Below are 144,179 nucleotides of genomic sequence, written 5' to 3'. Positions count from 1 at the left end.
ACCGAATTTTACCACTACAGCAGGTGTCTCCCTTGACTCCTGAGTGGAACATAATGACACTGTGTCTCAACAGAAAGTTATCATCTGACTATCACATAGCATCACATATCATCATAGCTCTCTATCAGCACTTAATCATTAAATATGCACTTCTGTAACATCATGTAAACAAACCAGCTAGCTATCAGCTGTGCTCTTAAGGTCAGACTGGAAATGTAACCACTTAAAAGATGAGTGAGTAGCTACTTGCTCTCTTTTTTTAACAATGTTTTTCAAAACAGAAAACACATTTTATATAGTGATATTTAATGGAAATGACATTTGATATAGCCAACGGTAGCTTGTCATTTGTCATTATTTCCTTGGTACTTTGTTTCTCTTCAGCCTCCTCCCTCAGTTTTGGTGAATTTTTGTATGTTTAAATCAGCTGTATGTCATTAAAGCTTGTTCTTTGTTCTTCAAACCCGCCTGCTTGGTGTTCTTTGCTGTGAAATGTGACACGATCTGTTAGTTTGTTTGAGTTATTGTGTGGTTCTGATTAACCAAAGTCACATAATGACATAAACTACCTAACTGTCAGAAACAGCAGTAGACCGGCAGCTCCTGTGTTCTGCAGTGCTAAATCAGTGTTGTTTTTTTGTTTGTTTGTTTGTTTTTTCAACGGAGTCTGGTTTGATGAGAGCATAGATAAGAAACTGAGGCCAATAACAGCTTCCCTATAAGAAATCACTGTCTGATGGAGAGGTAAAGTAGTGAAAATATTTGAAATATAGCGTACAGTTGAGACCAATTTACCACTTCATTCGCTGAAGGACCACTAGCACCTCTTCAGGGACCTGTAGAACCTCATCAGTTTGATCCAGAACCTCCTTCAAGGTGTCTTCGTACTGAAAACAAAGTGTCTGTGGTTTGTGCTTTTGATACTTTTAATGAGTCAGTCAATAGTATCAATAAACATTTTGCTGATATGTTAATAATGATTACACAAACTAGCCACGCTAGCAGCAATGCTAACATACTGAAGTTAAGCAGGCATAATGTTTCGGTCTGTCCTCATATCAAGAGCCTTGAAACAAACAGGATTCATCAACGTTCAAAGATCTGTGGTTGCCAATAAATTATATATATATATATATATATATATATATATATATATATATAAAACCATATATATAACCAGTTGATCCGTCAGGTAATCTCAATCAACTGTGACTGTGTATTTTTATACGGCAGCCTTAATGTCCAAGACAAATTTTCCTAGGAACAAATAAAGTAATCTTGAATAAGGATAGAGTTGAAAATATATATATATATATATATATATATATATATATATTTTTTTTTTTTTAAAGATTTCAAGACAAAAACTCAGAAGAACAACTTCAACGACCTGCTTTCTCCTGATAGCCTAGGTGATGAAATTAATATTTTTTAATAAACTAAAGGAAATGATCACATCAGTAACCACTGCAGTACTGGACAGAACTTTTGAGGGAAACCACTTGTTGATTTTTTGTGTCTCTCAAAAAAAAAAAAAACCAGAGGACTTGAAGCATGATTTCAGCTCAGTGTGATTTGTTCCACAGAAAAAAACTTGGGTGTTTAGTCTTCTGCTCGACTCTTTTCTCTCCAGCTGGGACAAAAAGCTTCTGTGAGGGAAACATCCAAACCGAGCAGATCTGGAAATTCCTGCAGTGCATTGTTTTTTACCCAGAGATGACTCACAGTGGGTAAAGACTGCAGGCTTGCACACTCACACACAGTTCAGGCATAATGGGCAAAATGTTGCATGCAAGCTCCAGAACACACCCCAAAACATACACATCAATCAATCAATTTTATTTATAAAGCCCAATATCACAAATCACAATTTGCCTCAGAGGGTTTTAGAGCATACGACATCCCTCTGTCCTTTGGACCCTCACAGCGGAAGGAAAAACTCCCCCAAAAAAACCTTTAACGAGGGGAAAAAATGGTAGAAACCTCAGGAAGATCAACTGAGGAGGGATCCCTCTTCCAGGACGGACAGCCGTGGCAATAGATGTCGACAGATCAACATAATGAATTAACAGTAATCCGTGACAGAATACGACAGAAAGAGAGACAGAGACAGAGAGAAATGCAGGACAGACAGTAATGACAGTAGCTTACAACAACATTAATGAAAGTAATAATATTATAATAATAACTATGGCTATTGTGGTACAATAGGTTGAAAGTATATACTAATATATGATAGTATACATATATGCCAATAATCATGGGTATAATAACAGTAGAAGTATGACTAATGATAACAGCAGCACAGCAGCAGCAGGAGGCATCAGGCAGGACCATGGCAGCGGCACAACCACACATATCACCCTTTCCAAGCACCGCTGCAATATAAGTTAACCTGCAAGACAGTGGAGCACAAAGGCTTCGGAGAAGAAGCCAAGTTAAAGACATGCAGTAGGGCCGAGTTAGCAAGATGCAGTAACAGGACATAAGTGTTAGCAAAAGGAGATAGAGAGAAAGAGAGAGAAGGAGAAAAGGTGCCCGGTGTATTATAGGGGGTCCTCCGGCAGACTAGGCCTAAGTCAGCCTAACTAGGTACAAGGCAAGCCTGAGCCAGCCCTAACTATAAGCTTTATCAAAGAGGAAAGTCTTAAGTCTAGTCTTAAATGTGGAGACGGTGTCTGCCTCCTGGACCGTAACAGGAAGATGATTCCACAGGAGAGGAGCCTGATAGCTGAAGGCTCTGGCTCCTGATCTACTTTTGGAGACTTTAGGGACCACGAGTAACCCTGCGTTCTCAGAGCGCAGTGTTCTGGTGGGATAATATGGCACTATGAGCTCTCTAAGATATGATGGAGCTTGACCATTTAGAGCTTTATAAGTTAGGAGTAGGATTTTAAATTCAATTCTGGATTTTACAGGGAGCCAGTGCAGAGAAGCTAAAACAGGAGAAATGTGGACCAATTTTTCTGCATCTTTCGGTCAGGATAGGCCTAATTTTGGCAATATTACGCAGATGAAATCGCAGTCCGTGAAGTTTGTTTTCAATGGGATTTAAAAGACAAATCTTGATCAAATATTACTCTGAGGTTTCTTACAGTAGTGCTAGAGGCAAGAGCAATGGCATCCAGAGAAACTATGTCATACTGTAAATACTAAATACTGACCCGAGACTCTAGATACTTACTATACAACAAGGCCCGGAGTGGCTAATCAGGAGGACCAGTAGGGCCGGTATTCAGTTTTGGGTTTTTTTATTGGGCCAGTGTTCAATCATGGCACTGGGTTTCACGTATGCTGCTACTGCTATCCCTGGGCCACCTTCACTGGTGTCCTGTTAGGTGGAGACACCGGCTCCGCGCGGCTGTGCGAGCTGCGCTCCAATTACGTGCGCATCTCCAGCAATGAATTTGGAGTCATTTACCGACACGCCTCTTTATTAACAAAGTGCACAGAAGAAGGTGAAATCTCTGCAGCAGCTGAACTGGTGAGGTGGACACACCGGCTCTGCGGTGCTCTGCAGCGGCGGTCTGACTACGCTGCGCACATCTCCAACGATTTGGAATCGACCACTGACAGGCCTCCTCATCAGAAGAGTGGACGGAGAACGCCGAAGTCCCTGCGGCACACGAGGGCGAGACAACGGCTCCACGAAGCTAAGCAGCTGCGTCTGACTACGCATACATCTCCTAACACCACCGTTCAAGTTAATTATCAAGTCATTGAATTGTGTGGTGTTGTAACATATAACATAACATTATATAATTTAAATAATAGTATGATGCGACGCCACATAACTTGTAGCCCCTCAGAAGCAAGATCCAGCACCAAGCACCAGCCATGAGCCCACAAGTCCAGAGTGGGCACTACTTATTTGAACAGAATATAGATTCTGATATTGTTGAAAAGGATGCTGTGTTGTAAAGAATAATGTTGGAGATGTGCACTCATGTTGTGTGATCTTACCACAGGTAGGAGGTGTACGTGTGTGTGTGTGCGTGCGTGCGTGCGAGTGTGCGTGTAGGTTAGTAAAAGAGAGAGAGAAAGGGAGAAAAAGAAAAGGAGAGCAGGCGCTCAGAATTGGCGCTCGGTAACAGCGACCATGAAGGAACACAATGGTCGCCTTCCTTTCCCTCAGAGGCCGGTAGACTAACTTGGGTCAGCCTACCGACCACTGGTCTTTGTTCCAGAAAGGAATGCAGTGTATTGTGAGCGCGTGGCCGGCACAAACTAATGGTGAGTTATCCACCAAATGAAACACAATCAATTTGCTCTGGTGAGCACAACAACAAACAGCAATCAATGATCAGAACATCAAAACAGACACGGCAGTCCTTTATGTTTGCAGTCACAGTTTAGGTCACACACTAAGTATAAAGTCTCTGCCCAGACTAAAGCTCTCTTACTTGGGTCCATAGGGATCTGTCTGACACGCTGAATCCAAAAACTGACGTGTGTTGATGCATTTCTTTGGACATTTATTTTAACCCGCAGTTAAAATCAATACAACACTGCATGACAGGTGAATATTTGCATTAGGTTAAGTGATTGGATTAAATTATATTGTGGTCAACAGAAATTAACAGCTCCTACTCCCTCTCTCTGACAAACAAAAAACCTGAATGACAAGCAGGTGCAGGTGATAATACTGTCTTCACCCCGCCCAGTGACACACGCATGAACACACCTCCACATAGACACATACATGCACCCACAACTCCCCCCAGTGACCGAGTGACAGATGTGCGAACAAAAACACTCCTTGCTCCCACATTCCGGCCCCGAATTATTATAACAGAATAATTACAGCACAAAGCGATTCATGGAGGATAAATACAAATGATCATTGTGGGGTTTTTTTGTTTTTACATTTTTTTTAATGATCAAGGTGAAGGGATTTTTCCCTCTTTTTTTTATATCAGTACACAGTTCAAAGTCCAGTCTGACTTCAATGTCTGACTTCAGTTCAGATCTACCGTGTCCTTCTGATGTCTCTTGGCCAGAGGTTACTAGCACATGGCCAATTGAGACCTCGTAAGTCATGCTTAAAGTCAAGTCATGTCCGGAACAAGCAAAATCAAAAAGTAATCCATTAGAAAAAACAAGCAAAGGCGATGGATTTCTCATTGACTTTGCTTGTTTTTTTGTGACAGGCCTATCGAGACAGCTTGTCTTGGTCTTGATCTTCACTTGTCGTACAAGTCCTCTTTTGTCTTGAACAGCCTCAACAACTCTCCCCATAATCCACGAGTTACGGGGTGCAGAGTCATCAACAATGAGTATGATGTCATCAGGAATGAAGTTGCGCTTGACTCTGTTCCACTTTTGATGTTCCTGAAGCTGTGGCAGGTATTCTTTTGTCCATCTTTCCAAAACAGATTAGACATGTATTGTACTTGCTTCCATCTGTGGACAGCATAGACATCCTCCTTCACAAAGACACCAGGTAGTAAAGACAGTTGACCTTTGAGGAGCAGAAGATGGTTAAGACTCAGAGCCAGGTCATTAGGGTCTGTGTATGCCTTTGTTATGGGTCTGTTATTAAGAATACCTTCAACCTCACACAGCACCGTGTGGAGACCTTCTTCGTCAAGCCTTTGCACTCTCAAAATAGAATTGAGAACCTTCCTGACGGAGCGAATTAGTCTCTCCCAGGCTCCTCCATAGTGGGAACCAGTTGGAGGATTAAAGGTCCACTTAATCCCTCTCTGCAGGAGCTCCTCATGAATCTGAGACTGATTCCATTGGTCAATATGTCTCTTTAACTCTTTGTCAGCGGCCACAAAGTTCGTACCATTGTCTGAACAGAGTTCTTTGACTTGGCCCCATCTTGCTATAAACCGACGTAAGGCGTTGATGAAAGAATCCGTATCCGCTGCTACTTCGATATTAACAGCTCTCAAAGCTAAACAGGTGAATATAACTCCATACCTTTTCACTTGAGATCTTCCACGCCTTATATCAAACAGACCAAAACAATGTACTCCCACTGAAGTGAATGGTGGTTCATCTGGATGTACTCTATTGAGTGGCAAATCTGACATTTGTTGGCTGGCCGGACGTCCCTGTATCCATCTGCACACAACACATTTCGCCAAGATCTTTCTTATAGCCACACTGGCCCCAGTAATCCAATACTTCTGGCGTAGTCTCACCAACATGTGGGTTCTACCACAGTGGCCAACTTCCTGGTGGACTTGTCTTAGAATGATGTCAGAGATGTGCAGATCTTTTGCCAATATGACCGAATGCTTGACTCTTCGGGCATGGCTGCCCTAATGAGCCGTCCACCGACTCTCAAAACACCATCATCACACACCGGATTCAACTTGTATATGTGGCTTGTTCGTTTCACGCTCTGTCCCTTCTGGATAGAGCTTAGATCTGGCCCAAAAATTCAGCCCGACCCGGCCCGAGCCCGTGCACGTTATGTCCAAGACCGGCCCGTCCCGTCCGATGAACTGTAATTAACGGCCCGAGCCCGATTTAAACCCAACATTTTTCAATAAGTTGGCTGTTAAAATTAACGCTAAGGACACACCGAGCGCGTTAGTGCCGTGGAAGTCTCGCGAGTGTACTCGCAGGCGCTTGACTGTCCACACAGGCAGCGCATTTCTCCTGCGCTCTCCGCGCTGGTTAAACATCGACTCCATTCGTCTGTTCCCGTCAGTACTCGTTTTTTCACTTCAGCAGGTCATTTTAAACATTGGTAAGTCCATATTTTCATTGTTTTTTATGACGTAATAAGTTAATGACAATTTGTCATTGCATGTCCATGTATTGAGCATGTTGGGTAAACACTGAATGAATAGGGCATATTTTTTGGAGGCACGGAAAGCCGCTGTCCCTCCCACTTATCTCTACCACCCCCTGTCTCTCTCTCTTTCTGCATGTGTGAATTACAACCCCCAACCTGTAGCCATTTCTCTCTCTCTCTCATATCTGACCCTCTCCCTCTCTCTCTCTCTCTCTCTCTCTCTCTCTCTCTCTCTCTCTCTCATATCTGACCGGGCCCGGCCTGGGCCCGTCAGAGGGGTGGGGGGTCCCGGCCCGACCCAGCTTGGGCCCACGGGCCGGGTTGGGCCGGGCTTGGGCTCGGGCAGAGAATCTAAGCTCTACTTCTGGAACCTGGAAAATTCCTCTGGGAACCTTTTTCTCTGACAGAACCCAATGATCTTCAACTCAGCCTCCCTTAGTTCCTCCACAGTGAGAAAAATGTGGAATGAGTGGCTGACACTCTGCAGCTCTTTCTTCAGGATATCTTTAGGGCACGAGCGACGATGAAGTCGTCTGTAAGGACCCTATTGTAATCGCGCTGTTTATTATTAGGGCCCGAGCGATGACAAAATCATCCGTGAGGACCCTTTTGTAATCACACTGTTTATTATTATTAGGGCCCAAGCGATGACAAAGTCGTCCGCATAGGACCCTATTGTAATCGCGCTGTTTATTAGGACCCGAGCAGGTCTCGACCTGCGAGGTCCCTATTGCTTTTCGAATTTTTTATACAATATATTTATATACAGTACAGGCCAAAAGTTTGGACACACCTTCTCATTCAATGCGTTTTCTTTATTTTCATGACTATTTACATTGTAGATTCTCACTGAAGGCATCAAAACTATGAATGACCACATGTGGAGTTATGTACTTAACAAAAAAAGGTGAAATAACTGAAAACATGTTTTATATTCTAGTTTCTTCAAAATAGCCACCCTTTGCTCTGATTACTGCTTTGCACACTCTTGGCATTCTCTGGATGAGCTTCAAGAGGTAGTCACCTGAAATGGTTTCCACTTCACAGGTGTGCCTTATCAGGGTTAATTAGTGGAATTTCTTGCTTTATCAATGGGGTTGGGACCATCAGTTGTGTTGTGCAGAAGTCAGGTTAATACACAGCCGACAGCCCTATTGGAAAACTGTTAAAATTCATATTATGGCAAGAACCAATCAGCTAACTAAAGAAAAACGAGTGGCCATCATTACTTTAAGAAATGAAGGTCAGTCAAAAATTGCAAAAACTTTAAATGTGTCCCCAAGTGGAGTCGCAAAAACCATCAAGCGCTACAACGAAACTGGCACACATGAGGACCGACCCAGGAAAGGAAGACCAAGAGTCACCTCTGCTTCTGAGGATAAGTTTCATCCAGTCACAGCCTCAGAAATCGCAAGTTAACAGCAGCTCATATCAGAGAGCAGATGAATGCCACACAGAGTTCTAGCAGCAGACCCATCTCTAGAACAACTGTTAAGAGGAGACTGCGCGAATCAGGCCTTCATGGTCAAATAGCTGCTAGGAAACCACTGCTAAGGAGGCAACAAGCAGAAGAGATTTGTTTGGGCCAAGAAACACAAGGAATGGACATTAGACCAGTGGAAATCTGTGCTTTGGTCTGATGAGTCCAAATTTGAGATCTTTGGTTCCAACCGCCGTGTCTTTGTGAGACGCAGAAAAGGTGAACGGATGGATTCCACATGCCTGGTTCCCACTGTGAAGCATGGAGGAGGAGGTGTGATGGTGTGGGGGTGTTTTGCTGGTGACACTGTTGGGGATTTATTCAAAATTGAAGGCACACTGAACCAGCATGGCTACCACAGCATCTTGCAGCGACATGCCATCCCATCCGGTTTGCGTTTAGTTGGACGATCATTTATTTTTCAACAGGACAATGACCCCAAACACACCTCCAGGCTGTGTAAGGGCTATTTGACCAAGAAGGAGAGTGATGGAGTGCTGCGGCAGATGACCTGGCCTCCACAGTCACCGGACCTGAACCCAATCGAGATGGTTTGGGGTGAGCTGGACCGCAGAGTGAAGGCAAAGGGGCCAACAAGTGCTAAACACCTCTGGGAACTCCTTCAAGACTGTTGGAAAACCATTTCAGGTGACTACCTCTTGAAGCTCATGGAGAGAATGCCAAGAGTGTGCAAAGCAGTAATCAGAGCAAAGGGTGGCTATTTTGAAGAAACTAGAATATAAAACATGTTTTCAGTTATTTCACCTTTTTAAGTACATAACTCCACATGTGTTCATTCATAGTTTTGATGCCTTCAGTGAGAATCTACAATGTAGATAGTCATGAAAATAAAGAAAACGCATTGAATGAGAAGGTGTGTCCAAACTTTTGGCCTGTACTGTATATATATATATATATATATATATATATATGTATATATATTCTACATATATTCTATATATATTCTTATGATCAATCAGCATGCACATGGAGCATGAGGAGCAAACATAAGATAACTTAAGATAAGAGGAACTTTATTTATCCCAAAGGGAAGTTCAGTTAAGTCAGTGAGCTCATCTCTTTATCAAAGAGTTATACAGTCTGATGGAGTTACATTTACACAGTTTCACTCACATCTGCAGTCAATTTCACTTACAGTTTCAACTTATTCATAATCAGAGTACAACTACATTTTCGGAGATGTTAATTAACTATTGGATTGTAATTGTGATGGTTTCAGCGGAGCAGTGAGTGTGTATTTGTGCACTACTTAGGCATTCAGGCAGTCTGCAACTTTGCCGCGCTTTCTCTTGTTGTTTTATAACTGTGGCGGTGTTGCCTTTCTTTATGATTTGATCCTTTACCTCTTCGTAAGCCTTCATGAGGATTTCTGCCTCCGACAGGGTAAAGTGCGCTGCTCTCGTTGCCATGGTGAATCGGTGAATCTGTGATCGATGGCGGGATCTATTTGAGGAAGCCGCATGCGCGCACTGATCCAGGATTGGTTTCACCTGGCTTGATGAATCCATGTCTGCTCATCCTGGCTTGGTCTTTGTGCAACCAATTAAGCCTGGACGTTCTTGTTTTGGATTCGTTGAACCCAGCTCAGTCATTTATCCTGGATGTCTGAATCCTACTTTTGTGCAACGGGCCCCTGGTCACAGACCTGCGAGGTCCCTATTGTTTTTCAAATGATTATTAGGGCCCGAGCACATAGTGGTGCGAGGACCCTATTGAAATGCAAGGATTTATTATTATTAGGGCCCGAGCACCGACCGAAGGCTGGCGAAGGCCCTATTGAAACTGCTCCGTTTATTAGGGCCCAGTGGCGCAAGAAGTCGTCCGTGAGGACCCTATTGTAATCGCGCTGTTTATTATTATTATTCTTACGAACATTAAATTCTCAATTTCGCCCTTTCCCAAATTCAAAAACTCCAAATTTGGCACACACATTTGGTCTGGTGAAAATGTTATAATCTATTGTCATCCTGAATTTCCACCACTAGGTGGCGCTATAATCGAGGAACGTGCGTTTTGGGTCATAACTCCCATATACTTTGTGGCACATTCAAAAACCTTGTATCCACGCGTTCAGTGAATTGTGCTGAATCTCATGATATAGGTCACGCCCATTTCCGCCTACGTTTTGTTTCCACAAATTCGCAAAATGTCGCAAACCTACTTTTTCGAACTCCTCCTAGGCAATTTCACCGATTTGCACGAAACTTTGCACACAACATCTGTGGACTCTTCTGACAAAAAGTTAATTTTGAAAAAAAGAATTTTGATATTCCAAAGAATACTGAAGTTATTAAATAGCAGGCTCCTGCAGATTTGGTACAAAACAGGAAGTGTTGCATATCTCCACAATGGTGTGTCTGAATGACATGAAACTCAGTTTACTACTTCCCCATGAGCCCCTGAGGCTTTGTGCAAAATGTCAGGCAATGATCACAAGGTGGCGCTCTTTAAATTTCAGTATTTTATATCTCCACATCGGTTGCTCGGATTAACACGAAATTTAGAACAATTATTGTCAATGCCCTCCTGAGGATATCTGAAAAAGGAGTTACCGATCTGCCACTAGGTGGCGCTCTGGTGGCAGTCTAACTTAATATTTGGCACTGTGCCAACACCATAACACTTATGGAAATGAAATTGATAGGGGTGGTATAGACTGGCCCCTGTAACTCACACACCAAAAATGACCAACAGGTGGCACTATTTTCAATGCAAAAGCATTTTTGGCCCACAACTCCCACATAACATGTCACACGTTTTGAAACTTTATATCTCAGTGTTCCCTGAATTCAGCTGAATTGTGTGATGTAAGGCACACCCACTTTTGCATTAAATTTCCATTTGCAAAATTGCGAACAATGAAAAACCTACTTTTTCGAACTCCTCCTAGGCGATTTGACTTTGCATGAAGCATCTGTGGACCCTCCTGACAACAAGTTATTAAAAGAATTTTGTTTGTCAAAAAAACTGCCAAAATATAAAACAACAAATTCCTGCACATTGTTTTCAAAACAGACAGTCTTTCATATCTTGAGCAAATACAGTCCGATTACCACAACACTTTCGCTAATTGTGGTCTGTGGTCTGATGAGGGTTTGTGCAAAATTCGGTGCAAATCGACCAATAGGTGTCTGTCTTTGTGTCAGTAACCCACAAACCTCACCGCACTTTAGGGACTGTACATTACTTGTCAGGGAGGAGGGTGGCTGGTTGATTTTATTTTATTTTTGATTTTATTTTGATCCCCCCCTACCCTATGGGCCCGAACGACGCATAGTGCGTCCAAATTCACACCAGTTCTTCTCTATTGATTTTCTCTGCGACCGTGAATCATAGCGAGAAGCCACACATATCACGCCGAACAGCGGAATTGTAGCTTTCCAACAAGGCCAAGCACTTGTCGATAGTCCAATGTTTTCACAGCAAAAAAAATGATAAAGTTACACTTAAATTATGTATAATAGAGCTTTCATACAGCTTTACACACATTCCTCTTGGATGGATTGCAGGCTTGCACAGAAATGCCACGCATATCACATGAAAGCAGAGCTTTCCAGTGATACCACACACATCATTGTACTGTCATCCCATCACACTATAAATACAGATTAATTGTCTACAAAATAAAAACCTGACGAATTTCTTTACAATCCATTATACAGATCTTGTTGTCAGTCACTTCATATAGTGAGGAATATCGTATCTTACCACGTCTTAGGCTTGCGTGTGTTTCTCCCTGTCTATCCACATTTGCAGTTCAGCTTTCAAGATGCAATCTCCATATTGTCCAGTTGACACTCCATCAAACTTTGTATGACAAGACCAGCCACTTCACCTTTCCGCACCCAGACAACAGTAGCCTAATTATGCATGTATGACAGGGCCGTAGTCACCATATACATTGAGGGGGACACATGCCATGATGCTGGGACAGAATGTCCCACCATCATGGTTCTTATATTGCCAGATTCCAGAGAGTCTCCCCTCTTCAGATATGGCAGAATATGTAATTTTCCAACTTGCTATGCTGAGATACATGTAAAAATGTAAGAATTTAGTAACACAAATTTGTTTTTTTCATTGATATAATAATTTAGATAAAATACAGGCACATAGAAGGACATGAAATGATGGCAAATCTGGATAGCTCACATTGTCCTGAAAACAACAAGATATAGCATGTGCACGTAGCCTTTATAATGACTGTGATATGAGCTTAAAAGTAAAGGCAGTAAAAATACCCCCAAAACGCCTAGGGCCCATGGGGTTAAAACTAGCCAGGACCGCCTCTGGCACTGATATTTTTACCGTAACCATCTTGCAGTCCAGTAAACCAACACCACCCACTACGACCTCAATAATAAAGTAGAATAATCACCTTTCTGACAAAAGCTGAAAATGTAAAAGCTTTATAAACGTACAATGTGTGGCAGAGCTGTTGTATTGGATTGTATTAGATTGCACAGGTGTACCTAATACAGTGGCCAGTAAGCCCCACACTTACACCACCAATCAATGCCTGCTCTGGATCTCCCTGCAGCTCCTGGTTGCTTGGCAGCCTCAGCCCCTGAGACCATTGCTGATTACAAGTTATTAAAAGCTTTCCTCTATGTCAAGAGGTGTGGCTACTATGACGACGCCCTCGCCACCAAATCAGTTGGCTTTTTGATGGCTTCAGCGACATCATATCCTCACGAAATTGATACACAGGTCAAGAATGGCAAGTTTTTACATCTGATAGGGCCGTTGCCCATGGGGGGGACAAAATGCCTCCATTGTCCCCCTTGAAATTTTCAAAAACCCCTCCCCCTAGGGATTTTCTTGGAGTAGGAAGATGAAACGTCACACCACGTCAGGGTTAACTTACTCTGAGTTTTCACATAACCGCTTCAGTGATGCGCGCTGCTGCCCCCCCACGTAGACGCGGGAGAGCGAGGGCCCGGTCACAGCTGCTTGCAGCTTTAAGTATTAGGGCCCGAGCACCTAGCGGTGCGAGGACCCTATTGAAATGCAAGGATTTTTTATTATCAGGGCCAGAGCGGCACGAAGTGGTCCGTGAGGACCCTATTGTAATCGTGCTGTTTATTATTATTAGGGCCTGAGCAGGTCACAGACCTGCGAGGTCCCTATTGTTTTTCGAATGATTATTATTTTTTTTTTTTTTTTTTCCAAAAATTTTATAATCTAGTTCTATCTACTTTCAGTTCTATCTACTTTCAACCTCTTCTTGTCCCTCGACTTTGAGCTAGAGACACTGTGTCAACAGAAGAGTCAGAAGACCTTGAACTATTGGGCATGTATTCAGCTTCTACTTTTTGGAAAAATACATACATGGGTTGGGTGCCGACCTGTATTCTGGAAATGTAAGTAAGAGATTACGTTTATTTTTTTTATTTATTACAGCTGACAAGACATCTAGGTGCACGCCCCCTGACGGCAGCATGCCCCGATGCGCGTGGACTGCGAGGGCCCATTCATCGCTGCTTGCAGCTTTAATTATTAGGGCCCAAGCAGGTCTGTGTCCCAATTGTTTTTCGAATGATTATTAGGGCCCGGGCGACAATGAAATCGTCAGTGAGGACCCTATTGTAATCGCGCTGTTTATTATTAGGGCCCGAGCACCTAGCGGTGCGAGGACCCTATTGAAATGCAAGGATTTTTTATTATTAGGGCCCAAGCACCTAGTGGTGTGAGGACCCTATTGAAATGCAAGGATTTTTTATTATTATTAGGGCCCGAGCACCTAACGGTGCGAGGACCCTATTGAAATGTCAGGATTTTTAGGGCCCGAGCACCGAAACGGTGCGAGGACCCTATTGTATTCCTTAGGATTATTATTATTTTTTTTTTTTCTGCATCTTTGATTGCATTTTTGGGGGCTTTGCCATATTCAAAAACTCACCAAATTTGACATGCACATTCGTCTTGGCGAAAATTTAGGTGTACGCAAAATCTCAACGATGCCAGTCGCATGGCGAAATGGCGCCCCCTAGAAAATTTCAATCGGCTCCCACCGGCAGCCCGTTTTACCAAATCCCCCGAAATTCGGAGGGGTCGTGTATCATCCCAAGACACACGAAAATGCGCAGTTGGACTTTTTTCAAAAACCAACAGGAAGTCAGCCATTTTGATTTGAATATTCTGATTTTGGCGATTTGCAAGTGTTCTCTCTGAGCTATCTCCTCCTACATGGTTCATTGGATCGGCTTCAAATTTGGCCTGCTGCAACTAGACCACTTGATGATTAAAGTTATTAAAAGATTGCGTGTATCTCGTAAGGTGTTACCATGGCGGTCTGGCGAAGTTTGATGTCTCGCCATGAAAACGAAGTACTATAACTTGGGCGTGATAGGTCTGATCGGCACCAAACTTGCTGGGTATGATCGTAGTCCCGCCTTCAACACGGCAACATTAAAAATTCCTCTTTCTCAAAACGCCCCTGCTGGTGACAGGAAATGACAAGTTTTAGATAAATAAACCTCTGATTAATAGCATAAAACACCAAGCTGATTTTAACTGACCAATGGAAAAGTCACAACAGCCTTTGCCACTAGACAGAGCCCTGTAATTTGGTAGGACAAAGAGAACGAGATTGATGCAACTTATTTGTAGAGACATTTCTACATGCATCAGATGTTTAAACTATTACAATAAACAATATCTTATAGAAATGACTGACTTTTTTAAATTTGTTGGTTTTGGCTCTGATAGGACTGAATTAAAAGATTATCACACTTAATTATTTCTACAGAATACATGATCAGTGTTGAATAAACCAAAATTTTTTTCTCCTCCAATGTTTTTATTGACAATGTTTCATTTAGAGTCAGACAAATGACCATTGTAGAATAAACCAGCATCTGGCATCTCACAAAAACTTAAATAACAATATGCTTATAAGACATATAAAGTGACAAGTGCCGTGTCAAACTTCAATAATTCGCCATTACACAGGAAGTTCTTGTAACTCCGACACACTTACTCCGGTTGGCCTAAGATTTCACACAACCACTCGGCTTCATATCTGGAGGACAACTAGGTGTGAATCAAGACCCACACTCACCATGCCGCCTACTGGCGAGAAGCGGACCTTATGTGACAGACGGCGTCCGACAGACTAAAGCAACGTGACCTCCGCTCAGCAATCGCGGGGTGGGCAGTCGCGCTCTCAGCGATCGTCGGACTGCGAGGGCCCGTTCAATGCTGCTTGCAGCTTTAATTTGTTATTATTATTATTCTTCCTCCAAATGAATTGCCTTTCTGGGAGGCTTACTCTACCCGAAAACTCATGAAACTTTGCACACATCTCAGAACTAGTGAAAAATTTGATATTTTAAGGGTCTCGTGCGAGGGTTCCAAAAAATGGCTCAGGAGCGCCCCCTACAAAACTTTGAGGAAACAGCCCCTGATGCCAGTTTAACCTACATGTATGAAACTCGGCACGCTTATGTAACGCCCAGAGACGTACAAAAAAGCCTCTTGGAAGCATGCTCTAAACCCAACAGAAAGTCAGCCGTTTTGAATTTACTGTGCAATTTTGATGCATTTTTGGCCATTTCAGGGTCATAAATGAACGAACTAGTCCTAGAGATTTCATCCGATCGACTTCAAACTTTGCTCTGTTCCACCCCAAGACCTTGAAGATGAAAAGTTATCAAAAGCTTGAGTTTTCAATGCGTGAGACCGTGGGATGGCGTCAAAGTTAGCGGTCACGCAACTAAACAGGAAGCAGTTGATAACTCCAGCATACATGGTCCAATCTTGCCCAAACTTCACAGGATTAATGCCAGACCTGTCCTGAACACATCTACATGTCAATAATTAGAGATAAATATAGCGCCCCCTACTGGCAACAGGAAAGGTCATGTTTTAGACTTCAATGTACATCTCCTACAGAATTGACCAGATCCATCTCAAACGTGGTGAAAAAAGTCATAAGACGTTGATGACGCTTTATTGTGGAAACTGTGAGTTTTAGATGAAGGCGTGCCACGGCCTGGTGGTGAACTTTGATGTTTCGCTGTGATGATAAACATTGCTGTAACTTAACTCCACATGGGAATATCTTGCCAAAACCTCACACATATGATGACAGTTCAGCCCTGAACACATCTACAGAGGAATTTTGAATCACCGCCATAGCGCCACCTTCTGGCAACAGAAAGCTACTTTATACATTCTTTGATGTCCCGCTTCTAGCAGGTTAATCAGACCCACCTCAAACTTGCTGGTCTAAGTCCTTAGACCTTGATGATGCTTAAAAATAAAGCTTTTGAGTTTTCATCAAACGTTGTCACTGTGACGCCACCTTGTTCGCCATCAAACACGATGTTGTTTTGAAGGGACAAGGGATGCTTGAAAACTCACCAAACGTGGCATACACATCACAGGTCACAAGTCCTGTTGTCTGATGTGATTTTTGTCTTTGATGCACCAAGATGGCTCAACAGCGCCCTCTAGAATATTTCAATTAAGAAGCCCCCAAAACTGCTTTGACCTGCATGTATGAAACTTGGTAGGCACCTGTAACACTCTATTACGTACAAAAAAGCCTCTGGAGCCATGCTCCAAACCCAACAGGAAGTCCGCCGTTTTGAATTTACGTGTGCCACTTATGTGCATTTTTGCCCATTTCCACGGCTTGTAAATTAACGAACTTGTCCTACAGATTTAATCAGATTGGCTCCAAACTTGGTGTATGTAAGCGTGACTATGTTGTGACCAAAACTTATCACAGGATTTGCCCAGTCTTGAATGGCGCGCCCGCTGCCGAGCGTTGAATCTTGAGGTCTCACCATCAAAAACGAAACTGCTGTAGCTCTGACATAAATGGTCCAATCTCCACCAAACTTCACATGATTCATATTAGTTCCGCCCTGAACACATTTTCATTACCATATTGCCTGATACTCATAGCGCCACCTAGTGTCGAAAGGAAGTACTTCTTATCAGACACTTATCTTTGGATTAACCTGAAATTTCAATGCTGTGGTCTATATTTCATGTTCACAAACATGACATATCATTAGTGTCTACGTGTGCTGCAGAGGGTTTAATTTTGATGTCTCGCCATGAAACAGGAAATTGCTATAAATTTGGAGTAAATGGTCCGTTGTCCACCAAACTTGACATGATTAATATTTGTCCCACCCAGAACACATTTATATGATAATATTCCATGATAGTCATAGCGCCACCTAGTGGTGAAAGGAAGTACTTCTTACCAGACACTTATCTTTGGATTCACCTAAAATTTCAGTGCTGTGGTCTATATTTGATGGACACAAACACGACGTATCATTAGTGTCTACGCGCGCTGCAGAGGGTTTAAATTTGATGCCTCGCCATGAAACAGGAAATTGCTATAAATTTGGAGTAAATGGTCTGTTGTCCATCAAACTTCAGATGATTCATATTTGTCCCACCCTGAACACATTTATATGACAATATTCCGTGATAGTCATAGCGCCACCTAGTGGTGAAAGGAAGTACTTCTTACCAGACACTTATCTTTGGATTCACCTGAAATGTCAGTGCTGTGGTCTATATTTGATGTATACAAACATGACATATCATTAGTGTCTACGTGCGCTGCAGAGGGTTTAAATTTGATGTCTCGCCATGAAACAGGAAATTGCTATAAATTTGGAGTAAATGGTCTGTTGTCCACCAAACTTGACATGATTCATATTTGTCCCACCCTGAACACATTTATATGACAATATTCCGTGATAGTCATAGCGCCACCTAGTGGTGAAAGGAAGTGATTCTTACCAGACACTTATCTTTGGATTAACCTGAAATTTCAGTGCTGTGGTGTGTATTTGATGTACACAAACATGACATATCATTAGTGTCAATACGTGCTGCAGAGGGTTTAATTTTGAGGTCTCGCCATGAAACAGGAAATTGCTATATTGTTGCCGTAAATGTTCTGATCTCAATCAAACTTCAGATGATTCATATTAGTTCTGCCCTGAAAACATTTATATGACCATATTTCCTGATACTCATAGTGTTAGCTAGTGGTGACAGGAAGTAGGTCTCAAACACTTATCTTTTGATTTATCTGAAAGTTAAATGCTGTGGTGTATATTTGATGTACAAAAACATGATGTATAATTACTGCGCTCTCCAACTCCCTCTCGTGGAAAGAGGAAGTGATACAAAATGTGAAATATGTCATTCCAGCACTGTATCAAGGATATGCAAAGTCACTCCTGCATGCGATGTCTAACTTTGACAGAAATGAACTGACACGTCACACACACTGCCAGCCCCACCGAGTTGCGTGAAGGTGCGAGGGCCCGTTCATCGCTGCTTGCAGCTTTAATTATTATTATTATTATTCTTGCGACATTTCGTGCCACTTTACACATTTGTCCGGCTGCATCCGAAATTTGATATTTTTGGGCGGTTGTACATTGTCGATGCAAAATGCCGAAATAGCACCTCCTACAAATTTTCAAAAAACCCTCCCCATTGGGGTTAGTTTGTTGTAGGCCAACGAAATTTGGTCCGCACATGTATCATACCCAGACACACAAAAAAGTCTCTTGACGTCATGGTAAAATCCCAACAGGAAGTTGGCCATTTTGTTTTGAATTTTTTCGTTACGGCGATTTCCACAACTTAAATTTGAACGAACTCCTCCTAGGGATAACATCTGGAGTGTCAGACTGAAGCTCCCAGAACCTTCAGTCTGACATGGCTTCCATTGAAGGCGATTTACAAGGGGGAGGGAATTTGATTTTTCCCTAACCAATCAGTAGAGATCAACAACTCACCCAGAATCTGACATCATTAGTATCCATGCCTCGGGGGTGCCGAAAACAAGCAAGCATTGCCCGTTTAAAATGTCTCCGTCATCGTGCACGCCCAGCTGCATCGCCATTAAATCCGGTTTCGCAGCTTCCTTAATTTGGTCCTCCATCAACGCAAGTAGTGGCAAAATATCTCAATAGCATCGTTAATGTGGTCTGTAGGATCTGTAGCGGTCGCCATTGTTGCTATCCTCACCAGTTACCCACCGGCGTACAGCTTGACATCAGCGTGGCGCTGATTGGTTAATCGCTAGACCCCCGGCTTTCATTGGTCCGTTCATCATTTGGACAAGATAAATCGCAAATTCATTGAAGTATGCCAGACCAGTAATGCAAGCCTACTCAGTTGAGTGGGTGGGGTCTATGGTCTGGAACCAGGCTAGATAACATCCGATCGACTTCAAATTGGCTACAGATCATCCTGAGAACATGCTGATCAAAAGTTATTAAAAGCTTTTCTCTACGTCAAGGGGCGGGCGTGACAAATTTTGGCAACTTTTCGTTTTCGCCCCGATATGTTAACATCCCACCTTACTTATAGCGGGGTTTTTTTGGAGTAGGAAGATGAAAATTATATATATGTGTATGTCACCGAGATGCACAAAAAAGTCTCTGCCACCAATGGTCTACTCCAAATAGGAAGTCAGCCATTTTGATTTAAACTTTTCATTTTGGTGGCATTTTTGTGATTTCCACAACTTTGTATTTTAACGAACTCCTCCAACAGATTTTGTCCAATCAACTTCAGATTTGGTACATATCATCCTGAGACCATGCTGATCAAAAGTTATTAGAAGGTTTTCTCTATGCCAAGGGGCGTGGCTGCTATGGTGCTGCCCTCACCATCAAATATGTTTGGCTTTTTGATGGCTTCAGTGACCTCATATCATCATGAAAATTCATACACAGGTCAAGAATGGTGAGCTCTTGCATCTGATAGGGGCGTCACCCATGGGGGGGACAAAATACCTCTATAGCGCCCCCTTGAGATTTTCAAAAATCCCTCCCTGTAGGGGTTTTTTTGGAGTAGGAAGATGAAAATGTGTACATATGTGTAAGTTGCCCAGACGCACAAAAAAGTCTCTGCCACCAATGGTCTACTCCAAACATGTTCATCTACTCAACAGGATGTTAGGAGACTAGATGTGTGGTAATCAGCATCTGTTGGTGGTAAAAGCTACTCAAGCTGAAATAGCGACTGAGTAAACTATTACTTTGTTTAATATGTGGAATATGAATAAAACCAAAGTGAGGAGCAATCATGGGACTGTTTTTAAATTTCCTTTTCACCCAATTATGAACAACATTTAATGACTTACTCAAAGGCTAATATGAAAAGAAAGTGATGTTACATATAAAGGGATAGTTTGACATTTTGGCAAATTCGCCATTGCCGTAATCCCTATAGTCATATGAGTAGGTACATTACCTTTAATTGTCAGTTCCTGCTGTTTTGAGATCGGTGGGACAGAGCTGCCTACTGCTCAGCGCACAAAATGGAGGTTTATTAGCAGCCGGCCTCTTTTAGTAACCGGGTCTAAAAAAAAATTTAATAAATGAACGCCGGCCTCTTTTATTAACCGGACGTGTTTATTTGCCGTTTTGGCATTTATTGAGCGCTAGACCCAGATTACAGACACACACAGACACAGAGACGCACATCCACACACACACACATGAACCCTCATCTACGCACATGCGCAGTTGCGCACTCTCAGCTGATTGTAAACAGATAAGATGGCAACAAGACGCAACTTCAGTGTTAATTTAAAGCTAGAAGTTTTGAAATATTCCGAACAAATGTCGGGGGAATACGCTGCGGGGCATATGACGCCTGGTTGGCAGAGAAGGGCAACAAGACCTTCACAAAAGGAGGGAACATGAGAGCAGCTGACAAACGCAAGATAACGGCTTACCGGTGACAGAGAAGTCCGACTCCAGGTCCAGTAATTTCCTCTTTCGTTGGTGTCATGACCAACCGAGCCGTGGCGGCACACAGGTATGTGGCGTGTCAGAGGAGAAACGAGCTGTTAACATTTCTCTTTGTGTTAGGTAATGGTAGGCTGACCAAACATCCTCTTTTGCCCGGACATGTCTACTTTTCACGTCCAGTCCAGGGCGTCCGGATTTTTCTTATAAACTGATGATAATGTCCAGTTTTCCGTGTGTTTGTGTGTGTGTGTGTGTTATTATTATTATTATTATTATTATTATATTTCTGTCCGAACCTGAACCGAGCCCAACATTATTTAATGACCAAAGCAGTGAGTTTGTGTCACACAGTTGTTACGGTTTCAGGCTATTTAACAGGCCGGGCGTGTGCCGTGGGTGCTCAGCGGAGAGGAAGACCTCCGTGTTTGAGACGGGAGCAGGAGGCGGGAGGTCCGACGCTTCCAGCGAGAGGAGAGGGAGAAATAAAACAAAATAAGATAAAACAGGAAAAACCTGTCTCCCTCTTTTATTTTATTTTCAGCGTTTAATCAAGGCGGAGGCGGGCGGCTGGAGGTCCGAGACTTCCAGCGAGGGGAGAGGTAGAAACAAACAGCCAATGTGTGTCTGTGTATGTTATGTTCAGGTGTTGTCACGTAAATAACAGTGCCCAAGCAATAAACAGGACAGACAACAGGATTTTATTTATTTTTACACTACATTTTCACTGTAAGCTGACCGAATCCGACCTGAGCCCGAATACAATTTATAGCTACATTTTTGACCAAACCCGGCCCGACCCATTGGGTACCGTCGAGCTTGGATTGCCACACTCTAGTGTGTGTATGTGTCCGCTATTGGGGCTTATCTGAATTTCTGTCTTTGAGAGATATTAAAGGGTTAATACACATACACATGTGGATACATAAATAGCTGTAGTGCCTCCTCCACCATGAGCCCTTTAGATCGGTAAAATATGGTTGATGTTCAGTATGTTTTCGAGCCATCAATGTTGATTGACTTCTCCTTTTTTCAGATGCACCCCTCTATTTTGAGTGATGAAGCCAGCCTGGGGCACACAACCCTTTAACCATCCGAATTTGGGTGTGCTCTCTGCCCCAAATTTAAAACCAAATATAGGCCCGTTTCCACTGAAGAAGTTCCTGGTACTATTTGGGGGGCAGGAACTACTACAGGAACGTCCCCTCGCTCGGCCCTCTCAACCGCCGTGTCTGAGAGAGCGGAGTAGGAGGAAGGTTCCTGTAAAGTTTTAACCAGGCCGACGTAGTGGCGTAGGGACGCTGTTAGCTGTTAGCCGATAGCAGTGTCTGTAATAACTCACTAAACTCACAAAGTAGCCCGTGAAAAAAATATTTTTTCCAGTAGTTACAACATGATTGAGCTAACTGGAGTAGTTTCATGTTGTATCCGACAACGGGAGGCTTTTAACAGATGACGTCCTAATGTTGGCTTTGCTGCTGCTGTTAGCTGTCCCTGTCAGCTGCAGTCTGATGCTTTCTAGAAATCGTGATTTCCCAAAAACTGCTGTTTTAAATTGAGATTCTGCTGCCCTTATCTCTGCTTCTGAGATTGTGAGACACGCACACACCCACAGGCCTGTGTTTGTGTGTCAGCAGCTGTTGCTATAGTGATTAATGAGGCGCACCCGGCAGAGCACAGAGAGAGACAGGCACACAGAACACACAGAGGAGAGCTGTTTTAGTGGAGATCTAACTCCTCGAACCAGTTCTTCCTATTCCCAAACTGTTGGTAAACATGTTTATTACTGCTGTAAAGTTGGACATTTTAACATAGAGGTCTATGTGGATTGACTCACTCTTGGAGCAAGACTCAAGTGGATATTAGTACAAGTGCAGTTTTGGCACTTCTGCACTGTCTTCATTTCTCAGTCCTGTGGGCTGCCACTTGCCATAGATATTGACTGTAGATTACAGACACTGACTCAAGGTTCTAGAGTGAATTGTCCACTTACGTCTGTGCATCACAATTGTTATGCACAGGGATGGCTAATTAACCATCCATCTCACTTTGTAATAATGATGAAGTTCCACTGATTAAAGCCTAATCACTGTTGTTGTATACCAAGAGACAGACACTGTTGAACATAGTGGAGCATTTAGCAGCAACAGAGACAGATATTTCCCTCAAAAATTGGTGAAGACCAAAAACAGAGCTAACAGAGAGAGTGTTATTACTTAGTAAAGTGACATGTCAGAGCTTTGTGTCTGCATGTGGTTTTTTTTTTTGTGGCCCCTAGTGGTCAAAATGTTGTTCTGCAGCTATAACATTAAGATTGAGGAGGGAAAGAAAATATGAAATCATGAACTGACAGCAGGGTGTCTGCAGTGTGTCAGTGTTTTTATCCTGGTTGACAGGTAAAAAAAAAACAGAGGTTTGGTCTGTTGTAATATCACACACACACACACCTGGCTGTCTCTACCAGCTACAGCATGTCTCTGCTGTATCATATTAAAAGACATCTTTATTTTAGCAACCACCCACACGTTACCTCACTGACTGTTAGCGTGTTGCATCATCGGGATTCCCCCCAGGGACAAACTCCTGCCAGCCTTATTGTGACACACACCTGCACACAGACACACATATGACTAATAGCAGTTGTCTGGAGGTGTGGCTAGACCATGATGCATCTGCTCAACTTCATCAGACTCTTTGTGACACTCTATCATCTTAGATGACCTGGACTCTGTCTGAGGTCACAGATGAGATTTGAAGACACTGCTCCTGGAAAGGAAATATTTAGGATTCTAAAATTTTAAATTCACCCACTGAATAAAACATCTCACTGGTGTTCTTTATCAAGTCAGATAACTTTGGTTTGATTTGTCCAAGTTTAGTGCAATTTGTCTGCGATGGTGGAGGGGGTATTCAGACCACTGCTTCCATGATTACTGCATGCTGACTTTATATATTGTATATTTCTAATTGACTGAAAAAAATATCGACCAGTCATATTAGCACAATTATACTGTATGTGCACAATAGTACAACTAATGTAGTGATTCCCTGTTAACAATCCTGCATCGACAACAAAATATCCAGAGGAAAGTCTTGTTTCTGCTGACCTACAGTGGTTTAGGAGTCCTGACACACAAAGCCATCAGTCAGCTGTCGGTCAGTGTTGGGCTGTCGGTGAGCATCTGTCTCCCTAGTTCTTGTTGTGTGTCCTGCACTGTTGGCACTTGTTGGCGGATTCAGCATGTTGAATAAGCGTCAGAGACAGCAGAGCCCATTGCTGAATGAAATTACTCTGATTGGCAGTTCAGCTCAGCGTACATGAAGAGAAATGGAAGTGAGGAAAGTAAATAAACATTGAAAGTCAAGAGGGAGTGAGACCTAAACAAACCTTATATATATTAGTTAGCCTTTGAGCTCTTTCGCCAAAATGGTTTGTTATTATTTCTATTGTTGTTTGCTGATGCACAGTAAACATATTCTGTTCTTTGAACATCAGGTTGTGTTGTTAATGCACTAAGTGGCTAACTAGCATCTTGAATCCATCCTGTCTTCCCGTTTCCCTTCCCCCTATGAAAATGACAACAGACTACTGCCATCTGCTGGTGTTAGGAGTTATTTCCTTTCATGTAGGTGCAGAATGTAGGTTGGCCGTTGGCTGTAGTCTTGGTGTGTTAAGGTGCAACTTTTTGGCTGAGACATTGGCAATGTGAGATGATGCAACAACAAATTCTTGTATTACAGCCAAACAGTGCACTACAATACGTTTCTGAAGACATTTTGGGCAAGAAATAGGCAATACAGTAACAGAATCTTGGTTTGCATTTGATCAGCGTTGCCTAGATTCATCTGAGTTTTAGAGGGAGATGGGTGGCTTTTTCTCCATCTTCTCTTCTCTTCTCTTATACTCCCTGTGTGCATTGTGACCATGGATGTATAAAGAGAACTGGATACAGTGTTGGAGACGGGGCCCTGTTCACTCCTATGAAAGTCGCTCCGTGGCACATGAAACCAAAACGCTGATCCCCGCAGTATAGATTTACTCGATCTTCGGCATCGTTAGGTCCATAGAGCAGGGGTACTACAGATTTTCGCGAGCAGAGTGTCTAAATAATAATATTTATACAACTAAAATTTTCATTTTAAGTTTGATCTGCTTTAGTTGAGCTGGAACATTGAGTTACAAACATCACAACACACATACAGAAAGTACAAGTACACTTACTTTCTCTGACTTTCTCAGGGTGATTCAGACAATTACTCATGGCTCACACGTGTGTGTGTGTGTGTGTGTGTGTGTGTGTGTGTGTGTGTGTGTGTGTGTGTGTGTTCCCAGGTCATACTGTCTGGCCGTCTGTGTGTTTGTGCGTGATGATGTGATGTGTGGGTGGCTCGACATCAGTGTGTGTGTGTCAGTGTGGGCTGTGCTCGAGGTAAAAGGCAGGCATCTCCAAGAACAGTCTGTCTGACGGTGTGTGTGTGTGTGTATGGTCACTTTGATAGAGACAGAACAGCTCCTATAGATGATGCCTCACCCGACATAAAAGTGAGCATGTCTGTCCCTCCGACCCATTGCACCCTGAACAAACACACGTCTAGACAGACCATATGACCAATACACATGTATACTGTGCGCGCGCGCACACGCACACACACACACACACACACACACACACACACACACACACAGATGGCCAGACAGAGCATGTGGTCTCTGCAAAAACACCTAAAACTATTAAAGATCACATGAAAAGTATCATCAGAGAAAGTAAGAAACACACAGCAGGGTGAGAAACAAATTCTGCGTCCTGCAAAGTAAAAATGAAGCAGCAGCTACAAGAGGCAAAAAGGCAGTGCTCCAAATATGTTTCTGTGTGCATGCAACTTTTAAAATAACATGCATCAAAAAGTATTTCACTGCATCTTTAGGTGTATTTGTCCTCTTTCTCTGCACTTCCAACATCTACTGCTGCAACATCTTATTTTCTGACAGTTCAAATATGAAACAATCATGTTGAAACGCCATTTGAGCTAACTTCCCTTTAATTTCATGAAACTTTGTGTGTGTTCATGCAGAACGTGGAAGTCATAATCCCCAGCTGTAACCAGCTGATTGGATCATTGCTTCTGATCAGTCACACACCAATCACAGCTCATTCTCACAACAAGGCAGTCCATTAAAATATGGCCTTTACTCACTGATCCTTGCTACACAAATGCTGCCACACACTGCTGCCGCTGCTGCTGGCAAAGCTTTGGCTCACGGTAATGAAAGCTATAAGCTTCTGGTTATTATGACTGGAGGGGGAGCATGTTAAGAGTAGAGCCATCAGCGCCAAGCATAACCGCATTTCAATTTGTTGCAATACCTCTCTATAAAAGCACGGTTTCTGTGTGTGTGTGTGTGTGTGTGTGTGTGTGTGTGTGTGTGTGTGTGTGTGTGTGTGTGTGTATGTCTGTCCCCTCCTGTCAATAGTATCCAGCTGCAGGCTTGCAGTAGCAGCAGTATCAGGACCTCAGTTTTAGGACCGCAGAAATACGACCCTTCATTTTTCGCACACACCCCCCCCAGTTAGTTAGTTAGTTAGTTAGTCTTTGTATTTTATATAGATAACTCAGAGCCCTTGAATAGAGTCCCGTCATCTCCATTCACTCTAATGGGCCATTTTTTTCACAGCAATGGTGGTTCGCGGAGCCTCTCAATAGTTCCCGTAAGTAAGCGGCACATGCTAGCAGCACAATGGAGTTACAGCAGAAAAGACTGGCTGTGATGTACTTTTAACGGGTAAGATGTCCAAAGACTCAAATTTTACATTATCAGCACAACTCATCTAAATTAACATGTGCATTAAAGCTTGTTAGTGGATTATCTCCCATTAAATTAGTAGATTTATGTAATGTTAAAAGGCTTTAGGATTAGGCTAGGACACTGTACATACTGTACACACCATACAGGTAATGCTAACCATGAACAGCCTGTTAGTTTTAAATTGTCTTCTCCTAAACCATTTTATCTAACATTGGGAAGTTAGAGTGCTTCCAGTCCTGATTTTTTGCGATTATTGATCATTAGCTCAGTTAAATATGACATTGCTGTCTGATTGTTGAGTGGTGACCATGACCTTCTGATTGCTTCAGACAAAGGACTTGTCTCTGTACTTGTTTTATTAGATCTTAGTGCGGCGTTTGACACAATTGACCATCAAATTCTACTGCAGAGACTGGATCACTTAATTGGCCTAAAAGGTTCTGCACTGAGCTGGTTTAAATCTTATTTATCTGATCGTTTTCAGTTTGTTCACGTTCATAATGAATCGTCCTTACGTACCAAAGTTTGTTTTGGAGTTCTGCAAGGGTCTGTGCTCGGACCAATCCTATTTATTCTATATATGCTTCCTTTAGGTAACATCATTAGAAATCACTCTATAAATTTCCATTGTTATGCGGATGATACACAGTTGTATTTATTGATAAAGCCAGAAGAAAGTAATCAATTAACTAAACTCCATAACTGCCTTAAAGACATAAAAACCTGGATGAGCACCAATTTCCTGATGTTAAATTCAGACAAAACTGAAGTTATTGTTCTTGGCCCTAAACAACTCAGAGAGTCTTTATCTGATGACATAGTTTCTCTAGATGGCATTGCTCTGGCCTCTAGCACTACCGTAAGAAACCTCAGAGTAATATTTGATCAAGATTTGTCTTTTAATTCTCATTTAAAACAAACCTCACGGACTGCATTTTTTCATCTGCGTAATATTGCGAAAATTAGGCCTATCCTGACCCGAAAAGATGCAGAAAAATTGGTCCACGCTTTTGTTACCTCAAGGCTGGACTACTGTAACTCTCTATTATCAGGTAGCTCTAGTAAGTCCTTAAAAACTCTCCAGCTAATTCAGAATGCAGCAGCACGTGTACTAACAGGAACTAAGAAACGAGATCATATTTCTCCTGTTTTAGCTTCTCTGCACTGGCTCCCTGTAAAATCCAGAATTGAATTTAAAATCCTACTGTTAACTTATAAAGCTCTAAATGGTCAAGCTCCGTCATATCTTAGAGAGCTCATAGTGCCTTATTATCCCACCAGAACTCTGCGCTCTGAGAACGCAGGGTTACTCGTGGTCCCTAAAGTCTCCAAAAGTAGATCAGGAGCCAGAGCCTTCAGCTATCAGGCTCCTCTCCTGTGGAATCATCTTCCTGTTACGGTCCGGGAGGCAGACACCGTCTCCACATTTAAGACTAGACTTAAGACTTTCCTCTTTGATAAAGCTTATAGTTAGGGCTGGTGCAGGCTTGCCCTGTACCAGCCCCTAGTTAGGCTGACTTAGGCCTAGTCTGGAGGACCCCCCTATAACACTGGGCACCTTCTCTCTCTCTCTCTCTCTCTCTCTCTCTCTCTCTCTCTCTCGTATTCTATTACTGCATCTTGCTAACTCAGCCATTCTGGATGTCACTAACTCGGCTTCTTCTCCGGAGCCTTTGTGCGCCACTGTCTCTCAGGTCGCAGTGGTGCCTGGACACCATGACGTGTGTGGCTGTGCTGCTGCCGTGGTCCTGCCAGATGCCTCCTGCTGCTGCTGCCATCATTAGTCATTAGTCATACTTCTACTGTTATTATACACATATGACTATTGTCACACATGTATACTGCCAGATATTAATACATACTTTCAACATATTGTACCACAGTAGCCAGAACTATAACTATAATATTATTACTTTCAATAATGTTGTTGTAAGCTACTGTCATTACCTGCATCTCTCTCTCTCTCTCTCTCTCTCTCTCTCATTGTGTCATGTGGATTACTGTTAATTTGTTATGCTGATCTGTTCTGTACGACATCTATTGCACGTCTGTTCGTCCTGGAAGAGGGATCCCTCCTCAGTTGCTCTTCCTGAGGTTTCTACCGTTTTTTTTTCCCCGTTAAAGGGTTTTTTTTGGGGGGAGTTTTTCCTTATCCGCTGTGAGGGTCATAAGGACAGAGGGATGTCGTATGCTGTAAAGCCCTGTGAGGCAAATTGTGATTTGTGATATTGAGCTTTATAAATAAAAATTGAATTGAATTGAATTGGTGGAGGTGAAATTAAACAAAAATGTAACTTATGGTCTGTTTTTAGGCTTTGTGATTCTGTTGAGTATACCTGTCTATAATATGTTACAGCTCAGCTGATATTACATTGATAGCTAAGTGAGAGGGAAGTTTGAGGACCTGAATGAGATTTAAAACACAAGATAAGTAATTTTGATAAATGAAACATACCAGGCTAAATGGGGAATTATTCTAAATACCAAATGTATGTATGTATGTATATATTACTGTGTTATACATATGATCATGCTAAATATGTAATCTTGTATATTTGTAACCTACTGTAGGAGCACTGGGTGGTGGAGGAGCAGTGATGCTGCAGGACCACTGTGTGAGAGAGGACGCTGCAGATAAGTGCTGAGTCGACCTTGGTGAGACTTAAAACTTAACAAGGTGTGTTTCAAGTAGTTCCAGAGATAAGGAATCATACTTAATATGTATTATACTGCATTTTATATTAATTATATAAGTAATTATATTGAATATATAACATGATATACAGTGTTGGGCAAGTTACTTTGAAAACGTAATACATTGCATATTACCAGTTATTACAATTAAAGCACAGAGAGCTTTAATTACAGTTCATTGACTTACAAATCCAGTAGCGGGCGATATTGCATAGTCTAATGAAGGCTCTCCTCTGGAGTGCAGATCTGACGATTCACGCATTCACATGCAGTGGTTACAACTTTGTATTAAAATCACCTGCTTATATAAATAACAGTGTGATGAAATGAAACAATTAAATAGCCTAGACCTTTTCAAATAAAGAGATAACTGTGGACACAGGGACGACCAGACACAGGATCAAAGTCTGATAACTTTTGAGATAGGGAATAGATGAATATTTGAGAGCCAGTCATATGAAACACAGTAGGCAAATGCTGAGGTTAGCACAACAAAAGCAAATTGGCTTGGCTCCCCTTACCCTGAGTCTCACCTCTGTGGGTTTTGCAAGCCTTTCCCTGTTCCTTATTTTTAATAAACCAAATGCTGAGCTTCCCAGTAGTGTGGTCTTTGTTTGTTGAAATGTGCTAATGCAGTATTTCAGAATGATAACCTTACATATTTTTGTTGTTGTAGTCTGCAGTGAGTCTCAGGTTATTCCTGCTGAATTAAGCCAAAAAAAACTCATCTCTGGGCTTTCCCGGCAGCTCAGGTGGCGCAGGGTGGCGAACCCTGCGCAGAGCTAGTTTCGAGCAGTGCAACCCGAGGCGCGCTCAGTTTGGTAGTTTGGCAGACTGAGGTGCGCTGAGATGGGTGTGGCGGCGCAGCAGGGGGAGGTGTCGACAGATCCAGCTTGGCGCAGTGACAGTTTCGTGCCAAAAGGCTTCGCCGAAGGTGTGCTAAAAGCTCGCCATCTGAAACCAGGTCTACTGTCAGCGCAGGGGGAGCGCAGCAGGTGTAAGCCAAAGTTTGGCTGACCGGCGGACAGTGCGCACACGTCACCAAAACCTCACAGGCAGGTTTCCAGAATATCATGCAAATTAATAATGCAATAAATACCCAAAAAAAACCCACTTTGCATTGCAACTATCTGCAATCAGCACATAAATGTATCTCTATATCGACTGTCCCGTCACATCTGATGTCAGATCAAAGGGGATTGGCGCTGTTTGGCACGTTTGGCACGCGTAATGGAAACCGAACCTGATTTGATTAACACAGCCTGTAAACTAATGAGTTAACACAAGAGAGACTGCGCGCGCACGAGAGAAACGCAACATTGATTTACAATTGTGGTGACCTCCTCCCAGGCTACCTTTGCATCATCAGCCCATGGAGGTCTGCTCACAGTTCCGTATATTTGGACACTGCAAACTTGGACCTCCCGGACCAAAACATCAGTTTCCTCCTGGGAGGAGTTTGGCCGTCTGACGCTGCTGCTCTCTTCTGCCATGGCGACTAAGTAAACTCTCATTACACCTTCGCGCGGTGCATTGAAGGGCAAGGAGAGGGGCTCATTTGATTGGTGTGATGTGTGTAAAACCCACTCCACGCCTTCTCTCCTACCTCTTTCCAACTTGCGCCGGTAGGAGGGACGGAGGTGGGAAAGAGGAATAGCTTCGCCAGGCGCACGGTGTGCCAAACTTACAAAATCCGCCTGGCCACACCCAGTTGGCAAAGCGCAGGTGCGCTGCGTCCCTGCTGTGCCCGGTCTGCGAAACTAGAGCCCTCTGTGCCAATAAAGAAATTGTGCATGCGTACCTCTCTCTCTAAATGACTGGAACATCCCCACACAGCACCATGGTGGAGACTGTACGAGAGGACAACACAGAGGGAAGGGCACAGACAAACTGCTTGACATCCAAGTCATGTTTCTGAGTTTATTAAAAAATTAATTTGTTATAGTAAATATGTACATAGTAAAAAGACAAAGATACATAAAATATATTTGTCTATAAACTGCTGCTGCTGCTGCTAGCCCAGTGACCCATTGTGCTGTCACTTGACAGTCATTGGTAGTCACCTGTTGTCTGTGAAAGTAATTAAGATAACATTAGTTATAAATCATTAGAATCATTACATTATCAATAAATGTTAGGATGTGATTACTCTTGACAACCATACAAGACTAAGGACAGAATTGAAAACATAATTTAAAGCAATAAAAGCAACATGCTATTTCACCAAGGTAAGGAAACAACTAACATATTTAAACAAGGCAGACAATATATCTTATATACACATTACACATAGTTATACTGTGTAATGATACATTTCTATCACATAATTATGCTATGTCATTAATATACGTATACTGGCCTGTATACATATATAAATACATATCCTTATCCACATCCCTTATATTCAAACTGTGCACTATGTATATACTGTGTAATATTCCTGAGTGCAATATTTTGCCACTTCCTGTGGGATATCTATACATTCCCATATTTTTACAGTAAAAATACTACACATCATGTATATTACACTCATCCTGTGCAGCTATTAATCATGAGCATACAGTATCTGTTTCAGTGAAAAGTGTACAGAGCTCAGAGCAGAGGTAATAGAAAAAGGATAAAATATTTTTTAAATACAAATTAGACATAATGAAAATAATAGAAAATATTTTATCCTTTTTCGATTACCTCTGCTCTGAGCTCTGAGCTGCTGTAACGTGAATTTCCAAGGTTGGGATTAATAGAGTGTTACCTAACTGTAAACTAACACTAATCCTCAAATATTAGCACATTTTACTTTAAAAAAAACAACATAAAGATGTAACTGTTTATGGCGTGCTACACATATATTATAAATCAATGTAGTTATTGACAGCTACTTACCAAAAATCAGAGTTCTGTCTCTCAGTATTATGTATTTAAATGGCCCGCCAGTAACTTCCGGGAGTCTACATGAGTCACGTGACGCACAAGCATTTTGGACTTCCGTTGTCCCGACTCTGTTATATTCTACGGCACTGAGAAAACTGTGCTCATGTTTCTGTTATCTGGTAATTGCCGGTAAAAATAATTCTCTAAATGCGAATAAATCGCATGTCAATCAAAACTATGAACCAAAAAAAGCACAATCTATCCTGAGTGAGACAAACTGCTTGATCCCCATCTCCAGTGTATCAGCAGAGAACCTGCAGAACCGAATCAGCGAAAAAACACACCGCACTACACAGCCTGTCTACCTGAGCAGCTGTAGCTGCGGCTCGCACCCTCGACACACAGACCGTGCTCCTGCATGCCAGCCAAACGTGTGCGCAACTGTGAGAAATAAATATGTGAGGTGTACGTTGCTTTTCTTTCTCTCTTTCTTTCTTTCAGCGACATACACTCCTTGTAAAGACTGACGTATGCAGACTCGTGCACAGTGGAATACACAGACTTGTCCTTTAATCTTGCCAAAGTCAGTACACAGGAGGTCAAACAGCAGAGGCAAAGGTACAGAGACGGCAGGCAAAAAGCAGGGTCAAAAAAGGGTAGCAAGTGGTCAAAAAACACTGAAGACTCACAAGGAAAAAACGCTGAAATGCTGTCACAAAGGAACAAGACGAACTGGCACAGAGGGGAGAAAACAAGCAGACTAAATACTCTATAGGAGGGAGACTATGAGACACAGGTGCAACACATTAGGGGCGGGGCAGGTAATCACACAGGTGGGAAAACACAAGGGCAGGAAGTGAAGGACCTGAAATGAGACAACAGGTGAGTTTCAACATAACAAGAAACAAAGATAAATGTGAGAATCAAAAAGTAACTTAACTAACAAGGCGAGGTGTGACACTCCTAACACAGGACGGGTTGTTTTTATTGACCGAGTTGATTATTAAGCCATAGTGATGCGCGGATCGGCTCTGATAGCACCCGAATCAGCATGTACGCATCAACCATCCAGCCGTTACAACATGATTGAGCTAGCAAAGCAGTTTTGTGTTGCTATGTGTGGTATTTATTCAATTTTGGGAAATCACGATGTCTGGAAAGCATCAGTGGCTGCAGCTGACAGGGACAGCTAACAAGCTAACATCAGGACGTCATCTGTTTAAAGCCTCCCGTTGTCGGATACGACATGAAACTACTCCAGTTAACTCAATCATGTTGTAACTAAGACATCCGCTGGAAAAAATATTTTTTTCACGGACCGTTTATTGAGTTACTGAGTTACAGACACTGCTATTGGCTAAAGGCTAACAGCGAATGGTTAGCCCAGCTAATCTACGTTAACCATGTTATTAATTACAAAACGTGCACACAGCAATAGTAATGTTTGTTCAATCATTGTGTTTATAGACTTTACAAACAAACAAACAAAAAAAACAAAATTAGTCTAAACGGTGATATAGTGACATGAAAAATGTGAGATATATATATATATAGCTAAACTCAACAAGGTAAACAAAAACGCGATTCCCATTTACACTGGTCAAGAGTGCTGGACCGGAAGTGTCGCACAAAAAAACGGAAGCTGGCTGTGTTCTGTTTTGCCTCCGTGTTTCTGTGAAAAATAAGGTGAATACAAATACAAATTATGATTATGATGATTATTATTACATGATTGAGACAAAAAAAAAGAACCAACAAGTTCTATTAATTTGGAGAAAACTTTATCCCAACTTTATGATGCACTTTTAATTTGCATTACAAATATTTATGTATATGTATATATATATATATATATATATATATACATAACTATATATATATATAGTTATGTATATATATATATATATATATATACAGTACAGGCCAAAAGTTTGGACACACCTTCTCATTCAATGCGTTTTCTTTATTTTCATGACTATTTACATTGTAGATTCTCACTGAAGGCATCAAAACTATGAATGAACACATGTGGAGTTATGTACTTAACAAAAAAAGCTGAAATAACTGAAAACATGTTTTATATTCTAGTTTCTTCAAAATAGCCACCCTTTGCTCTGATTACTGCTTTGCACACTCTTGGCATTCTCTCCATGAGCTTCAAGAGGTAGTCACCTGAAATGGTTTCCACTTCACAGGTGTGCCTTATCAGGGTTAATTAGTGGAATTTCTTGCTTTATCAATGGGGTTGGGACCATCAGTTGTGTTGTGCAGAAGTCAGGTTAATACACAGCCAACAGCCCTATTGGAAAACTGTTAAAATTCATATTATGGCAAGAACCAATCAGCTAACTAAAGAAAAACGAGTGGCCATCATTACTTTAAGAAATGAAGGTCAGTCAGTCCGGAAAATTGCAAAAACTTTAAATGTGTCCCCAAGTGGAGTCGCAAAACCATCAAGCGCTACAAACGAAACTGGCACACATGAGGACCGACCAGGAAAGGAAGACCAAGAGTCACCTCTGCTTCTGAGGATAAGTTCATCCGAGTCACCAGCCTCAGAAATCGCAAGTTAATAGCAGCTCAGATCAGAGAGCAGATGAATGCCACACAGAGTTCTAGCAGCAGACCCATCTCTAGAACAACTGTTAAGAGGAGACTGCGCGAATCAGGCCTTCATGGTCAAATAGCTGCTAGGAAACCACTACTAAGGAGAGGCAACAAGCAGAAGAGATTTGTTTGGACCAAGAAACACAAGGAATGGACATTAGACCAGTGGAAATCTGTGCTTTGGTCTGATGAGTCCAAATTTGAGATCTTTGGTTCCAACCACCGTGTCTTTGTGAGGCGCAGAAAAGGTGAACGGATGGATTCCACATGCCTAGTTCCCACTGTGAAGCATGGAGGAGGAGGTGTGATGGTGTGGGGGTGTTTTGCTGGTGACACTGTTGGGGATTTATTCAAAATTGAAGGCACAATGAACCAGCATGGCTACCACAGCATCCTGCAGCGACATGCCATCCCATCCGGTTTGCGTTTAGTTGGACGATCATTTATTTTCAACAGGACAATGACCCCAAACACACCTCCAGGCTGTGTAAGGGCTATTTGACCAAGAAGGAGAGTGATGGAGTGCTGCGGCAGATGACCTGGCCTCCACAGTCACCGGACCTGAACCCAATCGAGATGGTTTGGGGTGAGCTGGACCGCAGAGTGAAGGCAAAGGGCCAACAAGTGCTAAACACCTCTGGGAACTCCTTCAAGACTGTTGGAAAACCATTTCAGGTGACTACCTCTTGAAGCTCATGGAGAGAATGCCAAGAGTGTGCAAAGCAGTAATCAGAGCAAAGGGTGGCTATTTTGAAGAAACTAGAATATAAAACATGTTTTCAGTTATTTCACCTTTTTGTTAAGTACATAACTCCACATGTGTTCATTCATAGTTTTGATGCCTTCAGTGAGAATCTACAATGTAAATAGTCATGAAAATAAAGAAAACGCATTGAATGAGAAGGTGTGTCCAAACTTTTGGCCTGTACTGTATATATTTATATATATCCATTACACACAGCAGAGGTGGTCGCAGCAGCGGTGGTCGCAACAGTAACTGTCACTGCAGTAGCAGTGGTGGTCGCAGCAGTGGCAGTTGCTGCAGTAGCAGTGGCAGTTGCAGCAGTGGCGGTCATGGCGGTGGTAGTGGTGGTTGCTACAGCGGTGGTCGTTGCATCTGGGATTATGTGCTTTTGTTTGCACAAAGCAAGGTGCTTGATAAAGTCCACCCAACATATCAGTATTGACCAGCAGTAGATGCAGCAATAATGGAGCTGTGGTTTACATTGTAACCCACATCTGTTAATGGTATACTCTATAACAGAGCAAAGAATTGTAATATTATTCTGTGACCATTTATTAATTGAATAGAGGGGTTTCAAGGCCTACAATTAGTCAGCCATATTGGAGATTTTAGGCTACCATATATAGCTAGCTAGCTAGATGGTTAGCTAGATGGTTAGATGGTTAGTTAGGTGGTTAGATGGTTAGTTAGATAATTAGAATGGACCCATTTCCCAGCAGTCATTTTGACATGTCAAAGTAGGGTAAACACAGGTGTAATTGATAACATTAATTATGGCCCTGTTCCATTTGGGTTTAGGTGAGCCAGGGCCTTGATATTTGGCATACTGGGTCACAGAAATGATATGGAAACACTAAATAGAAAGGGACCTTAATAAGTGTCACCAATTACACCTGTGTTTATGTATGACATGTCAAAATAGCTGCTGGGAAAAGGTATATCCTGATAGATCTATCTAGTTAGTAATCTACTTGTAGCCTAAAACCTCCAACATAGCTGACTGATTGTAGGCTGTGAAAACCTTCTATAGGCAACACAGCATCTGAATCATATGGGCCTGGATACTATTGCAAACACTTCACAAAAGAGTTCGTTTTGATTCATTGCTCAAATGGAATTGGTCTCTACTGTACTGTAGGCTACATCCATTTACATTCCAGAGAGAATGTTGGCCAGCCTTACCTTCATGGAAAACTGCCCGGTTGAAATGGCCCTCCAAGTGACTTTTCACCTTGCTCAACTTTGTTGGTGTGAATGAGGATGGATCGCAGAAAGGGCAGTGAAACTGCTGGCAACGGGTGGTGCATCTTTGTAGATCTGGCAAAGATTTTTCAACTTGAATGGTGATGTGCACCTACAAACGAGAGTGCCTAATTAGTCAAATTGAATATTCTTAGATGATTCCACAGACATAAATAAGGCAATCGAAATATAACAGAAAACTAATGTTGGGCTAATAGTTCATTTTGCAGGGCTACAAGCCAGCTAGCTAGCTAGCTAACAGTCCAATTAGGCTAATGTTAGCTAGCTCAAGTTTACATCGACATTAGTGCCCTACCCTTAATACCAATATTGTCAGCTTAACATTAACATTAATATTACAAAATCCCACGTGGCTTCATATTGTTCATTTTGTCATTACGCACATGTGCGGACTGCTGCCTAGCACTACTGCAAGTACTACTCCAAGTCACTGGGTGGCACATTTGCGAAAAATGAAGGGTACTATTTCTGCAGTCGTAAAACTGCGTCCTAAAACTGCTGCGCTCAAGCCTGCAGCTGGACCTTTCTCCCTCCTGTTGCCCTCTTGTGGGATTTCGCAGGGCGTGACATTCTCTGTTCTCACTTGAAGAGGAGGAAGAAGATTCTCATGGACACTCATGGATACGCACACCCATGCACACTCCACTTATAGTCTAGCAGCAGGGGCCCTCAGATTTTGAGGTACCCCTACCCGAGGTAGAACAAAACACAACAATGTTTTTTTAAATCTTCAGGGTCTCCCATTCATGAAATGGATTGTCTTCAACTTTTATTTTGGGGCAAAATTATTTTTGGGGGGCATTCTTTACAACTACCCCAATCTCTGAAAAAGGGACAAATCAGGCCAGTTCGGATAAGGGAAATATGACAAAAAAGCCAATTTCTTGAGAATGCTCACTCCTTTCCTCATAATATTTGCTGAAGTATAAAACAAGTGTCTGCCCTACATCACAAAAGAGTCAGAAAGTAATTCACTTTAAAAAATCCTGAAATATAACCCTGAAAACATGGCTTTAATTTAGGCGGAAATTGCATTTTTGTGATAATAAGAAAAGAGGGCTTCTTTACTTTTCTCTTATTTAACAGAAAATCATAAAGTCCTGTCAAATACACTGTTACTGTATTGTCTAAGGTGTCTTCGAAAACTCACCATTGGTTGTTTGGAGATACCTAGTACAGTTTTGTTGTAAATGAGGTTTCTATAGGTAAACCCCTTCTCTAAAAACAGCCAAATTAGGTCATTCCAAATGAGGAATGGGTGGCATAGCCTATAAGTTAAGAATGCTTATTCTGATGGTCATCACACTTGGGGAAGAAAAGACCAGGTGATTGAAAGGTTGAGATGTGTATAATACAGTCCTGTCAAGACCTTAAACATGAGTTTTATGAGTGGCAAGTTATGGGAAGTTTTATCCAGGAGAAGAGATTCATTCTTCCGAATAGGGAAGGGCAACATAATAACACGTCATTTATTAATGGAAATCTATTTTGATCAGATTTACAATTTCAGTAGTCAGAACAATCTGTTCTACACACTCAAACAGAAAGTGTATTAATAAATTAATTTAGCTGGGAATTATAAGGCTCTGAATACAGACAAGTGCTGCACACTTACAGTACACTTACAGTAAGTGTAACAGTAACAGTCAGTGTGGGGGCGGGGCTACTGATGGTCAGTTATTTTAAATCACAACATACAGCTCTGCTGAGGAGAAACATGAAATGCGCTGAAACAAAAGGAACCACCAACCTAATGGCAAATAACAGGTAAGACAAATGTGCAAATGACATATTCCTTCATATTTTTAGATTAAAGAATAGTTTGTTTTATTTGCAAGATAGATTGGAAGTTGTAAGTCACTGGCAGGTGTTCTGATCTAGGCTGACAGAGGCTAGCATGAGTTAGCAGTTGTGTGTGTGTGTGTGAGCGTGTGTATGTTTATGATGGAGAGAGGCTTGGGCCAAAATTGGCCACATAAAACTACTGTATTTTCCATATTTTCCAGAGTTTACTGTAATAATGGAGCCAACAGAGCCAGCGCAGTCAGGAAGCCAGCCACATTCACAGACACTGGGCGCCAAAAGCTGTGTTTAATATGTGAAAGTGCCCTACAAGGAGATAAGAATAATCCACATGTCAAGAACCCCACCTTGCAAGGACTCAAAACAATACTTAAGGCTGCTGAGAACGAGGTGATGAGGTCCTGGCGACTATCCCCACTCTGACGACATACTGTCCTTCAAGGTTAAGGTTTCATATCACAGATCATGTAGGGCCAGTTATTCCAATGCACATAACTATAAGCCTACGGCCAGTGAGCAAGAACCAGCCAAGGATCAGTACACAAGGAAATGACTGACCAGAGAAACTGGATTTGACATTCGCACCCAGTGTTTCATTTGCAGACAGAAAGCCACAAAGGGAGAAGGCCTGACGCCTATAAGTACTGGTACAGGTGAAAGCACAAGGTCAAAGGTCCTCAGTGCAGCTTCAGAGAGGCATGATGAAAAAGTACATCATCGTATGCTCACCCATCCAGATTTATTTGCTTATGATGCCAAGTATCACAGAAGCTGTCTTGGACACTACATTTCAGAAAGAAACATTTCAGCAGCCAGAAATAAATATCTGTCAGAAAAGAAGTTAAACGAACATGAAAGAGCTTTCACTGAACTAACTGAAGAATTAACTAAGACAGTTTTTCAAAGGATATGACTGTCACAACACTGAATGCTGTAACTGAGAGCTATAGTGGAAAACTGAGTACAGCTGAAGGGCGAGCAATGTGTAAATCACGAAACTTAAAGAAAAGTTGAGGCGGCATTATGGAGATAAGCTGATTTTCATTGAGCGTCCTGGAAAATCTGATCTGATCTGTTCTAGTGCCATTACTGTTGGTCATGCAATGAAAGAAGCTTCCGTCCTCAGAAAAACTAGCAGAAGACAGAGAGCCAATGCCTCCACAGAGAACAGAGACTCTCACTGACACTCCAAATCCTACACAAGGCTGCAGGTATACTAAGGAAAAGTATGGAAGAGGTTAGCATTGAGCCTCAATTCTACATAGGAAGTGACAAGCTTTCCCTTCTCCAGTGCAGTAAATATGTACCAGACACTCTGTATGATTTTGTCAACTGGTGTGTTAGTTCTGATGCTTTCAGAAAAGTGCAGAGCTGTAATGAGGACCCAGCTCTAAGGATAATCTAAGTGTTATAACCTTTGCCCTGATCTCATTACAGCTCTGCACTTTTCTGAAAGCATCAGAACTAACACACCAGTTGACAAAATCATACAGAGTGTCTGGTACATATTTACTGCACTGGAGAAGAAAGCTTGTCACTCTATGTGATTGAGGCTCAATGCTAACCTCTTCCATACTTTTTCGTATACCTGCAGCCTTGTGTAGGATTTGAGTGTCAGTGAGAGTCTCTGTTCTCTGTGGAGGCATTCTGTCTTCTGCTAGTTTTCTCTGAGGACGAAGCTTCTTTCATTGCATGACCAACAGTAATGGCACTAGAACAGATCAGAATCAGATTTTCAGGGCGTTCAATGAAAATCAGCTTATCTCCATAATGCCGCCAACTTTTCTTTAAGTTTCACGATTTACACATTGCTGGTCCTTCAGCTGTACTCAGTTTTCCACTATAGCTCTCAGTTACAGCATTCAGTGTTGTGACAGTCATATCGCTTTGAAAAAACTGTCTTAGTTAATTCTTCAGTTAGTTCAGTGAAAGCTCTTTCATGTTCGTTTAACTTCTTTTCTGACAGATATTTATTTCTGGCTGCTGAAATGTTTCTTTCTGAAATGTAGTGTCCAAGACAGCTTCTGTGATACTTGGCATCATAAGCAAATAAATCTGGATGAGTGAGCAACGATGATGTACTTTTTCATCATGCCTCTCTGAAGCTGCACTGAGGACCTGACCTTGTGCTTTCACCTGTACCAGTACTTATAGGCGTCAGGCCTTCTCCTTTGTGGCTTTCTGTCTGCAAATGAAACACTGAGTGCGAATGTCAAATCCAGTTTCTCTGGTCAGTCGTTTCACTGTGTACTGATCCTGGCTGGTTCTTGCTCACTGGCCGTGAGGCTTATAGTTATGTGCATTGAATAACTGGCCCTACATGATCTGTGATATGAAACCTTAACCTTGAAGGACAGTATGTCGTCAGTGGGGATAGCGCCAGTGGACCTCATCACCTGTTCTCAGCAGCCTTAAGTATTGTTTTGAGTCACTTGCAAGGTGGGTTCTTGACATGTGGATTATTCTTATCTCCTTGTAGGGCACTTTCACATATTAACACAGCTTTAGTCAGTGTCTGTGAATGTGGCTGGCTTCCTGACTGCGCTGGCTCTGTTGGCTCCATTATTACAGTAAACTCTGGAAAATATGGAAAATACAGTAGTTTTATGTGGCCAATTTTGGCCCAAGCCTCTCCATCATAAACATACACACGCTCACACACACACACAACTGCTAACTCATGCTAGCCTCTGTCAGCCTAGATCAGAACACCTGCCAGTGACTTACAACTTCCAATCTATCTTGCAAATAAAACAAACTATTCTTTAATCTAAAAATATGAAGGAATATGTCATTTGCACATTTGTCTTACCTGTTATTTGCCATTAGGTTGGTGGTTCCTTTTGTTTCCAGCGCATTTCATGTTTCTCCTCAGCAGAGCTGTATGTTGTGATTTAAAATAACTGACCATCAGTAGCCCCGCCCCCACACTGACTGTTACTGTTACACTTACTGTAAGTGTACTGTAAGTGTGCAGCACTTGTCTGTATTCAGAGCCTTATAATTCCCAGCTAATTTATTATTAATACACTTTCTGTTTGAGTGTGTAGAACAGATTGTTCTGACTACTGAAATTGTAAATCTGATCAAAATAGATTTCCATTAATAAATGACGTGGTTTTATGTTGCCCTTCCCCTATTCGGAAGAATGAATCTCTTCTCCCTGGATAAAACTTCCCATAACTTGCCACTCATAAAACTCATGTTTAAGGTCTTGACAGGACTGTATTATACACATCTCAACCTTTCAATCACCTGGTCTTTTCTTCCCCAAGTGTGATGACCATCAGAATAAGCATTCTTAACTTATAGGCTATGCCACCCATTCCTCATTTGGAATGACCTAATTTGGCTGTTTTTAGAGAAGGGGTTTACCTATAGAAACCTCATTTACAACAAAACTGTACTAGGTATCTCCAAACAACCAATGGTTATTTTTCAAAAACACCTTAGACAATACAGTAACAGTGTATTTGACAGGACTTTATGATTTTCTGTTAAATAAGAGAAAAGTAAAGAAGCCCTCTTTTCTTATTATCACAAAAATGCAATTTCCGCCTAAATTAAAGCCATGTTTTCAGGGTTATATTTCAGGATTTTTTAAAGTGAATTACTTTCTGACTCTTTTGTGATGTAGGGCAGACACTTGTTTTATACTTCAGCAAATATTATGAGGAAAGGAGTGAGCATTCTCAAGAAATTGGCTTTTTTGTCATATTTCCCTTATCCGAACTGGCCTGATTTGTCCCTTTTTCAGAGATTGAATATAAAGAATGCCCCCAAAATTTTGCTAAATAAAGTTGAAGACAATCCATTTCATGAATTAACACACATAATATGGGGTGTTGGCCATTTAACAGAAAACCCAAAGACTCAAAGGAGGAGAAAGTATTGAGAGAGACAGGGGAGCATTTATAGTTATTATTAAAGATAACAGCTACCCCACCTCCACATCCAGACAGTCTGGGTTGGCTGAGACATGAATAGTTAGGGGGACATGTTTCAGTAAGTGGAATGTATAACCAGGGCGTAACCAGGTCTCCGTGATAAGGAAGAAGTCAATATTGTTAGACATGATGAAATCCTGGCACAAAAAGGACTTGTTTGCAAGGGACCTCACATTAAGAAGACAGAAGACTGCAGCACTGCTATGGATGGCCTCAGTAGTAACAGTTGAAGGGTGAGACTGGTGATGAGCTTAAGTGAAGTCAGGCTTATGTGTTAGAGAGAGTGGGATAGGAACTAGATTTGCTCTTGTAGTCATACAACTGGGTTGTGAGGTGGCACAATTAAATGAGATCCTCGTGGGTATGTTTTGGAGGAAGAGATCAGCAGGACCCGGAGAAAGATACTCTTCATTTTGGATGGAAGTGGCTTCTTGAGCAGGGCCATGCTGAGGTATGTATCAGTCAGAGTTAAAAGCAATATGGTTTATGAAATTTTGTATGAGCTGTTTAGTGCCTTTTTGGTTTGGATGCAGGCCATCAGGTTTGTAGAGGTCATGTCCGGTCCAAAAATAGTAGAAGTTACTGATAAAGCCATGCCCTGTTGCAGTGCAAAGGATTTCAGCCATTCATGTACACTGTATAAACGACTGAAACATTCAGGGCTCTTTGAAGTAGCAGGAATGGGACCAGAAAAAATGCAGGTTTTACCAAGGTTCTGGATTGTAACCACGAGAGACTCTGGTTGATCGCGGAGTGCAATTGATCATGACGTCATTAGTACACATGTATGCGATCAGCGTGTGGACAGAAGGGTGGAGGTCTATGAGCACTGGGGCCATTTCATTGAGATCTGCAACTTTGGCACCAGCAAGACTGTAAGTGATTGCGCCTGGGAGCTCAATGGATCTTGTTATGGAGTCGCCAATTATAAGGATCTCGGGTTGCCTGTTCTTGCAACCACCACTGTAGACGGAGAGTTTGGAGGAGAGATGTTGCTGAATGCCGCTAGCAGCATTAGCTGGGATTACGCACTGGCCAGGAGAGTCGATTGAGACAGATGCACCTGGTGAGTGGCTGCTTCCGATGACGTCATCACTGGATGCCACAGTGACCGGTGCTCCGCTGGGCAGGTGAGACATTATGATATGAATTTTTCATATACCACAATACCGGTGAATAGCCGAAACAACGTCCAGAATGTGTGCGGCGGATAGTGTTTCAGCTGGGGCCTATTTCACCGCTGCACACTACAGGCGTGCTCGAGCTGGCGAGAGTGAGAGCATAGAGAAAAGTTTATCAGAATATGAGAAAAGGATAACGGCCTTTTTACCATCTTTACCAAGAGTGTCTCTCCGTTAGTTTGGTGCTACAGTATTTACACTGAATCATTCAGCATAACGTTTGCCAACCTTTGTTATCTCTGCGATTGCAGATAAGTTAATGAAGCTAAGCTCCAGAAGTTAACGTTAGCTTAACTAGAGCCCTTTAGACAACAGCTAACAATGATGTACGATCACCAAAGTACAAAACTAGAACAAAAAAGGCTAATGATCTCCCAGCAAACAAGGTGACATGATGAACAACGCAGCTAGGAGCTAACGTTAGGCTAACTTTAGCTAACGTTAGCTAGAGATATTAGAGATAACTTCATATTTCTTTCCAGCAAAGTGACAATATGTTGCCTCAAACATGATGTTGACTTACCTTGGAACAGATGTCGACATCAATCTTATTCACGTTGAGTTGATGTTGTGGTCTAACGTTACCACACAACTTTATCCAAAGAGAGACTTTTCTCGGTTGAGATGTCGTTTAAAGGGTAAAAATACACCTCGTCAGCCTCTCAGCATACCTTGTGTCGGAGTTGCATGTACCCCATGCACATCATTTGACCATTTTAAACTTCAAATCTCTGAAAAAGCTCATAAAACTGACTTTGCATTTCAATGGACGGAGTGTATGGGAATGGCTATACCTGTGATTGGCTCATCGTGTTTGAGAGTGTGACTTGCGTTCAGGTGTTGTCATGTAAATAACGAATTTCACCACTTGAATAGACCATAACATAACACAGCAGCATGTCAAGTGGGCCGAACCCGAGCAAAATACCGTCAAATACCGTGAAACCAATATGATTTAAAAAAAAACGTGATATGAAAATTTCGTCATACCGCCCAGCCCTAAAACCAGCAGAGAGATAGACTCATCGTGAGCATGACATGTAGCTTTTATGTTTGTGTAGTCACAAATGCGATCTTAGTCACAAGTTAAAGATGTGTTGGCCCTTATCTTTTCTACCGAAGATCGTCATGAGGTTTTGTGTCACGTCACCTTTAAGCGCTTATAAAATCCAAATCGTTCGAGTAATGACAAAGTCATTCAGAAGTTTTGTTCAGCAAGGGTAGAGCTGTTATGTGTTCGAGTTTGAAGCTGATACAATAAACGGTGTAGGAGGAAATATTTTTGAGAGAGAGAATTTTTGAAAAACATCTTACTTTGAAAGGGCAAATACAGTGGCGGTTCTAGGCCAGTTTCAATGGGGCCAAGCTAGGGCCAGTCCTTTTGATACAGGGGCACATACAAGTGGTCAAATATCTAAGTCTGAACAATAAGATATATATATGTGTAGGGGAGTCCAGGGGCACACTTCCCCGGGAGAAAATTTTGTATATATTTGATTTAAAGGTATCAATCTGGTGAATTCTGAGAGCAAAGTTATGATGGCAGAATATGCCTAGATATTTCAACATCTTTGTGCTTTTTATGTGTGAAAAATGTTCAATCAGTTTTTACTAATAAAAACACTAGTGGTATGTTATGGTGAAGGGTTACACTTAAAATACGAATAAGTATTAGTTGTTAAACATTTCAGTAATCAAAAGAAAAATGACTGATGTACTGATCTGCCTCTGGAGGGCTATTTTAATATTTAAAATCATGTGCAGACAAAATATTCTTTTAAAACTCTCACACTCACAAGTACAGTTCCAGATACGCAAAACAATACAAAATACGCAAAACGAAAGGAAAACAAAAGGTGAGATTCAAATAAATTACACACAAACAGGCACAAATTACTGCTTTCCTCCCTCCCTGTCAATTTGCAAGTACAGCACCCTGAATCAGAGCATCTCAAAAGCCCTCTGGTAATTGAATGCCTCTGGGACAGGCCCATTTATGGCAACCCACTGGATCCGTGGTGTGCGCGCGATCCGCCAAGCGCTGGTGCGGAGCTAAAGCAGCCATTCAAGAAGCTGCTCCACCAGCTGTGGCCTAGAAGCGGCTCGGCACTCCGCTCCGCTAAAATTATGCGCGGGTCTATTTCTGACGGCGCACAATTTCACAGACCAAATGAGTCAAACAGGAAGTCAGGCGCAGAAAAGAGTATCCGGTCGATTTTCAAAATAAAGACCCATGAAAACTCCGGATCGACGTATCGCTACATCAACATGATGTGACAGGCATGAGTCAAATGAAAAGGAAAAAGTTTTCAGAGCTTACCTCAATGGTGCTGTATGTTGCCGTGCAGGCTCAGAGTTGTCTTAAATGGAGCCACACAATTCTCTACTGCTGTTTTCTGGGTGTTTTCAAGAATGCTCACGAAGTGGATGTCAGTATTCCTCAATATTCCGCTTAGAAATGCGGTCTGCTCTATCAACTCAGGCTCACATTAGCGCTTGGAAAGCGACGTCTGTGGTGAGGCCGGGAGGGTGAAGGGGAGGGAGGGGGGAGCCGAAGAATTCTCAGGAGGCACTCCAGCCGGTGCGCTACAGAGTGACGTTCATTTACCAGAGGCATTTTATATCTGGCCAATTTTTGGAGACTGTGGCAGGGCAAATTAGTCAATGTATGGGAAACACTGTATTTAAACACTAGAAATCTCAGGCCCTTTTCCTTCTTGTGTGGTGTATTCTGCATGATTCACTGGGTGCGCCTCTTTAAGTGGTCCAACCGGCAACCTGTTGAGACAATTTAGTTCTGCTTTCCCCCTCCGACTCCTCGGCGGGGGGGCCACAGGGGGAGCCGGACTCGGAGTTACGGGGGCACTGGCCCAGCTGGCCCCAAAACCGCCATTGGACAAATAGTGCACAAAGATGTTTTTTGAAAAAGTTTGAAAAAGAGCATTTTTTAGGCGAAATCTTACTTTGAAAAGGCAAATAGCTCACTTCCTGTTGGCTTTAGGTCAGGGGTGTCAGTGTGTGATTTGTAGGTCTCAATGAGACGAACAAGCCAGTTTTTGTTTGATCTTTCTACGACATTTCTACTAGTCAGGCGGCTTAGCAAAAAAATGGGGACACGCCAGACAAAAGCACCAAATGTTCTTCAACATCATAACTTTCAGTTTAGAAGCTGGAGTTTCTATATCTAATATGACCATGCCATTGTAAAGGTATTTGGCTTTTAAAGAGATTGCTTTGAAACTTCTTTGTGATGTCTACATGTATCCCTAACCAAAGAGCACCTACATGAAATATTTTGAGTCCAGGAATTACTCCTACCCAAACATTGTTTGAGACAACAATATGCATTTGATGAAGTAAGTAACTTTAGCCTTTCACTTTTAAATTAGAGATTATTAAGCATAACTAATGTGTGGTGGAGCAATGTACTGTATAAACTACACATAGTTCCCAGACTCAGGATAATGTTAGGCGTACCCTACACATAATAGACCAGATTCAAAAACAGGGATTGAGAGTAGTATTAGTGAGCCTCGATGCAGAGAAGGCTTTTGACTGTGTCAGTTGGAGATTTCTATGTCAGGTACTGGGCAGACTAGGGATTAAAAAACAATCAATACAATGTATTCAAAGCCTCTATCAAGAACCTACAGCAAGGATAAAAATTAATGGACATCTAACTGATAGATTTGTCTTATAGCGAGGGACCCACCAGAGATGCTGCCTTAGCCCTACCTTGTTTGCAACATTTATTGAACCGTTGGTACAAATGATCAGGCAGAGCAACAATTTAAAAGGAATCCAAATAGGAGAACAGGAACATAATATAGGGCTTTTCGCAGACGATGTTATTGTGATTCTTCAAGACCCGGACAGAACTTTTCCTAAACTGATGTTGATATTAGAGGACTATGGTGAATACTCAGGCTATAAAATAAACATAGCAAGATTACCAAGATTGTTATACCTTTTTCATACCATCCCACAAATGATGCCAGAGACACAATTTAGACACTGGGACAAACTTATATCTAGATTTATCTGGGCTGGACAGAAACTAAGGGTCAGGTATAAGACACTCCAATTACGAAAAGAGGAGGGTGAGGTGTCCCTGCCCAACCTGAAACAATACTTTTATGCAGCTCAAGGGAGGTTCCTGGTTTGTACATGCTGCCCTCTATATCAGACAAGATGGAAAGATATAGAGGGCAAGATTGATACTTTCCATATTCAAGCAACACTAGGAGACCTAGGAAATAAAATGTCTCAACAAAGTAATAATGAAATTATTAAACAAACAATGGATATTTGGAGTAAAATGGTGAAAGAACACAATATGGAAGGGGACATCAAATTATCAATCTGGCCTGCTCTGGATCCCTAATTTAAACCAGGAGTCAGTGATGTTGGTTTCAGACAGTGGTGGGACAAGGGCATTACAGCAGTATGTACACTAACTCACAGTGGTTTATTAACAAGTTTTGGGGAATTACAAAAGGAATTTGGATTTGAAAACAGATACCTACAAATAAGAGATTACTATGATAAAAAAAAAAATAAAATAAAACCAACATTGTCTAGAGAGGGTAATGCAGTGATAGATATTCTGACTGAAGCCTATAAAAAGAAGAATAAAAAACTATTTTATCTCAATCACAGGACCAGTGCTGGAGGCAGTGCAGAAACTTGAACGCTGATCACTCCCATATCTTCTGGTTATGCCCAAAAATCCAAACTTTATGGGAAAATATATGTCTAACTGTGGGAAAGATTTTGGGATATAAGATTCCTAATGATGTTAAAGTTTTGTATTTCTGTGCTTTGAAAGATGATGTGATTAAAAAGAAAGACTGGTATCTGTGAAAAATACTGCTAATGGCCTGTAAAAAAACAATGACAAAGAACTGGTATAAAAGCCTGAGACCCCACGTCTCAATCAGTGGATGGACAGAGTTAAAGAAATCTATGCAGTGGAAAAGATGACTTTCTGTCTGAGGTCCACAGGAGCAATCTTCCACAGGAAATGGGAGAAATGGTCTGCCTACATTAGAGGAATAGAGGATGCTATCAATTAAGACATCTGAAGTCATTGGACATGCATCATAATATTGCCAACAGAGGAGCCCCCATGTTTTTGTTTGTTTGTTTGTTTGTTTGTTATATCTTAAGCTGAAAATACTAAATAAAAAGTATCAAAAAAACAAAAAAACAAAACATAGTTCCTCCAGTCTGAAGCAAGCTAGTGTGATGCCACTCACTCCGCACATGCTCAGTTAGACAGATGTTCAGTTATTGACACAAACTCCTGGAGAAATTTACCGGCAAGTGGTTTTAGGTTAAAAAACAAAAAAACAAAAAAGAAAATCCCAAAAACATTTCTATCAGAAGAATGCTATTTTTGGATGATGACACTGCTGTAAGCTAGTAAGTAGCTAGCAGGTACAGGTTAATAACTAGGCTATCTAGCTAGCTAGTTTCAGCGGCTGAAGTCACAAAATAGCTAGTCAGCCTAGGTAGGTATTCTAGTTATTAGCCAGTGCTTGTTTCAAATGAATAATAACTAATCAAATAATAACTTACTAGTTAGGTTGTTACTAAGGTACTAGGTAGCTACGATAGGTGGTTAACTTATATTACATGATAATGATAATCACTTGCATGCTAATAGTCATTGGAATCATGTGTTTGCTTACAGGTTGCAACTTGGTACAAAGGGCTCATGCAAGAAGGCACAGTGGAAATGCACAGAGCTTTGCAGTTGCAAATGTAATAGATAATTGGATTATACTGTACATGCAAAAAACTGTTTATAGTGCTTAAAAGGGAAGCTAATAAAGTAAACCATTCATGTCATCCATTCTAGCCGCTTTTGTTGAAAATCATGTGAATACATTCCCAGAATTAATATTTTTATTTAATCTTGACATGAACAATCATCTAGTGATATTCCTAATAGTTTTAATGCATTTCTTGACCCAGAAAATGTATATTTTGACACCAAAATTGACCCTCTAAGTAGCTTGGAAGCTGAGATATGGGCACTTATAGATTTTACATGGCGGCCCCGCCTTCCACCATTGTGATGAAGTGGCTCCCCTTCTAAATTGAAAGCTATGGTGATGGAGAACACATAAAAAAAAGAATTGGTGCTTTTGTCCAGCGCGTCCCCATTCTTTTCACATATGTCTCTAAGCTTCCTGACTATACAGGCTGCAGCCCGTTTTGAAAACTTTTTCAAAATGGATTGTACCTGTGTCTCTGTGAGGAGTCCTCTGCCTACGGGCTCGGTCCCTAATAATAAACGCACCAAAAACAATAGGGTTCTCGCCCTTCAACCGAGGTGCCTAATTAAAGCTGCGAGCACCGTTGGGTGGGACCTCGGGCTCTCACTGTCGGCCTCTCGCTCACGTAGACAGTGCGAATAATTCGTAAGAGTCGAAATGTCAAGAAAACAAGCAATGTCAATAGAATGCAAGGTCATTTTGGGCAATAGAGGAACTATGTATTACAGTACATTACAATTTTCAACCGATGTATTAACTAAAATATAACTGTGATATGTCAGCTATGGAAACAAAATGTCTTCTCCAAAACATCCACATGAGGAGTCCTCGCCGGACTTTTTCAAAACGGATTGTACCTGTGTCTCTGTGAGGAGTCCTCTGCCTGCGGGCTCGGTCCTTAATAATAAATGACCAAAACAATAGGGTCCTCGCCCTTCAACCGAGGTGCCTAATTAAAGCTGCGAGCACTGTTGGGCGGGACCTCAGACTCTCGCTGTCGGCCTCTAGGTCACGTAGACAGTGCGAATTATTCGTAAAAGTCGAAATGTCGAGTAAAACAAGCAATGGCAATAGAATGCACGGTCATTTTTGGCAATAGAGGGACTTTGTATTACAGTTCATTACAATTTTCAACCGATGTATTAACTAAAATGTAGCTGTGATATGTCAGCTATGGAAACAAAATCTTCTCTAAAACATGCACATTGAAATGAAATACACTGTAATGATGCAGAAATTGAATCTTGAATCTATGTTTTCTGAAGACCCTGTGTGCGCTCAAAGCTGTGGCACAAGTTACGCACAGAAATCTGGCGGAAGAAAAATAATAATAAGATGAAAAATAAGTAGGTTGTGTGTGACTTATGCGCTGATGAAGTGGTGGGTGATCGATGTGCCTGACATGGATTGATTTAGTTTCAGCACTGCGGTAGTGGCCAGCTCCTGTTAAGAGTTTCTCAAAGAGCAATCTCAAGTAAAATCTTAAATGGATGCAGAAAGTGAAAAGAAAGCAATAGCCTAATTTAAAAAGTTGGCTCTATTGAAAATGCATTTAATCTCTGATTCAATTTGAATGCTATTTCTCAAGACAAGTTCTGTAATTACCTTGTCCACGTTCACTCTGTTTAATATCTTAACAGGAGTTGGCTACTACCACGGTACTAAATCAATCAATGTCAGGCAAATTGATCACCCACCACTTAATCAGCGCATAAGTCACACACATACTTATTTTCGTCTTGCTATTATTTTTCTTCCGTCAGATTTCGGTGCGTAACTTGTGCCACAGCACTGAGCGCACACAGGGTCTTCAGAAAACATAGATTCAAGATTCAATATGCACAGTAAGGACACGCGTTTCCCTGCAGAATGAAATTCGTTCTTTTCTGTCACCAATTAATGCTAAACAATATAAATCTCAAGTATGAAATAGATCAAAATATATACAGTGTGCACTGTTGTAACAACAACAGCAACAACAACGAGGCAGCATACAGGGAGGAAGTCTGGACACTGTCTGCCTGGTGTAAGGAAAATGATCTCAACCTCAATGCAAAGAAAACCAAAGAAATAATCATAGATTTCAGGAAAAACAAGAACACACTTCATACTGAGCTGCGCATTGACGGGGAGAAAGTGGACAGAGTCTCCAGCTTCAAATTTCTAGGAGTCCACATTTCTTAAGACCTCACATGGAGCCTTAAAGGGATAGTGCACCCAAAAATGAAAATTCAGCCATTATCTACTCACCCTCATGCCGACTGAGGCCCTGGTGAAGTTTTAGAGTCCTCACATCCCATTGCGAGATCCCCCCCGCTGATCTCCTGATCAGCGGGGGGGCGGCTAGCACACCTAATGGCTGACAGTGCCCCAGACTAACGTCCAAGAACACAAAATTGAATCCACGAAGTATCTCCATACTGCTCATCCGTAGTGATCCAAGTGTGCTGCAGCCCCGACATAAAAAAGTTGTTTCGAAAACGTCAAATGAACCCTTTTGTTTTTGTTTAGATTTTAAGTAGGGGTCCAAGCCCGAGGGGCCTGGGGAACGCGTATGCAAGCAGATGTGTTTCCCAGGACCAGCGGTGCTGGGAACCCTTTTTTTTTTGTTCGGATTTTTATTAGGGGTCCAAGCCCGCAGGTCCTGGGGAATGCATATGCAAGAACATGTGTTTCCCAGGACCAGCAGTGCTGGGAACCCTATTGTTTTTGTTTGGATTTTTATTATTATTAATAGGGGTCCAAGCCCGCGGGGCCTGGGGAACGCGTATGCAAGCAGACGTGTTTCCCAGGACCAGCGGTGCTGGGAAACCTATTGTTTTTCTTCAGATTTTTATTATTATTATTAAGGGTCCAAGCCCGCGGGGCCTAGGGAATGCGTATGCAAGCAGACGTGTTTCCCAGGACAAGCAGTGATGGGAAACCTCTTGTTTTTGTTCAGATTTTTATTAGGGCCTGAGCACCTAGCGGTGCGAGGACCCTATTGAAATGCAAGGATTTATTATTATTATTGGGGCCCGAGCACCAACCGAAGGCTGGGCGAAGGCCCTCTTGAGACTGAAGGAATTATTTTTAGGGCCGGAGCACCGACCGGAAGCTGGCCAAAGGCCGGCCGAAGACCCTATTGAAAATGTTCCGTTTATTATTATTAGTGCCCGAGCACTGACCGAAGGCCCTATTGAAACTGAAGGAATTATTATTAGGGCCCGAGCACTGACTGAAGGCCGGGCGAAAGCCATCTTGAAATTGAAGGAATTATTATTAGGGCCCGAGCACCTAGCGGTGCGAGGACCCTATTGACATGCAAGGGTTTATTATGGTTATTATTAGGGCCCGAGCACATAGTGATGCGAGGGCCCTATTGAAATGCAAGGATTTGTTTTTCTTCTTCTTCTTCTTCTTCTTCTTCTTCTTCCTCCAATTGCCTTTTTGGGAGGCTTAAAACTCATGAAACTTTGCACACATCTCAGAACTGGTGAAAAATTTTATATTTTAAGGGTCTCGTGCGTGGGTTCCAAAAAATGGCTCAGGAGCGCCCCCTACAAAAGTTTGAGGAAACAGCCCCTGATGCCAGTATAACCTACATGTATGAAACTTGGCAGACTTATGTAACACTCCAGGACCTACAAAAAAAGCCTCTTGGAAGCATGCTCTAAACCCAACGGGAAGTCGGCCATTTTGAATTTACTGTGCAATTTTGATGCATTTTTGGCCATTTCCAGGGGTCATAAATGAACGAACTAGTCCTAGAGATTTCATCCGATCGACTTCAAACCATGATCTGTCCCATCCCAAGACCTTGAAGATGAAAAGTTATCAAAAGCTTGAGTTTTCGTCAATGCGTGTGACCGTGGGATGGCGTCAAAGATAGGGGTCTCGCCACTAAACAGGAAGTAGTTTATAACTCCAGCATACATGGTCCAATCTTGCCCAAACTTCACAGAATTGATGACAGTCCCGCCCTGAACACATCTACATGTCAATAATTAGAGATAAACATAGCGCCCCCTACTGGCAAGGGGAAATGTCATGTTTTAGACTTAAAGGTACATCTCCTACAGACTTGACCAGATCCACTTCAAACTTGGTGAAAAAAGTCATAAGATGTTGATGACGCTTTATTGTGGAAACTGTGAGTTTTCGTCGAAGGGCGTGGCCACGGCCTGGCGGCAAACTTTGATGTTTCGCCGTGATGATAAACGTTGCTGTAACTTGACTCCACATGGGAATATCTCGCCAAAACTTCACACATATGATGACAGTCCAGCCCTGAACACATCTACAGAGGAATTTTGAATCACCGCCATAGCGCCACCTTCTGGCAACAGAAAGCTACTTTATACATTCTTTGATGTCCTGCTTCTAGCAGGTTAATCAGACCCACCTCAAACTTGCTGATCCAAGTCCTTAGACCTTGATGATGCTTAAAAATGAAGCTTTTTAGTTTTCATCAAACACTGTCACTGTGGCGCTACCTTGTTCGCCATCAAACACAATGTTGTTTTGAAGGGACAAGGGATGCTTGAAAACTCACCAAACGTGGCATACACATCACAGGTCACAAGTCCTGTTGTCTGATGTGATTTTTGTGCTTTGATGCACCAAGATGGCTCAACAGCGCCCCCTAGAATATTTCAATTAAGCAGTATGTAAGCGTGACTACGTTGTGACCAAAAGTTATCACAGGATTTGCCGAATGTTGAATGGCGCGCCCGCTGCCGAGCATTGAATCTTGAGGTCTCGCCATGAAAAACGAAATTGCTGTAGCTCTGGCATAAATGGTCTAATCTCCACCAAACTTCACATGATTCATATTAGTCCCGCCCTGAACACATTTTCATTACCATATTTCCTGATACTCATAGACCCACCTAGTGGTGACAGGAAGTAGGTCCCATCAAACACTTATCTTTCGATTTATCTTAAAGTTACATGCTGTGGTGTATATTTGATGTACAAAAACATGATGTATAATTAGTGCGCTCTCCAACTCCCTCTAGTGGAAAGAGGAAGTGATACAAAATGTGAAATATCCATTCCAGCACTGTATCAAGGACATGCAGAGTCACTCCTGCATGCGATATCTAACTTTGACAGAAATGAACTGACGCATCAGAAGGCGTCCTGCCAGCCCCCCCGAGTTGCGTGAAGGTGTGAGGGCCCGTTCATTGCTGCTTGCAGCTTTAATTAGGGCCCGAGCACCGAAACGGTGCGAGGACCCTATTGTATTCCTTAGGATTATTAGGGCCCAAGCACCGAAACGGTGCGAGGACCCTATTGTATTCCTTAGGATTATTATTAGGGCCCGAGCACCAAAACGGTGTGAGGACCCTATTGTATTCCTTCGGATTATTATTATTTTTTTTTTTTTTCCGCATCTTTGATTGCATTTTTGGGGGCTTTGCCATATTCAAAAACTCACCAAATTTGACATGCACATTCGTCTTGGCGAAAATTTAGGTGTACGCAAAATCTCAACGATGCCAGTCGCAAAATGGCGAAATGGCGCCCCCTAGAAAATTTCAATCGGCTCCCACCGGTAGCCCGTTTTACCAAATCCCCCGAAATTCGGAGGGGTCATGTATCATCCCAAGACACACGAAAATGCGCAGTTGGACTTTTTTCAAAAACCAACAGGAAGTCAGCCATTTTGATTTGAATATTCTGATTTTGGCGATTTGCAAGTGTTCTCTCTGAGCTATCTCCTCCTACATGGTTCGGCTTCAAATTTGGCCTGCTGCAACTAGACCACTTGATGATTAAAAGTTATTAAAAGATTGCGTCTATCTCGTAAGGCGTTACCATGGCGGTGCGGCGAAGTTTGATGTCTCGCCATGAAAAACGAAAGTGCTATAACTTGGCGTACTTGGTCGAATCTTCCTGAAACTTCACATGGTTGTAACTGGCCCTGCCTTGATCATATGATATGAGTTTCGTAAGGGGGCGTGGCCTAACGGTTTGGCCACGCCCTTTAAACAGCAGCCCCCGCGGCCCGTTTCACCGACATGAACAAAATTCGGTACACACATGTATCACACCCAGACGCACAAAAAAGTCTCTTGGACCCATAGGCTAAACCCAACAGGAAGTCAGCCATTTTGAATTGAATATTCTGATTTTGGCGATTTGCAAGTGTTCTCTCTGAGCTATCTCCTCCTACATGGTTCATTGGATCGGCTTCAAATTTGGCATGCTGCAACTAGACCATTTGATGATTAAAAGTTATTAAAAGATTGCGCGTATCTCGTAAGGCGTTACCATGGCGGCGCGGCGAAGTTTGATGCCTCGCCATGAAAAACGAAAGTGCTATAACTTGGGCGTGATAGGTCCGATCGGCACCAAACTTGCTAGGTATGATCGTAGTCCCGCCTTCAACACGGCAACATTAAAAAATTCCCTCTTTCTCAAAACGCCCCCTGCTGGTGACAGGAAATGACAAGTTTTAGATAAATAAACCTCTGATTAATAGCATAAAACACCAAGCTGATTTTAACTGACCAATGGAAAAGTCACAACAGCCTTTGCCACTAGACAGAGCCCTGTAATTTGGTAGGACAAAGAGAACAAGATTGATGCAACTTATTTGTAGAGACATTTCTACATGCATCAGATGTTTAAACTATTACAATAAACAATATCTTATAGAAATGACTGACTTTTTTAAATTTGTTGGTTTTGGCTCTGATAGGACTGAATTAAAAGATTATCACACTTAATTATTTCTACAGAATACATAATCAGTGTTGAATAAACCAAAATTTTTTTCTCCTCCAATGTTTTTATTGACAATGTTTCAGTTAGAGTCAGACAAATGACCATTGTAGAACAAACCAGCATCTGGCATCTCACAAAAACTTAAATAACAATATGCTTATAAGACATATAAAGTGACAAGTGCCGTGTCAAACTTCAATTATTCGCCATTACACAGGAAGTTCTTGTAACTCCGACACACTTACTCCGGTTGGCCTAAGATTTCACACAACCACTCGGCTTCATATCTGGAGGACAACTAGGTGCGAATCAAGACCCACACTCACCACGCCGCCTACTGGCGAAAGGAAGCGGGCCTTACGTGACAGACGACGTCCGACAGACTAAAGCAACGTGACCTCCGCTCAGCAATCGCGGGGGTGGGCAGTCGCTCGCTCTCAGTGATGCGTCGGACTGCGAGGGCCCGTTCAATGCTGCTTGCAGCTTTAATTATTATTATTATTATTATTATTCTGCGCATATAAACCCCAATTTGGCCCCTTTCCCAAATTCAAAAACTCACCAAACTTGGCACACGTGTTTGGTCTGGCGACAAATTTTATAATCTATCATCGTCCTGAATTTCCACCACTAGGTGGTACTATAATCAAGTACAGTGCGTTTTGGCTCATAACTCGCATATACTTTGTGGCACATTCAAAAACCTTGTATCCACGCGTTCAGTGAATTGTGCTGAATCTCGTGATATAGGCCACGCCCATTTCCGCCTATAGTTTTTTTCCGCAAATTCGCAAAATGTCGCAAACCTACTTTTTCGGATTCCTCCTAAGCAATTTCACCGATTTGCACTAAACTTTGCACACAACATCTGTTGACTCTTTTGACCAAAAGTTATTAAAAGAATTTTGATATTCCAAAGAATACTGAAGTTATTAAATAGCAGCTTCCTGCAGATTTGGTACAAAACAGGAAGTGTTGCATATCTTCATATTGGTATGTTTGAATGACATGAAACTCAGTTTACTACTTCGTCATGAGCCCCTGAGGCTCTGTGCAAAATGTCAAGCGATGACCACCAGGTGGCGCTCTTTAAATTGAAGTATTTTATATCTTCACATCCGTTGCTCGGATTAACACGAAACTTAGAACAATTATTGTCAATGCCCTCCTGAGGATATCTCACAAAGGAGTTACCAATCTGCCACTAGGTGGCGCTGTGGTGGCAGTCTAACTTAATATTTGGCACTGTGCCAACACCATAACACTTATGGAAATGAAATTGATAGGGGTGGTAAAGACACACCAAAAATGACCAGCAGGTGGCACTATTTTCAATGCAAAAGTGTTTTTGGCCCACAACTCCCACATAACATGTCGCACGTTTTGAAACTTTATATCTCAGTGTTCCCTAAATTCAGCTGAATTGTGTGATGTAAGGCACGCCCACTTTTGCATTAAATTTCCATTTGCAAAACTGCGAACGATGAGAAACCTACTTTTTCGAACTCCTCCTAGGCTATTTGACTGATTTGCACCAAACTTTGCATGAAGCATCTGTGGACCCTTCTGGCAAAAAGTTATTAAAAGAATTTTGATAGTCCAAAAAATGCCCAAAATATAAAACAAGACAAATATTATACAAATAAAACAATAATTGTTTTCAAAACAGACAGTCTTTCATATCTCGACCAGATTCAGTCGGATTACCACAACACTTTCGCTAATTGTGTGCCATGGCCCGATGAGGGTTTGTGCAAAATTCGGTGCAAATCGGCCAATAGGTGGTGCTCTGGTGGCAGTCTAATTAGTGTGAATGGAAGTAAATTTCCAAATCTCATGACTCCGCCCTCGGATCTGAAATGATTCCCCTTTGGGGGTGTGGCATGATCCGTTGCGCTGTGTCTACATGGTGGTTGGTAGCACAGCTTTCGCATCAAAATGTAAATATACCATCATCTAATGTGTAGCGTTTTAAGGCCATACAAAGGCCACTCACCATCTGATGTAAGCCAGCTATTTGAATTGTCACCTACTTAAAACGTGGGCATACCAATCTCTAATTGAGTCATGCTAACAGTAGCCAATGTGGCTCCATTGACTGGAGTCAGCTGTCAGTCAGTGTTGCAGCATGTGTCCCCGCTTGGTAGTGTAAGCATGTATGTGTGTATGGAGTGTGTGTGTTATGCTAGACAGTCAGAGCTTGGGACGGAGTATTTTACGTGCTACCCCCTGGAGTGTTACCGGAGTTTTCAGAGTGCTCAAATAAACGGGCCTTTTTCCCGAACGCAAGAACAGGATGTTGCGCAACACCCCGTAACGTTACAGCTTTCTACAGGCTGCCTTTGTCGGATGGCTAGATGCTGGAGTTGTGGCTAACTTAGTTGTGCTACAAATGGATGCTAACACTCCTGTCCACACACTGCGCATTGCAGACCATCGGGTCTGCAGTGCTCACTTCTCCCAAGATGACGACATCACGAGTATAGAGAGCTACAGACACAGAGGAGCAAAGCTCATTGTATTCAGACCTTCAGCAGGAGATCATAACCCCTTGGTAAGTAACGTTAGATTAACAACTGCTGGCTGCTAACAGCCTGCTAACGACGGCTGAATTATTAATATATGTTGTGTATATGTTGTGTGTCGACGTTCACCACGCTATCCTGGCGTGTTTTAGGTAACTTATAATTTGTGATTTATTAGCGTTATAAGCGTTCAGTTTCGAATGTGTGTGTAGCACATCTCTCTCGGTTAGCACTCGGCTAACTCCCAGGAGCATTCTTGGTGGTCGATGTTAACCGAGACATGTCGGTGGATGAACACTCGCTGAGCTAATGTGGACTAATGTTTGACTCTGTGGTCTGTTTTAGAGCATTGTGTACGGGGTGTACATGCAGGTGTACGGGGGTTGCCGTGTGTTTGTATATTGTTATATTTCAATAAACATGCATTTTATCTCGGAATGTCTTGAAATTTTCCTCACCCCTTCTTCGTCCTGCAATGAATGAGTACACCAGCTTTCTGTACTGCACCACAGTGCCCCTTTAGCGGTTGGGAGGTGTATTGCACATTGGTAGTAAGTGTGAAATCTGTGACTATGCGGTTAGTACATTACATACGGTAAGCGAGTTGTGTCATTTCCGGTGTTTCTGTGACAGCGTCTCTGTACTGCTCTGGTGAATTCCACTTGCCTGCTTTCTCACCTCAGTTGCTTTAACGCTGCTTTTACATCTACTTCAAGTCATAACCCACACTGGTTCTGTTTAAGCACCTATAGCTCTCCTCCTTTCTACGACTTTCTCGGTTACGCCAATCGGAGGTCACTAAAATTAATATTGCTTCGGTGTGTGAATACGCAAAAACGATGTCGGACTCCGTAGTTTTCTCTGGACCCCTCCCAAATCTGACCAGTGATGACATGTTTAGCCGCATGTCATCATTTAACCGCTGGCTGTCCAGGTGGTGTCCAGCAAACGATGTGGGTTTTGTTAATAATTGGCAAACTTTCTGGGGAAAACCTGGTCTTATTAGGAGAGACGGCATTCATCCCACTTTGGATGGAGCTGCTCTCATTTCTAGGAACCTGGCAAACTTTATTAGTAATTTAAATCCCTGACAACCCAGAGTTGAGACCAGGACTCGGAGACGCAGTCCTAAACGCCTCTCTGAGCTTCTAGTTCAGTTACCCAGCCATAGTTTTAATAGTTTTATACAAACGGTGTCTGTCCCCCGACCGCCTAAATTATCTAAATCTAAAATTAAACAAAGAGGAGTTGTGCATAACAACCTCATAAAAATTAAAACCTCTTCTGTGACAGAAAGACAAAACAGGAGAATTAAATGCGGACTGTTGAATATCAGGTCTCTATCGTCTAAAGCAGTGTTAGTAAACGAATTAATATCAGATAATCATATTGATTTACTCAGTCTCACTGAAACCTGGCTGTGTCAAGATGAATATGTCAGTCTAAATGAGTCCACTCCTCCCATTCATAATAATACCCACATTCCTCGAGGCAGCGGCCGAGGAGGGGGAGTTGCAGCCATTTTTAACTCTAGCCTGTTAATCAATCCTAAACCTAAACTAGATTAGAATTCATTTGAAAGCCTCGTTCTTAGTCTTTTACATCCGACCTGGAAAACCTCGCAGCCACTTATATTTGTTATAGTGTACCGTGCTCCTGGCCCGTATTCTGAATTTTTATCTGAATACTCAGAGTTTTTATCCAGTTTAGTTCTTAAATCAGATAAAGTTATTATTGTAGGCGATTTTAACATTCATGTCGACGTTGATAATGACTCCCTGGCTACCGCATTTATCTCATTATTAGACTCCATTGGCTTCAGTCAGGGTGTACATGAACCCACTCACTGTTTTAACCATACCCTCGATCTAGTTCTGACGTATGGAATTGAAATTGATAACCTAAAAGTCTTTCCACAGAATCCTCGCTATCGGATCATTATCTGATTACTTTTGATTTCTTTTACTCGATTACACGCCACTCACCAACAGTTAATATACTAGATGTTTATCAGATAGTGCTGACGCAAAACTTAAGGAAAAGATTGATTCTTAAATAAATTCAATACCAATACCTTCAGTAACAGAGGTTTCCCGTGCCGACTTTAACCTCTCCCGAATTGATCATTTTGTTGATAGCACCGTAGGCTCGCTACGAACAACGCTCGACTCTGTAGCTCCTCTTAAAAAGAAGTTAAAAAAAACAAAGAAAGTTCGCTCCTTGGTATAACTCTCAAACCCGTAAGTTAAAACAAATATCGCAAAAATTTGAAAGGAATTGGCGATTAACCAAACTGGAAGAATCTCGTTTAATCTGGACAGACAGTCTCAAAACTTATAAGAGGGGCCTCCGCAATGCCAGAGCAAACTATTACTCAGCTCTAATAGAAGACAATAAGAACAACCCCAGGTTTCTTTTCAGCACTGTAGCCAGGCTGACTGAGAGTCAAAGCTCTATTGAGCCTTGTATTCCCTTAGCCCTTAGCAGTAATGATTTTATGAGCTTTTTTAATGACAAAATTCTAACTATTAGAGGCAAAATTCATGACCTCTTGCCCTCAGATAGTACCTATCTAACCTCAAACACAGCTGTAAAATCTAATATATATTTAGATTGCTTCTCTCCAATTTCTCTTCAAGAATTGACTGCAGTGATTTCTTCATCCAAATCATCAACGTGTCTCTTAGACCCCATCCCAACTAGGCTACCTAAGGAGGTCTTTCCTTTAGTTAACACTCATATATTAGATATGATCAATATATCCTTATTAACAGGCTATGTACCACAGTCTTTTAAGATAGCTGTAATTAAACCTCTACTAAAAAAGCCCACCCTGGATCCAGAGGTGTTAGCCAATTATAGACCAATATCTAATCTTCCTTTTATGTCAAAGATCCTTGAGAAAGTAGTCGCAGACCAGCTGTGTGATTTTCTCCAGGATAATAATTTATTTGAGGAATTTCAGTCAGGATTTAGAGTGCATCATAGCACTGAGACAGCTCTAGTTAAAATTACAAATGACCCTCTGATTGCTTCAGACAAAAGACTTGTCTCTGTACTTGTTTTATTAGATCTTAGTGCGGCGTTTGACACAATTGACCATCAAATTCTACTGCAGAGACTGGATCACTTAATTGGCTTAAAAGGTTCAGCACTAAGCTGGTTTAAATCTTATTTATCTGATCGTTTTCAATTTGTTGACGTCGCAATGAACCGTCCTTACGCACTAAAGTTTGTTTTGGAGTTCCGCAAGGTTCTGTGCTCAGACCAATCCTGTTTACTCTATATATGCTTCCTTTAGGTAACATCATTAGAAATCACTCTATAAATTTCCATTGTTATGCGGATGATACTCAGTTGTATTTATCAATGAAGCCAGAAGAAAGCAATCAATTAACTAAACTCCATAATTGCCTTAAAGACATAAAAACTTGGATGAGCACCAATTTCCTGATGTTAAATTCAGACAAAACTGAAGTTATTGTTCTTGGCCCCAAACAACTCAGAGACTCTTTATCTGATGATGATCTGATCTGATTTGTCTTTTAATTCTCATTTAAAGCAAACCTCACGGACTGCATTTTTTCATCTGCGTAATATTGCGAAAATTAGGCCTATCCTGACCCGAAAAGATGCAGAAAAATTGGTCCACGCTTTTGTTACCTCAAGGCTGGATTACTGTAACTCTCTATTATCAGGTAGCTCTAGTAAGTCCTTAAAAACTCTCCAGCTAATTCAGAATGCAGCAGCACGTGTACTAACAGGAACTAAGAAACGCGATCATATCTCTCCTGTTTTAGCTTCTCTGCACTGGCTCCCTGTAAAATCCAGAACTGAATTTAAAATCCTACTGTTAACTTATAAAGCTCTAAATGGTCAAGCTCCGTCATATCTTAGAGAGCTCATAGTGCCATATTATCCCACCAGAACACTGCGCTCTGAGAACGCAGGGTTACTCGTGGTCCCTAAAGTCTCCAAAGTAGATCAGGAGCCAGAGCCTTTAGCTATCAGGCTCCTCTCCTGTGGAATCATCTTCCTGTTACGGTCCGGGAGGCAGACACCGTCTCCACATTTAAGACTAGACTTAAGACTTTCCTCTTTGATAAAGCTTATAGTTAGGGCTGGCTCAGGCTTGTCCTGTACCAGCCCCTAGTTAGGCTGACTTAGGCCTAGTCTGCCGGAGGACCCCTCTATAATACACCGGGCCCCTTCTCTCCTTCTCTCTCTCTCTCTCTCTCTCTCTCTCTCTCTCATATCCTATTACTGCATCTAGCTAACCCGGCCATTCTGGATGTCACTAACTCGGCTTCTTCTCCGGAGCCTTTGTGCTCCTCTGTCTCTCAGATTAACTCATATCACAGCGGTGCCTGGACAGCGTGACGTGTGTGGTTGTGCTGCTGCCGTGGTCCCGCCAGATGCCTCCTGCTGCTGCTGCCATCATTAGTCATTAGTCATACTTCTTCTGTTATTATACACATATGATTATTGTCACACATGTATACTGCCAGGTATTAATACATACTTTCGACATATTGTACCGCAGTAACCAAAACTATAACTATAATATTATTACTTTGATTAATGTTGTTGTAAGCTACTGTCATTACCTGCATCTCTCTCTCTCTCTCTCTCTCTCTGTGTCATATGGATTACTGTTAATTTATTATGCTGATCTGTTCTGTACGACATCTATTGCACATCTGTCCGTCCTGGAAGAGGGATCCCTCCTCAGTTGCTCTTCCTGAGGTTTCTACCGGTTTTTTTTCCCCGTTAAAGGGGTTTTTTTGGGGAGTTTTTCCTTATCCGCTGTGAGGGTCTTAAGGATAGAGGGATTTCGTATGCTGTAAAGCCCTGTGAGGCAAATTATGATTTGTGATATTGGGCTTTATAAATAAAATTGATTGATTGATTGACATGTTTGATTTGAACATTTATAGAGACGTGAATCGGTCGAGACCGGGAACAATCAAACGAAAAACAGGGTTCGTTTTCAAGACGTTCATGCAATGAACGTATTAGTCCAAGGCTAGTGTAGTATGTAAACACAGGCCGTGTCTTCACATGTCCGCAGTGCCGTCTCGAGACTGCTTCGCGCATGCTCCCAGAGGTGGGCTTTCTGGGAGATGTAGTCAGTGTGGTTGCTTTGAGTCTTCTCTGTTGTGTTTGACATTGTTAAATATGTAAATAATGTGTAGGTAGATTCATGTTATATGTATGACAACAGTCTTGTTTAGAATGATAGCTGATGGAGAAAATATTAACCAGCTGAAAGACTTATGTTCTATTTATTGTGTGGCAAGTGGAAACAGCTGGCATATGACGCTTGCTTAGGGTGTGTAACCATCTTTACCTATGGAAGCTCATTTTCGCCAGTAATGGAAAAAAAGAAATTGCTATTCCTAATCAAAATTGTGAGATAAGAAGTCATTATTACGAATGTAGCCTAGTTTTAAAATTAATTTGTGGGATGTTGTCTTGTAAGGTGTGTGGCATCACGGTGGCTGCAAATGGGACAGAGGATGAGATGATTTGCTGTTTCAAGGCAGGACAACTAGGACACTGTGGTGTAGTCAATAGTAAATATTGGTCATTTACAAAAACACCAAAAACTATTTTTACTGTTAATGTAAACGTTGTTACAATAAATAATACAGTACTTTCTTTGTAATACTATATAGAAAATATTCATTTTTACTGTAAAGACAGATTTACATAAATATTTCTGCTTTTTAAATTAAAAAAAAATGCAGTATTTGTATTTTCAAATTTGGCTGTGATTTTTTTTTTATTTTTTACATTGGAAGCCTCCTTCAAATAGTAGCCTGCCCCTATTTGTAGCCTGGTCCCAAACTATTATTTTGTTAATAGTGGCCCCAGCTACTATTTGAGGAAATACAGTATGTATGTAACATACAGTCACTGGCCACTTTGTGTAGAGCTGTGTAATCTAATGCAATCCAGTAAAACGACTATACCATGATATTTTCCCTGAAGCTTATAAATTTTCGGTTATTGTTGACATCGTCTAGAAAGTGATGACTCTACTTTGTTTATTATTGAGGTCATAGTGAATGGTGGTGGTGTACTGAGGTGGCCTCCTAATTTTGTCTAATTGAGGGGGACAAATATTAGGAACACTTTTAAATATATTGCACTCCAGTACACCAACACCACCCACTACGACCTCAGTAATAAAGTAGAATAATCACCTTTCTGACAAAAGCTGAAAAAGTAAAAGCTTTGTAAACGTACAATGTGTGGCAGAGCTGTTGTATTGGATTGTATTACATTGCACAGGTGTACCTAATAAAGTGGCCAGTAAGCCCCACATTTACACCACCAAACCATGCCTGCTCTGGATTTCCCCGCAGCCCCTGGTTGCTCAGTAGCCTCAGCCCCCGAGACCATGCTGATCAAAAGTTATTAAAAGCTTTTCTCTATGTCAAGGGGTGTGGCGGCTATGATGCCACCCTCACCACCAAATCAGTTGGCTTTTTGATGGCTTCAGCGACCTCATTCCTCACGAAATTGATACACAGGTCAAGAATGGTGAGCTCTTACATCTGATAGGGCCGTTGCCCATGGGGGGGACAAAATGCCTCTATAGTCCCCCTTGAAATTTTCAAAAAACCCTCCCCATAGCGATTTTCTTGGAGTACGAAGATGAAATGTCACACCACGTCAGGGTTAAGTTACTCTGAGTTTTCACATAACCGCTTCAGTGATGCGTGCTGCTGGCCCCCCGCGATAGCGTGGGAGAGTGAGGGCCCGATCACAGCTGCTTGCAGCTTTAATTTATTATTTTGTCCACTTTGCTTCAACCGATCACCACCAAAATTTTCCTTGTTTTTCCCTGAAAAGTTCCTTGTCCCATTATCCACCTTTCCTGAAAATTTCATCAAAATCTGTTCATAACTTCTTGAGTTATTTTGCAGACAAGCAAACAGACAAACAGACCAACGCCGGCGACAACATAACCTTCTTGGCGGAGGTAATTAACAATAATCTGTATGACACAATAAGACAGAAAGAGAGACAGAGAGAGATGCAGGACAGACGGTAATGACAGCAGCTTACAACAACATTAATGAAAGTAATAATATTATGAGTATAATTCTGGCTATTGTGGTACAATATGTTGAAAGTATATATTAATATCTGATAGTATACATATGTGCCAATAATCATATGTGTATAATAACAGTAGAAGTATGACTAATGATAACAGCAGCAGTAGGAGGCATCTGGCAGGACCACGGCAGCAGCATAACCACACACGTCACACTATCCAGGCACCGCTGCGATATAAGTTAACCTGCGAGACAGTGGAGCACAAAGGCTCTGGAGAAGAAGCCAAGTTAGCGAGATGCAGTAACAGGACATGAGTGTTAGCAAAGGAGAGAGAGAAAGAGAGAGAGAGAGAGAGAGAGAGAGAGAGAGAGAAGGCGAGAAGTTGCTTGGTGTATTATAGGAGGTCCCCTGGCAGACTAGGCCTAAGTCAGCCTAACTAGGGGCTGGTACAAGGCAAGCCTGAGCCGGCCCCAACTATAAGCTTTATCAAAGAGGAAAGTCTTAAATCTAGTCTTAAATGTGGAGACAGTATCTGCCTCCCGGACCGCAACAGGAAGATGATTTCACAGGAGAGGAGCCTGATAGCTGAAGGTCCTTCCTCCTGATCTACTTTTGGAGACTTTAGGGACCACAAGTAACCCTGCATTCTCAGAGCGCAGTGTTCTGGTGGCATAATATGGCACTATGAGCTCTCTAAGATATGACGGAGCCTGACCATGTAGAGCTTTATAAGTTAGCAGTAGGATTTTAAATTACATTCTGGATTTTACGGGGAGCCAGTGCAGAGAAGCTAAAGTAGGAGAAATGTGTTCTTGCCTCTTAGTTCCTGTCTGTACACGTGCCGCTGCATTCTGAATTAGCTGGAGAGTTTTTAAAGACTTATTAGAGCTACCTGATAACAGGGAATTGCAGTAATCCAGCCTAGAGGTAACAAAAACGTGTCCAGGCCTAATTTTCACAATATTACGCAGATGAAAAAATGCAGTCCGTGAGGTTTGTTTTAAATGAGAATTAAAAGACAAATCTTGGTCAAATATTACTCCGAGGTTTCTTGCGGTAGTGCTAGAGGCCAGAGCAATGCCATCCAGAGAAACTATGTCATCAGATAAAGAGTCTCTGAGGTGTTTGGGGCCAAGAACAATAACTTCAGTTTTGTCTGAATTTAACATGAGGAAATCCAGGTTTTTATGTCTTGAAGGCAATTATGAAGTTGAGTTAATTGATTACTTTCTTCTGGCTTCATCAATAAATACAATTGTGTATCATCCGCATAGCAATGGAAATTTACAGAGTGATTTCTAATGATGTTATTGTTGTTATTTCCTATATTGCTGTGTTGCTGCCTACAGACAAAGCTAGTACCATAGAAAGTCAAGATCTGTAGGAGTCAAAGATTTGTGGCTGTGTTTTGGTTATGAAAAATACATCCATCCCCATTATTACATTGTGTCTATATTTCACACTTCAACTTGATCTGCTCTGTGCAACATGCTGCAGCTCCAGGGGCGATTGCTCTGAGATAACAAGGGAGGCTGAACTTCCCCTAAAATTTCATAGAAGAAATGGTCAAATATGCACTGTTGAATTTACATTAAAATAAGAATTGACATTGCATTAAACATGCACTAGGATGTGTTTAACATTGTGATTATGATATTCAAATGTCAGCTGTTTATCACCAGTTTTCAAACGCGACCTCTCTGTCATACATTCTCGTGTCAGCACAGTGGACACGGAGCCTCCAAGCATTCCTATGAGACAGCACTAAGCAGGTTCTTTTCATGCAGCAAAGCGAGATGGTCATTGGATAAATGTGACAAAATTGTCACTTATGGAGCAGTAGGTGGGAGAGGACTCTCGGTGTATGCATGATGATTTGATGATTGGACCCCTTTGTGATTGACAGCGCTTCGCATTTCGAGCTCAGTCCTATGCAGATATTTGCGAGTGGAGTGTTCTGACAGAGCGCTGTCCGGATTTCCTTGTTTCCATAAGCGATATAGCTCATTTTCACCGTTTTAGACACAGTTTAGGTGTTTAAACTGATCTGAAAATCTTTGAGGTGTGTTTTGTTGTGGTTCTATGGCATGAGTGTGGTTGAAAAACGGCTTCAATTAGATGTTCCTTTTATAAGTTACTGCCTCGCTACAATATGACAAATTTTATGATGTAAACTTAATGTGAGCTTCCCCTGTTTGAAAGACCAGCAGCCGCCACTGTGCAGCTCCATCAAAAATAGACCAGGCACGTATTTTAATTAGCTTTTGGGAAGTTTATGAGACAGACTGCAACAGTCTGCTGCAATTTTCTAGACTGGCTGCAGACTCCTGCAATCAGCTCGGCAACCACGGGCCCTTTTACAGTGTTATTTGTTGACAGAAATTGTAATATACATAGGAAAGGAGGAAAAGCATCAGAGGTCCCCTTTAAATATAGCTTAAAGGGGAACTAATGTTTTTTTCAACCTGGGCCCTATTTTCCGATCTACTTTTGTCTGAATGAGTGATAGGATGTTCAATATTTGACATTTCTCCAGCACGAAGTTAGGGCTGACCTGTCTGCGGCCTGTGAGCGCGCGCTGTCTTACTATATAATGACAAAAACTCTGTCTGTGGGTGTGTCTGTGTGTCTGTTCCACATTTTTCTCCTCACTGACTTGGTCAATCCATGTGAAATTTGGCACAGTGGTAGAGGGTAATGGGAGGATAAGAATGAAGCAATATTACATCAATTGGCCAAAGGGGGCGCTATAGCAACCGATTGAAATTGTAAACTTTGAATGGGCATATCTCATGCCCTGTATGTCGTAGAGACATGAAACTTTGCACAGAGATGCCTCTCTTCACGAGGATCAAATTTGCCTCAAGAACCCATAACTTCCGGTTATATAGATTTTCCGCCATTTTGAATTTTTTGAAAAACACTTAAAATCGATCTCTTCCCACGAAGTTTGGCCAATCTGCACGAAACTTGGTGAACATAATCTAGGGACCAATGTCTAAAGTTCCCTCTAGGCAAAAGTTGTAAAACTTACTAAAACTGAGCTTCTATAAGGCAATGAATATTGCGGAGGGCGTGGCTCGTCACATAAAGGTGTATAACATAACTCAAGGGTTTCACCAATCACCACGCAACTTTGTAGGCATATGACCACACATAATCTGAGGGGACCCCTCCATTATTGACCCGATCAAACAATGGGGGCGCTAGAGAGATAATTTCTTATCTAGGCCTAACCGCCATATCGATTTTTACTAAACTTGATAGATATGTAGAACAAGACACCTCAAGGTGACTGGAGAAATGTAACTCTAATTGGCAACTGGGTGGCGCTATAACAACAGAAAAATGCTTAAAAATGGCTAAAATGCGACCGATCACTGTGGCCGAATGTTTTTTTTTGTTCTTTCTAATTTTTGGTATGGCTAAGTCATGGTATGGTATGCTGTACGTAATCACGGAAACTGTCAGTCAGTCATTCTGTCTGTCCCATGTTTTTCTACACACTGATGTGGTCAATCTATGTTTCCCATGTGAACTACCAGTGCGCCCCACTTTTAAGTCAATACAACATATCGTCACTGTCCAATGAAAAACACGTATCTTCACTTCTACTTTTACGATTTTGAATTTGATGGACACTTCTGACACCCAATGGAGATATGTGTTGAATAGATGATGTAATAAAACATCTTTCCATTGGTCATTTGGATACCCAACGTTAACAGTTGCTAGGGAATATTATGGACACTCCATGCACTGTAGAAGTGGAGATACGTGTATTTCATCAGACAGCAACGATATAAACACTTTAACTATCTGCCTTTCAACGTGCTACCTCAACAACTAATGCACAGTTTTAGTCCACTAACTATCCCACTATTGGCAATGGTACTACTGTGCTTTGAACAAAGCAATCGTACTATCAAATTCAACTGGAGACGAGGAGAGAGAGGGAGCAGTATTACTTCGGTAGCACACATACTAAAATTGCAACAGGCAGAGGAACGTGTCCGAATCCAGCTAAAAGTAAACACAGACGTTCATTTCTCCTTTCCGTTATGTTGTAGGATAATTATACTAACAATTCGAGCCTATACGTGTGAAAAAAATGTACTTTTAGTGGACGTATTTTGACGTTGTTTGACTCTGTCTGAGTGCCCTATTATTTAATATAGAGCGTGCTCACGGGCTGCAGGCAGGTCAGCCCTAGCTTCATACTGGAGAAATGTCAAATATTGAACATCCTATCACTCATTTAGACAAAAGTAGATCGGAAAATAGGGCCCAGGTTGAAAAAAACATTAGTTCCCCTTTAACTTAACTCAGCATTCTCAGTATATAAGGGAATATGTTTGCTGTGCCTATGATACTGAGAAAAAAATAAAACAGTCAGAACCAACACTTAGTCAGAACCATTTCATAGAACATACTTGAAAAAAAAACTGTAGGAGCTGGGACTAATTATTTATCAAGTTAAGGCTGAAAAATGAATCTTTCACTAGATCCCGAGAAATATAATAAGCTCCTCTTTTCCTGAGTGATGCTAATCGATTCATACATTAAGGTGTATTCCTTTCACAGCCCAATTAGAAAAGTAGTTGTTGATCCTACCCTTACTGCAGAGGAAAAGTAATCTGATAAGATCCTGGCCGGCCACCAGTTATTTACTGGAAGAGGAAGAGGCTAATTGGGTTATTGCAGAGAAGAGAGAATCTGGAGTGGAGGCTTAACGAAAGAATGTAAAGAACGAGGATGGAGAAGGTTGCCTTATTGCCTTCTTATTCTCACATTTTGGAACAGAGGGCAGGAAATCCTAAGCCAATTCAATTAATGCTGGCCTTTTGAAATGTCCTCTTGCTGGAGTATGATTGGTACTGTACCATGCAGTGTGACCTGTGGGGCTCCAGCCTCAGTCACAACAGTTTATCGTTTACTCTTTATAGATGGTTTTTCTTTTGCTTAATTTGAGCTCAGCTTTGCTGAGATCACGAGATGACATCTGTTATAATCTGTTCTTGACTTTAAGGTCCTTATTAGTGCTGTAATGACACAGGAAATCTCAGTGAGTCATTCAGTCTGGCCTCTTTCTCTGTTGCACAGAAAGCAAAGTCCAAACTTAGCTTAGCTGATATGGGACATTTGATCATTTTGCAGTTTCATCACCTTGTATTACAGTATGTTCAGAATCCTATTATAATTTGAAGGGTATGAACAGAGGGAATTAATGCTGATACGTTCTTAAAGATATCTGCGAGAGTCACAGAAGCAGACTCCAGAATGCACTGAGAGAAGCAGAGGTAGTGAGAGCTGTGCAGAAATAAATAGAAAAAAATGTTTCAATCCCATCCTACAGTGCATCATTTTGTCTTCTTGTCAGCAGATAAAACATGCAAAAATAGCACAAAAAGTACAGCAATCAACTGAAGATTATCGGGTGTACAATATGCAGTAGTAACACATTACATTTCCTAAAGTAGTGGGCTTTCCCAGAAAGGCTGAGCAGTGTGATTCCCAGATGGTCCACTCAGATTCTATGTCTCATGATAAATTCCTCAGAAAGTAGAAGCTAAAGACCTTGTGGACAGGAGGCTCAACCAGACGTGTCGAGTTAACCCTCACCATGTTTCAGTTTTCCATGTCTGTCTAGCAGTCTCCCCTCTCATCTGATACTTACCACCACGTGTTAATCAGTCAACAATTCTGTTCCTCTTTTCAACTGAGTGTCAGACATACAATCAATCTGATTTATACGGCCACAATCACTATGTGCATAGAAATGTCTGATAGTGTACATAAAATAAGTACACATGCAGTATTAACTTCGGATTCATTACACATGCGCACCAGTCAACTTTGTTCTTACCATCATAGTAAATCATTTTAAATGACAGGCATGTTGCAGCTTTTCAAAATCAGCATTCTGCCCCATCCAGATTTTTCTATTTAAGGATTTACATTTGTCTAGAAGACCAAAATACATGGGATACAGATAGCAACAGCATGCCACAGCATGTCCATTATAATCATCTGAAGATGCTACACTGACCACAGAAGCCGTGCTTACCAGCTCGGGCACCACACAGCTCTTTTCTTTTATGCAGCTGGCTTTTTTTTTTCTCTGTGCACAGCTCTTTAGCCCTACAACAAGTAAAAATGACATAGAACTGTGTACAAAACAGCACAATCTGTTTAAAAATTATAAAAATGAATACCTAATTTTACCAGAGGCAATGCAATGCAGCAGAGTTTAAGTTTGGCCGCACTTCACCACAGAATCAAATGACCACAGCTCCGAGCGGCCACCACAGCTGTCCATGGGCATTGCATGGCAGCTCGTCACAGGCCGCACTTTACCGCTGCTTGGTGTATTTTCACCATTGTGTCAATCTCTGAAGATGTGCTCTCCTCAAGGCACAGGCTGCAATATCTTCCAGCAAGGTCAAGTAAGCCATCTTAGCAGGGGGATTTCCTGTGTTTTGGGCCTACCTCACCATGAAAGTATGCATCCTTTAAAGCAATTTTATCGAACCAGTCGCCCGAAGTTCCAGTAACCACCTAATAGTTAGCATATAACGTCTTGCGGGCAATGCATTGGTTTAAGATGTGATGTTCCAAAATGGATCTGACTTCTCCTTTCTTCTTGGGAACCACAAAGTATGCAGAGTGAAAATCCCTTCCGTCTGTGAGTGGGGAGGAAGGACACAGCCTGTTTTTGTAACAGGTCATGGATCTCTGTCACTCCCTTGAAACTGCATCAGGGGACAAGTAGGTTGGCCAGCTTTCAAAGCGGGAGCTAAAAAGCCGTGATATCCTGTCTCTGCCCTCTCCACCACCAGATATTCCATAAAAGTGGTAGCAAGGTTCAGGAACACATAACTAGTATTGTGGAAACCTCCAAGCCATGCGGAGGTCTGTGAACCAGCAGCTGACAGCGTGTCTCTGTGTTTAATCCTCTTATCTCCCATGGAGATTGGGAGAGATACATACGTACATGAACGTGCAGCCGGACTGGCTTGTAAACAATGGGCTGGAGATCAACACAGAGAGAGGGTGCGTGACGTCATGCTATACTCCAGATGAAATTACACCTCTAGTTCTTCCCATAGCAATTTTTTAATTCCTTCAATCTAGAAATGATGAATTTCGCTTATTGCTCCTTTAAAGCAACTACGTGTAGGATTTGAAAATTTCTGCCTCTGGTACCACCAGTGGTGGTATCAAAAAAGACATTATGACTTACAATAATGCTCATCTACCCTGTTTGTACTAAATACCTATTGAACATCAATTTTCAACAGGATTGTATTCTTTTTCTACAATCGAAAAGGCTATATAATTATTTTTTTTTTAAAAATCCTACAAAGTGACTTTTATTGGGGAAAAAAAAGAACATCTCTTGCTGCTGATGATCAGGGTTAATGTTCTTTACTTTTTTCTCTGCTGTTCTTTCTTCCTGTTTGTCTTGCCTTTATCCCTCTCCTGCCTAACAGCAGAGCCGCTCACGCCACTCTCCAGGGATCCATCTAGCTGTATGTACACACTGTCACACAACATGTCATATACTTGTTTTTGGTTTGACATTGCTTAGATTTATCTGGTCCACTTAGGTGAACTATTAAAGCCACAATGCCGTTACCATATTACACATATATTGTCACTGTAATGCGAGATGGTAATGTCAGATGATTACATGGTCTCACATGGGTTAATATCATGGTAACATGGTAACCTAAAGTACTGCTACACAATTACATTTTAAAAAAGCCTTCTTCAACAAAATAGTAGTCTGCGCTTATAGTGGCCACTTTTTATAAAACATGATACATGCTCAAATTGTTTAATTTCTGGTTTAATGCCTTTTCTTTTGTTAGTGCCTATAGCCACATGGTTGAGTAAACAAAATTCTCATATTTGAATGTGTAAACATACCATCCGCATTAGACGCTGCTTACTGGAGTGTCTCAGTGCATGCAGAACTGAAGAAGATAGCCAACTCTTGGCCAAACTCAGGGTCCCACTTGCAGATGACAGTGAGGGACTTCAGAAACCCTGGCTCTTCATGGACCTTTTTTTACAGCAGACATTTTAACTCATAGTAAGAAAAACCTTTTTGTTAACAATGGCACAGTACAATCAAGTGTCCCAGTAAGCCCAGGCTATTCACTTGGCGGCTCCGGCCTGCCAGAATACTTGTCACTTGTATAGACGTACCCTCATATAGCACATGCTGCATACTCAGGTACCGTAGGTGGTGGTATGTACATCCCTCTGTCCTTAGGACCCTCGCAGCAGATGAGGAAAAACTCCCCAGACTGATTTGTGAACATGGTGTTGCCATTTGAATGTACAAATACCCTGGTCCTATGTGTCTTGATATAAAACAAAGCACAGATGTTGTTCTGCATTTACAAAATACAATATATTTACTCCTTCAGTATGCTGTTTTATTTCTGTGTCTGTTAACGTGATTACTGATATTGTCCGATCCCTACATTCTGGCTCAGTTTCGGAACTAGCCCCCATTCCAAACTAATTCAGGGCTCGAAATTGCGACCGTTTTGGTCGCATATATGACCAAAATTTCATCTGTGTGACCTCAAAATATAATTGAGAGCACTGGTGGGAGTGTAAATTGTTCTTCTGGTGTGACTATTGGCCACTGGGTTTTCACTGAGTCCCAGCTTTTTCCCGATCAATGGAGCCAGTTGGTAAATTAAACTTCTACCAAACCCCGTAGGAAGGACGGCAAACCCATCCTTTTTTTCAGTAAAAGCTTTCAGTGCAGCCGTTTGCTCTGCTTTTAAAGAAAATGTACATTCCAGTTCGTTCAACACATTTACCATCACAGTTTCAAAATCAGTAGCCATGTTGGTTGTTTAAGAAATGCATTCACTCCGCTCTTTGTGATTGGCCCGGTAAGCTTTAACTGATGCCAGAATGCGCCTTTATGATTGCATGGCCAGACTGATCTGCAGAGCGAAATAGAATATGAGCTTGCGAGATTAGGATGGTTTCACCAGGCTACCACTGAATACCACTGTGAATGAAAGAGAAACCTTAGTAAGGTTTCTCTTTACTGAGTAAGGTTTCTCTTTCATTCACAGTGGTGTTCAGTAGTTCAGTGGTTCAGTGGTGTTTTTTCTAAAAATGTCTTCAACTGAAAAAGTTGTTAATGATAAGTGTACTATAAACATACAATGTAATGTATACAGTATAATGTCGACTTTTTGTTGCAATAAAAAAAAAAATCGATTACACTGTTGGTGCTTCTTACATTACGATGGGTGCTCCCAAAATTTTGCTGGTGCTCCTAAATTTTTGAAGTTAGGAGCACCAGTGCTACCATGTAAAAAAGTTCATTTCAAGCCCTGTAATTGAATAGCCCTGCAGTAAGTTATTACAGCGAGCCAGGGTGCACAATACGAACACCCTGTCATCAATAACACCTGTGCTTTTCCTTCAATGAAAATCCAAAATGTCTGCTGTCTATAAAGAAATGTCCTTAGTCACTCTGAATATATGCCAAGAATATGGCAGGCAGGCCAGGTGATTGTCTGCTATGTCCCCGTTTGGTTCATCTGCCATCACAAATGGGAAATTAAGGCAACACAGGGAGGAGGGGTCAAATGCAGACAAGCAGGCAGGGTGAAAGGATAAAGAGAAATTTATTAAAGGTGGCAGTCAGGAACAGGCTTACAGGTAGGCAACAGGATGGCATTCTGAACAAACAAATTCAAGAGGGGCAAGAACAAGCAGGAACATACCAGGTATGGGTTGAGGTTCAGATTCAGGTGCCTGGAAAGTAAAGGCATAAGCAACAGGTGAGCAGGTGACTGGGACTGGTGGGAAAGTCTAAGTGCATCTGATGGATGGATGGATGGATGGATGGATGGATGGATGGATGGATGGATGGAAATCTCAGGGTCTGCAGAAGTAAGAATATGGCTAAAAGGAGGGACAGCAGCAGAATGGGTAAAGCAGGAGTTAGACTTTGTGAAAAGTGCTGTTTTTGAGTTAACAAGGAGAGGACTTAATGTGCAAGAATCAGGTGTAGTCATAGTATGAAGCCAGAGGTATAGAAAAACTATAAGTACTTTGTTACTGGTGTTACGTGCAGCAGCCTGTGCTGTCTCTTTCTTCTGTCAGGTTTGTTTCCTTCCTCCCTCAGCCTGCTGCGCACCTGAGTGCAGGTAGAGAGAGGAGGAGGGGATAAGAGGGACAGGGAGAGTAGAGACAGGGCTCGGCACACGGCACAGACACCAGCACAGGTGGTGAGGAGTTTTTCCCCTTTTCCTCCTTTGTTTTCTTTCCCCAAGCAGGTTTTTCCCCCATGCTCACTTAGGAGCTGGGGTTTTGCTGTGTTAGTTTGTTGTTTTAGTTTGGGCTGGAGATTACCGGTAGTTACTTTATTCATCTTTTTGTTTATTCTAGGTTTAGTTCCTTTTCAGGTAGTTTAGGCGGAGACGCTGGGAGCGACAGCCCACTGCGTGGTTGGCTCAGCGTCTTCCCTCCTTCTGTTCTTTTTGGCCAGGGTCTCCAGTCCCTTTTGTTTCTCTCTTAGTTGTTTGTGTTTTGGTTAATATTTTGGGTTACAAAAATAAAGCTTGTGGGTAAACTGTTACTTTTGGTGTGGCGTCCTCTTTTATATGTTGCAGCCTCCTGCCCCTATGGAGCCATGATTTCTGTGTTTGTATGGAGGCCGTAACAACTGGATAATAACCTTGTGTCAGTGATGATTATCAGAACTTTTGTCTCTCTCCCTCCCTCAGTCTGTCCCTGATGCCAGCCCTATGAAGCGCTCAGCCTCCACTGTCACCCCACAGCGCCCCCAAGAGGTCAATCTTAGGGACTACACCCTAGACAAACCCAGCCAGGACCGACCCCACCACCATCACCACCACCACCGCTGCCACCATCGTAGAGACAGGGATAGAGATAAAGACAGAGACAGAGATAGAGAGAAGAGGCAGAGGTCTTTGGATACACCTCTGGGTGAACAACCACACAGCTCTTCTGGTTAGTCAGCACTTACGGACACACAGTCTCCAGAGCATAGTATGAGGGTTACCATATTTTCAGACCTCTAAACCAGGACACTTAAGTGTCCCGCACATTCATGCACATGCACATGTATGCAGTGGTAGAATGTTACAAAGTACACTTACTCAAATACTATACTTCAGTATACAGTGGGCACTTGTACTTTACTTGAATATTCCCATTTTATGTTACTTTTAACTTCTACTCCACTACATTTCAAAGGCAATTATTGTAATCTACTCCAAGCATTTTAGTAACAAATCAGTGATGAATTCATACAGGTGATAATAAGTGGGAGAGAACATGATAAATGTCCATGAGAGCACTAAAATAAGTTTAATTTGAAAATTAGGGCTCAAGCTCTAAAGGGGCAGAATAATATTGTCCTTCTCCACAGGTGCACCGGGAGAGCCAGAGTCTGACCTAGCTGCCTCCAGAGAGCGAGCCCACGACCGTGGACGCTCCCACTACAGGAAACACCACTCATCTGTGGACAAGCAGCGCTACTACTCCTGTGACCGCTACTGCAGCCGGGAACACTGCCACACCAAACTTGCCACCACCAGCTGTGCTGCCTCCCCCAGCGAGGGGCAGGAAAGCAGCAACAAGCAGGTGGGAGGGCAGACGCATGTAGAGTAGGGACAGACATGACATTAGACCAAGTGAACAGGATTTCTAAAGGGATTTTAATGAATTTGGAGTTTATCTGACAGTGTTTAATATTGTTGATTACTGCATTCCCTTAGAATGTCATTCAAATCAGAAAAAAACAAACATTTAGATCAAAGAACACTAGGCTAGGAATAGGCTTGGGTGGTGTCTTTTTTATATCTTCATACTCTCTTGACATTTCACCAGATAAAAAACTAAAGGCTGAACTACTGAGGTCATTGTAGTATGTTGGTGTATCTAATATGCAATTAGCCTACTTAGCTGAGTCCTGCTGATTTTAAATAGTTATGACCCATAGATTAATGCATAAGTAGGAAATAAATGCCCTTCTTGCTGGAAGACCTGATAACATCTGTTGCCACAGAAGATACCGACACATCAGTGGGCTGAATGAGGACGTGTCAATAAAATCATGCGACTGATGAACTACGTTTATAGTTGGAAGAAGTCATATTTCCTTTACTAGTCCTGTAACAATATCCCCACCACTGGCAGTTGCCATTTTTCTCATCTCAGTTGCCTGTTTGATCAGTCGAGACCAGAGGTGGGGGATTAAAGTCACATGATTTGACTCCAGTCTTACTCCGACTTGAGACTTGCTTGACTAACACTGATGAAAGACTCAACTGGACCTTGTCTTGGTAGTCCTATCTTGAGACTTGATTCAGACTTGGTACAGATGACTAGAAAGGACTTGACTTTATTTAATATCTGTGTTTTTCTAGATATTGAGAAGTTATGTTTTGTTTTTGAAACAAAATAATAATAACAAAAATAATAATAATAATAATATTTTGGCAGTATATATGTGTAGCCGTCTTGCTACGTACGGATAAGGAAAAACTCCCCCCAAAAAAACCTATAACGGTGAAAAAAAAATGGTAGAAACCTCAGGAAGAGCAACTGAGGAGGGATCTCTCTTCCAGGACGGACAGACATGCAATAGATGTCGTACAGAACAGCTCAACATGATAAATTAACAGTAATCTGATGACACAATGAGACAGAAAGAGAGACAGAGAAAGAGACAGAGATGCAGGACAGATGTTAATGACAGTAGCTTACAACAACATTAATGAAAGTAATAATATTATAGTTATAATTCTGGTTATTGTGGTACAATATGTTGAAAGTATATATTAATATCTGATAGTATACATATGTGACAATAATAATGTGTATAATAACAATAGAAGTATGACTAATGATAACAGCAGTAGCAGGAGGCATCTGGCAGGACCACAGCAGCAGCACAACCACAGACGTCACACTATCCAGGCACCGCTGCAATATGAGTTAACCTTCGAGACAGTGGAGCACAAAGGCTCCGGATAGACACACAGATCCTCCGATAGTTTTACAGACTTTCATTCGGGCTGTCTGCTCCGAACAGCAATCATTATTTTAAACAATAATCACATGCCTGCAGCTACCCAGCTCCTGCAGCACATGCTCTTCTGTAGGCTACAATTTTTTTTTTTAAAGATATTTTTACAGCATTTTTTGCCTTTAATAAACAGGACAGGTAAGTTTGAAAGCGGGGGAGAGAGAGAGGGGGGGTGACATGCAGCAAAGGGCCACAGGCTGGACTCGAACCCGGGCCGCTGCGGCAATAGCCTTGTACATGGGGCGCCTGCTCTACCACCAAGCCACCGACGCTCCCGTAGACTATGTTTTAAACTGACGCAACACAGAGGCAGAGGTTTCCTTTGTGTGGAAGTAGACGTCTGACCAGGCCCAGCACACTACTGCATAAAGGGGAGAAAGAGCAGTCAAAATAATCAGCAGCAGCTGTCCCAATCAATTCACCTGCCTCTACTCTCCTGAGCCATCCCCCACACCTCTGTCTCTCTCTCCTGCAGCCGACTGCTAACCAGATAGATAGATAGATAGATCAGGGTTGCCGACTTTTCAAAAAAACCTTGGAGTGAGATTTAGCGGGGCCGACCACAATTTCATTGTTTAAGCCGACACATAAAATTATTGTTTTTTGTTTGATTTGGTAGATGTGATCATGATCCCCCGCACCCTAACGGATTTTTTGGGGCGTCTGCTGGAGATGGATAGGGCCTAATACCTTACATACAAATACCATACAGAGAGAGACAATGGTGGTACAGTGGGGGTCTTGGGGTCCTTGCCTAGAAAATTTTTGATGTGGTACTGTAGATGTGATTTCCTGCATTCTGGTGGTTTTAGGGGTAGCATTCTGGAGATGGGCAATACCTACATTCATTCAAAGCCACCCTGCCTCGCAGGGCCTTCACAAGTGAACCTGCATTCAGCTCAGAGTGACTGAACTAGTGAAAACCAGAAACTAGGACTTTCCTGTGCGGCATATAGCCTATTACTTTATAGACATAAGACCCATTTTGGATTTAAAGCAAAATTCATGGTTGAAATGGTTGAATATATTATGAATTAAGATCTAACTAAAATATTATTTTAGGAATAATAATATATTTTGTGTATTATTGTAGTCTAAAGAGCATTTCATGATACATTTCTAGACTATGCAAGTCTAAGAGTGCCTAGACCTAGGCCATTTCATTTCATTTTTGACATTTACAGAGCTCTCCAAATGCCTTTTGACATAGCTGTGGAAATTAATCGCAAAGTCACTTTTATGCTATAGATATTTTTTCTCAGCCAGTTATATTCTCTTCTCACCTGTGAAGACCCTGCATGATCATCCTTGCTGGCCTCTGGTCCACTGTCTCCTCCCTGACACTGCACTTTCTATTGTGGCAATAAAGATTAAAAAAAAATATGTGCAAAGCAATAGTGAGCACAGGTTCTTATTAAGGAGGAGCTGGTTTTTTCCTAGCATGAAACTAGCTAGCAAGCGATTAAATATAGGTAACAATAACATTAGTATTCTTGTTAACTAGCTTAAAGCTATAGTGCGTAACTTCTACAGGTCCGTAAATGTCCGTTTCACCCAAGCCACTACTAGAGGAGATGACACAATGCTGATTAAGCCAATCGGGTCCTCTAACATCTCGCGGTATTTTTCAATATATATCATTTTTAGTTTGTGTGTCGACCGGCGACATTCCCTTGCTGGCGCACAGGAAATGCTTCCTCACAACAAGAAGGGAGGGGGAGGAAGAGCGGAGAGTGTCGCAGCAAGAGGTAGAGTGCAGGTAGAAAGAGAAAGCAACATGGTGGAGAACCCAAAGAAGCGGCCAAGACACGGTTCAGAAGTGGATCCTACCACAAAGAAAAAGCCTGGACGTTCGGCTGAAGGTCTATTAGCAAAGAAGGAAAGTGACCGATGGAGAAGGCAAACAAGGATTTGTATTGGCGTTGCTTTTTCTCGGTGGAGAGCCCTGAAGGAAGAAATTGGGCTGAGGGCAGACACGGATGTTGCCTTGCTGCTGTTGAATAAGTAAGTGACTTGGTTTATAATTATATTATGAGTAGTATGTGTTGCTGTTACATGTTGCTGGACCTAGTACATTATTATTTTCTTGGAAATGGTGCTATGAACGTAATGTAATGTTAGCAGCCTGGTGTTCACCACGTTGTGTAGCATTGTGTAGCATTGTGTACACGGTGTGAAGCGAGTGTTACTCTGTGTACACGGTGTGTGGCGAGTGTTACTCTGTGTACACGGTGTGTGGCAACTGGCGAGTGTTACTCTGTGTACGATGTGTGGCGAGTGTTACTCTGTGTACATGGAAGTGCTGCCGGCTTATTAGTTGTAATAACGCATTATCCGCTGTGAGGCGACAGAAGTTACACACTATAGCTTTAACTTGATATATCGGCATCTATTACTCATCATTTAGTGAACATTATCTACATGAAACAGCATTACTCAACTTACACGGTTTGTTTGGAAGAAACTGCGCAAGGTTTTTTGCTTCTTGCTGGCTAGTTTGCTGAACATAGCTAACACACAGCAGCACTGCCCAGCAGCACACGTCTCGTCTGTGCGATTGATTCAGATCACAACACAACAGCGTAGTCGGCTGACTGTGACACTAGAGCTGCCCAATCAAAGCACAAATATGGATTACACACCAATCATAGAGTAGTTTTCCACAGAAACATTTGGCTGCACTCCATTTCACTCAACTGGTACGCCGGTCAGATGGAGTCTGCTCCTCTCCTCTCCTCTCCTCTCCCCTCTTTGAAGTCTGGCGGCAAACTTCAACTCCGCCCACCCGGCGCACCGATTGTTTGAAATGAATTTAAAATACTCATCTGCCAGCCTTTTTTCCAGCGTTCGAGAGGAGAATTGGTTGGGCAGAGTGAGACTGTGAGATGGAAGGTGAATGCATGTGTCACATGCCAGATGCGTGAGAGTTAGCAACCCTGAGATAGATAGATAAATACTTTATTGATCCCGAAGGAAATTCACTTTGCAGCTGCTCCATAACACACACATTCCAATGAAAATAATACTTTAATTATAAAATCAAGGAAGATAAAATACAAGAATAATAAAAGTGTAGACATAAAAAAATATATATACTATGTATTGTAAAGTGGCAGAAGTGGCTTAAAGTGGCTAAAAATTAGTCAGTTGGGATAAAAAGTTAGTTAGTGTAGGTGCTGTTGTACAGTCTGACTGCTCTGGGGACAAAGGATTTTCTCAGTCTGTCTGTGGAGCAGTTCAGTGACCACAGTCTGCCACTGAACGTGCTCCTTTGAGAGCTGATGGCAGTGTGCACCATGCCCCCCTCCACATATGTATATATAAATATATGATAGTATATGATTGTGACAATAATAATCATATGTGTATAATAATAGTAGAAGTATTACTACTAATAATAGCAGTAGCAGTAGTAGGCATCAGGCAGGACCACGGCAGCAGCACAACCACGACCCACGATCCAGGCGTAGCCGCAGTTTCAGGGAACCTGTGAGACAGTAGAGCACAAAGGCTCCGCAGAAGAAGCCGAGTTAGTGACATGCAGTAATAAGGGTGAATGTTAGCAAATGAAGAATAACCAACTTTTCAGAAACTGAGTGCGAGAGAGAGACAGAGAAGCAGAGAAGGGGCTCAGTGTATCATAGGAGGTTCCCTGGCAGACTAGGCCTATATCAGCCTAACTAGGGGCTGGTCCAAGGCAAGCCTGAGCCAGCCCTAACTATAAGCTTTATCAAAAAAGTCAAGTCTTAACTCTAAGTAAGTAAGTAAATAGATTTTTATTAATATAGCACCTTTCACAGCTCGAAGTCACAAAGTGCTTCACAATAAATATACAAACAGTTAAATAAATAGAAAACGCAGCAAGTACAAACAACAAAAAATACAGCAAAAAAATACAATGCAACCGAAACACAATCTATATATAATGTTTATAATTTCTTACAATTCAGTAGTCAAGCCAGGATGAAATAAATGTATGGATGGCCATTTCCAGTTATCTTATCCACTGTGAGGGTCCTAAGGACAGAGGGATGTCGTATGCTGTAAAGCTGTGTGAGGCAAATTGTGATTTGTGATATTGGGCTTTATAAATAAAATTGATTGATTGATTGATTGATTGATTGATTGATTGATTGATTGAATTGAGCATGTTTTTCAAACAGCATGTTTTGGTCAAAAATTACCCCAAGGTTCCTGAGGTCAGACCTGATGTTACGTGCCAATGACCCCATGTGGTTGACCACCTCAGAGACCATAGATTCATCCGCAGTAATAAGAACTTCAGTCTTGTCTGCGTTTAGTTGGAGGAAGTTGTTTGCCATTCAGTTCTTGATAGCAGACAGACATTCATGGAGTATGTTGATTTTGTCTATGTTATCTGGTTTAAATGACAGGTATAGTTGGATGTCATCTGCATAACAATGATAGGAAACGCCTTTGAAATTACTGATGATATGGCCAAGTGGAAGCATATATAGGGAGAACAGTATAGGGGCCAGAACAGAACCCTGAGGCAGGCCACATGACAGTGGGGCGGAATCAGACACAAAAGGAGTAACAGCTGAGGTAGGAGGCGAACCACTTCAAGGCACTGAGCCTGTCAAGCATGATATGATGGTCTACAGTATTGAATGCTGCACTCAGATGTAATAACACCAGTACAGAGCATTTGCCTGCGTTGGCAGCCATCATGATATCATTAGACACTCTGAGGAGGGCTGTTTCTGTGGAGTGCTGCTGCCAGAAACCAGACTGGAATTTATCTAACAGGCCTTGGGTGTCACTGAGGGGAGTGAAGGACTGATAATGTTATTAATAGTCTGGAATAAGACTCTGGGGTTTCGCCTGCTGGAAGTGATCAGGTTAGCAAAATAAGCAGCCCTTGCGTTCTTAATCAGCGCATTGAGTTCTGTTAACAGATCTTTAAGTGCATAATTATCTTCCCTGGTCTCTCACAGCAGTAGGTGTGTTTCCTGAGTGAAGTGTCTTTCACCCTGAACATTCAGACAGGGCTTGGGGCAGGGGAGAAAGTACTTCACTTCTTTACTCTGATAAATGTACTGATACCACACTTTAAAAAATTATGTACTGAAAATGTTACTTAAGTAAAATTATGTAACTATAATCAGGAAATGTACTTAAATAATTAAAAATACTGTAGTGAGAAAAATATTCCCTTTGGCTGTTATAGTTTGCTGTTATATGTGATGTCATTAGATGATTCTGACTCGTGCACTGTAAGAGCAGGATTTTACAGTCATTATTGGTTGAGTTAGAGCTCATTTTGAACGAATGATTAATTTTTGTTATGGATAATGGGCTGATTATTTTTGCCATTAACTGACTGATTGTTTGGTTTGTAAGTGTTAAGGCATACATTAAAAGACTCTTATTTTCTTTTTCACTGTTTTGTAATGATAAAATTATGTTATTTAAGTAGCTCAAAAAAGGGGGGCAGCAGTGAGCCAATTAATTTAATAGGTGTTGCACCTAAGCTTCCAGTGTTGTGGGTATAGAAAGTGAGATGCTGGCTCGCACTGATGAAATAAGTATCAGCTGTGCAGGTGTGCGTCCTTTGTGTGTCTCCTGCACAGAAAATCAGGTCGGAAAAAAGTTGTTTGCATCAGTGCACGGATGACCACAGAGACGCCATTGGTATGTATATGTGAATATGTTTGACACTAGCACAAATAATAAGGATTTACAACTTACCACAAATTAAGTAGTCATGTAGCGTGCGAGCCGTAGTGTTATGCAGGCGGCAGGACCTCCCATTCGTGTAGTTTCACTCATTTATTCATTCATTCATTCATTCATTCATTCATTCATTCATCCATTCATTCATTCATTACTCTAGTTTGATTTGTAAGATGACGCTGTGTGCAGATTCAGGAATTTCATTTCATCCACATAATTTAGTAATGTAGCATCGATTTCTGAGTTGATTATACAGTTTGTAATGTTTAGTAAACATTTTAAGCTTTTCGTGTGTCATTTAACGTTGTTTATTCCCGATAGATTTACATTGCAACCCAGTACACTTAGTGTTACAGTTAAATTTCTGTCTGTGAAAACAAAAAAATAGCTGACATTCTCAGTGGAAAACGGAAAATATTGTAATGAAATGTGGGTTCAACCAAGGCGGTGAACTTAGAGTCACCAAGTCAGAGCCATCCCATAATCACCCAGAGAAGAGCAGTTACAACAACAACAATAATCTTTATTAGTACAGTAGAAAAACACAGTTCATAAAATGTATGGAGGGCAAATTGCAGTCAGGGGGTTTCGCACTGCCAGGGTTCTGGAAAGGACTCCCACTATTACCCACTACAATAAATCACTACAAGCTTAAGGCACACTACAAACACAGCATGCTACCATCCTCTACTGGAGGCACTGCAATTACACACTTGCTTGACCACACAACTCGTATTGCACTGCAACCATAGACTATAGGAAATAGGACTGCAACTCACGTGACATCACACTAGAATTAGAAGCGCCCCCCCCCTTGCTACACTATGCAGGTAAGTACCCCCCGACTGACCTCCCACCCTCACCATCCGGTATGTTAAAATACACAATTATACACACACAAATAAAAGGGATAATTATACTCAACTCGTTGCTCAGCCTTTAATGAAAAAACCCAGAGTCTCTCTCTCAACAATCACACACACCTGTTCACACTCACACTAGGGTTGGGCAATAATACGGTAAGGTATCCCGCGGTGTCTAAAAATAGCAATGGTATCAGTTTCATTACCATCATTAAAAAAGTCTGCCACGCATATAGGCCTATAGGGGCCTGATATAATATTAAATATATTTTATTTAATGCCTAAATAATGACTATTTGTCCAGCACCTATGTATGTGTTGTTGAGTTTTCAATTTAATACTATTACAATTTAAAACTAATAGTAGATTATAATGTTTCTCTTAAAACTGCCCTTAACTGTTGTTGGGAGATGACATTTACATTTACATTACTCCAATTCTTTCCTCCTTACACTGGCTGCCAGTTCAATTCCGGGTCTATTTTAAGGTGCTGCTGTTAACTTTTAAGGCGCTACATGGCCAAGCCCCTGACTATATATGTAGCCTTCTCCAACTCTATAGCACCAATCAGACACTCAGATCCTCAGAACAGTTACTTCTGTCAGTGCCTCGCGCTCACTTTGTGACTCTTGGTGATCGTGCTTTCCGGACTATAGCGCCTAAATTGTGGAATGCCCTTTTCTTTGAGATCAGCAGTGTCATATGACACATTTAGAAAACATCTTAAAACTTTTTTTATTCAGACAAGCTTTTAGTTAACTTATTCTACATTACTATGTGTTTTTATGACACATTATTGTTTGTTATAAAGGTCTGTGATCTATCTGTCTCTATGATGTGATTGTTTTGTTGCTTGCGTCAAGTATTTTATGTTTTTGTTTTTATATGTTTTTATATGTTATTGTTTTGTAACTATCTGCTTGCCTTGTTCTTTATTTTTATTGGAAAGCACTTTGTGACTTGGTTGTCTGTGAAAGGTGCTCTACAAATAAACTTTACTTACTTACTTACATTTGATAAAGTTTTTGGATGTGACGTCACGTGACGGCTCGGACGTGAGAAAGAGAAGAAAAGATGGCAAGCCACGCATCAAGCGAGTTGGTCCCCCCAAAAAAACACAACTTCACAACTTCTGCAAGCAGCAGCAGCAGCTCCAGTGGCCATCAGAGTGGAGGAGGAAGAAGCGCAACCCGAACCACCGAAAAACAGATGACTGTGGGCAGTCTCCTTGAAAGAAGAGCCAATGCGGTGGCAGGTCCGGTCGGTACCATACAGGAGCGAGCAGGAGCAGAGATAACTGCCTGTTGTCGCAAGCCTGTTAATCAGGGAAACGAAGACACCCTTCTCTGGTGGAAATGTGATGGGGCCAGGCGTAGCCTGTTCTGACGGACAAACAGTTCGGACTTGGAGAGGGTGAACTTTTCAAACTAAAGGTAGGTTCTAAAAATAAACCAACGAACAGTATTTCCCGTTGCGTTGTCAGGATAGGATTATAATGCCCTTATTCAGTCATGCCCTGTTATTTATTGTACTGTTTTTCTTATTTGATGAGCCCTAGAACTGTAATGTATAGCACACATTATCGTTACTGCCTTTGTTATTTATTGTTACTTTTTTGGAAGTGGACTGTAGCCCACTGACAATTTGTTGTTATTTCATTCTCTTTGGTTGACTGCTGCATTTGCACTTTTTAAAATATTTCTTAATAAAAGTTGTTAATGTTGTACATGTTTTGTTGTAATTTTTCAGTATTCTTAGGCCTGTATAATGTTTGTTGTTATGTTTCTGAACGGTATAGGCGCAAGCCGACATTTTGGCGACTCCCTCTGAGCCCTTCAAAGTGATTTTAATTAGTCACGGTAGTACCGTATACCCCGGAAAAATGTGGGGAAGGTTTAACGGTAACAAAATTTGGATACCGCCCAACTCTAACTCACACACCTGTTCCCAGTCCGATCAGCCCCAGCAGCCCACACCCCCTTCAGTCACATCACCCCCCCACCCCCATAACAAAGACTCGTCCTCGAGTCTATGACGACATCTGATAGTCTTGTGACCAAGCAGGTAGCCTCCACTGTCACTGTGGACGTCCCTCATCCAACACTCTCCAGACTCTCTTGCCTCGAGCTGGCTGCAGGCACCACCCCTCCAGAAGATGGAGGTAAGGCTGACGGACCATCAGTAGAGGCAGGGACTTGGTTTTGCTGGAGGGCTCCCTCGCCACCTGCAGCACCCTCGCCATTGATGCTGCCAGCAACCTGGCTTACTGGTGATGCTCTCTCTTCCGCAGACCCAGAGGCGCCCATGTTTGGTTGGTGGTGGTGGCCTGGTGTCTCCGAACTGCCTCTACCACAGATGACAATGTGTCTTTCAACTTTGACACATAATCATCCACTGAAGTGAAAGACTCTTGGTTACCAACATTCAACATGACATCAACAGGTAACACAACTTCTTGTCCAAACAACACCTGATACGGAGTAAAAGAGGTGCTGGCTTGGACACTACTACGATAGGCCAGCATTACTTAGGCCAAGAGGGCATCCCAGTTTAACTGATTGTCTTCAACAAAAAGAGACAGCATATACGGAAGAGTACGGTTAAAACGCTCAATCTGGGGATGATAAGGTGACGTACAGGACTTATGAATATGCAAGCGTCTACAAAGCTCTTGAAATAAAGTAGACTCAAAACTGCGCCCTTGATCTGAATGGATGCTGCGTGGTGCCCCGAAGCGACACACCCACTCCTCTGTCAGGACTCTGGCAATTGTGCCTGCCTCATGGTTGGGAAGTGGAAATGCTTCAGTTCACTTGGAAAAATAATCCCCAATAACCAGAATGTACTTGTTCCCACCAGGAGTCACTGGGAGGGGCCCAAGGATATCTAGCGCCACATGTTCAAAAGGTCTGGACGTGGTGGAGGGCTGTAAAGGGGCACAAGGCTGCCTACCTGAACTCTTACGGGAGGCGCAGTCTATACATTCACGGACCCACAGCTTCACATCTGCAAACCAGCCAGGCCAGTAGAAATGATCCTTGACATTCCCCTGTAACTTCTGCACACCCAAATGGCCCCTTGTAGAGACACTATGCAGCTGTTATAAAACACTGGACACCATTGACCGGGACAACACTGTCTGTACTTGGGATGCAGCAACAGTGTGGACAATGAGAATCCCCACCAACCTTGAACCATGCACCTGAAGTTGGGTCCAGACTGGAGCATACTTCTGCAGCTCCGGGGCTTTGGGGATGTGACTATCACCCAGCTCATCATCATCCATCTGCACTTGGGACAACTCATCTAACTCTTCATCCTGACCAGACACCACTGTCGGCAGCGTCTCTTTTACGACACACACTTTTGGGGTGACCACCTCTGTCTCTCCCTGAAATGGAGTCTGAACTGGCTGCAAGCTGTTCCACCCTCCAAGCCCCGAAAGTCATGCAGCCACCACAAGGAGTTATGATCAGTTTGCAACACAAATTCTCTCCCCAACAGGTAATGTTTAAAGTGTTTTGTGAAAGTAACCATACTCAGTAGTTCTTTTTTTGTTGTGGCATATTTATGTTCCTGTTTCGTCAGAGCCCGACTAGCATATGCAACAACACGCTCTAGGCCCCCTTCTTCTTGCGAAAGCACCGTCCTGATCCCCACATCACTAGCATCTGTATCCAAAATAAAAGGTTTATTAGGATCAGGATATGCGAGCACCGGGGCTGTAATTAGGTTTGCCTTGAGTTGATCAAAAGCCCTCTGGCAATGTCAGCAAAACCTTTGACGAAGCGCCTATAATACGAGGCCAGCCCTACAAAGCTCTGCACCTCTGTCTGACTTTTAGGGACCGGCCAGGCTCTTACTACCTCCACTTTAGCAGGATCTGGCATCACCCCTTCAGCTGAAATAACATGACCAAGATAATGGACTTGGGTGGAAAACAGGTTGCACTTGGAGGGTTTAACTTTGAGATTAGCTTGCCGAAGCTTCCCGAGCACACCGTCCAAACATGTCAGGTGTTTCTGAAAGCTTCGGCCAAAAACAATGATGTCATCCAAGTAGACTAAACAAGTGGTCCACTGCAAATCTGCAAGAATCAAGTCCATTAAATGCTGAAACGTCCTGGGTGCGTTACAAAGACCAAAACTCAAAACATTGTACTCGAACAGCCCCTGGCGTCTTGTGAATACAGTTTTGTGGTGATCTGCAGGATCTACTTCCACCTGATAATAGCCACTTGCTACATAGTAGAAAAATAGTAGAGAGTAGAAAATCAGCAAGCGTGACTAAGGCTATCAAGGGCGTCGTCTATCCTTGGCAGCGGGTAAGCATCCTTCTTAGTGACATCATTGAGTCCTCTATAATCAACACAGAACCAAAGCCCGCCGTTTTTTTTTTTTCACCAATACCACTGGCGCTGCCCAGGAGCTACATGAGGGGCTAATTATGCCATCAGCTAGCAGCAGTCGAACGGACACATTTCAGCTCATAGCCGTCCTCAGCGTTAAATGGTAAATACAATACAATATCAAAAATATATTTACAAAGTTTCTTATATATTTTTATATACATATATATATATATATGTATATATATTAAACAATATCCTTTACTTTTCTTAACATAGTTCATCTAGGTGCAGTGTAATTACTAGTTCGGCTTTACTAGATATTTGATATATTCAGTAGATATATCTATTTATGACCCAATTTTGAACCCTACTTTGCAAATCAGAAGAACTACAACTGTGTTGCTGATATGTATCAAGCTTCATATCCTAGGGAATTGTAGTTTATAAAAAATATTAGTGTTTTTCCTAGATTTGGAAGTTGTGAATACTGAATTGAGAGTACACTGTGGACTTCAGGGGGATGGTTAACACATTTGTGTAATCAGATTTTAAATATCTAATTTTAAAATGGGTGAAAATTAATTTTAACCATATTTTACCCATATCTGACAGCACCCCCAGTTGCTGATTACACTCACATGATAATTGAGGTCAAGAGCTCTCTATAACAGTTGGTCCCATGTCTGTACCCCTTTTTGTTGCTGAATTATAAGCCTTCAAACATGCACTGAGGTCAAGGTTCAAAGGTCAGTATCTTAAAGCAGGAGCCATGTAGAATCTTAATAATCTCCAGGTTAAGACCTTCCCATTGATGTATTTGGTTTAGCTCTACGAAGTTTTGATTTTTTCATTTTTTGGACACAAGCCATGCCAGGTCTAGTTTCAGAGAGCACTTTAAAGGCCCAGTGTATAAAATGATTTTTGTTTGTTTGTTTGTTTGTTTGAGTCATCCTCAGAGAATACAGTACTACAACAATCTAGTCTTGGAGGAAGGTCTTAAGTGCTTGGGTTACAGTTAGGGCTGATAAGACCAACCCATTCTCATTCACGCATAGGTTACCATTTACAGAACCCTGGAGATTTTTTGTATCTTCTTAGTTTTGGGATTTTATGTCAGCATAACATACATTCAATCAGAATCTGTTTTATTAGCCAATGCAAGCATGTGTCTTGGTGTTTGCTCCCAAAAACACGCAACATAGAGGAATAAAAATAGAAAAAAAGTAAACCAATGATAATAATAATTGTTATGCCCAGTCTAGGGGTGTCTGGGACATGACATGAAAGGCCCCCATCTTCCCCAAGTCCCAAGTAGCCACAATGAAAAAGTCGTGCAGAACGATCAATAGTACGAATTTATTTACAATATTTAAATAACAATTAACTGAAATAATAGCTTCAGGGTGGACTAAGGCCAAAATAACAAACAAAAACAATCCTGCCCAGGGAGTAAGTAAATAACCTAACCAAACAAATAAAAAAAACAAATGACAAAAAGCTTACCTCCCTAACTAAATAAACAGGAGAAAAAAGGGTAACAAAACTGGCGGTCCACCCCTACATCTGTTACACAATAAAGATTTTACAGAAACTGCTGTGGCCGGTTGGGAGAGGAGGAAGGTGGGGTCTGCCTGCTAGCTTGAAGCAGGTGCCATCTTGGTCCTTTAAAAACCGAACGCCCTCAGCTGCAGCCAATCACAAACGAGGACAGATCCAATCCACCAATCACCGCCGGGCTATGGCACACACCTATTTGCATACAGAAAACAGAATACGCACAGAGAACACATGCAGCAAAACACAAACAAAAAGAAATTACGACAGCAGTCGTAACATAATGAAATAAGCAAAAATGATATTGACATTATAGCTGCGACGCAGCAATGGTCAGGGGTCGGGCAATTTTAGGCAAATTTAGGCAATTCTGAGCAACAAGAGGCAGAATAAGAAGATAATAAAAGAATTGCCATCACAATGTACATATTGCATCAGTTGAGGCTTGAATTCACATCCTCTGACACCAAGGAGCATCTTCTATCTGACTGAGCTAATTAGGAATGAGTTGACGCAATGACACGGCGCCCCGCCCCCGGAGATGACGACATGCTCCTTATTCTGCCATTTTGAACTTACTGGCACCGACCACTTCCACTGTACTACCAACTACCGCAACGTGTTCATTGTTTTTTGTCTAACGTTACTCTTATCTAAGATGCCTGGGAGACACTGCTGTGTAAAAAACTGTTCCAGTTACTCCCACGATTCGCATGGCAAATGTAGAGACAATGGGGTGCGTTATTTTGGTTTGGCATGAAAGCAGTCTGTGTCTGCAGTTAGGCAGAGAACCTCAGCACAGCCCTGACATTTAGGAGGTTCACAGGCATTTTTGTCATGTGAAGTGTCAAAAATCGGTGCCTGGAAGTGGGCCTGTAGGCTCCCGACCTTGAACCTCTTGTCTCTGTCAGTTGTTCTCAGATGTCGATTTGGTATCTTACATTCAGCTGCAAACTCTTAAAGAATCACTGGAAACAGGCAAAGTCCGATGCAATCAAGTTTAATGTGTCAACAGGCATTAACACATACAACTTCGTGAGTCAGCCCCCGGGATGCGACTAAAATCCTGCTCTCAGCGTCCTAGCTTATATGCTGGTGGAGATTCAAATGAGTCTCCACCTCTTTTTGCTAATCCTTCCCACTCTGGGCCAATTCTATTGGTGGAGAACTTTTCTTTGTGTCCAATTCTGATTGGGCCCATTTTTAATGGTGTAATGCAGCCTGGAATTTCCCAAATTTCCTTCCCTTATGTTTGGTTTCATTTTTACTTTATTTTTTTTTAAAAAAATATGTGAATTCTAGGGACTTTCTACACAGTCCACAGTGCTCCTAGTTCCTTATAAAATAAAGCCTTAGTCATACAATATGTGAGTGTGTGTGTGAATCATCATTGAACAAAACATGGTGTGTTCTTTCAGTAAGTGCATACAACATCACATAATAATCTGATATTGTGAATACAATATTTAACATTGATCCAAAGCTTTTATAATACCTTATACATGATTATATAGCTCCTTTATAATCAATTTTGGGTTAAAACCTTATTACTTGATTCATTGAACACAACCTTTACACTACATTCCCCCCTTTGGGGCTACACAGTCCCATAACTACTCGAATCAAAAAGGGGAAAGAAAAATATATATTCCCCCCTTTGGGACTTTATAGTCCCATAACTATTGATTAAGATTAACTAGTACCACACATAAATCATCTGCTAGTGATTATCAAAAGCTCTATCTCATAGACCAAGTGTCGCCAATCATCGTTGTGTCACACATCCCTTCATTAATGAATAACATACATCATGTGTATTCTTATTCAGCAGTAAGCATAGATCACAACTCATTGATTTACATCCAAATCACGTATCAATAGGTATTATGACATCATTAAACATAAATTTCACTTTGCCCTATCCATTTCAGTTCTTATGGCTTAGGTATTGCTGGGTTGCCAGCTGCCCTCTCAGCACATTGAGCTCGGCCAGGAGAGTGTCTCTGAACTCAGTCATTTCCTTGAGTTGAGCGCGCAACTGCAGCAGCTCGCTGGTGGCACGTTGGTGATGTTGTCGGCTCAGTGCATGATTTTCTCCCTTCCTGATTGCGTAGATGTCACAGCGAATTCTGCGCACTTTCTCACGCAGGGGGGGGAGACTGCATACCAGCATACGGTAAGGACCTTGGCCAACAGAGTGAAGCTGTGTACGCAGTGTGTTTTCCACTTCACGATCCCGTTTGGTTTTAGCCCTTCCCTCAGGCAATAGCCATAAGTTGGCTTCGATAAACTCTGGGACTATCCCATGTTCATTCTGCAGCCTGTGACGTGTGTATGACTGCAAAGGTTGTACTGGCGTGGGGCCTATTGGTCTGCCTCTTTTATTCCTTGGTTGTTCGACTGGCTCTGGAGGGGGTTCAGGGGTAGTAGGAGAGTAACTTAGTGACTCAACATCATCATCCGTTGCTGATGAGGTGTCATCACGCACACGGTACTGGTGAGGGAGGCAGCCACTCTGGCATGGCACTTGTGAAGAGGTGGGTGTCTGTACCTCTTCAGTGCCAGTTCGTGAAGTGGTGGGCCCTTGATTTTTCATGTCATTCTGTTCTGGGATTGGGTCAGCTGGAGCCTGACCTCCCCCAGTGGAGGTGTCTATTGCTGGATGGGAAAGTTCTGGGGAGTTATCAGCATGACCGGGAGTTGCTGATGGCAACAGCAGTGAACGAAAGGTGGGTGCTGGTGGTGGACTGCACAAGAATGCAGCGAAGGCCTGTGCTGGCGTCATTGAGTAGGGAGCGGAGCTGCGTCGTCCGCCCGTCTGGATATCTTCATCGGTGTTGCAGGGGGACACCTGGCGGCTGCCCACGGGGTACGGTGGTGGAGGAGGACGAGGAGGTCCCATCACGCCTGGCATCTGCTGTTGATACTGGAACACTGGCTGGTCCTCTGGGTCTTGTTGGTATGGATGTGGGGTTCTCCAAGGCTCAGCCATGGTTTATATCTATCTCAAAGATTTGTAGAGGATACTTTTAGTATACTATCCCTTCCCTGTTAGTGCTGTGTCTGTCTCTTCAGCATTAAATTGTGTACATAAGCCATGCAAGCAAACTGACTACATATAGTGGCTAAATTGTTAGTGGGGTGGGTGACAGCAGGGCCTCTGTCCTACATCATTTCCACATATTCTGCCTCAACTGACCACCATTTCTGATCATCCTGACCCAGTGTATTGTTTGGTATTTCATACTGATTCCCCTCAGTCAGCCCTGTGCATTGGTTGAAATTCTTAAAGTCTTTCCCTCCAGGGCCACTCATGTTTTCATACAATTCTGTGACAGTCTTGGGGCGAGAACTGTGATCTATTATAATGAACTGTCCTGCGACGCTTGCCATCGCTCTTTTGATGAGGAGTTGCACTAAGGGGAGAATGCAACAGGCTATTACACAAAGGGCCAAAACTACAAATCCCAATAACATTCTTATGGTGTACAAAATCTTTCCTGGAGATAAGGATGACAACCAGTCCCAAATTGAGGAAATCTTAGTGTTCCAATTAGAGTGCTGTACATGTTGGTCCCTTGAAGTGCGTATATTCTGTAAGGCACGGGTTAGGTTGCCATCCTCCCCTGTGTGCATGGGGATAACGGTGCAACAGTGTTCTCCTATCACATCACAGACCCCTTGATCTTCAGCAAGCATAGTCTCAATAATAAGCCTGTTCTGCACCGTCATTAAGGATGTGGCATGCAACTGCTCACTCACACCTTGTAAAGCTTCTATCGTCCAGTTCACAAATCGTTGCTGGTTGTACCATAAATAATTTACCCAATGGCTATTGCGGGCTGTATACTGAGCATTGGCTACAGCTCCCCAGAGTGGCCAGGAGCCCAATGCTCTGCCTGACACTATCCATCCGTCTGATATGGCTTGGTGGTCTGCTGGGACCCCTTGTGGCACCTGATCCCATGTAATGTACACACTGGTGTCCTCCTGCCAGGAGGGTGTTTGAGTACCAGTTGATCTACGGCGCCGACTGTTAGTAGTGTCATTTGAGCTGCTATTTACAGTCAACATTGCAAGTTGGCCTGTTAACATGAGTGGGGTACAGATGCCTGTCCAATTTGCTGGCAGCACAACCTTTACTTGTAGATCTTCTTCACACATCCAAAATATGTCTGCTAGTGGTGTTGTACCATTAGTTAAATTGAATGTCATAATCCAGGTGGTATCATTATAATGTCGTCCCATCACATACGAATCATTCCCACCATTCACCACCTGATGACACTGAATTTTAGCTTCTTAGGTCGTGTTACACACCTTCTGTACCCCTGTAAGCTGCGTTGTACCCGCTGTCGAGGATACATTCCCTACAATCTCCTCATATCTACACTGGATCAACCTCTCTGCTTCTTGGGAGGAATTAGCAACAGTGGCATTATTTAACCATTGTTCGATGTTATTTCCCCGTGCTACACAAAATGGAAATACAAGATCTGGTGCCAAATGCACTACTGGGGGCATGTGAAATTCCTGCTGGAACTGGTCAGATGCATTGTTAAAGGTTCCAGGACAAATCGCAGTCACGTTGGACCACCTTGTTTTTCCCGCCGCCATCCACATAACACAGGCAGTGAAACACGTCTTATGTTCCCAGCACTTATCTATATTTGGGAGTGGTCTGACCCCTGGCAAACCCTTCCTTCTATGACATGCTATACACGTAATGTTAGTTACCTGTTTGGCGGAGTATTCTAGCCATTGATAAAAGAGGTTGTATTTCCAAGTGGTGGTTTTAATTAGTTCTACCCTCTGCATCACCACGTCTCTTGGCTTTCTCTGGGACGGTGGTTTCAATTGGAGCCACTGGCGAGCTGCTTTAGTGGAGACACTGTGTTCTGTGTCTGTATTAGTGCAGCCTCTCATGTCACACATTACTCTTGCTGTCACCTTTCCCTCTGCAGTGCAGTGTGAACTTGTAGCTTGACCATGCAACCTGATATTTCCTGGACCCTCCACCAAAATGTCATCATAAGCATGTGATTTGTAGTAGGTTAGTTGTATCATCTCCCTATGTGGTATCTGTCCTTGTTTCGCAGCTATGGTTCCTAAGGCCACCAAGCACTCACTCATCTGCATCTGATGTTGATTGCCCAGTTCTACTCCTGCACACTGCCTCACTCTTAGGATGAGCAATAGGGTTAGTAGCACTACACCTATCACTCCTACATCAGCTCCTCCTTTTCTGCTATTCAGGCCCTCCCGCTTGTCGGGGGGCTGTTCCTTCTCCTGGGCCTGATCCCCTTGTGTCTGTGTCTCTTGAGTTTGAGTTTGAACCTGATTCTGAACCTGAGTCTGCTGAGCCACTCTCGCCTGATTCTGAGCTGAGGCTTTCTTCTCCTTCTTCTCCCTCTGCCTCTGTTCCCTCTCTCTCTTGTCCTTCTGCCTCTGCAGCCACCTCTCTCTCTGCACTTGTCCTCTCAAGATCTTCCCTATCTCTAGCAGATGGTGGCTCATAAGGTTGAGATTGGCTGCCAGTCCTGGAGGTTGAGGAGCTCCTCTCTGATGAGCTCTCTGCCACTGTTGATACCCTCTCCTGTAGTGACCCGCTGCTCTCACTGTGGGCTGGACTGCTGCCATCTCCTGGGCTGCCTCTGCCCTGCGTCTTCGTCACGCGTGCTGATCTCCTTGTCCCCTGTTCCTGTGGGGTGGCGTCGCCATCCCCTTCTGGTTGATCACTTTCTGGGGAAGCTGCTCTCTGCCTGGTTCTAGGCCAGGGTATGGGTCTTGCTGGGCCTTGTGGGTTAGCTCTGCAGCAGTGGTTAAGATGAAACCAAACGTCCTTACCTTCAACTTTCAAGGCAGTTGGTGTGGCAAGTATCACCTTGTATGGGCCTTCCCTCCGTGGCTGGTCCCACTTTCTTTTGAACACCTTGACGTACACCAAATCTCCAGGACGTATTCTCTGGAGGTCTCTTGGGATGTCGACCTCTCTGTTCTCAGTGGCACCCTTCACCTGCTGGAACACTGCCCTGTGGATGCGAGTCAGACATCGTCAGTAATCAAACATCTCACCTTGTAACTGTTCCAGGGACGGTCCCTCATAGGGACCTCTTAAGTATGGTAGCGGCATGGGCCGGCCCGTAAGCATTTCATGCGGTGTTAGATGCGTGACTCGGCTGGCTTGTGAATGCATAGACATCAGTGCAAGCGGTAAAGCATCCACCCAGTTAAGTTTGTTTCCACTATCTGCTACTATTTTGGCTATTTTGGTTTTCAAAATACCATTTGCCCTTTCTACAGCTCCCTGTGATTGGGGATGGTACACGCAGCCAAATTTTTGTTTGATCCCTAGTTGCTTCAGTGTCTCTTGTATGACGTTAGACACAAAATGGCTGCCATTATCTGACGATATGGTGTCTGGCATTCCAAATCTTGGGAAGACTTCTTGGCACAAGAATTTGGCAACTGTCCTGTGGTCTGATTTTGCAGTTGCTTTTGCCTCCACACATCTGCTAAATCTACATATGACCACCAAAACGTACCTCATTCCCCTGACTCTTGACTGTGGTCCCATGTCTATGTAGTCTAGCATGATATGTCTAAAAGGACCGTCGGGGGGTGGTATGTGTGCCAATGGAGCTGAAAAAACTTTCCTGATGTTATGTTGTGCACAGATGTCACATTCATTTAATACCCTGTCCACTGTAGCTGCCATAAAGGGTGACCACCATACTGCTTGTAGTTTCCTTAGTATCTCCCCCCTTGCGCAATGGTCACTACCATGCGCCCAAATTATGGCATGTCTTAATAATAAGCTTGGCAAGACAAAATGTCCATGAGCGTCTAACCATACACCCTGCAACGGCCCTGGTCGCATGTTCTTTATAGCTCCCCTTTTTGTCCACAAACGTTTTTCAGCTTCGTCTACCCTATCTTGGGCAGTTTTAAGCGAGGGTAAGGAGATGAGTGACTCACAGTCTTGTATGGTAAGTATAGGTGCCATTGTTGCACCTATTGCCGCCCGTTTGGCCGCCTCATCTGCAAGGTTATTACCTCTTGTTATCAATGTATCAGTTTTTTGGTGAGCTGGACATTTAATTACGGCTAGAGCTTTGGGAAGTGACATGGCCTCCAAAAGGTCAAGAATGGCAGCCCCATGGGTTACTGGAGTGCCATCAGCTCTACGAAACCCTCTTTGTTGCCAGATATTGGCATGAACATGACATACACCATAGGCATATGCTGAATCTGTGTAAACATTTAGTGATTTTCCTTTTGCCATTTGACATGCTGCTGTCAAGGCTTTTATCTCTGCAAGTTGAGCTGAGCAAGGTTGAGCGAGGCTACAGGATTGCAATGTCACAAAACTTTGATCAGTGTTATTGAGTTGAACAATACCATATCCTGCATGGCTACCGGTGCCGTCGCGAAAACAGGAGCCATCAACAAACAATGTAAGATCTGCAGGAATTGGTTGGTTGTGTAGGTCTTCCCTGGCGCGCAAAAAATTGTCTGTTTCATGAATGCAATTGTGTGGTGCACCTTCTGTGGGCAACATCAGCTTTGTTGCAAGATTAACAATGGTGCAACGCTGTATGTTAAGTTCAGGGGCAGACAAAACAACTTCATAGCCTGTGCGTCTGGCTTGCGTTAAAACAAAACGTGGACTTGTCAACAACGCATGAATTTGGTGAGACGTGTATAGTGTCACTGGATGTCCCATGGTCAGCGATGATGCTTTCTGAAAGGCAAAAGCAGCTGCTGCCAGTCCCTGGTAGCAGGGTGGCAAACCAGCTTCTATGTTGTCAAGTTTGGTGCTGTAATAGGCTAGTGGTTGTTTACCTGTGGGTGTGTCTTGCATCAGGACAGCACAGGCAAACCCAGATTTCTCTGCAACGTAAAGGTGAAAAGGTTTAGCATAGTTAGGTGTTCCCAATGCAGGAACAGATTGCATGTCACTTTTTAAGGCTTGGAACGCTGTCTCCGCCTCCTCTGTCCACTGCAACCGTGCTGTATTGTTTGTTTGCCCTGCTGCTCTAATCAGAGCTCTGAGAGGAGCAGTTTTTATAGCATAGTCACAAATCCACGGTCTGCTGTAACCTGTCATACCCAGAAAAGACAGCATCTGGCCAACCGTTTGCGGTTGAGGGGCCTGGATTACTGCTTCTAGCTGTGAGGGTGCAATAAGCCTTTTGTCCCCAGACAATTGTCTCCCCAGATACTCAACTGACTGCTGGCAGAATTGCAGTTTGTTTTTGCTGACTTTGTGTCCGCCTTCTGCCAAGGCAATGGAATCTTTTTCACATTGGTCTTTTGTTGCACTACAGATGAGCAAATCATCTACATACTGCAACACAGTGCTTGACACATTCAGACTAGCCAGATCCTGTGTCAAAGCACGGTTAAATAGTGATGGTGATTCGGAGAGACCCTGTGGCAAGCGCTGATATGTAAATTGCCGGCCTTCATACGTGAAGGCAAAAAGATATTGAGAATCTGGATGTAGTGGTACACTGAAAAAGGCTGAACATAAGTCGATGACTGTGTACCACTGAGTGTTTGGTGGGATATTTGAAAGCAATGTATGAGGATCAGGAACCTGTGGTATTTCCCCGTCTACTACCGCGTTTACAGCTCGTAAATCGTGGACCAAACGGTAGTCTGTTGAATTTGGTTTTCTTATGGGAAAGATTGGCGTGTTGCAAGGATTTTCAGTCTCAACCAATACTCCAGCCTCTACCAACCCCTTTATTGTTGGTCTGATACCATCAATGGCATGTTGCTTGAGAGGATATTGTTTTTGATATGGTAAGTTAACATGTGGTTTTAACTTAATGTGAACTGGTTGGGCTGATTTTATTAAGCCTACATCCGTCTTATGGGCTGTCCACAACTGTGGTGGAACTTGGCTTAGCATTTCTTCATGCTCTGTTGCAATTGCCATTTGTGTGGATGTGGTGACATTTACCGTCACCTTTTGTGCTACTGCCTCATCACCTACTTTGAATGAGATCCTGATGAACTGCTTATCTTTAGAAATGTGAATGTATTTATTTTGCGTAGGTGTCCACTCTTGCACCTGCAGAGCACGCCTGACCATAGGACCAAGATGATGAGACTCACAATGATCTGCCACCTACAGCGTTACGTGTGGTGTGGAGTTTGGCACTTGAAACCACCCTGTTAATTCTTCCAGAAGGTGAATAGCTGCTGCTACACCCTCCGGCCCCAGAAATATGTCTTCACTTGTGATCAGACATGGTTTTTTGTTGATTACAGTATCCCAGCATTCTTGATAGTCTATGTGAGTCCGATCTTTGTCATACATGAGCGTGCAGTGCAGTGGCAGAGTGGGAGGATGTACTGTATCATAATGCATGCGGATCCATGTCTCCCATTCAGTCCATTTCTGTTTAAGATGTGACTCTTCAGGTGACAACTGAAGCCAATAGACTAGGGCCTGTTGTTTTTCTGATATGGTCTGGGGAAGCTGAGACATCATGCTTTGTGGGGGATCATCGGGGAAATCCAAATACAGTCCATCTTGAGTACACATAATCTTAGCCTTTAAAGGACATAAGATGTCCCTTCCCAACAAATTTACTGGAGTGAAGGCTGAATATAACAAAGGACCACAAATGACCTTGCCTGCAATGAGCATTGGAACGGGCTCTGTCAGTGGTATGACTTGTGATTTCCCAGAGAAGCCTATGGTCTTTATCGATATCGATATGATGTTTAATTTCTTTCTCACTTTGCTCGTGCTCAACCCCTTCACTATCGTAATAAGTTCTTTCTATCCAGAAATGTGTTCGTATTCCCCTGTATTCTATCGGGCCCTCAGTTAAACAGTGTTCTTCTCCCCAAATCTCGTCTTCAATGATCTCTCCCCCATCCATCTATTTTTAGATTCACTGTCACTCCCCTGTGCTCACCTCCCTACTGCAACAGGTTGATTTATTAATTTAATTTGTTTTCTGCTGGCTCTATTCCACCCAGCTCTGAACAGTTTGATCTCGTTCTACCTTTATTCAGTTATTTGTTTGTTATAAACCTATTCATATAAGCTATAATTACTTATTTTAAGCTTTACTTATCGCTTATTCTATTTATATTAAATTAAAATAATAGATATGTCTTTTTATTCTCCCCTTAACAGCCAACCAGTTTGTATGGAGTTCACCCGAGCAACTGGTTCAATCAGTGAAACATATGGACTTTTCAGTTTACTGATACCGTCAGGCTGCCCTTATCTGGTTTTGTTTCACTGAGACACTGTTAATAACTACCTCATATAACAATTTTAAAGCAGATTTCACAAAATAAACACAAATGTTAGACTATGACAAAACATTTAAACCCCAATTTGTCTATTTTCTTATCATGACCTTTAACCCAAAGAAGATCAGACCCAAGTACCAAATTATAACAAAGCTCTGTTTTTGTGTAAGCCTACTACCGTTGGCTGAGTTCCCAAGTCTGTGTTAGCTGCAGTCCTCACCTCCTCCTCTCGTACTCTCAGTCAAGTCAGTCTTTCAATGATTTGTCAGTCTTTTTACAGCTATATCTTTAACCCTTTACTATATTTGCAACACTATACTGTTTTTACACACCTAACTTCTAGATATATTATGATGTATATACAACAAACTTACAGCTTACAGTCAGATTTTTACACTTTTTACACTTTTTTGATCGATCTGTTAACTCCTTTGACTTATTTTTGGTCTTTTTCTCTTTTTCTCTGTGGTTGCAACGTCTTAAGCTCTGTCCGTTCAGTCCCGTTTTGTCTACGGTGACTCCCCCTCCTGCTTGGCTGGGAGGCCACTTTTCTCAAAACAGCGGTATCCACAGAAGCTTTTCCTTTTAAAACCTTTTATCTCTTAAGAGTAAACCGCCTATCACAGTCCTGGTGTCTCCCCTAACACACCCACTCAGGGTATGCCAGGCAAGCCAACAGCGGTATCCGCGGATTTACTACCAGCACTCCGCCCGCGCAGCCTGCCGGCTGGCATCAACACCCCCGCCCCTACAGGCTAAAGGGAGTGTTGGCAAGTTTCGGCAGCGGTAACCACGTATGTGCTTTTGAGTACCTCTGACTCTTTATCTCTGCATACCGGTTTTACTTCTTTGTTCTCTCTGTTTACTCAATACTTTAAATACTTTAACTATCCTTATCTACCTTTATTTACTTCTTTTCTTTTCATTCACACACACATTCACTCTTCCGCGCCAAGATCGCATGCGCTGCACCAGACCTAGCCGGCTCCCGACCTTGAACCGCTTGTCTCTGTCAGTTGTTCTCAGATGTCGATTTGGTATCTTACATTCAGCTGCAAACTCTTAAAGAATCACTGGAAACAGGCAAAGTCTGATGCAATCAAGTTTAATGTGTCAACAGGCATTAACACATACAACTTCGTGAGTCAGCCCCCGGGATGCGACTAAAATCCTGCTCTCAGCGTCCTAGCTTATATGCTGGTGGAGATTCAAATGAGTCTCCACCTCTTTTTGCTAATCCTTCCCACTCTGGGCCAATTCTATTGGTGGAGAACTTTTCTTTGTGTCCAATTCTGATTGGGCCCATTTTTAATGGTGTAATGCAGCCTGGAATTTCCCAGATTTCCTTCCCTTATGTTTGGTTTCATTTTTACTTTATTTTTTTAAAAAAAATATGTGAATTCTAGGGACTTTCTACACAGTCCACAGTGCTCCTAGTTCCTTATAAAATAAAGCCTTAGTCATACAATATGTGAGTGTGTGTGTGAATCATCATTGAACAAAACATGGTGTGTTCTTTCAGTAAGTGCATACAACATCACATAATAATCTGATATTGTGAATACAATATTTAACATTGATCCAAAGCTTTTATAATACCTTATACATGATTATATAGCTCCTTTATAATCAATTTTGGGTTAAAACCTTATTACTTGATTCATTGAACACAACCTTTACACTACACATGTTTCCTGCAGTTAACACACGTTCTCATTCATTCTGAGGCCCATTTACTGGTCTCAGCTTGTGTAAAATGCGTAAATGGTCATCTATGCATTATTTACAAGGATTTACAGCTGATACAGCTGATTTCCTGATAGTAGCGATCATACACGGCAAGGGAGCAACTATCTTGATGTACATGATGCATCTTTGGCCGATCATGTCACCGCACATTAATCAATGTTAATAAAACATGAACCCCATAGTCACTTCAGTCACATGTGACAGGAACGTCATGTAGGAAAAAACATTCAAAACATGTACGATGCTGTCTAATGATTATGAAACAGTGTCAGTTGCATTACAACATTACTACACCCCATTAAAATCTGATTACAACATGTAAAAAGTGAAGCAGCCTTACCTTTGCCAGATCGCCAGATCTTGAACCCAGCCACAGCAGAACTGTTCATAGCTGTCAAGGGACTTAAGGCTTTTGAATTCTTGCATAGTGTAATAACTAATGCCAAAACCTAAATAGGTTACCAACTGCATGTAAGTGCAGGGTGGCAGCGTGTCAAGGTCCCTGCACCAGTCATCCGCAGGTAGCTCATATGGGTCTGTATAATTTATATCTTTAATCGTCTCCAAATACCTTTTGTTAGCGGTTTCATTTAGTTTTTCCCTGTAGGAACAAATTGCTTTCGCCGCCGCCTTATGCATTTTTTCTTCTTTCTTGATTTACGCGGCTCTTTCCTGCACCTGTAACGTTAGCTACTCGGTCTACGCACTCCTGTTGCCCATGGCAACCAATAGCTTGTAAGCTCAAAATGGTGCCGCCCGACAAACAGGTCACGTGACACCGTGGTACCATGACGTAGGTCCTCATTCCTAATTAGCAAGTGACAACTCATCTGTGTCTTCACAAATTGACTAAGCCAGTCACCAGGATGACTGCAGCTGTCAAGGCAGATTTCAAACTGCTGTCATAAATTCAGTTATCAAGACAAAAATCTGGAAATACACATCTTGCATCTAAACAGCATGGAGATGTTATTTGTTTTTAACAATGATTGATTCACTCCATAAGTGAAAAACTGATGTGTAAAGATGCTCTATTCCCATTGACAGCAATGGTTCACAGGGACAGAATTCAAAATGCTGTCAAAAATTCAGTTTTTGATATAAAATTCTGATATTTGCCAAACATCATCTACCGTGACTCCAAAATTTTGTTAATTTTTTCATGAACATTGAAAACTTATTTAGCAAGAATTTGCAAGTATATGTTTATAGTAGTTTACAGACAAACATCTTGATGCACTGTAGGCTCAGTTTTTGGGCCAATTTGTGGAGGACAGTCTGAAGATGGTCTGTAGCAAGTTTGGTGTCAACTGAGCAAAAATTGTGGGAGGAGATAGGTTTAAGAAGTTTTACAGCTTTTGAAAATAATAGAGTGATGGACTTCATAATTTGCAATAGGTTTAAATGTAAAAAGTTTCTTCAATATTGGGGCCAGTGTTGGGGAAGTTACTCTTAAAAAGTAGTGTTTGCTCGTTACTCGTTACTTCTTAAAAAAAAGTAATCCCTTACTTTACTTAGTTACCCTCTGTGAAAAGTAACTTTTTACATTACTCGTTACTTTTACGTTACTTTTATGGTGCTTGACTTTGGGTAAAACCCCATCTCATTTCCTAAATGTGAAAAAATCCGAGTTTCCCACTGGTATTTACCACTTTGGTGATAAAATAAAGATTAAAGAGTGAGAGTTAATTTGTGTTAACTAGGCTACATGAATTTGTTACATGACAGATTACTACTACTATAGCCTATTTGCCAGACCTGCTGCATCACTGAATGAGGAAAATATTAATATTCACAGACACTATCTTTCAACAAATAGTGTCATATTCGTGAATAAATCATTTTCTGTTCTATTATTACATGTGTAACTGTGAGACTGTGTTTGTGTAACAGACTCATACTTTGCAGTAAGCTACAGACCTGCACGAATAAATTAATTCATTTTCTCTTCTGCTATGATATGGTAGGTACTTTATTAACCCCTCGGGGGGAAATTTCAATGTCACAGCAGCAATTTAAAATACACAAAATAGGAGCTGCTGCAACAGGCTGCCGTTCACACAGCGCCAGGAAGGTAGGCAGGTTATGACTGTTCTGTTTTCTGTTAACACAATGCTGCATTTTATTGATGTTTTGGGGGTCGTTCTGATTTCCTTTGAGGTTCCGGGGTCGTATGTTGCCCATGTCTGAGGTCTGACTAGTGAGGTTAACGTTACATTAAATAACACTTACCCAGCCATACAAGTGCAGTTCGCTGTCAGTATATATTTGGTCGACTTGTTCAGAATTGCCCAGGTCTTGTACATTAGTTAACGTTACTGTTTTGTGTCCTTGTCGCTGGCTCGGCAGTACTTCGGTCCGTAGAGCACAAAAACCATCAGATAAATCCCTGTATTCAATATCTTGGACATGACCGCAAAGTACAAAATTATACACATCAAGGGATTTATATGCCTTGAGTTTTTCATGCGTATAAACGCTGGGTTTCTCCACAAGATATAAAAAAATGTCCGGCCACTGTAGCTTAGGCCATTTTGTTGGGTCGGTGACCCACTGACCCGACATTAAGTAGGGGTCAGGAAACCTCACTCCGTTGCTAATTGTTAGCTTATTACAATAAGCTAACCTGTCTTCGGTTGACAAACCGTTAAAATAATCTGAGGAGGCGTGTGTATCTTCCATATTCCTCATACGATTCTTGATTTTGGCGCTCCTGTCTGTACTGTTGACATGGCAACTGTCACAGTTCCTGCCTAGTGTGCAGCTGAGGCGCTTGCTGTAGCGCCACCATCAAGACTGTTGACTTGTGTTTGCAGCTGAGCAAATCTGGCATAGGACTGGACCTTTCTGCAAAGTTTGGTGATTTTTCGCGCATGGGAAGTAGGATTTCCTCAGAAGAAGAAGAAGAAGAAATTATAGCTGCTGTGCAGCAATGGTCGGGGCCGGGCAATTTTAGGCAAAATTAGGCAATTCTGAGCAACAAGCAGAGTATAGTAAAGGTGGCATTCTAAGCATAAGAGACTACGCTCTATCTCACTGATTTAATTAGCAAGAGACAACTCTGCGGTATATATGTTTAAAACTTCTTCTAGCTCATTATAGGAATTCGACAGCTGCAATGATTTAGTCAATAAATCAATAAGTCAAACATAATTAATCCACAACTATTTCATGATGGATTGATTGTTTCACGCATCAGTGTTCCTTCGCAGATTTGAGGATATCCTCCTCAAATCTTGCTTTATCATGGTTTTGGACCTTTAGTCAGACGAAGTGAGATGTTTGTGGATGCCAGATTGGAAATGGGAAAAGCTAATATGAATTTTACATAATTTTATAGACAAACATTTAATATAGAAAATAACTGGAATGCTAATCAATAATGAAATGATTCATAGCAGAGATATGCCTAGTTGTAAAATTGTGAATGCACCATTACAGCTTCATTTTAAAAGGAAATCAACATTACCTTTGTTGTGCCGTACAAGGATTTATAACAAAGGCCTACACTTTATCCATAAACTTTTGGGCCTACATGTAACAATCAAAGCCTGAGACCACATGTTGGCGCCCAAAAGAACAAAGGAATCAGTCAACCCCCTTTCTCTGTGTGAATCAGCTGATTCAACCCCAACACAGCACCCCAGCTGACCAGCAGAGGTCCCCTGAAATACACAGCTCCCATTGGGTGAAATCCGCCACGGCCAACCCCGCACCGGTGACGTCACGCCGGGGTATATCATCACAGAGCGTACCTGAGGGAAACGCTTCTGGCTGTGATCCTCATAGCTAATAGAAGTACCCACAACTGTTCCTAAAGCTTAGCAACTCGTCCCACGTGGCGAACGCTTTAGAAAGAGTTACTGTGCACAGTTAGACGCGTTTTAGGCCTACGGATTTCCCTCGCTGGTCGAGCTGATCTCCTCTCCTCTCCCTCACTCTGTGCGCCGAGGAACACAGAATAGCCCGGTACGAGACCACGGATTGACCCTCTCACCCGGATGCCCGCGGATGCGAAGTTTGGTAGATAACAAGGACTGCCTGCTTCAAGAAGAAGGACAAGGACCCCCTTCTTTCCCCGAGTGATTCCCCGCTCCGAGCCGGAATTAACTCGCCTCGCCAGAGACTTGCCCCCTCGCCGAGGACCCGTTAGCCGCTGTGAGCCGCTAACCACTTCACCTCTGCCGTAACAAAGGACGCGTGAGGAACGACCGACACATCACTCCACCTTCTGCAACAGTAAGAGGCTTTAGCTCTGGGCAGATAGTAGTTAGTGTGTGTTTTCTTTTTAAGTTTGTAAGGGCTTGTTGATACGGACCGCCGCGTCCGATTTTGGCTGCATTGTTATTGTAAAAATATTGCCTGTGTTGCTGCTGTCTGTTATTCTCCTGCCCGTTTGTGTCTGCTTGTAATACGTAGTGATCCGACCTCGTCAGACCGCTATTGTGTCGCCCCGCACGCGGGATTGATCAGTATTTCGGCTGTGTTGGTTCAATGTCCAGATTCACGCCGCTCACCAGCTGAGCCGAGCGCGTCTCTGCGTAACACAGACGGGTTACTGCATCTCAATACCGCCTGCGTGACCACACTTCTGAGTGCTTCCCTTTCTCTCTTCCTCTCTTCCACTAACCTACACTTGGAGCCGAGCAATTCGAACTTCCCTCTCTACCGGCTCCCCTCCTTTTTCTGAGTGCGTGCTTTCTTGGCAGGCCGCCATTGCGTGACGTAGCTCGCAGCGTCACAGCCGCCATCTTGCTACGCTCACACGCATCTCTCTCCCTCACACGCCCACTCGCTCAGACATACATACACACACACACACACACACACACACACACACATTCTCGCTCGCTCACCCACTCTCTCACACACACACACACCCTTCTTGATGCTTGCTGGTTGATTCAGTAATGTTTTATAGTTGATAGGGTTTATAGAGCAATGTTGATGTTGGTTGTAAATTAATGTCATCAGTGTGAATAAACCCTGTTATACTGCAAAGAGAAGTTGCTTTGGTTTTTCATTGTATACTGTGATGAAGCTGGTTGACAAAGTCAGTGCCTGAGCTCCACTCCTTCCTGTTCATCTTATAGTTGCTGATATCTCCCTAGAATTAGCTTCCTAAGTGAACACTCTTGAGACTGAATTTACGTCTGATCATTGGTCCGGTTTTCCCGGTGGTGCCCCGCTGTAAGCTAATTTGATTATTATGCTTATGTAATAATTAATTAATTATTAATTAATTAATCAAATATTTTAATAATCCATAATTAATATTAATAATTATGAATTGATTAGCCAATGATCATATTTGGCTCCTCCTCTTCCCAACATTTGGTGCCCCGTGTGAGGCTTTGAAGATACCAGATTTATTACAGTATTCACGAGTAATAATACCAAATTAATAACTTCAAAAAAAAAAATAATAATTTTTTTTTGTTGTTGTTCTCCCTTTGCTTCTCTTTGCTACCTGCCAAGCAGATACCCAGGGTGCCTTGTGTTTTTGTTGAATGTGTAGTGGTAATTATTAGAGAGTAGAAAATTGTCTCACTTACAGCAGACTGACACACTAACAGAGTAGGTTAGGAAGGACAACATTGTAACACTGCAGCTTGTAAGCCACAGGTTGAAACCTCACGCCTGTGCACCCGCATCAGCGTTCTAGTCTTCTGTATTTACAGAACTCTTGTAAGACCCACTGGGTAGGACACATTCACCACCAGTAGAATGTACTCCCAAACACCCCAGGTGGGCGGGCCGAAGCTCCTCAGAGGTCACTTGAGCCAGTCCTGAGGGACGTGGTCGTGGCATTCCTTCGCCTCTCCTCAGAAGAAAAGGACAGGCTTGACAGTTATGACAATGAAGACTGTCATTCGGCGCTACAGGAACTCGTGGATTACGCCAACAACCCGGCAGGTAAGCCAGAGCGCACCATCCAAGATGTGGTGGGCGAAATGTTCCTTGTGTATCAGCGCAAAACTCATCTGCAAGCATCGGCACAACAAGCGCAGATCGCCCAGCTGCAGCGGGAAAACGCCAGCCTGCAGCGCGAAGCACAGAGAGCCCAGGCTGAATTTGACCAGGCGCAGGAAGACCTTGATCTCCTGCGTGCTGAGGTTCGTTCTGCTCAACAAAGAACAGAACTTAAGCATGGAGAAGACCGGCCTGGCCAGGTAAGTCTAGCCGTCGGCTTGAAGGCTGAAGAAATGCATGGCAGCCTTCCTGGGTCAGATGAAATCGCTCCTAGTGGCCCCAGCCACCATCCCTTTCCATCGGGGAACCCACACGATCGGGAACCCCGACCCTCGCTGATAAGCGAGGCTGCTTTGTCGCGGAGGATGGAAGCTGCACAGCTGTCCAACCCCGCACGCCAGGAGGCGCGTGCTAGAAGTCGAGCACACTTTCGCAGCGCAACCTCCAATTTAGTTGTTGTAGACGACTATCAAGCACCCCCATCAGGTCGCTCATGGGAGGACAGCGCTCCACGCTGTGGGGCCGCACCCCCTTCAACTCCCAGTCACCCCCGCTTCAGCATAAAGGGGGGAGACTATCCCCACGCCCGAGGTGGCGTGGACGACTCAAGACGATCCTTAACCCGGGAGCTGGGCGCATCGCGTAGCCCACGCCGGCACGTCGACCGCACCCCATCCCCGCTGCCGCGGGGAAGGAGCCGCGCTTATTGCTACAGCGATCCGAGCGACTCAGGAAGCTCGGAATCGGACGGTCAACAGTCGTACCACAGTCGGGGCCTGCGTACCCGACAGCTTGAGTCCCTTGCCAAGGACATAGAGCGCTTCGACCCGAATAACCCCGACGCCAACATCGAGGACTACTTCCGGGAAGTCGAATGCTGCCTTGTCGACTTACCTGACGCTACGTCAAAGGAAAAACTTAAGTTGGTCTGGAAGACCATGGCAAGGAGCATCCATGTGTTCATGGAAACGCTTCCACCTAACACCCGAGACTGCTATGCAGCACTTCGGAAAGCGCTGCGCGAGGAGTATTCGCCGTACACCGACGAAGCCTCTGCCACCTTCAGCGCCTTTGCCATCTTGCAGAAGAAACATGAGCCCCCTCGAGAATACTTCAGGTGCCTGAGAACTGCCTATTTCCAGGGTCGTAACGCACCAGGCCTGGAAGAAGATCATGCTTTCAAGTCCTTGTTCCTCCACAACCTCCATGAGAGCCTGCGTTACGACGTCAGGATGCACTGCAGAACACGTGGGCTCGCCATGCAAGAAATAAAGAAATATGCACAGCTGGCATGGGAAACGCGCATGCATCCCACTAGAGGTCGCGAGGTCGACGCCAGGGTCCTGGGGATCCAAGCTTCGGAGGACGCCGACTTAGCACTGGAAGGAAGCGAGGTTCCTCGTGCTAGAATGGACGTCAGAGGTAGACCCCCGAAGCAGCGACTGCCTACCCAACAGGGTGGGCGGCGAAACCAGGGGGGTGGCAGCCATCCCCAACCCCAGAGCCAAACGAGAGCGTCACGGCCAGACACCCCTCAGCAGAGAGGGAGAGGCCGGTTCCAACAGGAACAATTGCAGGGACTTGGTAAAACCCTCCAGGGTACCGTAGTGACTGTCAATCTGCACTCCACCATCCTAAATAACACTTTGCATGCCTTGGGAACCTTGTCGGAAATTGTTAGAGAGGATGTAACATACGTGCAGGTAGTCAGAGATCTAATGCAGGACCTCCTCAGGGAGATTACCTCCTCAGTTAACAGCCTGAGCAGTGGAAGGATTCCAGCTTATCTGGTCCCCCTAGACCTAGTGACTCAGATCTTGAAATCTGCTACCACCACTGTTGTGCGTCCATCGCAGGTACACCTGGCATATAATCTTGGCAGCGCCATCCCGATCTCTGTAAACCCTCAAAGCTTAGAAATCGGATTCCTCCTCAACCTGCCCATCGTAGAAAGACAGAACATATACAGACTTAAGTCAGTATTGAATGTTGGTTTCTGGAAGGGCAACACTCATATTCATTTAAAGACACCTACCTCACTCGCATATCATGGCGATCACCCCTCACTCTACCTCATCCCAAACCTAGACATGAGCACTAAAACAAAAGACATCCACTGGGTTTGCCCAGGCAACCCTTTTGTCAGAGATGTCACCAACTACCTCTGCGGCTTAAGAGCCGCATTCCCCAAACAAAAGTGCCAAGCTAAAATGTCGGTCAAAGACGAACAGACAGGGACAAAAGTAGAACGAGCTGGTAATCGATGGCTCGTGAGCACACCCGCCACCGAAGCCTTAATGTCCTACGACCGCCATGACACAGCCACTCAACTAACCCTACCCAATCAGACAGTGTTCTTGACGGTTCCTCAGGGAGCCACCGTGCACATCAAGGAAGTTGTCCTCCATCACCTCAACCCTGACAGACACCAAGTGGAGATTGAGGTTATGGACGCCTTCCAAGGGCACAACCTCACTATAGATGACACCCTTCAACGGCAGCTTCTGGCTGAGGGGACTAAATTGGTACAGCTTAGTCTAAAACCGACTGGACTGGCCACCACATTAAACAGTCGCCTAAGTAGGCCGTCATCTTACCAAGAACACCACGTCAGCCTGGTTGCCCTCGGGCTCCTCCTTAGTGGCTGGGTAATCACCGCAATTATTGCACACATCATGTACAGACACATACAAACACTACAGACCAGACTGGACACCCTCCGAGTTGTTCAACCACGATTTGCACACCAGTCTGTATCCACACCACGGGTTAGCTCCAGCCCTCTCCAAGAGTAGGTCACTAACCCCTGACCACTTCCTGCTTTCTGCTTCCTTTCCTTCCCCTTTCTTTTCCAACTATTCCGATGTTGTGAAGATAAGCCGAAAAGCAGCAAAGAATGTGGTTCATTATGAAGTTTTGAAGTGATGTTTTTTTTTTTTCTCTTCTCTCCTTTCTTTTTTTTCTTTTAATTGTAAGAAATGTTTAGAGTTAGTAAGAAATCTGCCCAGAGATAGCCTCAAGTAATTGCCCAGATGCTAAAGTCCTCAATGCGCTATGAACTGTACGGACTAATCATCTTTTGGTTCCCAGGAACACATGGACTGTGAACTCAATTAACATCCAATTTAGGAACTGTCCGGCCCTATGTTGATCCAAAGACTGTGACCGACACCCCACTCTTCAGATCAAAAGGGGATGTTGTGCCTGCATAAGGATTTCTAACAAAGGCCTACACTTTATCCATAAACTTTTGGGCCTACATGTAACAATCAAAGCCTGAGACCACATGTTGGCGCCCAAAAGAACAAAGGAATCAGTCCACCCCTTTCTCTGTGTGAATCAGCTGATTCAACCCCCAACACAGCACCCCAGCTGACCAGCAGAGGTCCCTTGAAATACACAGCTCCCATTGGGTGAAATCCGCCACGCCAACCCCGCACCGGTGACGTCACGCCGGGTATATCATCACAGAGCGTACCTGAGGGAAACGCTTCTGGCTGTGATCCTCATAGCTAATAGAAGTACCCACAACTGTTCCTAAAGCTTAGCAACTCGTCCCACGTGGCGAACGCTTTAGAAAGAGTTACTGTGCACAGTTAGACGCGTTTTAGGCCTACGGATTTCCCTCGCTGGTCGAGCTGATCTCCTCTCCTCTCCCTCACTCTGTGCGCCGAGGAACACAGAATAGCCCGAGACCACGGATTGACCCTCTCACCCGGATGCCCGCGGATGCGAAGTTTGGTAGATAACAAGGACTGCCTGCTTCAAGAAGAAGGACAAGGACCCCCTTCTTTCCCGAGTGATTCCCGCCACGAGCCGGAATTAACTCGCCGCCAGAGACTTGCCCCTCGCTGAGGACCCGTTAGCCGCTGTGAGCCGCTAACCACTTCACCTCTGCCGTAACAAAGGACGCGAGGAAGCGACCGACACATCACTCCACCTTCTGCAACAGTAAGAGGCTTTAGCTCTGGGCAGATAGTAGTTAGTGTGTGTTTTCTTTTAAGTTTGTAAGGGCTTGTTGATACGGACCGCGTCCGATTTTGGCTGCATTGTTATTGTAAAAATATTGCCTGTGTTGCTGCTGTCTGTTATTCTCCTGCCCGTTTGTGTCTGCTTGTAATACGTAGTGATCCGACCTCGTCAGACCGCTATTGTGTCGCCCCGCACGCGGGATTGATCAGTATTTCGGCTGTGTTGGTTCAATGTCCAGATTCACGCCGCTCACCAGCTGAGCCGAGCGCGTCTCTGCGTAACACAGACGGGTTACTGCATCTCAATACCGCCTGCGTGACCACACTTCTGAGTGCTTCCTTTCTCTCTTCCTCTCTTCCACTAACCTACACTTGGAGCCGAGCAATTGAACTTCCCTCTCTACCGGCTCCTCCTTTCTGAGTGCGTGCTTTCTTGGCAGGCCGCCATTGCGTGACGTAGCTCGCAGCGTCACAGCCGCCATCTTGCTACGCTCACACGCATCTCTCTCCCTCACACGCCCACTCGCTCAGACATACATACACACACACACACACACACACACACACACACACACACACATTCTCGCTCACTCACCCACTCTCTCACACACACACACACACACACACACCCTTCTTGATGCTTGCTGGTTGATTCAGTAATGTTTTATAGTTGATAGGGTTTATAGAGCAATGTTGATGTTGGTTGTAAATTAATGTCATCAGTGTGAATAAACCCTGTTATACTGCAAAGAGAAGTTGCTTTGGTTTTTCATTGTATACTGTGATGAAGCTGGTTGACAAAGTCAGTGCCTGAGCTCCACTCCTTCCTGTTCATCTTATAGTTGCTGATATCTCCCTAGAATTAGCTTCCTAAGTGAACACTCTTGAGACTGAATTTACGTCTGATCATTGGTCCGGTTTTCCCGGTGGTGCCCCGCTGTAAGCTAATTTGATTATTATGCTTATGTAATAATTAATTAATTATTAATTAATTAATCAAATATTTTAATAATCCATAATTAATATTAATAATTATGAATTGATTAGCCAATGATCATATTTGGCTCCTCCTCTTCCCAACACCTTTCAGCAGCAAAACTGCACAAATAAAATAAAATTAGGCTAAGCAGGAAAAAAACACTTGTACGATTATTGGGAAATGTTAGGCCCTATGTGTAGTTTAAATTCTCATTAAAATAAAACTCTAGTGTATCCTGTTGTTGGTCTCAAAACAGCACAGACAAATTACTGTTTCTAAATCCCATACTGATGTTTCTTTTTTATAAATATGTTTGTTATTCTGTTTCCTGTAGCTTCAATAACATTGTTAAACACTGATGGCTGACCCAGCACTTAACCAGCAGCTCAATGGTCTCTTTCTTAAGAAGTCATAATCTATTTCATCATAAAACGCTGAATGTGTGGTATATACGGAAGCCCTAAACGGTCATACATACATACATTTTATTTCCTCCGTTTTCTCGTGATAACGAGACAATTTTCCTCCATTTTCTCGTGATAACGAGATAATTTTCCTCCGTTTTCTCGTGATAACGAGATAATTAATTTGAGAGATAATGAATGAAACGTGATAGGCCTGAGATTTCCATCACACGTGGCATGTCATGCTGACTGACGTCTCCTTGAACACCAACGTTAAACCTAGTTCTCTGCTTGTTTGTGTTTTGTTTTGTGTTTTGTGCAAGGAATGAATTAATGTTACAACAGCTGTTTGTCAGCTCACTTGATGGCTTCTAGTGAGGTTCGGGTTTTTTTTTAAGCAATAATAGGCTACTAACACACAATGAAACTTGCGTGCAGTGTGCATATCAGTCTGCTCCTCTCACTCAGGAGAAACTAGACACAAATAACCAACCCGTGTGTATCGATACCTAACATCAGTGGTGCCACCAGGGGGTCCGACTACCCATAACTCCGACCTGCTAATCTGACCATGCAGGTCTACGGCGAGTTTTATCGTTTTAGTCCCATAATGTGACCACCCATTAATCAGACCATTTTAATGCCATTATTCCGACCGTCAGTTTCATACCCAGTAGTCCAACCGTGCGTTAGTCCGACCACAACACTTCCAAAATGAAGCAGTCTGTGCATTTCTCCCTCACTGCGCCGGCACGGACTATGAGGACAGTCATCAATGGGAAATTACATCCATCTGCTATATGTGACGTATATGCCCTAATTTGGATAACACATTCTGGTATTTCCCACACATAAATCCTATTGACAGTGTATTACGCTCTGGCTGCAGATGTATAGTAAGCATGAATCCGTTCTTGCAGCACATCTACAGAAAGTATTTTGTTAGAGACAATCCATCCATCTAACGTTTTGCCCTAGCCAGTGAATTCATCAGCTTGTAACAATTCGCCAACAACAGAAACTGAGGCTTATGTCACAACGCAACTTTTACAGGTCACGGGAGGCACAGGTTCACAGTGCCAAGCTGAAACCCCTGCTATAACATGAAACCCCCAAAAAACTTAACTCTTTTTGCTTTCAAAATGCAGCAATAAATTGCATAAAAACGAAAAGGACTTGTATGGTTAGTTTAACTCAACAACTTTAGTGTAATTAAATCAAACTCAAACTAACACGCGTCTGGCTCGGACGATTCACTCAATTAACACAGCGCGTCACGCCGATACAGAAAACAAATAACTGTGCACTTACCGCTTGTTTATTAATTCCAGTCACGTTTTATGCGTGTGAGATCCTGTGCGTGCACCTTGAATATCATAAGGCTATTTCATAACTAAAATGGTGGTGAAAATATTTAACTTTACTAGACGGCATTTCTCTGAGCCATTAGTTAAGTAAGGGATAATATATACTGAGCCGGTGAATACTGGGAAAATAACTCCCGACGGGAATAGAACCCCTACGCGCAGGGTTCTATTCCCCTGAAGGGAGTTATTTTCCCAGTATTCACCGGCTCATTATACATTATCCCGCTTATTACACAGCTAATTATCAGTTAAATAAATAATGTTGTCTGCCTCCGCGAAGTGCATTAAAACCGACCAGATTCAACAACTTTTGGTGAAAGTTTTGTACTCACCCAGGCTTAGTGGACTGAACCGAGGCATAAAACTCGCATAAAATGTCATTAAGCATGACTGCCGAGTGTGTATTCAAATCCGTGTTCTTTTGTTTTTGGCAGAGGAAGTCCGTCAGTATAGTAGTAGTAGTAGTAGTACAGTACAGTATAGTACAGTAGCCCATTTTGTTGTCTTTTTTGTATTTATCTCATCTTTATCCTCCTCTATCACTTGAAGCTCTTCAGGTGTCAGTTCCTTGTGCCGTTTTTCGCTTGAGTTTTTTTCTTTCCTTCTCCTTTTCTTTTTCTTCAGCGGCATCCCATTCCTCAAAATGCTTGTAGCTCCTCTCCAAATAAGTTAAAAGAAATGTTAAAATCAGCCACTTCTGTTTGTTTTTTCCCTCGGAAGTTGTTTGACAGCTGCAGTCTTGCAGGGCAGCGTCCCTAGCAACGCTGGGCTACATAGCAACTGTGTAATGACCGTTGCTACTAGCAACAGTAATGTCAGACCGCTGAATGCCGCGACTGACCAATCAGAATACAGCATTTAATAGAGCCGTGTAATAAAAGGAAATAATGTAGCCTATTTGCTGTGGAAAGAAAGCTACATAATGTGGAATTATAGGTTAAACAATCTTTGCTTCCTGGATAACAATAGTAGCCTAATAGTAGCTGCAGCAGCAACAGTCTTAGTTGCCAACACCTGTCTTGTTTTTATTTCTTTATTACCTCCGCCAAGGAGGTTATGTTTTCGCTGGCGTTGGTCTGTTCGTCTGTTTGTTTGTTTGTCTGCAAAATAACTCAAAGTTCTGAACGGATTTTGATGAAATTTTCAGGAAAGGTTGATAATGGGACAAGGTACAGATGATAAAATTTTGGTGGTGATCGGTTGAAGCGAAGTGGATAAAATAATAAAATGGCGGGAAATCCGAGCTGCTTGGCGGAGGTCTGTTCTCTCCGAGTGCTTTCTGAGTTACAGATATGTGACGTTATTTGGCCATGGTGATCGCCGCTTGCTGTTGGCTTGCAGGACTTCTGTTTTTCTGATGATGTTGGGGTTTTTTTATCTATGTACACTGTCTTGGTTTGACATGTCAGAAGTAGTGAGTTTTGGAGTATAAACATTTGTTTGTTTTTGCATCTTCAGCACCAAGGGCAGCGCTTAAAGTGATTTTGTTATAACTGCTGCCTGTAACAGGCTTTGGGATATCTTCAGCACCAAGGACAGTGCTCGATAGTTCTTGTCTGCTTTTGTCATGTGGTGAATTCTACTGTTGGCCTCCTTATGGAAAAAATGTAATAAAATTTGCATTCGTTAGAACTTCTTAATGTTTTATTTGTGTATAGCTTATGGCAGCCAGTCAGCAGCCTAGTGAGCGGCGATGTGCAATGCGCTATACAGCAGGAAAAAATGGCAGCCCCCCCTGCTTAAAACATCTTCCCGTGTGTGGGAAATACCAGGATGTGTTATCCAAATAAGGGCATGTACGTCACATATAGCAGATGGATGTGATTTCCGTCGATGAGATAAACACAACTGTCCTCACAGTCCGTGCCGGCGCAGTGAGGGAGAAATGCACAGACTGCTCCATGTTGGAAGTGTTGTAGTCGGACTAAAGGACGGTTGGACTACTGGGTATGAAATCTGACGGTCGGAATAATGGCATTAAAATGGTCGGATTAATGGGCAGTCGACATTATGGGACTAAAATGATAAAACTCGCTGTAGACCTGCATGGTCAGATTAGCGGGTCGGAGTTATGGGTAGTCGGACCCCCTGGTGGCGCCATTGACGTTAGGTATCGATACACACGGGTTGGTTATTTGTGTCCAGTTTCTCCTGAGTGAGAGGAGCAGACTGATATGCACGCTGCAAAACACAAAACAAAACACAAACAAGCAGAGAACTAGGCTTAACGTTGGTGTTCAAGGAGACGTCAGTCAGCATGACATGTCACTGTGATGTAAAATCTCAGGCCTATCACGTTTCATTCATTATCTCTCAAATTAATTATCTCGTTTTCACGGGAAAACGGAGGAAAATTATCTCGTTATCATGGGAAAACGGAGGAATTATCTTGTTATCATGAGAAAACGGAGGAAATAAAATGTATGTATGTATGACCGTTTTGGGCTTCTGTAGGTATATGTAAAAGCCCATGTGAAAAATGTACACACACACTAAAACAAAGCATATCACAACATAGAAGTTACATCATATAATTATGGCATGCCCTTCAAATTGTGGATGAGTGGCTGAAGTGATCAGACTCATAATATACCAAGGAAAGAAAAAACTCAAGAACAAGAAAGTAAGAATAACATTAACTGCTAGCAATTATGAACAAACTGGTCTGATCTATCTTAAAGCTATATCCATGGTGACAAAGATGAAAAAAAATTTAAAATGTAAAAGTAGCTATTGGAGACTCTGCATATTGACTGATAGCTAAGCCAAATAAACAGGGAAAAGAGACAAGGGATAATAGGGAAAAGTGTTGATAAAGAGTATTTGTCTCTCCGCAAAACTGTCTGGATCATAATTATTTTAACCTTAGTAGTCTTTAATCCACATCTAATCCAGTATGATGCCTGAACATAGGACTTTCACATTAGAATGTCCGTTCTGCCTTAGCTGAGGCTTGAACTCACAACTTCTGAGACTGAGGTCCATCTTCTATCTCACTGAGCCAACTGGCAAGTGACAGTTCATGTGTGGCTTCACAAATTGACTAAGGCAAGCATCAGGGTGCCAGACAGTAGCCATCCATGCCATGGAAAAGCAAATTTCAAAGTGAAAGTTCCAAAGCTGTAGCACATATGGTTGATTTGTTATGAAGTTTTGAAATTTAGAGGCTTGCTGTAGCGCCACCATCAGGACTACTGTCTTGTGTTTCCAGTTGAGGACATCTGGCTTGGGACTGGACGTTTATGAAAAGTTTGGGTAGATTTCTCATATGGAAATGTTGCATGAGTTGAGACTTGAACTCACAATCTTCAACACCAAGAACCAGCCTCTATCTCACTGAGCTAATTGGCACACGGAAATGTCACATGTAGCTTCACAAATTGACTAAGCCAGTCACCTGTGTGGAAGACAGCAGCTGTTAGTGTGTAAAGGCAGATTTCAAACGGCTGTCAAAAATTCAGTATTAAGACAAAAATCCGAAAATTGCATCTAGACAGCATGGAGATGTTGGTAATTTGTTTTTAAGAATGATTTATTGGCTCCATAAGTGAAAAACTGATGTTTAAAAATGCCATTTTTGCATTGACTCAAATTGTTCGCATGAGAGCGAAATTCAAAATGCTGTAAAAAAAAAAAAAAAAAAAAAATTCAGTTTCTGAGATAAAATTGTGATATTTTCCAAACATCATCTACCATGACTCTAAAATTTTGTCAGTTTTTTTCATGAACATTGAAAATGTATTTAGCAAGAATTTGCAAGTATATGTTTACAATACCATTTACAGTCAAACATTTTGATACACTGTAGGCTCAATTTTCGATAAATCAAAAATCTGTGTGGATTGTTTGTGTAGGGCAGTCTGAAGATGCTCTGTAGTAAGTTTGGTGTCAAATGAGCAAAAATTGTGGGAGGAGATAGGTTTAATAAGTTTTACAGTTTTTGAAAAAAAAAACAGAGTGATGGACTTCATAATTTGCAATAGGTTTAAATGTACAAAAGTTTGTTCAGTATTGGGGCTACATTTTGGTGAAAGTTGCTTATCTGTAGCACATATGGTTGATTTGTTGTGAATTTTCAAACTTTTGAACTTTAGAGGCTTGCTGTAGCGCCACCATCAGGACTATTGGCCTGTTTTTGCAGCTGAGGCAATCTGGCATGGGACTGGACCTTTGAGCAAAGTTTGGTGATTTTTCACGCATGGGAAGTAGGATTTCCTCGGAAGAAAAAGAAGAAAGAAGAAGAAGAAGAAGAAGAAGAAGAAGAAGAAGAAGAAGAAGATGGAGGATAACAATAGGGTCCTGGCAGCTTAGGCTGCCCAGCCCCTAATAATGAGCAGGAAAACAAGAGGGTCCTGGCAGGATTGCCTACCTGGCAAATCTATTTACAGAGTGGAATAGTAGCCTAATAGTCCAGAAATGGTATATAAAACGTGAAATGAAATATTGACTGTACAAAGGAAATATGGTCTGCGTTATGGACAAAGAAATGAAGTGTATGAATATGTGAACATGTGAAACTTTTCTTAACAGAGAGTGGCATTTGGATTCGGGTTGCCGCAGACTGGCGGCAATTTGAAATGGAATGAAGCCCACAAACGGCAGACAATACAAAACAGTAGTCGAACGCGCCACATCCGCCCACAGTACAATGCTGTTATAGCCATATGCTATCAAAAGCTGGTGAAATACATTTATTTTATTTTATGGTCTTAAAATTAACCTATCATATTGTTGAGTTATCAAGGACACTTTCATGTTTTTGTGTGTATACAGAAATGTTAAAGATATCATTGAGGAAAACAATGTTGACATAACGTTGTTAAACCAGGGAATTCATGTGTCCACCACAACAAAGGATCCTAACTGTCTTTACATTGGCGTTTTTTCCGTGGTACTGGCACGTAATTTTAACCCATTACGTGCTGGTACTGTACCACGGAAACAATGCCAATGTAAAGTCAATTAGGATCTTTTGTCGTGGTGGACGCATAAATTCCCTGGACCGACAGGTAATTTTAACCCATTACGTGCCGCCACCACAGAATGTGGTGTTAAGAGGTCGTGGTCATTTCAAGTATTTCTGTGAGATAGGGTTGCCAGTCGATCACATTATGACTAAGATGGCAAACCTTTTATTGCTTACAACATTGTCAAAGGCAGTGCATTACAGATCCACTTTTTCTGCCTCCCGGACCGTAACAGGAAGATGATTCCACAGGAGAGGAGCCTGATAGCTAAAGGCTCTGGCTCCTGATCTACTTTTGGAGACTTTAGGGACCACGAGTAACCTTGCGTTCTCAGAGCGCAGTGTTCTGGTGGGATAATATGGCACTATGAGCTCTCTAAGATATGATGGAGCTTGACCATTTAGAGCTTTATAAGTTAACAGTAGGATTTTAAATTCAATTCTGGATTTTACAGGGAGCCAGTGCAGAGAAGCTAAAACAGGAGAGATATGAGCGCATTTCTTAGTTCCTGTTAGTACACGTGCTGCTGCATTCTGAATTAGCTGGAGAGTTTTTAAGGACTTACTAGAGCTACCTGATAATAGAGAGTTACAGTAATCCAGCCTTGAGGTAACAAAAGCGTGGACCAATTTTTCTGCATCTTTTCGGGTCAGGATAGGCCTAATTTTCGCAATATTACGCAGATGAAAAAATGCAGTCCGTGAGGTTTGCTTTAAATGAGAATTAAAAGACAAATCTTGATCAAATATTACTCCGAGGTTTCTTACGGTAGTGGCAGAGGCCAGAGCAATGCCATCTAGAGAAACTATGTCATTCTTCAATTCTGTATTCCTTAATTATTTGGTACATTTGTCCAGTTATCTTTTTAAAATTATGGTTTTGATTAGCCTTTATCATATGTCTCAGAAGGAGATGGAGATCTCCAAGAGCTCTAATTTGGACTTTTTCTTTCAAATAGTTTCTCACTTGCAAATATCGGTGGAAGTGATTCTTATATCTATTTGCTATATTTTCAAAAGAGTCCACTGCAAGTAACTTTGTGTTTTAATCTGTGTTTTTTTTAGAGTCTGAGAAAATCAAAGTACTGAGTGATTCAACCAAATTAAAGTCGATGAGTTTCCATTTGGGTCTCATCTCATTATTCATCCACATTAAAATTGGTTTAACCTGTGCTGAGTAATAGTAATTAATTAAACTTTGTAATGCAAGTCCCTCTCTTTCTTTTTTTTGTTGCAGGATTTTGAGTTTCACTCTTGGCTTCTTTTCATCCCATAAAAATGTTCTAAGCAGCCCATCCCAAACATTAAAACATGTGGGTGGTATATACATAGGCAAATTCTGAAATAAGAACAAAAAACGTGGCAAAATATTCATTTTAATGGTATTTATCTTTTCCAATAATGTGAGAGGTAAGATTTTCCACCTATTCAGATCTTGCTTTACCAAATTCTCCAGATTCCCGAAACAATGATATAGTAAATCTAAATTATTGGGTATAATAACTCCTAGATACCTCACTTTATTCTGGTCCCATGTAAAATCAAATTGTTTTTTAAAGTATCTCTCCAAATGGGTACCAATTTCCATAGCTTCAGTTTTATTTAAATTTAACTTATAACCGGACATTACTCCATAGTTTCTAACTTCATCTAGTAACGCTGGCAATGAGTTACATATATCTGTGAGGTACACTATAATATCATTCGCGTACATTGCTAATTTCTGTTCATCTTCTTTAATTTTAAGACCCTTTATCTTCTTATTTATCCTAATCCTTTCTGCTAATGGTTCTATATATAAAGCGAATAATTGTGGGGATAATGGGTCTCCCTGTCTTGTTCCTCTTTTTAAATTAAAAGTCTTAGAAAGGATCCCATTGACTCTAACTCTTGCTATTGGTTCTTTATACATATTCTTCATCAAATTAATAAAAGTTTGGTGGCATCTAGCGTCAATGTTAGCATTTGTTGTTTTGTTTTTACAGTATAGTCGATGACATTAAAAGCACTAGCCATATACAATGTGTAACTGCTTAAAGGAGGGAACTCAAAAAGGCGACTCAATAAAATAGCTTACATTAGTTTTATTTTAAAAGGTCCGGAAGCAGTTTGCTGTTGCCTGCCACTGACAAAAAGCGGTCTGACAGGAACCACTCTACGACTTAGTATTTCATCGCAATTTGTCGGAGAACACTGAGCACATGAACATGTTTGCATAGGATGGCGTGTAAATAGCATGCCAGTTTTTATATAGCAAAATTAATTGCCATCATTACATGTCCTCCTATGTGCCTCTATTTTATATTAATTTTTAAATCAATGAAAAAAACTAATCCCTGTTACTAAATTCTTCTTCTTTCTTCTTTGTATCTCACCATAGCAAATTGGAAGTTGACATATTCTGCCATATATGAAGAGGGGAGACTCTCTGGAATCTGGCAATATAAGAACTATGATGCTGGGACATTCTGTCACTTCACAGCTGTCCAAAACATGTGGTTTGTCAAAAATGTGTTTTATCTAAAAGAAACATACAATATTTACATCTATGATAATAAAAAAAATAGTCAACAAGCGCAATGATGTCCTCCAAGATAATATTTGCCACTTTGTTTACAGTAAAAAAAAAATTCTGGACGTTTTCTTGTCGATATGATCTTGACTTACTTCTCTGTGCTCCATGCTGCTCTTTGACCTGGCCTGAACGTTTTTTTGTTGTTGTTTTTCAGGTTCAGTTATATACTGGGGGCATTTTGGGCCATGGGGGGGGGGGGCTGTGTCCCCCTCATTGTATATGGTGACTACTGCCCTGTCACGCATGCATAATTAGGCTACAGTTGTCTGGGTGCGCAAAGGTGAAGTGCGCTGGTCTTGTCATACAAAGTCTGATGGAGTGTCAACTGGACAATATGAAGATATTTGCATCTTGAAAGCCGGACTACAAATGTGGATAGACGGGGAGAAACACAGGCAAGCTATCTACTGATTTATTGGCTTGACTGCGGAAACTATATTTCAAAGGCTGGAATGAAAAGAAATGAAATGAAAGTCATGATTTATGATTATTTATAGAAGTATTTGATTAAGTGACTGAAAAAGTAATTTAATTCATTAATGGACTTTATGATTATAAGTTGTAAGTACTGATTGATCTTAGATAAGTAAAAATGATTAAACAATTATTACAAATATTGTTTAAAAGGAATATAAATATAATCTAAAACAAAGCATTAATATTTAAAAGAAAATGCAGAAAAAAATACTTTGAATAAATATCCGGTACAGCATGAGATTGATAATATTAACGATAGTATTGACATGGAAAACATGATATTTTGATTTCATCAATAATCATTTGATTGAAATCCAGTGGTGGTTTATGTTATTTAAAGGGCCAGTGTGTAAAATGGGTTGAAAACAGTGACATCAGTGGTCAAATTCTAGATTGCAGGGCTCACTCACTCACCCCTCCTGTCGGGTAAATGACGGTGGCCTCGTAGGGACAAAAAGCCTTGCACAGACACGAGTTTTTCAGGAGTAGGTCTATCTAGCGACGAGGTAAATGTTTATTTAGAAATCTAAACCATGTTACGATATTGTAATGAATCCCTCACGAGCAGGAGGCCAGAGTAGCGTTCGGGAAAAAGGCCAGTTTATTTGAGCACTCCAAAAACTCCGGTAACACTCCAGGGGGTAAAAGACTCTGTCCCAAACTCTGACTCTTCTGGCGTAACACACACACTTCATACACACATACTCGTTTACAGTACCTAGCAGGCACCCCCTCCCCTCTCTGCTCCACCAATCTCCAGCCCGCGCACTGACTGACAGCGTAGCCTGTAAACAGAGCTCAGGTGTTTATTTAGCCTAGCAATATCTCCGGACTATAGTAGCTGCAATGGACGACTTTGAACGCAATTTTGAAGAGTTTCTTGTAGTGGACACAGATCTAGAGCCATACCTGTTTGAGTCGGAGTACACAGATGACAGCCAGAGTACACTGAGCGGGCGAGAAGAGAGGCTGAATCGTCTGCTCCCATTTTGCTGCACAGAATGGGATTCGGTGCTACCATCGTTGGGGAGATATATTATCAGGAGGAAAAGCGCCGCAGAGAGTGCATCACAAGGAGTGATGTTGCGTCTTCTTTTCCTCGCAGATGACGGTTCGGGTTCATTCTCTCCTGTTTCGTGGTAAGTGTGGTCCATTCGCAAACTTTATAACTAAAAAAACCTTTCACTACTCTTTATCGACAAACTATTGACACTCTCTGCTGTTTCCTCCTCCTTCTTCCTTCCTCCTGCTGTCTTCATTGGTTTATTTATACACGCGAAACGCGTTCTCTGGCTGGCTGGATTGTCCGCTCGGGCTGCCTTACATATATGGTGGCGCAAGATGGCAACCTCTCTAAAGCAAGGCCCTTGCTATATACTATATACATATATATATATATATATATATATATATAAAAGCATAATTATAAGGCAACGAAAACCAAACAAATTTTATTTTATAGCGATTATACACTTATATAAACATATTAATGGGTAGAATATTCAGATTCACATTCAGATTTGACAATAAACCATGCCAAATATTACCCACTGGTCTTTTTAATACATGAATTTATTGACTGAATCAACTGACATGATTTATTTTTCTCTCTTTGAGGTTATCAGCCTAATGCTCAAACTTTTCATTATTTTAATAAATGAAGAAAATGAGCAGAGTTGAGCGTCCTCTGTTGTTGTCTATAGATCAAGTTCAGGCAGGCATTGAGGCTGAAACCCAACAGTAACTCGACAGTTGATAACCATATGCTGTGACAGTGAAGACGGAGGGCTCTAGTTTGGCAGACCGGGCGAGGCGGGGGCACAGCGCACCTGCGCTTCGCCAACTGGGTGTGGCCAGGCGGATTTTGCAAGTTTAGCACACCGTGCGCCTGGCACAGCTACTCCTCTTTCCCACCTCCGTCCCTCCTACCTGCGCAAGTCGGAAAGAGGGAGGAGAGAAGGCGTGGAGTGGGTTTTACACACATCACACCAATCAAATGAGCCCCTCTCCTCGCCTTTAAATGCGCTGCGCGAAGGTGTAATGAGAGTTTACTCAATTCGCCATGGCAGAAAAGAGCAGCAGCATCAGACAGCCAAACTTCTCCCAGGAGGAAACTGATGTTTTGGTCCAGGAGGTCCAAGCTCGCAGTGTCCGAATATACAAAACTGCGAGCAGACCTCCACGGGCTGATGATGCAAAGGTGGCCTGGGAGGAGGTCACCACAATTGTAAATCAATGTTGCGTTTCTCTCGTGCGCGTGCGCTCTCTCTTTCTCTCTCGCAGTCTCACTGTTTCTTTTCTTTTGATTTTTCTAAGATGACAGATGCTGAATATATACTCCCTATCTGATGCTGTGGCTGTTTGTTGTTGGCTGAGAGGGATGTGAACTCATTAGTTTGTAGCTGTGTTAATCAAATCAGGTTGGGTTTCCATTATGCGTGCCAAACAGTGCCAATCCCCTTTGATCTGACATCAGATGTGACAGGACAGTCGATATAGAGATAGATTTATATGCTGATTGCAGATAGTTGCATTGAATAGTGGTTTTGTGGGTAATTATTGCATTATTAATGTGCCTGATATTCTGGAAACCTGCCTGTGAGGTTTTGGTGACGTGTGCGCACTGTCCGCCGGTCAGCCAAACTTCAGCTCACACCGGCTGTGCTCCGCCTGTGCTGACAGTAGACCTGGTTTCAGCTGGCGAGCTTTTAGCGCACCTTCGGCGAAGCCTTTTGGCATGAAACTGTCACTGCGCCAAGCTGGATCTGTCGACACCTCCCCCTGCTGCGCTGCCACACCCATCTCAGCGCACCTCGGTCTGCCAAACTACCAAACTGAGCGTACCTCGGGTTGCGCTGCTTGAAACTAGCTCTGCGCGGGGTTCGCCACCCTGCGCTGCGCCGGGAAACTAGAGCCCGGAGGGATTAAAGCCTAAAGTGTGTCAGAAGAGAACTGTCAACGTGAATGGGATAAACTAAAAACTATACTGACTGTGTTTACTTGTCATCACAAAATAGCAAAGAAAGTATTTGGAAAGTCAGTGAAACAACTAAAGCAGCCTTGTCTAAAAGTGCTGTTACCAAATTGGCAAACTTCCTAAGCAGAGGAGCCCAGAGTATGACTGAGACTGAGCTACGAGAGTTCAAAAGGCTCACTCCTGAGGCTAGGAGTGTAAGCAATGCAAATGATGAATACAGGGCTGGTCTGCTGGCAGATATTGAGGCCGATATTGCTGATGGTGAGGGAGCAGAGCTTGACGAGAAGCAGGAAACTGACCTGGACAAAACAATTACTGACTGTGAGACAAGATTGGATGAGTTCAGGAAAATAGTGCAAACTATCCTACAGACCAGAAATGGAGAGGATGAGCTGACGGCTGCAATCCAGGAAGCTGAGAGTTTGATCTTAGATAGAGTAATTATTTAACAATTATTACAAATATGATTTAAAAATAATATAAATATGATATAAAACAAAGCATTAATGTTTGTCAAAAAAGCAATAAATACATTGAAGAAATATCTGCTACAGCATGAAATTGATTATATGAGCAATAGTATTTGACATTGAAAATATGATATTTTGATTTAATCATTAATCATCTGATTGAAATTCAGTCGTTTGTGTTATTTAAGACGTGGATTTATTGATTGAATCAACTGACATGAATTATTTTTCTCTCTTTGAGGTTATCAACCTCATGTTTAAACTTTTCATCATTTCAATAAATAAGGAAAATGAGCGGAGTTTGTCCAGTGTCCTCTATTGTTATCTATGCCAGGTCGAGCTAGGCAGGCATTGAGACTGAAACCCAACAGTAACTTGACAGTAAGAAATCTGGAAATAATGAGAAATGGCGTCACACTTATCCAGAGCCCACAGTGACACCTTCACAATCTTTGTTTTGTCTAACCAACAGTTAAAATCTCAACATTATTCAAAATACATCCTCACATTTTTGAAGCTGGAACCATGAAATAGTTTTGCATTAAAAAGGACTTTAATGATTCTGAATTAATATCCTGTCAGTTCATTAACTGACTCATAATTTCAACTGTACCTGTATGTTTTCATATGTTTTGTGTGCAGAAAGCTTCATTTGAAAAGTAACTTGTAACTGAAGCTGTCAAATGAATGTAGTGGAGCAGAGGTGGTGGCATGAGAAGAAAAGATTCAGATCCATAATTACAGTACCTGAGTAAATGTACTTTGTTACATTCCACCACTGGGTGCAGCTTATCTTAACTTTGTGAGTTTCTGAGTATGACTTGACTTATGACTTGCTTCATCTGACCAATGATTTGACTCAACTTGCTTGAGACGTGAAGGTGAAGATTTGAGACTCGCCCGTAACTTGCACAAGTGTGACTTACTCCCACCTCTGGTAGAGACTGACCGTGCTGGACATGCTGTGCACTACAATACATCAAGTCAACACAGCATCTTCCTATCATCTTAGTAGAATCAATCAATCAATTTTATTTCATTCATTCATTCATCTTCTAACCGTCGCGGGGGGCTGGAGCCTATCCCAGCTACATCAGGCGAGAGGCAGGGTACACCCTGGACAGGTCGCCAGACTATCGCAGGGCTGACACATAGAGACAAACAACCATTCACACTCACATTCACACCTATGGACAGTTTAGAGTTACCAATTAACCGAGTCCCCAATCTGCATGTCTTTGGACTGTGGGAGGAAGCCGGAGTGCCCGGAGAGAACCCACGCTGACACGGGGAGAACATGCAAACTCCGCACAGAAGGGCTCCCACGCCCGGGATCGAACCGGCAACCCTCTTGCTGTGAGGCGAGAGTGCTAACCACCACACCACCGTGCCGCCCCTTCAATTTTATTTATAAAGCCCAATATCACAAATAACAATCTGCCTCAGAGGGCTTTACAGCAAAAACCTCCCACCAAAAAACCTTTAACGGGGGAAAAAAATGGTAGAAACCTCTATGGAGCTATATTTGTGTCTTTATTTTTCAGTCAAACAGAGTAGGTTTTGCAATCAAAAAAAAGATTTGAGAGCAAAAGTATCAATATTGCAATCAAAAAGTGTTTTATTGCAAGTAAAAAATGATTGATTAAAAAATGCAAATCCAAAAGTTTTGTTTGCAAATCCGAAAGTTTTGTTTGCGAGTCATTTTTTTGTGAGTCTTTTTCTTCCGTTTGCAAGTCAAAAAGTTTTGCAAGTAAAAAGTTGAACCTGGTGGGCGGGGCCTAAACTGAAAGCTGTATGACAGTCTCTATTGGCCAGTCTCAATCCAAATGACGGCTTGCAAAGCATTTTTTTCTTCTTCTTCTCTCGGTTGGTGGATTGCAAACAATTTAAAGGTGCATACCGCCACCTACTGTACAAGAGTGTGCAACATCATGTCATTTAGCCTGTTTCTTAAATTCTGCTCATCAGCCTAGTACGCTTGCAAAACAACATGGGAGTTCTGTAGTTCTGTAGTCAGAGTCAATACCAGAATAGGGAAGTGCGGAAAATAAACACAACCCGATCCACAAAAATACCGCAACCTAATTCAACAGCAGAGGTGCCTGAACAACCAACTACACTACCACAAAAGCAGCGACGGGCCTGCCAATGGAGGTCCAACCCGGCCGGATCCAGAACCTCCGTTGGCAGGCCCATCGTTGCTTTTGTGGTAGTGTAGTTGGGGTAGCTAGCAACAGGAGCAGCCTCCTTCATTGGTCGTTAGGTCAAGCAGCTGGATATGCCATAGTTAGTGGGACATATAGGGTATTTATGTGTATCTGCCCACTCAATTATGACATTATTTTATGCATATGATATCGATTTTGTATCTTTACAGATACCATACATATACCCCCCATTCAATTTAAAGCATAACTGATTTGAATAAAGGCACAAGAGCAAATCTGGGTATATAAACGGTTGGTTTGTGCTGCGTTCTTCAGTTGGCAGTTACACCTAGAGTAAAGCTACTGAAGACCAGCAAAATCACTGTTTCTTTTCATTTATTCTTTCAGGTGGGTAAATGTCACCTAAGCACCTTCAGATTTTATCAGTAGTGTACCCTAAATAGATCATTTGTTTATATAGTTGTATTGTGCTTCGTGATATTGTTTGAGGGAACTGTAACGTAAGTTAACTGCATATGAGTGGATGCAACCGTCACTAATGCTAGCGTAGTTCCTCAGGGATTTAAGCTGTTAATACTTTAATTTTGACAATCTAACCTGTGCCAACACATTAGCTAAGGTTGTAAGGACTGTAACTGTTGGTAGCTGTTGTTGATTTTGTTTAAATATGTTGAATTATAATTTTATGGGTTATTGTTTGTCGGACGATTGAGCTAAGCTAACTGACGCTAACGTCAGTTGTCACTTGTTGCCATAGCAACGGTAAACATTCATACGAGCTAAGTGCAGAGTGCAGAATCAAGCTTCATTGTAAATATAGTTAAGATATATTGTATTTAACACAGGATGTGGGATTTTAGTAGTTAGTAAACTTTTAGAAAAGAGCTATTTACCGTTGCTCTGACATCAAATAATGGAGACAGGTAATAAAATACTGGAAGTACCGGAGTCTTCCAAAAACTTCACCCTGGACTCCAGTTTCAAAGAAACGCAGTTTCGGGGGCCCAAAAGTGCGGTTGCGTTAGGCTTGTACTGGTTTCCGGTTTAACCGGTTCGGTCCGGTTTAAGAGCTCCACCCGGTTTAATTCACGTCAACCGGAGGAGGAAAAAAAAAAAAAAAAAGCTTTTCACATTGGCGACATGTCAAGGGACTATATTCAACTTATCTTGCATTGTAACATGCATTATGACAACTTAATAAGGTGATGTTTGTTTATAAATGAAGTGGAGGAGCCTACAAGTGTTTTGTTTAGTTTTTCTCAGAGGCTTCAGGGGGACTCCGCAGCTCCGCTCCGCTCAGATGTCTGCTGCTGCTGCGAGAGATCAAATTTCACTGGGGCAGGAAAAAGTGCGAGGGAGTCAGCAGTCATTCAGTTTGTTGCCCTAGTAACCCGTTTCCACTGAAGAAGTTCCTGGTACTATTTGGGGGGGTGGAACTACTACAGGAACGTCCTTTTGCTTGGCCCTCTCAACCACCGTGTCTCACTGAATGAGCGGAGTTGGAGGAAGGTTCCTTGGTGTCCTTCTGCATCTTCTTCTTCTTGTGTAACCTTGTGTGTATTGGAGGTTAATACAGCATTACCGCCACCTAGTGGATTGGAAGCGCATTACACCTATAATGGGCTTTTATTGGGAAAAATAGCTCAAATGGGACCCCCACTGGTAAAATTAGGTATATAATTAGATATATCGGTTCGGTTAGATATTTGGCTTTAAATCAAACCGGTTGGAGAATTTTCAAACTGGCACAAGCCTAGGTTGCATGTTACCAAACAGCCAAATCGCATTGAATAATACACAGTTTCAGAAGTACACAGGTCTGTGTGGACTAGGCCTAATAATAGCAAGAATGTTTTATTTGAACTGGTGCATGTGGATTGCTTTTGTTTAGCCAGGGCAGAACTATTCGACGGCGCAACGGTCAGTACGGTCAATGCCCCGGGGTGTAGTAATAATGCCGACTGTCGAACATTTCCAGTGGGAGAGAAGGAATCGTGGGTGTAGCCACGTCAAACCCACCAATAGAAACTCTTCTCTCATCCATCAGTGTAGGTCCCGCCCATTAAGTGCAGTTGAACTTGCAAGCAAAACTTTAACTCGCAAGCAAAGAGGACTGATCTGCAAGCAAAAGTTTTTAACTCGCAAGCAAAGAGGACTGATCTGCAAGCAAAACTTTTTATGTCGCAAGCAAAGAGGACTGATGTGCAAGCAAAATTTTAACTCGCAAGCAAAGAGGACTGATATGATAACAGCAGCAGCAGGAGGCATCCGGCAGGACTACGGCAACAGCACAACCACACACGTCACACTATCCAGGCACTGCTGCGATTTAAGTTAATCTGCGAGACAGTGGAGCACAAAGGCTCTGGAGAAGAAGCCGAGTTAGTGAGATGCAGTAACAGGACATGAGTGTTAGCAAAGGAGAGAGAGAGAGAGAGAGAGGGAGAGAGAAGAAGAGAAGGTGCTTGATGTATTATAGGAGGTCCCCCGGCAGACTAGGCCTAAGTCAGCCTAACCAGGGGCTGGTACAAGGCAAGCCTGAGCCGGCCCTAACTACACTATAAGCTTTATCAAAGAGGAAAGTCTTAAGTCTGGTCTTAAATGTGGAGATGTTGTCTGCCTCCTGGACCGCAACAGGAAGATGATTCCACAGGAGAGGAGCCTGATAGCTGAAGGTTCTGGCTCCTTATCTACTTTTGGTAACTTTAGGGACCACAAGTAAACCTGCTTTCTCAGAGCGCAGTGTTCTGGTGGGTTAATATGGCACTATGAGCTCTCTAAGATATGACGGAGCCTGACCATTTAGAGCTTTATGAGTTAGGAGTAATTCAATTCTGGATTTTACAGGGAGCCAGTGCAGAGAAGCTAAAACAGGAGAAATGTGTTCTCACCTCGTAATTTCTGTCAGTGCATGTGCCACTGCATTCTGAATTAGCTGGAGAGTTTTTAAAGACTTATTAGAGCTACCTGATAATAGGGAATTACAGTAATCCAGCCTAGAGTTAACAAAAGCGTGGACCAATTTTTCTGCATCTCTTCGGGTCAGGATAGACCTAACATTCGCAATATTACACAGATGAAAAAATGCAGTCCGTGAGGTTTGTTTTAAATGGGGATTAAAAGACAAATCTTGGTCAAATATTACTCCGAGTTTTCTTGCCGTAGTGCTAGAGGCCAGAGCAATGCCATCCAGAGAAACTATGTCATCAGATAAAGAGTCTCTGAGGTGTTTGGGGCCAAGAACAATAACTTCAGTTTTGTCTGAATTTAACATCAGGAAATTGGAGCTCATCCAGGTTTTTATTAGTTAATTAATTAATTGATCAGTTTCTTCTGGCTTCACTGATAAATACAATTGTGTATCATCCGCATAGCAATGGAAATTTACAGAGTGATTTCTAATGATTTTACCTAAGGGAAGCATATATAGAGTGAATAGGATTGGTTCAAGCACAGAACCTTGTGGAACTCCAAAACAAACTTTAGTACGTAAGGATGATTAATCATTAACATGAACAAACTGGAAACGATCAGATAAATAAGATTTGAACCAGCTTAGTTCAGAACCTTTTAGGCCAATTAAATGTTCCAGTCTCTGTAGCAGAATTTGATGGTCAATTGTGTCAAGATCTAATAAAACAAGTACAGAGACGAGTCCTTTGTCTGAAGCAATCAGAAGATCATTTGTAATTTTAACTAGTGCTGTTTCAGTGCTATGATGCACTTTAAATCCTGACTGAAATTCCTCAAATAAATTATCATCATGGAGAAAGTCACACAGCTGGTCTGTGACTACTTTCTCAAGGACCTTTGAAAGACAGGGAAGATTAGATTTTGGTCTATAGTTGGCTAACACCTCTGGATCCAGGGTGGGCTTTTTTAGAAGATATGTGTGTATAATGACAGTAGAAATATGATTAATGATAACAGCAGCAGTAGGAGGCATCAGGCAGGACCACAGCAGCAGCACAGCCACACACGTCACACCATCCAAGCACAGCTGCGATATGAGTTAACCTGTGGGACAGTGGAGCACAAAGGCAAGAGAAGGGCATGTATTTTTGATGGTAACGAAAATCATACCTTTGGGATTTCTAAATACCAAAGTATTATTTCAGTCCTTGTCTGGCAAGAGCAGGGTTTAGTGCTGCTGGAGTGCACAGGAATGACGTTCCACTGCGTTTTTTCTCCAAGTGACGATTAGAATATATGCAGAAGATGCTGAGATGCAGCTGCTGGACAGAGCCACGATCTGTTGAGAGACCAATAACAAGGAAAATGAATGGTCATAGTTAGATAGAAACATCAGTAAGCATCACATAATGTGTGTTTTTTAATTTGGTGGAAGGATTTTTCAAAGTTAAAACAACAAAGATTTTATAGTGGGATTTACAGTGCCTGCCCCATTGAGTCCAACAGAACTGACACCAAAGTCTGGCTCCTCTAGAACCTGTCACTGACGTCTTGACCATACCTTCTTTTATATTTTCCTTGGTGTCTGACAGGGAGTAAACAGGAATGAAAGCTGTTGCCCTCACAACAGAATTGCAATGGGAAGGTCTATATATCTGCACATTAAACATTAAGATGAAAAATGGAAATTAATACAGACTGTGTTGAGATATTACTGTGATCCCTCTGCATGCTCTTACTAATGCTTTCTCCTCCATCTGCCTTTAGTGCAGCCTCTCATGGCTTTTCACTTCTTTTCCCACTTTCTCTTTTCATCATTTTCCATCCATTTTGTCTGTTTGTCATTACCTCTCCATTAGTGCTTGCTCTTTAATTATGTCTTCTCTGTTTGCTCTCTCCCTTATTTGTTCTCTGTAATCTGTCATGTCATATCACATTTTGGTGTCTTTCCTTTCCTTTCCACCCTCCGTTGGTCCTGTCCCTGTTTCCTTCCCCTTTCTTTTCCTTTCTCACATAATTTCATCATTGTTCTATCCTTTCAAATTGCTTGTCCAATTTTCATCTAGGGCAGTGGTTGGGTTAAAGGCAGCCCAGTGGCACTGAGCTCCAGTTCGAGCACAACAAGCCACGGACGTCGGCAGCTCCCCCAGACCCCCCTCACCCCACGGCCCGGGGTAGCCTACAAGACTGCCAATTCATCCCCTTTGCACTTCATTTCCAGCCAGGCCTCTCTAAGTCCTGGCCAGCTGAGCCGTGGCCTGTCGGAGCACAACGCCCTCCAGCACAGTGGCTCCCACCACCTTCCCTGCCCCGTCACTCGTATCAGTTCCGAGCCCTTCCTGGGCCAGAGCCACAGCAAGGCCCTGGGCAGCCTCTATGGCAGCCTGACGGACCAGCTCGACATCTATCAGGATGCGACATCACTGTCGCCCAGTGCCCATGCCGGACGCCTATCTCGGACCGCACTGCCTCGCATGATGGGAGCTCTGCTTCCTGTTCCGCAGCAGAACCTTGTGGTGCCCAACGGGTACCACTTCAGCTCTGGGGGCAGCACCAGCCTAGGCTCTGGCATCAGGGCACCCAGGTATTACCAGGAGGCAGAGGAGGATGAATGGTGCTAGCATGGCTTTAAAACAATCTTTTTAATGTATTTTTGAGGAATTGTGATGAGTTAATTTTCTTTGAAGGCTTTAGTTTATATTGTCACTATGTGTGTTTAATGCTGTAGTTTAATCCAATCTTAGAGAGGTTAGGGAGAAAATCGAAGTAGGGAAAAAGCTTGAAGTAGGTAATATTTGAATGTGAAGAAAAAAGTTTCATCTTTATCAAAGGGCACATAGCATTATGAGACAGAGGATTAGACTTTCTGCCAATACCAGATGTTGTACAGTAGCTGTCCTAGATTTGCCTTGACTTCAGTGTTTTGTTGGCAGCACCATATTGACCCTTAAACAGAACTTCATTCACACAACACAACACAACTATCAGACCTGCTATGTGTCATTCATGAGTCCAGCCTTCCAGAAAAAAAAACATTCATGTAAAGACTAGTTATGTATTTTGGTATTCCTCTTCACATTTATTTTTGTCTCTTGATTACTATGGAGTAAAGCTTTTTTTTCCACCTTAAAGCATAAAATGAGGTGCTTGCACTCTGAGGTGAAAGTAATGAAAATGATTTTAAAAAATGGAGAAGATGAAAATATGAACTGAAAACTAAATATGGATGTGAAATGAAAAGCAGTGTTAAATTATCAGGTGATGTGATTAATTTAAAGTTGATTTGATTAGAAGAGTTGTTATATAATAATAATAATTAAAAAAAAGGTTTTCTCTGTCTTACAGTCATCATTCTCAACACAAAATGTATCATTTAAGGAAAGTGGCCTCAAGGGTGGGAGGAACAAAAAAATTAATGAAAAAAATGAAGTAATGAAAATGCTCATGAATTAATAATGGGAGTGATGTATGTGAACTGAAAAAAGAGTGATAAAATATCAATTGATTTATTACATTTCTTTGAAGCAGTCTGGGCTGTGTAACTGCTACTGTAATTCACAGCACCATACTGATATTTATCATTTACAGTAAACAATGTTTGTTACTTCCATCCTAAATGTCAAGGTTTTGGCTCTTAATTTGCAGGCCTGGCCAGGGCCCGTATTCAGAAAGATTCTCAGAGTCCTCTCAGAGAGCTCCTAACTTAGCCTAAAAATTCCTAGCAAGGAATCTTAGCTTAAGAGTGATTCAGGAAGTTTCTGAGAGCAACTCTGAGCAAGGAGGAGACAGAAACTTTTATCTTAGTGAGGAGGTGTGGTTGACCCCGTTGCTAGGTATGACGCAGTCTTCTAAAAGCTGTGATTGGTTGTTACAAAAAGGAAAAAACAAAAACAAATGCGCTCCTAGTAATGAATGGACAGTGAAATCAACCGATCATAGAACTTAGACTGCATTAAGAAATGTGTAATCATGAAAATAATTTTATGATGTGATGATGAAACTCACCAAAATTAAATTAATTGTTACACAGCTTCAAAATGTTTGAACGTACCTCATAAACATGCCGATTATTATATTGATTTGCTTATTGTTATGTTTACTCGCCATGCTGGTAATTTTACTACTTAATCTATTTGATATTAATGGTGGATGCAGACTCAGCTGTCAGCAATTACTGTGATTGCTGGCCTCCTTGCAAAAAGCAGTTTGATTTGGCAGAATGACCAAAACAATGAACGAAATCGAGGAAAAAAGAATGAGAAAGCTGAACTGGACAGTAGAGCAGTGCCTGCTGTTGGCGCAGCTAGTGGAGGAGAACAACGGAGTTTTAAGAGGGAAATTCGGTCCTGGGATCATGGCACAAGGGAAGAGGCAGACTTGGGAGCGTATTGCCCGACAAATCAATGCGTCGTTCCCTCTCCTTTTACGCACAAGAGATGAGTGTGAGAAGCGCTGGTATGTGCTGCAATCCAAAGCAGGCGTTATTGCGTTACTATGCTGGGTGGGAAAAGTAAGCTCATCCCTGATGAGGTCAACCACAAACATTATCCCTGCCTGATCAAGCCGGTAGCGTCTTATTAAATCACTGTCGTTCAATATACGGAAAATATCTCTCCTTCCTCTCTGTCTTTCTGCCATCTTCTCTGTTTAAGACACTCTTAGGCTTCTTAAAATTCCTCCTCCCTCCTCTTAACAGTTTTTCACCTTAGGAACTCTCTTAAGACCTAAGATGCTTTGTGAATAACTTTTATCTTACCAAGGGAAAATTCACTAAGGGCTACTTTTAGTATTAGGATTCTTTGTGAATATGGGCCCTGGTCATTAGTTCTGATCTAAACATGGCAACCAAAAACTCAGTCATGCTTTTTCATGACGTTTTGGGTGGAAGTAGCAAAACTTGCTTGCCATAAACGATAAATGTCAGTTGGACATTGTGAATGATAAATGGCAGAGAGTCACACAGCCCAGTTGATCAGAGCATTATTGTTACAAATAAAATGTCACAAAGTGAATCAAATCAATTTACAATTGATCTTTTTTCATGCACATAGATTTCATCAATTCCATTTGTTTTCATTTATTTTTTGTCACTCCGTTCTTTGAGGCCACCCTAAAATGATAAATGGTAAATTTGTCTAGTGAGTGAAGACTGTCAGACAGAGAAAGTGATTAAACATAGTTCTATTTAATTGGATCAGATTTTATCACTATTTTTTATTTCACATCCATTTTCACTTCAAATGCATCTTTATTAATTAATTTGTTTGGACGGTAAAAAAAAATGAAGCCAAAATATCCTGGACACTCCGCTTTCATCTTGTGCTAGTGACATCATTTTGAGCCATATTCTGCACACTAGTGATTGGTGGGTGGAGCAGCAGTATCGAGGTCCCACCCATACATAATTTGCGACTTAATCGCCAGTCAGTTCAAGCTGCCTATCATGACACCATACCCCCTTTTCATAGTATCAAATAACTTATCAAAACCAAACTTATCAGACAAATAATGACTTGAACAAACATCAGCATGATAAGAACTGCCTAAACTGACAGAAACCATCTTTGGGAAAAAATTAATTCGATGTGTGCTTTAATTTTTTTAGTTTGGCCTGTGTTCCGATCAGCTTTCATGGAGATTGTGGGCTTAATGACCTGTACTGCAGCCAGCCAGCAGGGGGCACTCAAGATGTTTTGGCTTCACTGTAGGGAGCTCACATTTTCTCCATCTTGATGTAGGATACAGTCTGTGCTTCCAGCTATCTTATTACACTGTGTATGCTGCTTTGCTCTAAACGTTATTTGGGATAGTTTGTGCATCTGACTATTTGGATTAATTTTGATAATAGCAATTAATTTTCAAAGACTTAAAACTGCATTATTTTTTCTCTGTTATTTGGGGATAGCAAAACATCCTTTAAATACAACATTGACATTATAAGGTTGTTAAGCTTAACATGTTAGCAAACAGTTGCTTAATTCACCGACAGCAGACAGAACGCAACATAAGCATTAATTTGGAGTTGTGCCTCTGACCACCTGAGAATGTGAGAATGAGAATGTTTCTGTTAACTGCTCCACTAATTTCAGTAGCTTAACTCTTACTTTGTCTGTTTGCTGTTTGGTGATGAGCAGGTAGTGTACAGATTATCAGAGCTGAAAGATGCTAAAATGCAGCTGCAGAGTTGGTGGTAATTCTTAGTAGATTTGTCACACCTGTCACATGACATGTACCTTTTTCTCCATTATGCATACGAATATTGATTATTGCAGCTTTAAAGGGGAACTAATGGATCAAACCAATCTACTTTCATCTAAATGAGTGATAGGATGTTCAATATTTGACACATACACGGATGAAGAGTTCATTGAAATTGAAAAGCGGACGAGGAGAGAGAGGGAGCAGTGTTACTTCGATCGCACACATACTAAAATTGCAACAGGAAGAGGAACATGTCCGAATCCAGCTAAAGGTAAACACAGACATTCATTTCTCCTTTCCATTATGTTGTTGGATAATTATACTAACAATCCGAGCCTATCTGTGTAAATAAAAATGCACTTTTAGTGAACGTATTTTGATGTTGTTTGACGCTGTCTGAGTGCCCTATTATTTAATATAGCGCACGCTCACAGGCTGCAGGCAGGTCAGCCTTAGTCTCGCCACCAGACAATCAGAGATCTCCGTGATATCTCTGAGGACACTCCTTTCTAAAGTGTGTTTAACACACCGGAGAAAACGGCCGGCAAGGCCTTATCTCGTCCGCAAGGAAACAAACACACAGAGAGCTTGAAAATGCCGAGAGATTTAACTTGGTTTTATCAAACGTGTGCTCAGTCCACAAAATTGTGGAAATGAAGGACTTACAACTTGAAGGACTTGTTTAAAACTTTTAACGCAGTTGGACTATGTTTACGAGCACAAGAGTTCAGCAAGCCACCGAAGGACTGTAGCAACGTAGGGAGTTTTTTTTTTTTAAACTCTGAAATTGTATCCGCTCATCTAAACACAAAATCAGGGAGAAAGACATAAGTCTTTAGTTAAGCAAAGCGTGTAAAGACTGACTTGTGAGTCTAGGTCAGCCTTAGCTTCGTACTGGAGAAATGTTAAATATTGAACATCCTATCACTCATTTAGACAAAAGTAGATTGGAAAATAGGGCCCAGGTTGAAAAAATCATTAGTTACCCTTTAATGTTACATTCTAACAGCTAATTATTAGCTCAATGTACCGAATAACAGGCCATTTTATTCTGAAGCTGTATGTAAATTTAGTTATTGATTCTAACAGAAGCTGAAGGTTTGGAGAGTGTTTGAGAGTCAGTATGGCAAATTAAAGAGGAAGTGATGGCACAGGACCAAAACAGGTCATTAGTTCAGTGAAACGATAGTTTGAAATGTTGGAAAACCTCAAAGACATGACACTGTACAAACAGCTGTGTCTTTAGTTTAGGACTCTACCATTCCATGATGATGCCTAATCCTTTTTAACATTCCCTTTGTATCAGTTGAACAGATGAAGTGCTGTCATACAGACAGCGTCAGTTGTTTTGTCTGTCAAACGTTTCTTGCAAACTTCAAGAGAGGAGCAACCCAAGAAGTAGGGAAAAGTACCTAACTGACTGATTTCTTTTCTACAAAAATGTCCTTGTAGATGTTTTATTTTCATTGTGTGCAGTTTTTTATATAACATGAAAAAAACAAAGGTGTGGTTTATGTAAACTGCTTAAGGTTTGCCATCGTTTCAGGTCTAATGTTTATTGCAGACTTCTTTGCGATGTTTTAAGACAAAGTGCCTATCCTTTTAGATATACTGTAGAAAAAGATGCAATGTCAACTATTTTCTAATGCATCCACACTTGACTAGATGTTTGGTTCATTCTGTATGTAGCTCTGCAGGAAATCATGTTGTACAGAAAGCCTTATCTGCAAACAGAGAAATGATATCTACAGTACACTTAAAGAACAAGAAAGGAAACATGACCTTACGGAAGTCAGTTGTCTTTCTTGGTTTTGATAAACCTTAAAATCATGGTGTGTGTGTGTGTGTGTGTGTGTATGTGTGTGTGTGTGTGTGTGTGTGTGTGTGTGTGTGTGTGTGTATGTGTATGAAGTCCTATCCATATAAAAATAAACACACACACGCACAGCAATGTGTGTGTGCATGCGTGATTAACATAGTAAATTTTGGTACGTGTGCGTGCGCACGTGCATTGTTACGTGCGGATTGTATTTCACGTGTAACAAGAAGATGCGTACTGTACTTACAGATAGTGATGTTACGCTTGAGCCAGTTTGTTCGACACAGTGTCGATCTTTTGAAGCGCAAGCGTTCCGAGGCAGTGTTTCGATCCCTGCTTCGGCACGCCCACAATCACGTGACTACCAGGAGCGAGGCCTCGTTGCAGGCAGTCTTGAGGCTTTTTCAGGTCTTCCACTTAGATGCAGTTCTGACACACAGCCAGCACATGTCACTCTTCTGACTGTATGAAATGCTTCGAAGCAGTGTGTCATTCTTGAAACAGGTGTGTCAAAGTGGTTCAGTGCTTCATGAAGCTTCGATTTCACCATCACTACTTACAGCGTGTGCACGTCCATTTGTCACTGTTGGAGAAATGTTAAGTGTTCCAAAGAGCATGGATACCAACAGGCGAAGCTCCGCTGAATTTTTGCCAACAGCCACTAGGGGCGCTGCCGCCATTTTGGACTGTTGAGCTTGGATTGTTGCGCCCAGACAACATGCAAGATGTCAAGGAGAGAGGAGAAAAAAAGTAAAAGTAAACAGTGTAGTGCAATTAACTGCAACAACTATCAGTGGAACACCCTGCACCTGGCCTTCCACCATTTCCCCAAGGATCCCGACAGGTAAGAACTCCTGAGGTGTAAGTTTTAAAGTGTTGTAATATCAATTTAATATGCCAGTTTTGTTTTGTTTTATATATATATATATATATATATATATGTATATATATACACATATATATGGCCTCTTGGACCATTTATATCAGAACTGAAATATATCATATTAAAATAGCCTATATATTATTATTATTATTATTATTATTATTATTATTATTATTACTGTCCCCTTACTGTACAAACTGTAAATAAATCTTTGTTCCTGACTATGTGACGTCGCCATTAAAGTGTTTCTAGTTTTTTTTTTTGTTTGTTTGTATGTTTGTTTTTTTGTTTGGTAGATTGGCTTATGGGGTGATTTTGAAGGTGTAATTAAGTTAATGTTCTCATAAGTGGATGTAATATGTAGAGATGCCATCTAGGCCATTTTTATTCGTTTCGTTTTTTTGAAGTTTATATTTTGCTTTACAAAAACGTGAAAAAGTAGCTGTGACCAAGCTATCACGAGGTGAGTAGCATTGTAAGCATAATTAATAGTGATATACTTCAGTTTGTCTGTGTGTATTTGTATGCAAGCGGGTCTGCTGCGGTCTGCTGACAGTCCAAAATGGCGGCAGTAGGACGAAACCTTGGGCGAATCTTTTGCTATGGGGCGTTCTGTTGAGTTTCGCCTCTTGGTATCCATGCTCTTTGAGTGTCCACACACACGCACGTTCACAGTTTTTGATACTACGCAACCGGAAGTTTATCTGCATTGCGCGCACCAGTCCGCGTGCTTGAACGCCTCACGTAGTTTCCTTTTCCATTTCATTCTATTTCTGTGTTCCATTTTCATCCAGTAGATGGTGCCATCGAGCCAATAACACATTCTATATAAACATAGTTATTTTTTTATTATTATTAACTTATTAATTTATTATAATTAGATGTAATTGGACAAACACGGACATTAAGTTAGTAGCCTAGATACAGTTTTTTTAGTATCGTAGAAAAAAGTATTTGCATGAAATATTTACTGTATCATTACCACAGAGAGCAGAGTTAGCTTACTGGGTAGGGTGCTAGGATTACATTATGGGATTGATTCCCACTGTTACCATGTTTTTTTGTGTGTGTGTATTAAAACAAAAAATATTGGATCAAACTGCAAAAGAACAACAGAAAGTCTGAAGCCTAATTTTGTAGGCTATTTTCTTCAATATCGGAAGAAGAAAATTCATTCATTCATTCATCTTCTAACCGCTTCATCCTCTTGAGGGTTGCGGGGGGGCTGGAGCCTATCCCAGCTACATCGGGCGAGAGGCAGGGTACACCCTGGACAGGTCGCCAGACTATCGCAGGGCTGACACATAGAGACAAACAACCATTCACGCTCACATTCACACCTACGGACAATTTAGAGTCATCAATTAACCTAGTCCCCAATCTGCATGTCTTTGGACTGTGGGAGGAAGCCGGAGTGCCCGGAGAGAACCCACGCTGACACAGGGAGAACATGCAAACTCCGCATCAATTAACCTAGTCCCCAATCTGCATGTCTTTGGACTGTGGGAGGAAGCCGGAGTGCCCGGAGAGAACCCACGCTGACACAGGGAGAACATGCAAACTCCGCACAGAAGGGCTCCCACGCCCGGGATCGAACCGGCAACCCTCTTGCTGTGAGGCGAGAGTGCTAACCACCACACCACCGTGCCGCCCGGAAGAAGAAAATATTTGACAAATTATGGTAAAGCTCACTAAGCAAGGCGAGTTTATTTGTATAGCACATTTCAACAAGGCAATTCAAAGTGCTTTACATAAAATATTAAGTAAAAGCAATAGGCAACATAAAAAGACATTAATCACATTAATCTAACTACAAATAAGTTAGAATTAAAACCTAGATAGGAGACAGAAATAAAACCTAAACAGAAGACAGATAAAACAGAATAAAAGTTACAGTGCAGTGTGTTGCAGCAGACCTGCAGTTTTCAGTTTGTTCCAGATATGTGGAGCATAAAAACTAAATGCTGCTTGATAATAATAATTATATATGTCTATATAGAGTGTATTATTGGCTCGATGGCACCATCTACTGGATAAAAATGGAACACAGAAATAGAATGAAATGGAAAAGGAAACTACGTGAGGCGTTCATGCACGCGGACTGGTGCACACGATGCAGATAAACTTCCGGTTGCGTAGAATCAACAAGTGCAAACACACGTGTGTGGACACTTGACAACATTTCTCAGACGGTGACAGACGGACGTGCACACGCTTTAAGTACAGTACACATCTTCTTGTTACGCGTGATGTAGTTTGCATACGTCATAGTACGCGTGCATGTGTGCACGTGACGAAAATGTTCTATTATCTTCATGTGTGCGTTCATGCATGCGTTCGCAAAAAACGCATAAATGTTACGCGTAGTCACTCCGCGTCGTGTGATTACGCGGCGTGCAGCAGTCATCACGTGTACACG

General features: G+C 42.2%; 1 protein-coding gene across 1 annotated transcript; it reads left to right on the top strand.

The window, feature by feature from the left end:
- The first annotated feature begins 75,961 nt into the window (after positions 1-75,961).
- On the top strand, positions 75,962-136,010 carry LOC125890489 (probable voltage-dependent N-type calcium channel subunit alpha-1B). The gene is made up of 4 exons (XM_049579159.1): positions 75,962-75,992; positions 76,764-77,036; positions 77,458-77,672; positions 134,924-136,010. Exons 1-4 carry the CDS (start codon positions 75,962-75,964, stop codon positions 135,476-135,478), a joined length of 1,074 nt encoding a protein of 357 aa, XP_049435116.1. The 3' UTR covers positions 135,479-136,010.
- The last annotated feature ends 8,169 nt before the right edge of the window (positions 136,011-144,179 follow it).

This window comes from Epinephelus fuscoguttatus, linkage group LG6 (assembly GCF_011397635.1).
Source record: "Epinephelus fuscoguttatus linkage group LG6, E.fuscoguttatus.final_Chr_v1".
NCBI lineage: Eukaryota > Metazoa > Chordata > Actinopteri > Perciformes > Serranidae > Epinephelus > Epinephelus fuscoguttatus.
The sequence above is the reverse complement of the archived record's forward strand: the minus strand, read 5'-3'. Positions and strand labels throughout refer to the sequence as shown.

Bases quoted from the DNA above. Each gene is read 5' to 3' on its own strand.
- LOC125890489 (XM_049579159.1), top strand. From the start codon at position 75,962: ATGGCTAAAAGGAGGGACAGCAGCAGAATGG. The intron at 75,993-76,763 runs GTAAAGCAGGAG...GATGATTATCAG, and splicing joins GAGGGACAGCAGCAGAATGG to AACTTTTGTCTCTCTCCCTC. The intron at 77,037-77,457 runs GTTAGTCAGCAC...CCTTCTCCACAG, and splicing joins ACAACCACACAGCTCTTCTG to GTGCACCGGGAGAGCCAGAG.